General features: G+C 43.0%; 3 protein-coding genes, 1 long non-coding RNA gene and 1 pseudogene across 10 annotated transcripts in view; 2 read left to right on the forward strand and 3 right to left on the reverse strand.

Annotated features, from left to right (window-relative positions):
• Positions 1–11293: 11293 nt before the first annotated feature.
• Positions 11294–19369, forward strand: LOC110536350 (annotated as a pseudogene). 4 transcript variants are annotated; one of them, XR_002475414.2, is made up of 5 exons: positions 11294–11488; positions 12719–12949; positions 13169–13381; positions 16746–16863; positions 16960–19369. The product of XR_002475414.2 is annotated as a selenoprotein Pa-like, transcript variant X2 (transcript). The 4 variants fall into 4 exon arrangements; XR_002475415.2 differs by having other exon boundaries at positions 12722–12949; XR_005034737.1 differs by having other exon boundaries at positions 11295–11488; positions 12691–12949.
• Positions 19370–28802: 9433 nt separating this feature from the next.
• Positions 28803–103104, reverse strand: LOC100135988 (growth hormone receptor). Of its 2 annotated transcripts, XM_021622098.2 has the most exons (11): positions 102744–103104; positions 82265–82295; positions 71083–71201; positions 49162–49294; positions 48644–48816; positions 46890–47068; positions 46344–46497; positions 45813–45903; positions 45609–45678; positions 35334–35557; positions 28803–35045 (listed from the first exon to the last, which is right to left on the reverse strand). In XM_021622098.2, exons 3-11 carry the CDS (start codon positions 71177–71179, stop codon positions 34196–34198), a joined length of 1971 nt encoding a protein of 656 aa, XP_021477773.2. In that variant the 5' UTR covers positions 71180–71201; positions 82265–82295; positions 102744–103104; the 3' UTR covers positions 28803–34195. The 2 variants fall into 2 exon arrangements, with proteins under 2 accessions (XP_021477773.2, XP_021477772.2); XM_021622097.2 differs by lacking the exon at positions 82265–82295 and having other exon boundaries at positions 33911–35045; positions 102744–103103.
• Positions 103105–124739: 21635 nt separating this feature from the next.
• LOC110536351 lies at positions 124740–131436 on the reverse strand. Its single transcript, XR_002475416.2, has 3 exons — positions 131360–131436; positions 127077–127437; positions 124740–126811 (listed from the first exon to the last, which is right to left on the reverse strand). It is a non-coding gene; the product is annotated as an uncharacterized LOC110536351 (long non-coding RNA).
• A 1082-nt stretch (positions 131437–132518) lies between these two features.
• Positions 132519–137003, reverse strand: LOC110536352 (UPF0600 protein C5orf51 homolog). Of its 2 annotated transcripts, none has more exons than XM_021622100.2 (6): positions 136864–137002; positions 135798–135907; positions 134279–134425; positions 133793–133924; positions 133563–133677; positions 132519–133407 (listed from the first exon to the last, which is right to left on the reverse strand). In XM_021622100.2, exons 1-6 carry the CDS (start codon positions 136955–136957, stop codon positions 133172–133174), a joined length of 834 nt encoding a protein of 277 aa, XP_021477775.1. In that variant the 5' UTR covers positions 136958–137002; the 3' UTR covers positions 132519–133171. The 2 variants fall into 2 exon arrangements, with proteins under 2 accessions (XP_021477775.1, XP_036792149.1); XM_036936254.1 differs by having other exon boundaries at positions 132942–133407; positions 133793–133918; positions 136864–137003.
• Positions 137004–141166: 4163 nt separating this feature from the next.
• LOC110535107 (succinyl-CoA:3-ketoacid coenzyme A transferase 1, mitochondrial) overlaps positions 141167–144179 on the forward strand; it is a 99976-nt gene continuing 96963 nt past the window's right edge. The window contains exons 1-2 of the mRNA XM_036936256.1: positions 141167–141384; positions 144044–144152. Of these exons, the coding sequence (XP_036792151.1) occupies positions 141283–141384; positions 144044–144152 (211 nt within the window). The 5' untranslated portion in view covers positions 141167–141282. The remainder of the gene's footprint in view (positions 141385–144043; positions 144153–144179) is intronic.

The following is a 144179-nucleotide window of genomic DNA, read 5'->3' on the forward strand; positions in this document are numbered from 1 at the left end:
GTTTCTACGGGCTGTAATGGAACTTTTTGACATTTTGTCTGCAACTAGTTAACACGCTTTGTGAGTTTTGATTTGTTTACCAAACGCGCTAACAAAAGTAGCTATTTGGACATAAAGGATGGACATTATCGAACAAAACAAACATTTATTGTGGAACTGGGATTCCTGGGAGTGCATTCTGATGAAGATCATCAAAGGTAAGTGAATATTTATAATGTTATTTCTGACTTCTGTTGACTCCCACATGGCGGATATATGTATTTGTTTGTCTGAGTGCCGTACTCAGATTATTGCATGGTTTGCTTTTTCCGTTAAGCTTTTTTGAAATCTGACACAGCGGTTGCATTAAGGAGAAGTTTAGCTATATTTCCATGTATAACACTTGTATTTTCATCAACATTTATAATCAGTATTTCTGTAAATTGATGTGGCTTTCTGCAAAATAACTGGATGTTTTTGGAACTACTGAACATAACGCGCCAATGTATACAGAGATTTTTTTATATAAATATTAACTTTACCGAACAAAACATACATGTAAAGAAAATGCCATATCTCAGACTGGCCAATAAAAATAAAAGATTAAGATGGGCAAAAGAACACAGAAGAACTCTGCCCAGAAGGCCAGCATCCCGGAGTCGCCTCTTCACTGTTGACGTTGAGACTGGTGTTTTGTGGGAAGTCTTGTGGAAGAGGATCTTCAGATCCACAGCCTTCAGTGGTTAAAAGGGGTCCTCACAAGGAGCATCCAAAACCAAAGCTAATACCCAAGTGGGCGCAATAGGTTTAGAAACAGGTCTGAGACAGTGCACACCTTTTAGGAACCGCACTACCTTGGCATAAGGTTGAAAACCTCCTGCTTGAAAGCTTCTGTAGGAATATTCAAATGTTCCCCAGAGAACTCTGAAAAGGCACAATTGATTTTGGCACCGTAGCCAGGTTCAAACCTTTGGCCGAGTGTGCCAAACCCATCCATGCGCCTGGGACAACAGATCCCTGCGCAGTGGGACTTGCCATGCGTCCTCGCCCAACAGGCAAATGATCCTTGCAAACCAAGATTGCTTGGGCCAAATGGGAGCCACACGAATCGACAACAAGCCCTCCAGGCGCCCCCTTTCCAATGTGGGCTGAATCAGCTCCACAGGGAAAAATCCGTAGAGGAGAGTTTGAGGCCACTGGGGTGCCAGAGCATCCGTCGGGTCCCTTATCCAGAAAAACAGACGACATTGATAGTTTTTTCTTGCAAAGCATCAAATGCTTATGTCTGCCCTGCCGAGCATTTCCCATATCTGGTAGACCACCCAGGGGTGTAGCCTTCACTCCTGAGAAACAGGGTCCCACCCGGATAAAAGAGTTGAGGTAACCAGGGACATGCGTCGCCATAGCAATACCATGTGCACACTGCTGCTCAGCAATAGGGAGCGAGGCAAGGTTAAGAGGGAGAGAGACAGAGGGCTTGTTTGTCATTGCAGCCGACAGTGCAGGCAAAAGCCGACTGACTGAACGACAAAGAACATTGCATCATAAATAATTACTCATTATTATTTGTCGTCAGTCACAATTTACTCATAATACATTATGGTTTTGATCCTCTTGAACACAACCAGCCTCTCCCCGTCTGTTGATGCACGCCACTGACATATTGTCGATCCAGGGGGATGCTTCTGTCGCTTGCGGGATGCAACTGACAATAGCAGAGGGTCCCACCACTGGGCCAGGGCTGGTTGGCATGACGGGGACACCCGAAGCGACTGGCTTAGCTGCAAGATGCGTCCAGGTGAGGGACTTAGCACAGGGGAATGACTTCCATCACAGAAGCCATCAACCACAGTAGGTGTAGGCACTGGCGAAAACACACTGTGTGACCCAGCCAAAATATGGGCTAAGCTGAGCCGGAAACCGGACATCCTCCGCGGGTATTAAAAAGCACGATGATATGCGTGTGAGTCTAGCTCAAGACCCAGAAACGGAATGTGCTGAGATGGAGTCACACTGCTCTTTTTCTGGTTTCTTATGAAGCCTAGAGACCAAACATGGGACAGTACCATGGATGTGTGTAACACTGTTTGCTCCCTCAACTCTGCTGCCACCAGCCAATAGGCTGTCATTCTGAATTAGTAGACTCTGAGGGGCTTGTTGTTGTTGTTCTTCTTCTTCTTCGTTTATGATATAATGGCGGTCTGCAAACCAACGTTAAAGGTGCATGCCGCCATTGACCACACCTACTGTGTGGTCAATCACAGTTAACAACATTTCTATATCCTCCTACCTAACTCAGTACTTTTGAGAAAATAAAAAAGAGCCCTACTAACTTCTAATAGACCCTCCTCATCCCCAAATAACAACCCCTCCCAACATTTTCAACAACCATACACTCCATGAGATGCTTGTTGAGGGCATGTAGGTCTAAAATGGGACGCAAAGCCCTGTTCCTTTTTGAAACCAGGAAATACTGGCTGTACCCGTCAACCTGGATCTTCTACAAAGGAACCACTCGGATTGCTTGCTTCTGGAGACCGGAGGATATTTCCTTCCTCAAAACAGGCGCTGAGGGGGACTCACAACAAATTGTGGCCTGTAACCTGACTTCACTGTTAGCATGATCCAGGGCGACACTGCACATGCGCACCATTAATCGGAGTAGACAGCGAGCCTCCCATGAAGTGCCATCTGAAGGGGCTGGATGCACCTTGTGGACTGGGAGAGATTGGTTATTTTTCCATTTCTACCATTCTTGACAACGGTGTGTCTGAACGTGGAGAAGGGACACTTTTCATTGAACTTAAATGCACAACACTTTGGACACCCGTGAACACGGTGGAACTTGCAATTGAAAAAAACTGTGCCCATCCCACTCTGAGTTCCCTGCCCACTCTGGGTACAAGGGCTCCGGAATTCAGTGACATCCCCTGATTGTGCCACCTGGGGATACTGTTGTCACAACAAGCCTCACTCGGTTTAGGCGGTAAGATGTGTTCCGGTAACCATCTGGAACCCAGCAGTGGACCGAACACATAAAAAATAAACCCAGGGAAAATACTTTATCATGGAGGTTATCCTACTGACCAGTCATATGTGCTGGCGACAAAGTGCCTTGTGACCTAACTGAGAATGGGACAGAATTTAATTCCTAGGAATGAAAAGCTTTGAGCTGTAGAAAGACAGCTCATTTCGGGGTTCATGTGAACCACAAGGACTCTGTGGGATAATAGCATGGTCGTGTTCAACCCTTCTTGTTCCCTCGACTCTGCTACCAACAAACAATTGCCACAGAGCCCATAACCTGCATCGCTAGACAGCTCATAGGGACTAGTGAGCTACAGGCAAGAATAAGCAATCAATCCCAGTAATGCTCCACCTATGGGGAGGGGTGCCTCCTTGTGGACAGAGAGTGATTCATCCAATTTATTAATCTCACCCTAGGGAGATCGTTATACCCCTTGAACTCCGTGAAAACCATGGTACATAATGTTGCTGCTACCGTCTCTTATGACCGAAAATAACTTCTGGACGTCAGAAAAGCGACTACTCACCTCGAACTGGACAAATATTTTTTCTTTAATGAGTCTGACGCGAAGGATATACTGCTTTCTCGAGAACGGGCCCAAATCCAAGTCATTTGTAGGCGAGTGAGTAAACTTCCACTGCCATCCGTTCTATTGGCCAACGTGCAATCATTGGAAAACAAAATGGATGATACACGATCAAGACTATCCTACCAACGGGACATTAAACACTGTAATATCCTATGTTTCATAGAGTCGTGGCTGAATGACGACACGTATAATATAGAGCTGGCAGGATTTTCTATGCATCGGCAGGATAGAGAAGCTATGTTTGGTAAGACAAGGTTTGTTGGAAATGTCTAATAGTCTTGGTTGTATCATAAGGCAGAGTACCTTTTGATAGGCTGTAGACCACACTATCTACCAAGAGAGTTCTCATATACAGTGCCTTGCAAAAGTATTCGGCCCCCTTGAACTTTGCGACCTTTTGCCACATTTCAGGCTTCAAACATAAAGATATAAAACTGTATTTTTTTGTGAAGAATCAACAACAAGTGGGACACAATCATGAAGTGGAATGACATTTATTGGATATTTCAAACTTTTTTAACAAATCAAAAACTGAAAAATTGGGCGTGCAAAATTATTCAGCCCCCTTAAGTTAATACTTTGTAGCGCCACCTTTTGCTGCGATTACAGCTGTAAGTCGCTTGGGGTATGTCTCTATCAGTTTTGCACATCGAGAGACTGACATTTTTTCCCATTCCTCCTTGCAAAACAGCTCGAGCTCAGTGAGGTTGGATGGAGAGCATTTGTGAACAGCAGTTTTCAGTTCTTTCCACAGATTCTCGATTGGATTCAGGTCTGGACTTTGACTTGGCCATTCTAACACCTGGATATGTTTATTTTTGAACCATTCCATTGTAGATTTTGCTTTATGTTTTGGATCATTGTCTTGTTGGAAGACAAATCTCTGTCCCAGTCTCAGGTCTTTTGCAGACTCCATCAGGTGTTCTTCCAGAATGGTCCTGTATTTGGTTTCCATCCATCTTCCCATCAATTTTAACCATCTTCCCTGTCCCTGCTGAAGAAAAGCAGGCCCAAACCATGATGCTGCCACCACCATGTTTGACAGTGGGGATGGTGTGTTCAGCTGTGTTGCTTTTACGCCAAACATAACGTTTTGCATTGTTGCCAAAAAGTTCAATTTTGGTTTCATCTGACCAGAGCACCTTCTTCCACATGTTTGGTGTGTCTCCCAGGTGGCTTGTGGCAAACTTTAAACGACACTTTTTATGGATATCTTTCAGAAATGGCTTTCTTCTTGCCACTCTTCCATAAAGGCCAGATTTGTGCAATATACGACTGATTGTTGTCCTATGGACAGAGTCTCCCACCTCAGCTGTAGATCTCTGCAGTTCATCCAGAGTGATCATGGGCCTCTTGGCTGCATCTCTGATCAGTCTTCTCCTTGTATGAGCTGAAAGTTTAGAGGGACGGCCAGGTCTTGGTAGATTTGCAGTGGTCTGATACTCCTTCCATTTCAATATTATCGCTTGCACAGTGCTCCTTGGGATGTTTAAAGCTTGGGAAATCTTTTTGTATCCAAATCCGGCTTTAAACTTCTTCACAACAGTATCTCGGACCTGCCTGGTGTTTTCCTTGTTCTTCATGATGCTCTCTGCGCTTTTAACGGACCTCTGAGACTATCACAGTGCAGGTGCATTTATACGGAGACTTGATTACACACAGGTGGATTGTATTTATCATCATTAGTCATTTAGGTCAACATTGGATCATTCAGAGATCCTCACTGAACTTCTGGAGAGAGTTTGCTGCACTGAAAGTAAAGGGGCTGAATAATTTTGCACGCCCAATTTTTCAGTTTTTGATTTGTTAAAAAAGTTTGAAATATCCAATAAATGTTGTTCCACTTCATGATTGTGTCCCACTTGTTGTTGATTCTTCACAAAAAAATACAGTTTTATATCTTTATGTTTGAAGCCTGGAATGTGGCAAAAGGTCGCAAAGTTCAAGGGGGCCGAATACTTTCGCAAGGCACTGTATATTATTCGTAGCCATCTATTTTTCGGGATCAGTGTCTCATCCATGGGACGGTTGAGCTAACGTAGGCTAATGCGATTAGCAAGAGGTTATAAGTATCAAGAAAATTTCCCAGGACATAGACATATCCTATATTGGCAGAAAGATTAAATTCTTGTTAATAATCTAACTGCACTGTCCAGTTTACAGTAGCTATTACAATGAAAGAATACCATGCTATTGTTTGAGGAGAGTGCACAGTTTTGAACATGAAAAGTTATTAATAAACAAATTAGGCAAATTTGGGCAGTCTTGATACAACATTTTGAACAGAAATGCAATGGTTCATTGGATCAGGCTAAAACTTTGCACATACACTGCTGCAATCTAGTGGCCAACATCTGAATTGCACCTGGGCTGGAATAATACATTGTGGCCTTTCTATTGCATTTCAAAGATGAGGGTACAAAAACAAATGTTTTTTTTTTCCTATGTATTATCTTTTACCAGATCTAATGTGTTATAGTCTCCTACATTCCGTTCACATTTCCACAAACTTCAAAGTGTTTCCTTTCAAATGGTATCAAGAAAATGCATATCCTTGCTTCAGGGCCTGAGCTACAGGCAGTTAGATTTGGGTATGTCATTTCAGGCGAAAAATGAAAAAAAAAGGGCGGATCTGTTTTACCTTATTTCTACCAGCATGTCACATGTGCAACCACAGAGGAAAAAAAACTCTACAGCACTTTTACTCCACACACAGAGATGCATACAAAGCTCTTCCTCACCCTCCATTTGGAAAATCTGACCATAATTCTATCCTCCTGATTCCTGCTTACAAGTAAAAACTAAAGCAGGAAGTACAGCAGGAAGTGTCTTCACTGACATTTTCATCCTCTCCCTGACCGAGTCTGTAATACCTACATGTTTCAAGCAGACCACCATTGTCCCTGTGTCCAAGAAAGCGACGGTAACCTGCCTAAGTGATTACTGCCCCATAGCATTCACGTTGATAGCCATGACGTGCTTTGAAAGGCTGGCCATGGCTCACATCAACAGCATCATCCTGGATGACCTAGACCCACTCCAATTCGCATACCGCCCCAACAGATCCACAGATGATGCAATCGCACTCCATATTGCCCTTTCCCACCTGGACAAAAGGAACACCTATATGAGAATACTATTCATTGACTAGAGCTCAGCCGTCAACACCATAGTGCCCACAAAGCTCATCACTAAGCTAAGGACCCTGGGACTAAACACCACCCTCTGCAACTGCATCCTGGACTTCCTGACGGGCCACCCCCAGGTGGTAATGGTAGGCAACAACACATCTGCCATGCTGATTCTCAACACTGGGGCCCCTTAGGGGTACATGCTTAGTCCCCTCCTGTGTTCCCTGTTCACCCACGACTGCGTAGCCAAACACGACTCCAACACCATCATTAAGTTTGCTGACGATACAACAGTGGTAGGCCTGAATACCGACAACGATGAGACAACCTATAGGGAGGAGGTCAGAGACCTGGCAGTGTGATGCCAGGACAACAACCTCTGCCTCATTGTGAGCAAGACAAAGGAGCTGAAAGTGGACTACAGGAAAAGGCTGGCCGAACAGGCCCCCATTAGCATCAACGGGGCTGTAGTGGAGCGGGTGGAGAGTTTCAAGTTCCTTGGTGTGTACATCACCAACAAACTACCATCGTCCAAACACACCAAGACAGTCGTGAAGAGGGCACAAAAACACCTTTCCCCCTCAGTGGGGGAAAAAAAGTTCTACAGTGTCACCATCGAGAATATCCTGACCGGTTGCATCACTGCCTGGTATGGCAACTGCTTGGCATCTGACCATAAGGCACTATAGAGGGTAATGCGTAAGGCTCAGTACATCACTGGGACCAAGCTCTCTGCCATCCAGGACCTCTATACTAGGCAGTGTCAGAGGAAAGACCAAAAAATTGTCAAATACTTCAGCCACCCAAGTCATAGACTATTCTCTCTGCTACCGCAAGGCAAGCAGAACCGGAGCGCCAAGTCAAGGAAAATAAAAGGCTACTTAACAGCTTCTACCCCCAAGCCACAAGACTGCTGAACAATGAATTAAATGGCCAATCAGACTATTTACATTGACACCCCCCCCATTTGTTTTTACACTGCTGCTTCTCGCTGTTTATTATCGGTGCATAGTCACATTACCCATACAGTATCTACATGAACAAATGACCTCGACTAATCTGTAACCCCGCACATTGACTCGGTACCGGTACCGCCTGTATGTGGCCTCATTATTGTTATTTCATTGTGTTACTTTTTATGATTTTTTACTTTAGTTTATTTGGTCAACTCTTTCTGGTAACATTGATTTGATTTGGTAAACGCAGGCTAGGGAGATCGTAAACATTTTGTTCTATGAGATAATCTTCATCAGCTAACGTTACATTTTGTGAATTTTGAAGGATAAATGTAAACACAAAAAGCACATAATGCACATAAAGGCTTCATCATTCATTAAGGTCATGTTAACTGACTGATGTTATCTCAGAGAACAAAACGTATAAGATCTCCTACGCATGTGTTAACCTCAGACCTTATTTTCGGTGTTTATCCCCAAACCGTTTTCTTTCCCCATTAATTTTACCGGTAGGAATGGCTGAACAAAGCAGAGGTAAATCATTTCCAGTTTTTAGGACTACAAGCTGGTGAGATCTTTAGAAAGGACTAGAATCAACTAATCTCTCATGGGCAAATTCTGATAAGGAAGCTGACCAAATTTAGCAAGAAGGTACTTCCGGGTTAACAAATCTAGAAGAGAATAAAATAGAACTATTATCAATTTTGTGTGGTCTGCCTTTCTGCCTATTTCACATATAATATATTACTTGTCTGCAATGGAACAACTTGTCTCAAAGGTTTTCAAATTAGCCTACACAGCATTTGTAATCTGCCGTTGTCAACATACACCTTTTGAATTTGCAGACAAGACAATTTTCCAAGTTAATCGTTTACGCTTAAGATAGTATCATTGAGTTCAGTTCAAGTTCAAGTTTTTTGTCACAAGCACAATTACATTGAAGTGCTTAACTTGCAAGCTCAAACCCAAAAGTGCAGTGATCAATATCAAAATAGTAATTAATTGTTATATACCAGTCAAAAGTTGACACACCTACTCATTCCACAATTTTTCTTTATTTTTACTATTTTCTACATGTAGAATAATAGTAAAGACATCAAAACTATGAAATAACACATATGGAATCATGTAGTAACCAAAAATGTTTTAAACAAATCTAAATATATTTTATATTTTAATTTCTTCAAAGTATCCATCCTTTGCCTTGATGACAGTTTTGCACACTCTTGGCATTCTCTCAACCAGCTTCACCTGGAATGCTTTTCCAATGGTCTTGAAGGAGATTCCACATACAGTGCCTTTCGAAAGTATTCGGCCCCCTTGAACTTTGCGACCTTTTGCCACATTTCAGGTTTCAAACATAAAGATATAAAACTGTATTTTTTTGTGAAGAATCAACAACAAGTGGGACACAATCATGAAGTGCGACCTTTTGCTGCGATTTAACAAGGCATACCTGTAAATTGAAATGCATTCCAGGTGACTACCTCATGAAGATGGTTGAGAGAATGCCAAGAGTGTGCAAAGCTGTCATCAAGGCAAAGGGTGGCTACTTTGAAGAATCTCATGATTCCATATGTGTTATTTCATAGTTTTGATGTCTTCACTTCCTACTCATTCAAGGGTTTTTGTTTATTTTTACTATTTTCTACAATGTAGAATAATAGTGAAGACATCCAAACTATTTTATTGGTCACATGCACATATTTAGCAGATGTTGTTGCGGGTGTAGCGAAATGCAACTTGAAGAGGTTGAGAATGCAATTATCCACAAACCATGAGTTTTTAGCCATGTGCAGCATAACAATATCAAGGTGCATCAGAGGGGTATACTACAAAACAAGATCAATGACTTATATTTTGAAATAACTTGCATTTGTTTTGAAAAGATAAGCTTGAATAGGCATGGATGGACTGATTGACCCAACAACCAAAAACACATATCTTAGTTAAACTTTCCTAATGAACCAGAAAACCTGTAGTTATTTCTGTTTGTTTATCAAAGTTTGCTGACTAACCCATTGATCCTACTTTGTAGTAGGCCTATTTCCTATTTGTATTTGTTGTGGATCTCCATTAGTTGCTGCCAATGCAGCAGATACTCTTCCTGGGATCCAGCAAAAAATAATATTATATAACACTTTTAAACATTAAAATACATTTTACAACAGATTTCACAATGTACCCCTCAGATTTAAATGAAATCTTGACAAATACCATTCAAATTAAATGTTTAATTGTCACATGCTTCATAAGAGAACAAGTGTAAACTATTAGTGAAAATTACTGACTGAGCATTTTGTTGGATTAAGGTTAAAAGACAAAATGCTCTTACGTTGATGAGGTTTTGCAAATCCAATTTGTCTTCATCACATTGATTTTTGTGGTCGAAATGACGTGGAAAAATATTGATTCAACAATTGTTTTCCCAGTGGGCTGTTCTACAGATCTGTGTGTGGACCAATTAAAATAAATACCATCATTGTGTCATCTAAATGGGCCAATGATTGTATAAAAAAAACTATCTTGATTGTCTTTCAACTTATACCCAGTTATACCTGTACTGTAATCTTAGCTGTGGATAAACCTTGTCCCATGGTACCTACTGCTATAATAGGTAGAAGAGTTCAACCAAGTCTTATGTAATTGACTTGCTGTGGTCCTATCTTCTAGCTAGCTGACTTCTGCCCCCTTAGTGATCACTGTTTCATAAGCTGGCCTAGATCCATACTGAATGTGAACCAATTTGCTGCTTAAGGACTTAAGCTCTGTGTTTCCCAAGAGTTCATTGCATCCTTGTATTTTTTTATGATGTCTTTGGAACATTGACTTTTATTTCTCTGTGCCCTTGAAATGAAACCCCAGAGATAAGCCATTGGCAGTTAAAACCTCTTTGTAGAAGATTGGAATTTTCATACCATGCTGCAAGACAGTACATGGAACAACTTTGGGATTTTCATACCATGCTGCAAGACAGTACATGGAACAACTTTGGGATTTTTTGGTGCATTTTTCTGTTCAACTTTACAACACAGTATAGCCTTCATGGGTTGCAAGTCCATACATGCAAGCTCTCTCTCCTTTTTGTTAGATTTATCTGTTTTGTGTCCAATTGTTCAGTTAGGCAATCAGGTGATATACTGTATTTGTGCTGACTTGCATAACATGCTGGACACTGGCCAACCCCCACTTCCTCTCCCTCCCCTCACCCCATTTCTTCACTACTCCTTTTTCACTTCTCCCATTCAGAGAAAAACAGGCTGTCAAAATGTTCTGTTCTTTAACCATTCTGTGGCAGGCTTCACTTTTTAAAAACAAAGGAATGAGACAGAGGTAGTCATATGATCTGCATGCAGATATAGATATAGGGACATTTTGATTTGCAAGCCTAGTGCGCACAGACATGACAAACAATTACCAAGCAATAGTGATGGTTAAAAGTTCACTGTTACTTTCCATGTTACTCTCAAGATCTGTGTACTCCCCTTCTCTCTCTCTCTCTCTCTCTCTCTCTCTCTCTCTCTCTCTCTCTATATATATCACTCTCTCTCTCTCTCTCTCTCTCTCTCTCTCTCTCTCTCTATATATATCACTCTCTCTCTCTCTCTCTCTCTCTCTCTCTATCACACACAGATGTGCAGAAGTGCATATGCACAGAACCCCATCATGAACTTTGTCTTCCTTTCGGGTATACAGGAAAATAACAGTGTGAGTATAAAAGGGGGGAGCAGAGGGAGTTGTTGTTGTTCCAAAAGCTACTGCTAGACAGAGCTGAACTGACTAAGGAGGGACATTTTAACAGAGGGTAAGTGACTGCAGAATTATTTTGTAACTTGTTGTGCATTCTGATAATACAGAGAACAGCCTACATCTCTATATGTTTTCTTTCTGTATATAACCTGTGATGCACGATATGAACAAATTGAGATAGTGTTTTGCTATCTAAAAGAAACGCTGTTTTTTGATGCTCCGTGAGGCGTATATTTAATCATTTCCAGTTGGTTCACAATTAAGTGTTTCTATAGCATTAATATGCAGAGAAAGAGAGAGAACTTTCTGCATTTACCCACCCGTCTCCGAATCTTTCTTTTTCTGTTGTTCATCAGTTTGCCTTTGGTTGTGCAATAGAATAAAAAATAAAATAAAACAACAACAACATGATATCCCTATAATTACAGGTTAGAGTGTAAAACATCAGAAAGAATGACCTTATATTCGAATCACTAATTTATTTCATATCAGCAGATAAATATATATTTTTTCAAAGTCTTCCGTTCTTTGTCTCCGTTAAAGGGGCAATCCGCTGTTGAAACAATAACAGAGCGTCTCATCGCCACTTTTTCTGTAATAAGCTGAGGGATGGGACTGGAGAAATGTAACCACTCTCAAATTCATAGACAGAGCTATGGATGCAAGAACTGACCATCCATAATATGAAAATAGTTTTAACCATGTTTGTGGCTATACAGTGTTTGTTAACATTTACTTTATTTACAAACATTGGTGTAAAACAAGCTTATATTTTGGGTTCTGATGGGCTACGACAGTTGAACTAAGCTCACAAGGCATTCGTATGGACCAGTACCAAAATATTGTGCACTCACTAATGTAAGTCGCTCTGGGTAAGAGCATCTGCTAAATTACAACAACAACAATATATATATATATATATATACTGTATATATATATATATATATATATATATATTCTTCAAGAATCAATGGGTACATATAATTAATTTATGAGTCCAAAAATGGATGCAGCAACTGCAGATTGCTCCTTTACCTGCCATTGAAAAGACCTAATAAATCAGTTCCTTTCAGAGAAAGAGAAGTAATATAGGAAGATTTGGACCAAACATTTGTACATAGGGAACATCCCCCTCATTCTCTGAGATTGTCAGCTTGAGCTTTCTCTCTAGTGTTGACACAGGAAAGGGACACTGTTCAAATCTTCGTTACCTGAGCTGACTCTAACCTGAGTCCTGCTTCTTTCTCTCTCTCTCAGTCTCTCTCTTCTACTCACACACACTCAGCAGATCGAGCCTGCTGCAAGGCACCGTGATGAAGGCGGGGCTCAGCCTGCTCCTGGCTCTCTGCCTGCTCCCTGGGGGCGGAGCAGAGAGTGAGGGGGAGGGGACCCGCTGTAAGCCACCACCTGGTTGGAGCATTGGGGAGGTGGAGCCAATGAAGGGGGTTATGGGCCAGGTCACGGTGGTGGCCCTCCTCCAGGCCAGCTGATCGTTCTGCTTGGTGCAGGCATCCTTGTAAGTGGACCAGATAGGGCTCTGTTCCATTCCCTTAGCCACTTTCCTACCCCTAATGGAGTGTGTTTTTTTTAAAGAATCTTTACAATTGACACTTTTCCGGTTGTCAGCAGCACATCTCTTTATAGAATGCCCGTTCTTTATTTTGTTATAACATGATTTATTTTTGGCCATCTCTCCATATCCTCACTTTTCACTTCCTTGTGTTCCTTTGAGCAGATTGGATGAGCTGCGCCTGAAGCTGGAGGGCCAGGGTCTGGACAATGTGACCTATATGGTGGTGAACCACCAGGGGGAGCAGGCCCAGCACCTTCACACCTTGCTGAGCCAGAAACTGTCTGAGAACATCATATTGTACAAACAGGTACCCAAACAGGATGACGTGTGGCAGGCCCTGGCTGGAAAGAAGGATGACTTCCTCATCTATGACAGGTCAGCTCCTTACTGTGGTCTCGCTGTCTGTCTGTCTCTCTGTCTGTCTGTTTGTCTGTCTCTTGTCTGTTTGTCTTTCTGTCTGTCTCTTTCTCTGTCTGTCTTCCTGCCTGCCTGCGCTCGGTCTGCTCAGAAATACAAAACACTGCTCAGCATTCTGTCTGTTCCTCTCTCTCTTTCACACACAGTATCTTGTCTTATACAGTATCATATATCTCATATACATACCACTTTTTCCTACAGCATGCTGCTGTGTAATCATTAAAGTATCTCTCTCTCTCTCTCTCTCTCTCTCTCTCTCTCTCTCTCTCTCTCTCTCTCTCTCTCTCAATTAAATTCAAAGGGCTTTATATGCATGGGAAACTGTATGTTTACATTGCCAAAGCAAGTGAAATACAGTGCCTTCAGAAAATATTCATACCCCTTGATTTATTCCACATGTTGTTGTGCTATTCGACATTCTAAATGTATTAAATTAATTGTTTTCTCTCACCCATCTACACACAATACCCCATAATGACAAAGTGAAAACATGTTTTTAGAAATGTTTGCAAATGTATTAAAAATGAAATATAAAATTCTCAACCTTGAGTCAATACTTTGTAGAAGCACCTTTGGCAGCGATTACAGCTGTGTCTTTCTGGGAAATGTAAATGTATCCCCTAGTGTTCTTTGGAATGCAGACTAAACCAGGTTTTCCTCTAGGATTTTGCCTGTGCTTAGCTCCATTCCATTTATTTTTTATCCTGAAAAACTGCCCAGTTCTTAACAATTACAATAATACCCAAACATGATGCAGCCACCACTGTGCTTGAAAGTATAGTATTGTGGAGTAACTACAATGTTGTTGATCCCTCCTTAGGTTTCTCCTATCACAGCCATTAAACTCTGTAACTATTTTAAAGTCACCATTGGCTTCATGGTGAAATTCCTGAGCGGTTTCCTTCCTCTCCGGCAACTGAGTTTTTGTAGTGACTGGGTGTATTTATACATCATCAAAAGTGTAATTAATAACTTCACCATGCTCAAAGGGATATTCAATGTCTTATTTTGTTTTGCATTTACCAACAGGCGCCCTTCTTTGTGAGGCATTGGAAAATCTCGCTGCTCTTTGTGGTTGAATCTTTGTTTGAAATTCACTGCTCGACTGAGGGACCTTACAATTGTATGTGTGCGGTACAGAGATGAGGTAGTCATTAAAAAATCACGTTAAACACTATTATTGCACACAGAGCCAGTCAATGCAACTTCTTATGTGACTTGTTAACCACGTTTATACTCCTGAACTTATTTAGGCAGGCCATAACAAATGGGCTGAATACTTTAACAATTTCTAAAAACATAATTCCACTTTGACATTATAGGGTATTGTGTGTAGGCCAGTGACATAACATTTACATTTAATCTATTTTAAATTCAGGCTGAAACACAACAAACTGTGGAAAGGTCAAGGGGTTTTACAAAAGTGAAATAAACCATCAGAAATGAACAGTAAACATTACACTCACAAAAGATTCAAAAATATAGAGGCATTTCAGATGTTATATTATGGCCATATACAGTGTTGTAACACTGAAAATAGTTGACGTAAACATAAATATGGGTTGTATTAACAGTAGTTTGCCCTTTTCTTGTAGCAACAGGTCACACAACTTGCTGATGTGATAGCACACTATGGTATTTCACTTAGTTTATTTTCTAATTCTTTGTGGGTCTGTGTAATCTGAGGGAAATATGTGTCTCTAATATGGCCATACATTTGGCAGGAGGTTAGGAAGTGCAGCTCAGTTTCCATCTCATTTTGTGGGCAGTGCCTGTCTTCTCTCGAGAGCCAGGTCTTCCTATGGTGGCATCTCTCAATAGCAAGGCAATGCTCACTGAGTCTGTACATAGTCAAACCTTTCCTTAATTTTGGGTCAGCCACTCAGTTATTATCCAACTGTGTACTCTCTGATTAGGGCCAAATAGCATTCCAGTTTGCTCAGTTTTTTAGTCAATTCTTTCCAATGTGTCAAATAATGATCTTTTAGTTTTCAAATGATTTGGTTGGGTGTAATTGTGTTGCTGTCCTGGGGCTCTGTGGGGTCTGTTTGTGTTTGTGAACAGAGCCCCAGGACCAGCTTGCTTAGGGGACTCTTCTCTAGGTTAATCTCTCTGTAGGTGATGGCTTTATTATGGAAGGTTTGGGAATCGCTTCCGTTAAGGTGGTTGTAGAATTAACAGCTAATTAGCAGGTATCCTCTTAATTCTGCTCTCCATGTGTTATTGGTGTTTTACATTGTACACGGAGGAGGTTTTTGTAGAATTATGCATGAAGTCTCAATTTGGTATTTGTCCAATTTTGTGAATTCTTGGTTGGTGAGCGGACACCAGACCTCACAACCATAAAGGACAATGGGTTCTATAACTGATTCAAGTATTTTTAGCCAGATCCTAACGGGAGTTTTATGATCCTTTTGATGTCATAGAATGCCCTTCTTGCCTTGTCTCTCAAATCATTCACAGCTTTGTGGAAGTTACCTGTGGTGCTGATGTTAAGGCCAAGGAATGTATAGTTTGTTCTGTGCTCTAGGGCATCGGTCTCTAGATGGAATTTGTATTTGTGGTTCTAGCATCTGGACCTTTTTTGGAACACCGATATTTTTGTCCTACTGAGATTCACTGTCAGGGAGCAGGTCTGTTAATGATAATCCAGAGGATTTTGCCAAGGTTGCTGTTGACGCATATGCCACGGTAGTTATTGGGGTCAATTTATTGGGGTCAATTTTGTCTCTCCTTTTGTGGATTGGGGAGATCATTAGTTGGTTCCAAATATTGGGGAAGATGCCAGAGCTGAGGATCATGTTAAAGAGTTTAAGTATAGCCACTAAGAATTTGTGGTCTGCATATTTTATCATTTTATTTAGGATACCATAAACACCACAGACCTTTTTGGATGGGAGGTTTCGTATTTTGTCCTGTAGTTCATTTAATGTAATTGAAGAATCCAGTGTGTTCTGCTAGTCTTTAATAGCTGATTCTAAGATGTGTAATTGATCATGTAAATGTTCTCTCTCTCTCTCTCTCTCTCTCTCTCTCTCTCTCTCTCTCTCTCTCTCTCTCTCTCTCTCTCTCTCTCTCTCTCTCTCTCTCTCTCTCTCTCTCTCTCTCTCTCTCTCTCTCTCTCTCTCTCTCTCTCTCTCTCTCTCTCTCTCTCTCTCTCTCTCTCTCTCTCTCTCTCTCTCTCTCTCTCTCTCTCTCTCTCTCTCTCTCTCTCTCTCTCTCTCTCTCTCTCTCTCTCTCTCTCTCTCTCTCTCTCTCTCTCTCTCTCTCTCTCTCTCTCTCTCTCTCTCTCTCTCTCTCTCTCTCTCTCTCTCTCTCTCAGGTGTGGTCGTCTGACCCACCATATCTTCCTCCCCTTTTCCATCCTGGGTACTCCCTACGTAGAGAACGCCATTAAGGAGACCTACTGCCAACGCATCTGTGGGGACTGCACGTATGAGGTACACACTCACACACACTCGGTATGTATGTGTTTGTATGTGGGAATTAGTTCTATGACAAACCATCCAACACCCATCCTCCTCTCTCACACACAGAACACAGAGATCCCAGCAGAGTGCAACAGGATGTTAGAGGTAAAGCCTGAGGGAGAAGAGAAGCCAGTCACTGGAGGGGATACACCTCACGGTGGACGCGGCCATCATCACCATGGCAATGGGCACGGTCACCATGGCAAAAGCCATGGTCACGGTCACGGTCACCATGGCGAGAGTGAGGTGGGGCGCGAACACGGTCGTGGCCATGGGGTGGAGCAGCAGCAGCACCAAAATGGCGCTGAGGGGCTCCACCATGGCCAGGCCCATGGCCAAGTGCACGTTGGTCAGGAGCATATGGGTCAGCAGCCCAAGGAGGTGCAGGAAGGGCATATTATGCAGAGGCCCTGAGTGAAGGGGAGGGCCAGGTGAAAGGCAGAGCTCAGCTGACATTTGAAGGAGGGGTCTGACATAAGTCCCTCCTCCAAGGTCAGCTGATGCTGACACTGACGGGGGCTGTTTGGCAATGGGGTGCGCAACGAGCCAATCGGGCTCTGACACTGTGATGAGGCGCTGCCCGCCTCCTGACAGTGACAGGGACTGATGGGCGACTCCAACAATCACATCAGGGAGACCTGACAGTGACGCTTGCCCCCCACAGACTGACAGCAGCCTCTGCCAGTGATGTCAGCCTGATCCCCGGGTGTTGAAACCTGAAGCTGAGAGCAGCTGTAAGCAGGGCCATGGCTCTGTGAAAGTTATCTTGCTTATAGGCCTCATATTAACATCTGTGAGACCAACACCGGGGCAAAGGGCTCATACCATCTTACCAACTAGTATTGCTCCGGTACTGTAAAGCCACACTTGATAGAGAGGGATGGAGGAATACATTGGGTCTGGTAGAAGAATGCTAAGCCTAAACCTGTTACGATATGGGGAATAGGATGGTATTTGAGATGTACCCAAAGGGATAGTATGACATCAAGGAAGGTAGCCTCCACCCTCTCTTTCTCTGTCGGTGCATTGGTGTCACCATCCCGGGAGTGTATTGGGTGACTATTTTGATGTTTCTCCCCCTCCGTTTTGCTCCCTCCATCCAAAATGAAGGTAGGCACAGAAACTACGCTGTAGTGGTGTCTGTCTGATGTCCGGCTGGGGAGAGGGGAGGGTGAGGGCCATACAATATGACCACCCCCTTAATTCAAAGTTCATAATATCGAGAGCTTTAGAAGGAGTATGAAGGAGTAGCGTCCAATGTTGAAATAAACTGAAATCATGGCCAGAAATGCAAGATTTGAACCAAAGTTAGACATTGTTATATTCAGCGTTAGTTAGACATTGTTATATTCAGCGTTAGTTAGACATTGTTATATTCAGCGTTAGTTAGACATTGTTATACTCAGCGTTAGTTAGACATTGTTATACTCAGCGTTAGTTAGACATTGTTATACTCAGCGTTAGTTAGACATTGTTATATTCAGTGTTAGTTAGACATTGTTATACTCAGCGTTAGTTAGACATTGTTATACTCAGCGTTAGTTAGACATTGTTATATTCAGCGTTAGTTAGACATTGTTATACTCAGCGTTAGTTAGACATTGTTATATTCAGCGTTAGTTAGACATTGTTATACTCAGCGTTAGTTAGACATTGTTATACTCAGCGTTAGTTAGACATTGTTATATTCAGCGTTAGTTAGACATTGTTATACTCAGCGTTAGTTAGACATTGTTATACTCAGCGTTAGTTAGACATTGTTATATTCAGCGTTAGTTAGACATTGTTATACTCAGCGTTAGTTAGACATTGTTATACTCAGCGTTAGTTAGACATTGTTATATTCAGCGTTAGTTAGACATTGTTATATTCAGCGTTAGTTAAACATTGTTATATTCAATGTTAGTTAGATATTGTTATATTCAGCGTTAGTTAAACATTGTTATATTCAGTGTTAACAAAACACATTTGAATAAAATACATTATTGATAGAGTAAGATTTTTCTATTATGACCCCATCAACCTTTTCAACTTTTTCTTCAACTAAAAATCTAATGTCACTCCTTTCAAGCAACAACATTTATTTGTACCTTTGAATTAACGCTGTGTTTATTAAAGCAGTAGTGTGTTTTGTAGACAAAATTCAATATTCATAGCGTACAGCTGTGATAATGTGTGTTTAGTTTTCCATGTTTCTGTCACTGTTATTGCTGTTGGCAATATTACACATATCTATAATGCACTGTTCATGAACTAACAAAACAAAGTGACCGCTTTTCAACCAACAAAAAAACAGCTGGAATGAAGGTGGGTAGAGAGAAATATTGAATATACTGTACTTAATGAAGGTCTCTGGGGAAGACTACGGTCACCTAGAACACCCTATGCTTTGTACAGAACAAATTCTTTCTGACTGTGGAGTGTAGGTGGTGGAACATGTAAGAAAATATCAATAAAGGTGGTTGATGCACTCATATTGCGCTATGTGGTCTCTCTCTCTCTCTCTCTCTATATATATATATATATATATATATGTATATACACTGCTCAATAAAATAAAGGGAACACTTTAACAACACAATGTAACTCCAAGTCAATCACACTTCTGTGAAATCAAACTTTCCACTTAGGAAGCAACACTGATTGACAATAAATTTCACATGCTGTTGTGCAAATGGAATAGACAACAGGTGGAAATTATAGGCAATTAGCAAGACACCCCCAATAAAGGAGTGGTTCTGCAGGTGGTGACCACAGACCACTTCTCAGTTCCTATGCTTCCTGGCTGATGTTTTGGTCACTTTTGAATGCTGGCGGTGCTTTCACTCTAGTGGTAGCATGAGACGGAGTCTACAACCCACACAAGTGGCTCAGGTAGTACAGCTCATCCAGGATGATACATCAATGCGAGCTGTGGCAAGAATGTTTGCTGTGTCTGTCAGCATAGTGTCCAGAGCATGGAGGCGCTACCAGGAGACAGGCCAGTACATCAGGAGACGTGGAGAAGGCCGTAGGAGGGCAACAACCCAGCAGCAGGACCGCTACCTCCGCCCTTGTGCAAGAGGGAGTAGGAGGAGCACTGCCAGAGCCCTGCAAAATTACCTCCAGCAGGCCACAAATGTGCATGTGTCTGCTGAAACGGTCAGAAACAGACTCCATGAGGGTGGTATGAGGGCCCGACGTCCACAGGTGGGGGACCTTTGGCATTTGCCAGAGAACACCAAGATTGGCAAATTCGCCACTGGCGCCCTGTGCTCTTCACAGATGAAAGCAGGTTCACACTGAGCACGTGACAGACATGACAGAGTCTGGAGACGCCGTGGAGAATGTTCTGCTGTCTGCAACATCCTCCAGCATGACCGGTTTGGCGGTGGGTCAGTCATGGTGTGGGGTGGCATTTCTTTGGGGGGCCGCACAGCCCTCCATGTGCTCGCCAGAGGTAGCCTGACTGCCCTTAGGTACCGAGATGAGATCCTCAGACCCCTTGTGAAACCATATGCTGGTGCGGTTGGCCCTGGGTTCCTCCTAATGCAAGACCTCATGTGGCTGGAGTGTGTCAGCAGTTCCTGCAAGAGGAAGGCATTGATGCTATGGACTGGCCCGCCCGTTCCCCAGACCTGAATCCAATTGAGCACATCTGGGACATCATGTCTCGCTCCATCCACCAACGCCACGTTGCACCACAGACTGTCCAGGAGTTGGCGGATGCTTTAGTCCATGTCTGGGAGGAGATCCCTCAGGAGACCATCCGTCACCTCATCAGGAGCATGCCCAGGCATTGTAGGGAGGTCATACAGGCACGTGGAGGCCACACACACTACTGAGCCTCATTTTGACTTGTTTTAAGGACATTACATCAAAGTTGGATCAGCCTGTAGTGTGGTTTTCCACTTTACTTTTGAGTGTGACTCCAAATCCAGACCTCCATGGGTTGATAAATTTGATTCCCATTGATAATTTGTGTGTGATTGTTGTCAGCACATTCAACTATGTAAAGAAAAAAGTATTTAATAAGACTATTTAATTAATTCAGATCTAGGATGCGTTATTTTAGTGTTCCCTTTATTTTTTTGAGCAGTGTATATTCTGTGGGGCAAAAAAGTATTTAGTCAGCCACCAATTGTGCAAGTTCTCCCACTTAAAAAGTTGAGAGGCCTGTAATTTTCTTCATATGTACACTCCAACTATGACAGACAGAATAAATAAAACAATTCCAGAAAATCACATTGTAGGATTTTTAATGAATTTGCAAATTATGGTGGAAAATTTGTATTTGGTCACCTACAAACAAGCAAGATTTCTGGCTCTCACAGACCTGTAACTTCTTTAAGAGGCTCCTCTGTCCTTCACTCGTTACCTGTATTAATGGCACCTGTTTGAACTTGTTATCAGTATAAAAGACACCTGTCCACAACCTCAAAGAGTCACACTCCAAACTCTTCTATGGCCAAGACCAAAGAGCTGTCAAAGGACACCAGAAACAAAATTGTAGACCTGCACCAGGCTGGGAAGACTGAATCTGCAATAGGTAAGCAGTTTGGTTTGAAGAAATCAACTGTGGGAGCAATTATTAGGAAATGGAAGACATTCAAGACCACTGATAATCTCCCTCAATCTGAGGCTCCACGCAAGATCTCACCCCGTGGGGTCAAAATGATCACAAGAATGGTGAGCAAAAATACCAGAACCACACGGGGGGACCTAGTGAATAACCTGCAGAGAGCTGGGACCAAAGTAACAAAGCCTACCATCAGTAACACACTACGCCGCCAGGGACTCAAATCCTGCAGTGCCAGACGTGTCCCCCTGCTTAAGCCAGTACATGTCCAGGCCCGTCTGAAGTTTGCTAGAGAGCATTTGGATGATCCAGAAGAAGATCGGGAGAATATCATATGGTCAGATGAAACCAAAATATAACTTTTTGGTTAAAAACTCAACTCGTCGTGTTTGGAGGACAAAGAATGCTGAGTTGCATCCAAAGAACACCATACCTACTGTGAAGCATGGGGGTGGAAACATCATGCTTTGGGGCTGTTTTTCTGCAAAGGGACCAGGACGACTGATCCGTGTAAAGGAAAGAATGAATGAGGCCATGTATTGTGAGATTTTGAGTGAGAACCTCCTTCCATCAGCAAAGGCATTGAAGATGAAATGTGGCTGGGTCTTTCAGCATGACAATGATCCCAAACACACCGCCCGGGCAACGAAGGAGTGGCTTCATAAGAAGCATTTCAAGGTCCTGGAGTGCCTAGCCAGTCTCCAGATCTCAACCCCATAGAAAATCTTTGGAGGGAGTTGAAAGTCCGTGTTGCCCAGCAACAGCCCCAAAACATCACTGCTCTAGAGGAGATCTGCATGGAGGAATGGGCCAAAATACCAGCAACAGTGTGTGAAAACATCATGATGCAAAAAGCATTATACCGACTGTCACGGCAGATTTCCTCCTCTTCGTCTGAAGAAGAGTAAGGATCGGACCAAGATGCGGCGTGGTAAGTGTTCGTCATTTTAATGGAAAAACTAAACACTACAAAACAACAACGTGACAACCGTGACGCTAATGAAACACTGTGCTAACAAGCAACATAACATAGACAATCACCCACAACCCACAATGACAAAACAGGCTACCTAAATATGGTTCCCAATCAGAGACAATGACTAACACCTGCCTCTGATTGAGAACCATATCAGGCCAAACACAGAAACAGACAAACTAGACATACAACATAGAATGCCCACTCAGATCACACCCTGACCAAACAAAACATATAAACATACAAAGCAAACTATGGTCAGGGCGTGACACCGACTGTATTTCTGTAGTTTGACAGCTATACAGTGCGCTTTTTCCACAGTTTATTTATTTATTTTTATTTATCCATTGTTTTACCAGGTAAGTAGACTGAGAACACATTCTCATTTGCAGCAACAACCTGGAGAATAGTTACAGGGGAGAGGAGGGGGATGAATGAGCCAATTGTTAACTGGGGATTATTAGGTGACCATGATGGTTTGAGGGCCAGATTGGGAATTTAGCCAGGACACCAGGGTTAACACCCCTACTCTTACGATAAGTGCCATGGGATCTTTAATGACCTCAGAGAGTCAGGACACCCGTTTAACATCCCATCCGAAAGACGGCACCCTACACAGGGCAGTGTCCCCAATCACTGCCCTGGGATATATATATATATTTTTTAGACCAGAGGAAAGAGTGCCCCCTACTGGCCCTCCAACACCACTTCCAGCAGCATCTGGTCTCCCATCCAGGGACTGACCAGGACCAACCCTGCTTAGCTTCAGAAGCAAGCCAGTAGTGGTATGCAGGGCGGTATGCTGCTGGCATTATGTTACGTTATAGCCTTATTCTAAAATTGCTAATATTTTTCCCCCTTACAAATCTACACACAATACCCCATATTAAGTTAAGACATTTTTGAAAATGTATATTTTTTTAAATGAAATACCTTATTTACATAAGTATTCAGACCCTTTGCTATGAAACTCAAAATTGAGCTCAGGTGCATCCGGTTTCTTGGATCATCCGTGAGATGTTTTACAACTTGGAGTCCTCCTGTGGTAAATTCAATTGATTGGCCATGATTTGGAACGGCACACACCTGTCTATATAAAGAACCTACAGTTGACAGTGCATATCAGAGCAAAAAACAAGCCATGAGGTCGAATAAATTGTCCTTAGAGCTCAAAGAAAGGACTGTGTCTAGCCACAGAATTCAGGAAGTGTCCCAAAACATTTCTGCAGCATTGGGCTGCCGAGTGGTGCAGAGGTCTAAGGCACTGCAGCTCAGTGCTTGAGGCGTCACCAGACCCTGGTTCAAATCCAGACTGTATCACAACCGGCCGTAATTGGGAGTCCCATAGGGCGGCGCACAATTGTCCCAGCGTCGTCTGGGTTTGGCCAGTGTAGGCCATCATTGTAAATAATAATTTGTTCTTAACTGACTTACCCAGTTAAATAAAAAAATAAAAATAAATAAGGTCCCCCAGAACACAGAATGACCTCCATCATTCTAAAATGGAATTTGTTTGGAACCACCAAGACTCTTCCTAGAGCTGGTCGCCTGGCCAAAATGAGCATTCTGGAGAGAAGGGCCTTGGTCAGGGAGGTGACCAAGAACCCAATGTTCACTCTGTCAGAGCTCCAGAGTTCCTCTGTGCAGATGGGAGAACCTTCCGGAAGGACAACCATCTCTGCAGCACTCTACCAATCAGGCCTTTATGGTAGAGTGACCAGACGGAAGTAAAAGGCACATGACAGCATGCTTGGAGTTTGCCAAATGGCACCTAAAGGACTCTCAGACAATGGAAACCAAGATTGAACTCTTTAGCCTGAATGCCAAGGATCATGTCTAGAGGAAACCAGGCACCGCTCATCACCTGGCCAATACCATCTCTATGCTGCCACATGGTCGTGGCAGCATCATCATGCTGTGGGGATGTTTTCAGTGGCAGGGACTGGGAGACTAGTCAGAATCATGAGAAAGATGAATGGAGCAAAGTACAGAGCGATCCTTGATGAAAACCTGCTCCAGAGTGCTCAAGACCTCAGACTGGGGCAAAGGTTCACTTTTCAACAGGACAACGACCCTAAGCACACAGCCAAGTGGAGTGGCTTTGGGACAAGTCTCTGAATGTCCTTGAGTGGCCCAGCCAGAGCCTGGACTTGAACCCGATCAGAATCTCTGGAGAGACTTGATAGTAGCTCTGCAGTGACGCTCCCCATCCAACCTGACAGAGCTTGAGAGGATCTGCAGAGAATAATGGGAGTAACTCCTCAAATACAGGTGTGCCAAGCGTGTAGCTTCATACCCAAGAAGACTCGAGGCTGTAAACACTGCCAAAGATGCTTCAACAAAGTACTGAGTAAAGGGTCTGAATACTTATGTAAAAAATGGTATTTGTATAATTTTGCAAACAATTCTAAAAACCTGTTTTTGCTTGACATTATGGGGTATTGTGTGTAGCTTGATGAGGAAAAAAAACAATTGAATCCATTTTAGAATAAGGCTGTAACATAACGAAATGTGGAAAAACTGAAGGGGTGTGAATACTTACCGAATCTTTAAAACTTGATTGCTGATATACAAAACATTTTGGGACTATATCAACTATGGACTACTGAAATAAAATATAATATAAAATGTTCCTTTAAGTGTGTTTAGGGGTGTTGGCCGCGCCCAATAATTGGCAACACCTACTAATTGGCCACATCGAATTTAATGAGTGCTTCCTTTGAAATGGAGTCTGTTTAAATAGACTAAAATCATCCATCCTGGTGACAGATAATGGACTAACTACATGGATAAAGATCAGAAGATTATAGGTCATGATGCTGTGTCACAATAAAAAAGAAATGTATTTGTAGGATTAACGCCTAAGGAAATGTGTTTCCATGTGTCCTAACAGTGCTTGGAGTTTTGAAAGGTTAACCCAAAATAAGCTAGCCGTGTTATTACAAGTTGCATTAAAACATTCAGTGAAAGTTAAGTTATTGAAAAACCTCCAAATAACCTGTAACTTCCATCCTTAAAGCGTTAATAAAACCTCCCATGAAAACGTTTTAAGAGTTAAACATTCTCAGAACCTCCCTACAACCTAAAAATCAACATGCCCAGAAGGTGAAATGTTCCCTTCTGTTCTCAGAATGTTTAAAAAACATGTTGTTTTACCGGTCAGGAAACGTATGGCTTCGTTCCCACAACCAATGTGAAACCAAAAACATACAGTACCAATCAAACGTTTGGACACACCTACTCGTTCAAGGGTTTTTCTTTATTTCTACTATTTTCTACATTGTGAAGCAGGTTGAGAGAATGCCAAGAGTGTGCAAAGCTGTCGTCAAGGTAAAGGGTGGCTACTTTGAAGAATCTAAAATATTAAATAGATTTTGATTTGTTTAACACTTTTTTGGTTGCTACATGATTCCATGTGTGTTATTTCATAGTTTTGATGTCTTCAACATTATTCTACTTCTAATAAACCAAATGTGCTAGCTGGGAAGTAATTTGAGAAGCCCTTCAGAGTGGTTTGACTGTCAAAGGAATTTGGCATGTCGCCTACTGTACAAGTGTCTAGTTCTTTAACACCTGACTCACATGTTAGTCAAGTAGTGGAAGTCATATTACTACAAACATGTATCACGGTAATAATCATGTACAACTTTTAACAACTATTCAAACAAAATAGTAAACAGTAAAGCACTCCCAGAAACACTTTTTTTTGCCTGTAATTCAGAACCATTAACACCAGATGGCAAAGGAGATACGTTAAAGGTCCCAGAGCTCTCTCTTGCACAGGCCATCCTGCTCATTGCCAGAGCGTGTCTCTTTGTGTAAGCAGCCTGTAGACTAGTTATACCAGAAAACTGGGCAGTGTCCCTTTTCACATGCACAGACGACTGGGTTCACAAATTACATTCCTGGGAGGAACATTGCTTTCAAAGTGAGTCAACTCCCTCTCTGTGTCTACATAGTACAGGCCTAGGCATAATACTGCTGCAGTAGGCTAATAATTGTTTAATTAATAAAAGTGATGTTCCTACTCTAATTCTTTGTATAAAGAAACCCATGTTTCAAATATTTTTGCTGAGCTGAGTTTTCCTCGTGTAAGACATTGGCCCTTCAATGTCATCCTCACTGAATTCTCATAGTTAACAAACCACACATCAATCAAAACAGACTTTTCAACTGTGACCAGGAGGTTCCCTTCGTGTGATCAGTGTGACCAGGAGGTTCCCTTCGCGTGATCAGGAGGTTACCTTTGTGTGATCAGGTTACCTTCGTGTGACCAGGAGGTTCCCTTCGTGTGACCAGGAGGTTCCCTTCGTGTGACCAGGAGGTTACCTTTGTGTGACCAGGTTACATTCGTGTGACCAGTAGGTTACCTTCGTGTGACCAGGAGGTTCCCTTCGTGTGACCAGTGTGACCAACTGCAAACAGTGTTCTTTCTCTTTCTTTCCTCAAGTTAACACGGCAGCATGTATTATAATAACTTACCTCTGAGGCCTAAACTGGGATTCTACACAGCACATATGCACAGAGTGTATAAAACATCAGGAACACCATCCTAATATTGACTTGCACCCCCTTTTGCCCTCAGAACAGCCTCAATTCATCTGAGCATTGACTCTACCAGGTGTTGACTCCAAAGCTTCTGACAGTTCTGTCAAGTTGGCTGGTAGTGGATCTCTACTCTGAACATCTCGTTCCATCTCATCCCACAGATGATCAATTGGATTGAGATCTGGTGACTGGGCAGGCCACTGCAGTAAGCTGAATTCACTGTCACGTTTGTGGAACCATTCCTGGACAATCCTAGCCTTGTGGCATGGGGCTTTATCCTGCTGAAAAAAATGTGGAGATGGATACACCGCTGCCAGGATAGGCAATGATGTTCAGACATCATGTGGCATTCAAACGTTGCTCTACTTTTATCAATGGGCCCAATGTGTGCCATGAAAACACGCCACACACCATCAGTCTGCAATGTTGACACCCGGCATGATGGATGCACGACCTCATATGGTTCTCCATACCCTAGTCCTCCCATCAGCATGAAACAGCAAGAACCTGGATTCATCAGACCAGGCAATGTTTTTCCAATTATCCAGTGTTTTTGTTCCTTTGCCCACTGCAACCCCAGTGTCGTGTTTTTTTGTCAGAAAGAAGTGTAACTCCGTAAAGTCGTCGGCTGTCATACCCCATTCGTGTCAAGGTACGACGAGTTGTTTATTCTTGTTTGCGTCTTTGGGCACCAATGTTGTCCTGGACTGTCAGTTGACTAACTGTGGCCCGTCTGTTGCTCTGCACAATTTGTGTCAGTCTCCTTTGTCCTCTTTCATCAATGACACATTTTCGACCCCTGGCATGCCATTGGCAGGATGACTTTTGTGTGGTGGACCATTCTTGATACTGGTCCAATGAGCAGTGTTGCAGTTCCTGACACACTCAAAACGGTGCGCCTGGCACCAACTACCATACCCCGTTCAAAGGCACTTAAATCTTGTCTTGCCCATTCACCATCTGAATGGCACACACACGCAATCAATGTTTCAATTGTCTCAAGGCTTAAAAATCCTTCTTAAACCTGTCTCCTCCCCTTCATCTACACTGATTGAAGTGAATTTAACAGGTGACATCAATAAGGGATCATAGATTTCACCTGGTCAGTCTGTCATTGAAAGAGCAGGTGTTCCTAATGTTTGTACACTCAGTGTACTTAGGAGTTTATGTAATGGGGTCAAGGCATCCTCTTCCACCTTTAAAAAGCATATTCCAGAAGCGTCTCTAGACAGCAACTCCTCACTGTAATGGAGCTGAATAACCATTGAGACTGCTCCTCTAAGAAGGTCAACAAGCAAGCAGAGGCAATAAACGAGTGCTGTGTGGGCAGATAGCGTGGGCGTAATTGGCCTGAAGATCCAATACAGGGGGAGCAGTGACTTATGGGTAATTACCTGCAATGTCCTGGGACGCAGAGCTGTGAGTGGCTGGCTCTCTGATCCAATCAGCCCCACACTGAGCAGCTGAGTACACAGGCTCTGTCTAATTGGCCAATCTGTTGTCCTCTCGACACAGGGCTGCTTCCAGGATGCTTCCTGATCCACTTAGCTCCGGAGAGACCCACACAGTTGCATCGACAAACGCCCGAGCACGCACACACTATTTATTCCTTGCTGTGTAGAGCATTTACTGAATCAACACCCTCCACTGTCACGGCACATTGTGAACTCATCCTGAGTGACCTAAAATGTGGAATATCACACTCCTATTTCATTCTGCATCAGAAGGTTTAATGGCCCATGCATTCTGGCCTTTAAATCAGAGTATCTACACTCAGGCATGACCTTTTTAAGTAGTGTGAGAAATCAACAACAATGTACAAATACCTAACCGACAAAGATATATATTTATTGTGAATCTTTTTGAAAGATATTGAACAGAAAACAACAGGAAAGAAAAAAATGCAGCAGAACCTCAGAAACCCGTCGAACGTCGAGGCCCTCGAACCAGACCCTGTCAAATTTTATCAAGCTGGGTGTATAGCCAATCAACTCCAAAATAAATCCCAGAACTCAACACTTTCAGCCTAAAAATAACAAACAAACAAACATAACCTGAGCCTGTAGCGTCGATGCTCTGGTCTGCTGATGCAAACGCTTCGTGACGATTTAAAAACCACTATAACTCATATCTATAGTAGCCTCCTGCTCATCTCGCTCTTTAATTGTCAACGTATGAAACACTTACGATAACCCTTTGACACAGATGACATGGGATTGTACAAAAACCAAAAACAATATAGAGTTTAGTTACAGCACGCTCAGACTAAGATATTGGCTTATATCTTGAAATAATACTTGTGCTACAATATCTATACTGTATCACCATATACAAAATACTCTGTAGGAAAAACACACAATATCTTATCTTTGTAGTGAATATCAAGGCAATAGGTGTCTCCATCTTCAATTCTTATACAATTTTAAAACAGACTTTGCTATGCATTCATGATAGATAATTCACAGACTAATTCACAGACTTGACTTTGTCTGAAATACAAAATATGTATATATAACAGCCTAATTCATACAGTGTCTAATATTCCAAAGCACAAATAATTGAGCTAATATTGACACATTAGTATTCAATTTAACATAAGGTACATTGGCAAAATTACTGACACAAATGGTAAACAAATGTCTGGTAACCTTGAATGGTAGCACTTTACTTGACACCCAGCGTCATAACATGTTATATGGTCATAACGCTGTCATGACACATATATTTAGACCCATTGTGACATATATTGCGTTATTTTATGGCTGGTTATGACACCTACATAAGAATGTCAAAACCCACAAAACCTACTGTACCACACAAGGCAAAACATTCCATTACACCACAGCCTATGAGTCCACATTATTACCTACCTCCAACGCAGGAGGCGAACAAGACACTCTCTTTTTGACTGGTATCTGACATTAGGACGAGGCTTATATGATTCTGATGGTCATGATGCTTCTTGACAGTGTCATAAAGTGTCTTTTCAACAAGTTACTTAAAATCTGATAAAACAAAACATTACTGTAAAAAATTCATTGCAACAACAAAAAATTATTTAAGATTCAAACTTTCAAAGAAAGGAAACTATTTGGCATGGAAAAAACTAATTTGAATAAATGTGGGTTTTGACACTTATGTAGGTGTCAGAACCAGCCACAAAATAATGCATAATATGTCACAACAGGTGTAAATATATGGGTCATAACAGTGATATGACCATGTTATGACAGGTTATGACCGTGTCATAATGTGTTATGACTCTGGGTGTAAGGTACAGTGTTACACCTTGGGTATAGCAACCTTGGATGCTACAAACCATGTCCATGTCGCATTGCACATTCCACTATACAAACATTTACCAACGTCCAACAGACTAAAACCTTAGCAGTACTTGTCTAAATAATCTGATAGAGCTTTCCTTATAGTGTACATACACATAGGCACCTCTGGCTTATTCAGTTGATTGCAAAGTTTTAGAATGTTGCATATAGAAATGCAATGAATAGAGCTGACTCCAATGCTTTCATATTCTACTACACAACATAGAACAATGTCTGTTCCAAGATAATGCATTTCTATTTCAACCTTCTATGAAGTTACACCCGCCTGAATAAGCCCGTGGCAAGGCTGAATGCAGACAGGAAACGTGCCGAGCAGCAATATTTCTGACTAGTAACAAGACAAAATACAACATACATAATACAGTAGTTGTTACAGCACTAGTAGAAATATATTAAGACATTTATTTTTCAATGTTTACATGCTGGTAGCAGAGAGAGAGAAAGCGAGAAAAAGAGAAAGAGAGAATAAGCATGACAGAGAATGGCACATTTGCACAGGTTGTGAACGATAGCATGTGTCTAAAAACAGTTATCATTCATTAATTGTTAAATAGATGAATCCACAAGTGAACATTCTTGCTGTGCCGGCATAATATATGTTTCATATTTACCTCAGAAACCGGGTCTTAAGGTTTGATTGGCAAGGGCTGTGTCACAGCTTCGATCTAAAATAGCTTATTCTATGCTGTTGTATTTGTGATAAAGCCATGCGAATCGTCAAGTTCAAGAGTTCCTGTAGTGAACACAAAACAATCACAGATTTCCTGCACGTACAGAGAGGCTTTTAGTCCTTATGATGCAGTTTGTACAGGCTGAATGGATCCCAGTTATACAGAGAAACGTTGCAAATCCAATCAGTTTTCCACACTGACTCAAAGTAATCACATTGAATTTGTTTGTTGAAATGACGTGGAAACAATGTTGATTCAGACAGTTTTGGTTGAGTGGGACAGCTCCTCACATATCCTCTGGAGCTGATGGTTCTCTTGTGGATCAAGATAATCTTTCTGATGATGATAATAATATTTCATTTGTAGTGTGCATTTTCCGCGCTCAATGCGCATAAGGTAGAAAACTAAAACAAAACAACAAAAAAACAGCATGAAGTATAAACAACAATCACAATACATGGAAACATTACATACTAATGCAAAATACAGGCTTTAAGCTAATTGAGTGATGATACATGTACACTGAGTTTACCAAACATTAGGAACACCTCCATAATATTGAGTTAAATCCCCCCCCCCCCTCTCCTTTTACCCTTAGAACAGCCTCAATTTGTCAGGGAATGGACTCTACAGGGTGTCAAAAGCATTCCACGGGGTTGCTGGCCCATGTTGACTCCAATGCTTCCCACAGTTGTGTCAAGTTGGTTGGATATCCTTTGGGTGGTGGAACATTCTGGATACACACGGGAAACTGTTGAGGGTGGAAAAACCCAGCAGCGTTGCAGTTCTTTACACAAACCAATGCGCCTGGCACCTACTACCATACCCCGTTCAAAGGCACCTAAATATTTTGTTTTGCCCATTCACCCTCTTAATGGCACACATACGCAATCCATGTCTGAATTGTCTCAAGGCTTACAAATCCTTATTTAACCTGTTAACTCCCTTTCATCTACACTGATTGAAGTGGATGAAACAAGTGACATCATTAAGGGATCATAGCGTTCACCTGGAATTACTAATGCAGATTAATGAAATATGATAATGTGTTCTTTGTTTTAATGTTACATTTCCCGTTCACAGCCAGTTGTCGTCCTTTACGACAGTGTGTGTGTATGTCAGCTCAAAAGAAGAGTGGATACTATCCTTTCCCCTTCTGTGTGTGTGTGTGTGTGTGCCTGGGTATGTTTGTAAGGTTGTGGGCGTATAGAAAGCTCTGAGCTTCTAAGTACATATTTCACTACCTCAAAAGGAGGTAATTTTACTATCATTACAAAGTGCAAGCGAGAGCACATTAACATTGGCATTACATTTAGAAACAGAAAAATATTATAACTACCCCTTTTCACATTTCCAGTCATAGAGTAGTACCACAGTATGAGTCATAACACCCATAACACCTAGTGGTCAAACAGGGAAATGATTCCAATTATTTTCCCACCATAAATATTTCCCTTAGGGGATTTTAGAAATAGGTAAACTAAGGGCTGTGTTTGGTGTAGGTTTACCCTGGCATGACGTTTTGAGAACCATGTAAATCTCTCAAGGACAAGGTGTCTTATCAATATATTTACCTGTTTTTACCTGCACAAAAATCAAACGCTAATTCATGCTAATGTCACTATCATAAAGAACTACAAATGCCATGATGATCTGGACAAGACTGCCAAATCTAGGCAAAGGTGAGAATCTCTGGATCAACCATTGTTAGCTAAATGTAGTAATGAATATATTGGCAACATTTCTTTAAACAGAGAATTCTATGAACTGTCTTGTGCAAATGTTAAATTGACACAATATCTGTTAGCAAAGGTGTCAGCTGGAGACGACGTGCAGGAGCTTGCAGGGATTTGTAGTTTTGCATGTCTACTTTGACATCAATTAGCATTTTTCAATTCTGAGCGTAAATAGATCTGAATATATTGATAAAGTCACCTTGTCCGTGAGAGATTTACAAGGTTATAAAAACGCCACGCCAGGGAAAGCCTACATGAAACACAACCCTTATTTGAAGTGTTTCTGAAATCCCCTATGGTGGAAAATGAATGATTGGAACCATTTCCCTGTTTGACCACTAGGTTTTATGGTTATTATGACACCTCCACTGTGGAGCTCTATTGTCCCTGCATTTACAATTAATGCAAAGTCAGAAAGTAGAACATATAAAAGCAGTCTTTCCTATATTGTGAGAATGAAGTCTATGCTGTAAGTGAAATCTGCTTGGTGTTACGGGTTTTCTTGTTCTCTGTTTATTATAGTGACCGGTGTCTGAGTTGTCACAGTGAGTGCAGACAGGTCGTCTAATGGCCGTGTTAAAAACTGACCTCAGTCTGGTAATAATTAGATGACTCTGCCGCAAAAAGGATGCAAGAGAAATATAAGCATGAAAACATGCCATTAAGCAAAATAATGAGAGCGCAAAATGAACGACCGTAGTTACTAATAGTCACTGCTCGCTGTAGCGCTAAGTTTGACAAACAGCACACTCAAGTGTTCTGTCAATTAATGAGGCCATAACGATGATGTTAAAGTTGGTGTGTTTGTATAAATGGCAAGTAGATGTGCTTGTTATTCTCCCAGACATGTTGTTATTGGATCAATCTACAGTCAAATTAAGACTTAAACCAACAAGCTAGAGTATTAAATATGTATATGTTAAACGTAGATATTTATACATTAAGGTGGGACTAGGTGTGTCTGCAAGGCAAATGTTTACATTGCACCTCATCAGTCAAACAACAGATCTATTGAAGTATCAGGTAACATAGAACTAGAACCATGTCTGAGCTTGTCTGTCTGCGTATGTATGGTGCATAAGTGTATCTGTGTGTATATTAGAGAACCGTTCATTTCAAGGTTTCAGACTGTGGGTTTTTCGGTGTCTCAGTCTTAGTCAGAAAGAACACAGTAAGATTTGTTCACATATTACTTTAAGCCTTGTCAACCAGAAAGGCCAATTTTACAGAAGCTCTTTCCTCAAGTTCCAGTCACTCATACAAGCCAAACACAACAACTAAACATTTCTCTTCCTCAGCTTCCCTTCAAGCACTCTCAAACAAACGACCATGCTTGTTGTCGAGTCTGTCCCGTGAGATATTTGGCTTCCAGCATTGATCAAGTAGAACAAGGCTGTCTGTGATGATTATTGACTTCATGTGGCCTCCAACCTCTACGCCCCAAGGCCTACTGGGCAGTGTAGTTTTTCTTAAGGCGAGAGGTTGCCCAACAGGTCCGGGGTGAGGTACCCTATGGGCATGACGGGCAGGGGCTTGGAGGGAGGTTGTGGGGAACAGTTAGGGGACCTCTGGGGGGAAGGGGGGTTGAGGAGAAGGCTGTGCTGGAAATCAACATCCTGAACCACAGTGTAGTCCGAAACAGGGGGGAGGAACTGAGCAGGGGGGGAGTCAGGAAGGATGTAGGGGGACTGGTAGTCCCCTAGGAGGGTGGTAGCAGGAAGATAGGCCTCCTGGTGGGGCTTGCTCTCGGCAGAAGGTGGAGGGAAGGTGTGGTAGACCTCCCCAGGTGAGGAGGGGTCAGGGGTGCTCATCTGCCGGCTACTGCTCTCTGTCGTGTAGCCCCCTGCCTCAGGAGCAACCACCAGCAGCTGAAACTTCAGCTTGTTCGTTCTCCTATCCTCCTCTTCCTCACTCTCCTCCTCTCCTCCCTCCATTTTTCCCTTCTTATACTTCTCTGTTGTTGGAGTGTTCTCCGGGGCTCCGACCTGCTGGCCTGGCGAGAGCACCACCCCTCCGGTGGGCGTCACATCGCTGACCTGGGCATAGAAGTCCATGTTAACCCAGCTCTGAGGGCCTCCCAGCTGGGTCTGGACCAGGTGCCTCTCCCCTCCCTCTGGAGGTAAGTCTGGAGCCTGGAGCCCGGGGCATGGGACCTCCAGCACATCTAGGGATGGGGTGCTTGAGTGGCTACAGTTCCCCAAGCATGGCTCAACTTTGTTGGGTTGGCAGGACAGGAGGGCAGCCATTAACATCAGGGTCTCCTGGTCAGGCAGCTCTGGATCATAGGAGCTGGCCCGGCCAGAGTCATCCTCAGGGATACTGAGAGAGGGCGGGAGAGAGAAAGAGAGAGGGGGACAGAGGGAGGGAGAGAGGGACAGAGGGAGGGGGAGAGAGAAAGAGAGATAGAGGGAGGAGGAAAGAGAGAAAGAGGAGGAAAGAGTGAGAGGAAGGGGTGGAAGGGGAGAGAGAGTTACCTGGAGGTACCATTCCAGATCTCATAGCTAGCTACTTTAACGCTGCTTCATGCAAAGAGGCTCCTGTAGACTGACACTTTCCTAGTATAATTTCAGAATTGTTTCACTGAACAAAGCCTGCTCCATCCTATACCTGAGGCCATGAAAGCAGCCATGGTTTGTGTGGTGGTTGTTGTGACCCAGCAGTCTCTGTGAGTCTGAGCTCTGGTTGTCCTTCTCCCCAGGCTCAGGCTCGTCTGCGTCCAGCTCGATGAACTCCACCCAGGGCACGTCCTGGTACAGGTCCGGGGGGTAGGAGTGGAGAGCCCCCATACCAGCTCCACTCAGGATGAAGTTCAGCTCGTCCAGCTTTCCCTTCTGGATGAAGTGTGACAGAGGGAGAGACATTTGAAATGTCATTATTCTTTTGGAACTTCTGTGAGTGTAATGTTTACTGTACATTTTTATCTTTATCTTTTTATTTTTTTTATTTCACCTTTATTTAACCAGGTAGGCTAGTTGAGAACATGTTCTCATTTACAACTGTGACCTGGCCAAGATAAAGCATAGCAGTGTGAACAGACAACAACACAGAGTTACACATGGAGTAAACAATAAACAAGTCAATAACACAGTAGAAAAAAAGGAGTCTATATACAGTGTGTGCAAAAGGCCTGAGGAGGTAGGCAAATAATTACAATTTAGCAGATTAACACTGGAGTGATAAATGATCAGATGGTTATGTGCAGGTAGAGATACTGGTGTGCAAAAGAGCAGAAAAGTAAATAAATAAAAACAGTATGGGGATGAGGTAGGTAAAATGGGTGGGCTATTTACCGATGGACTATGTACAGCTGCAGCGATCGGTTAGCTGCTCAGATAGCAGATGTTTAAAGTTGGTGAGGGAGATAAAAGTCTCCAACTTCAGCGATTTTTGCAATTCGTTCCAGTCACAGGCAGCAGAGAACTGGAAGGAAAGGCGGCCAAATAAGGTGTTGGCTTTAGGGATGATCAGTGAGATACGCCTGCTGGAGCGTGTGCTACGGGTGGGTGTTGCCATCGTGACCAGTGAACTGAGATAAGGTGGAGCTTTACCTAGCACGGACTTGTAGATGACCTGGAGCCAGTGGGTCTGGCGACGAATATGTAGCGAGGACCAGCCGACTAGAGCATACAGGTCGCAGTGGTGGGTGGTATAAGGTGCTTTAGTAACAAAACGGATGGCACTGTGATAAACTGCATCCAGTTTGCTGAGTAGAGTATTGGAAGCTATTTTGTAGATGACATCGCCGAAGTCGAGGATCGGTAGGATAGTCCGTTTTACTAGGGTAGGTTTGGCAGCGTGAGTGATGGAGGCTTTGTTTTGCGAAATAGAAAGCTGACTCTAGATTTGATTTTAGATTGGAGATGTTTGATATGAGTCTGGAAGGAGAGTTTACAGTCTAGCCAGACACCTAGGTACTTATAGATGTCCACATATTCTAGGTCGGAACCATCCAGGATGGTGATGCTAGTCAGGCGTGCGGGTGCAGGCAGCGAATGGTTGAAAAGCATGCATTTGGTTTTACTAGCGTTTAAGAGCAGTTGGAGGCCACGGAAGGAGTGTTGTATGGCATTGAAGCTCGTCTTGCTATGGCAATGTTAACATGTGTTTCCCATGCCAAAAAAGCCCTTGAATGAGTGGAAAAGAGAGAGAGAGAGAGAGCCCACCACACAATAAATACTCATACAAAACCAGTTACACATCAATTAAAAACACAAGTCCAATTCCTCCTCCACAGTAACTAAACACAACAGCCTCTGAATACCCCATATACTCAAAAACAGATCAATATTGTTGACAAGTTTATAATAGGCAAACTCAACACTTAGTCTCGCTGAAAACATTCCCAACAGCATTCCCACCACATCCACAGACCCCTGTCCCCGAATACTGTTCTTTCGGGTCTTCCATATCGCTAATTTTGCTGCCCCTAACACAAAATTGAGCAACACAACTACAGCCTTTTGACTGAACCTGTACTTTGACCCAAATATATACAGTTGCGAAGAGAAAACCTCTCCCAACGTTGAGAACCAATTAGTGATCAGGTCAATCATCCCGACCAACCTGGGACAGATGTGCCAGAGTTTCAGACTCAGCACAGAATGGACACCCCTCCCCAACAGTAGGATCCAGGTGTACCAAATGTATATTGGTGGCTATGGCTCCATGTATTATCCTCCATTGGAGGTTATCAATAGGCAGTTTATATAATGATCGCCAACAGCCTTTTGGGGAGGCACCTGGACCAAGCACACCCGCCCACCTCGTCGATTTCACCCCTTCCAGGGAAGAGGCATGGGACACCTTTACACATATTCTGTACATGGCCTTCTTTCCCACCTCCTTGAACTCCCCCAGCTCCGGGGTATCGAAGGAAAGCAGCATCCCCACGTCCTCCTCAAATGCCCTCGCTGCAGCACTAACAATCAGTGCAGGAAACACAATCCAGACCCTCCTTCCACCGATCAGAATTGGACGTGTCAGTCACATACTGCAGATGAAGCACTGGCAAGGAGTCACAGACCTCAGCGACGACCTTCCTCAGTAGGCGAGATAATCGGATCCCCGCTCTTTCTCCCAGCTCCTACAACAATCTGCTCCTGCTCCGCATCAGATGACCCAGCTTGGTACACCCCACACCTAACAGGCATGAACGTAGGCTGGCTGAACCCACAGCACGGGACTGGATGGCAGTGTTGTTAAAAAGAGGCTCTTAAAAAAAACACACCCCTGGTGGCGTGCAGGCGTTACAGGACTTGACAAGAACCCTCCAAGCCTGCATAACACACTCATAAAATGTAGTCAGGCCAGGCAAATCACCCCCCTTCAGCTTTAAGAGGAAAAGGTGCTTGTCTAAGCCCAAACAGCCCGCTCTCCTCATCAATATGTAGGCTGTTTTGACCCAGCTAGAACCGTCTCTGGCTGCTTGAAGTGGGAAAGCCATGATTCTAGAGGAAATGTCCACCAGGCCTTGCCCACCCTCATGCAGTGGCAGGTACAGGGCTGCAGCTTTAATCCAGTGTTGTCCAGACCTGAAGAAATATACAAGGGTCCTCTGAAGCTCTTGTATCAGACCCTTTGGTGGCTGCAAAATCATTAGTCTGTGCCACAGGGTAGAGGCATCAAGATTATTAGCTAGACAAGTGAATATCAACAGTAACATTATGGTGATCAGAGAAACCCACAGGAGTAATGTCACACCTTCCAACCCTACTACAGTAGTGATCAGAAACATACAACCTGTCTAACCTTCCAACCCTACTAGAGTAGTGATCAGATACATACAACCTGTCTAACCTTCCAACCCTACTACAGTAGTGCTCAGATACATACAACCTGTCTAACCTACCAACCCTACTACAGTAGTGATCAGATAAATACAACCTGTCTAACCTTCCAACCCTACTAGAGTAGTGATCAGATACATACAACCTGTCTAACCTTCCAACCCTACTACAGTATTGCTCAGATACATACAACCTGTCTAACCTTGCTGCACTGACACGACCTTCATGAACTTTTAGCCATGTGCACTGTCTAACTTTTGCATTCCTTACCCTCCACAGAAAGCTCAAACTCAGTTAATAGACCAGACAGGCAAGTGGCTGACCGCAGGAGTGGTTCTTCAGAGGTGCGATCAACAGTAAAATCCACTGTACAGTTCCAGTACCCCCCTAAAACCATACACCCCTCTTGGTCACACTGTCTTAAGGTTTCCTTTACTTTATCAAAAACAACAATACGCTCTGTACCCTCATTAGCAGCAGAAACATAAAAAATAAAAACATAACATCCACCTTGACCAATAAAACCCGACCCCTGACAATCTGTTGTAGATACCAGTCACCCCTAAGCCTGAGGAAAATAAGATTGCCAACCCAGCACTGAAATTAGTACCATGACTGAGTACATGCTGCCCCTCCCACCACATACCCCAGTCAACCTCATTTTCCTCATCACTATGCGCTTCCTGTAGGAAAACTAAATTAAGCCTTTTCTGTTTTATTACTTCTAATACCCAAGCCCTCTTATTCCTGTCCCTTCCCCCATTAATATTGAGAGGACCTACCCTTAGTAGCTCCATATAGAAAAGAGAAAAGAAAAGCAGAAGAAACCACAGAGAAACCAACGAGAAAAAAGACACCCTGTTGTAGATACCCTCACCAGTCTGAGGAACTGGCTCTTCAGATCCATCACTCGTACCATTATCATCATCATTATTTAAATAGTCTCTTATTAACCTGACCACGTTTCCCACCACCTTTTGCTGCTGCAAAAATTATTCAGCCCCTTTACTTTCAGTGCAGAAAACTCTCTCCAGAAGTTCAGTGAGGATCTCTGAATGATCCAATGTTGACCTAAATGACTAATGATGATAAATACAATCCACCTGTGTGTAATCAAGTCTCCGTATAAATGCACCTGCACTGTGATAGTCTCAGAGGTCCGTTAAAAGCGCAGAGAGCATCATGAAGAACAAGGAACACACCAGGCAGGTCTGAGATACTGTTGTGAAGAAGTTTAAAGCCGGATTTGGTTACAAAAAGATTTCCCAAGCTTTAAACATCCCAAGGAGCACTGTGCAAGCGATAATATTGAAATGGAAGGAGTATCAGACCACTGCAAATCTACCAAGACCTGGCCGTCCCTCTAAACTTTCAGCTCATACAAGGAGAAGATTGATCAGAGATGCAGCCAAGAGGCCCATGATCACTCTGGATGAACTGCAGAGATCTACAGCTGAGGTGGGAGACTCTGTCCATAGGACAACAATCAGTCGTATATTGCACAAATCTGGCCTTTATGGAAGAGTGGCAAGAAGAAAGCCATTTCTTAAAGATATCCATAAAAAGTGTCATTTAAAGTTTGCCACAAGACTTTGCTGTTGTTCTGGGATTGATTTCCACTTTTTGCACCAAAGTACGTTCATCTCTAGGAGTCAGAACGTGTCTCCTTCCTGAGCGGTATGACGGCTGCGTGGTCCCATGGTGTTTATACTTGCGTACTATTGTTTGTACAGATGAACGTGGTACCTTCAGGCGTTTGGAAATTGCTCCCAAGGAGGAACCAGACTTGTGGAGGTCTACAATTGTTTTTCTGAGGTCTTGGCTGATTTCTTTTGATTTTCCCATAATGTCAAGCAAAGAGGCACTGAGTTTGAAGGTAGGCCTTGAAATACATCCACAGATACACCTCCAATTGACTCAGATTATGTCAATTAGCCTATCAGAAGCTTCTAAAGCCATGACATCATTTTCTGGAATTTTCCCAGCTGTTTAAAGGCACAGTCAACTTAGTGTATGTAAACTTCTGACCCACTGGAATTGTGGTACAGTGAATTATAAGTGTAAATAATCTGTCTGTAAACAATTGTTTGAAAAATTACTTGTGTCATGCACAAAGTAGATGTCCTAACCAACTTGCCAAAACTATGGTTTCTTAACAATACATTTGTGGAGTGGTTGAAAAACAAATTTTAATGACTCCAACCTAAGTGTATGTAAACTTCCGACTTCAACTGTGTATTTGTGTTTTAAGCAGGTATACAAAAAAATAAGAATACGTATTTTAAGTAATGTTTCAATTGCAATTCTGGTTCTAGGCAAAACAATTCAAATACATACATAATGATGTATTTGAATGTATGTGGCTATGAGAAGTGTAACGTGTATGACAGGGATACTGTGCAACATGTTGAGTGTGTAAGGACCCATTTATATTTTGTATACAGCAGTACTGTGTATTGAAGACAATTTTCCCCTCTGAAACATTCAACTTCCTCATATGCTGGCATTATCACTCTCCATTAGGGTAGCAAAGGGTCAGAAACTTTCCAGGAAATTTCAGGAAATTTTCCATGGGAAGATAGGCCTGGGAATTTTGCTTAAATTCATCAAAAAAATTAGCTTATAACAGTGAACCTTTTTTAGTGGGATAGACATGTCAAATTTAGGTCTTTTGGCATATTTTGGTTAAACTATCCCCAATTCAATGGAATTGCAACCCTCTGCATGCACAGTGCACTCTTCCATCACATGTACAGCTGATTCTTAAGATGTTGCTATTGAGCCCACACTACTACACTGTCTGACCGAAGGACTACACACTTTCTGTTTTGATTACAATACTGGGTGGGGTGAATATATTTTATGACATACATTATTATTTGTTAACTAGTAAATAGTAGCCTACAGCAGTGTGTTTAAATCATTTTTAACTTGTTAACAATTTCTGCTAGTTATTTTTTGCTACCATGTGGCTTTTAGCTTGCTTGAGCCTGCTAACCGAGGAGTGTAATTCATCTGTTTCCATACATGTTTCATTTTAAAATACGTATCTTACAAAGCAGTTGTTTAATCTAACTGCTTAACTATTTATCTGTACAAGAAATTGTATTGGTTTTAAAAAAAAATCTTTATAGGAAAATGCCACAGGCACTATCTGATGTGTGGAGACATTAAACTGCAGAACATGTAGAAGGAAAAGCTGTGTATATTTGCAAATATTGTGCCAAATCATATGTGAAGAATGCAACACAGATGCAGAATCATCTGGCCAAGTGCATAAAGTTCCCTCAGCGCTCACAACAAGCAACCTCTACTTCTATTTGAGGTGAAAATTATTAATCAGACACCTTATCGATAGCAACAGCTCATGGTCCTCCTGGAATCAATCGTTTTTTTTGACTCAATGGAGGAACATCGTCAGAAAAATAGTGATGAATGTATCGCTCGAGCTGTGTATGCAACTGGTTCACCTCTGATGCTCACAGTCAATGTGTATTGGGAGAGATTTCTGAATGTTCTTCGCCCAGCACGCACCCCTCCAACCAGACATGCTTTATCTACTAATTTGCTGGATGCAGATTTCAACAGAGTTTAAGTCAAGCAAATCATAGAGAAAGCAGACTGTATTGCAATCATCTTTGATGGGTGGTTGAATGTTTGTGGGCAAGGAATAATTAACTACATTATCTCCACCCCTCAACCAGTATTCTACAAGAGCACAGACACAAGGGACCACAGACATAACGGTCTCTACATTGCAAATGAGCTGAAGGCAGTCATTAATGACCTTGTACCACAGGAGGTATTTGCACTGGTGACAGACAATGCTGCAAACATGGGTAGACCAAACAAGGCTGCTTGTTCTACCCTCACATCACACCCATTGGCTGTGCTGCTCATGCATTGAATCTGCTCCTCAAGGACATCATGGCACTGAAAATAATGGATACACTCTACAAGAGAGCCAAGGAAATGGTTAGGTATGTGAAGGGTCATCAAGTTATAGCAGCAACCTACCTCACCAGGTTGCTGGTGAGGTAGCAGATTCACTTGGTGCTGGTGAGCACCAAGTGAGAAGAATAAGAGCACCACATTGAAGCTGCTCAGCAACACCCGTTGGGGTGGTGTTGTCATGTTTGACAGTCTCCTGGTGGGGAATGAGTCTCTCCAAGAAATGGCCATATCACAGTCTGCCGATATGGACAGCCCCATCAAGAGGATCCTCCTGGATTATGTATTTTTGGAGAGAGTGGTAAGCAGCCTGAAACTCCTGAAACCGGTAGCAGTTGTCATTGCACGGATTGAGGGAGACAATGCCATCCTGTCTGGTCTGATGTTCAGACTCTGCTTGCAGATGTAAGGGAAGAAATATGTACTGCCCTGCCTACTTCACTGTTGCTCCAAGCAGAGGAAACTGCAGTTCTGAAATACATCAAAAAGCGTGAAGACTTCTGCCTGAAGCCCATACACGCTGCAGCATACATGTTGGACCCCAAGTATACTGTTAAGAGCATCCTGTCTGGTGCAGAGATCAACAAGGCCTATGGTGTCATCACTACCATGTCTCACCACCTTGGCCTGAGTGAGGGCAAGGTTCTTGGCAGTCTGGCAAAGTACACTTCCAAGCAAGGGCTTTGGGATGGAGATGCAATATTGCAGTCGTGCCAACATACCTTATCAGCCATCTGGTATGGACTTTGTGGATCTGAGGCTCTTTCCCCTGTTGTCTCTATCATCCTCCAAATTCCACTAACATCAGCCATCTCAGAGCGCAACTGGTCCTTGTTTGGGAACACACACACCAAAGCACACAACAGGCTGACCAATACAAGGGATGAAAATTTGGTGGCCGTCCGGGCAAATGTTTGCCTTTTTGACCCTGACAACGAGCCTTCCTCAACAAGGTTGGAAAGTGACAGTGAAGATGGGGCTTTAGAGTCTGATGTTCAAGAGGTGGACATTGAGGAGGTCCAGGGAGAAGACATGGAAGCCTGAGAGGAAGACAACCAAAGCTTTAGTTTCTAGACTATCATTTTACAGATGACAACGTTTTTGGGAAACGCGATGGATCATTGGGGAACATTCAATATTCTCTTTATTTTGTTGTTCAGTGAAATCATCCCATGTTTAGAGTCAACTCATTTAATTAAAGTTCAATTTGTAACTAAATATATGTACTTTTCTATTGGAAGGATTTAATCATTTGCAATGATGTCTACTTATGATCAGGTAAAATGTTTATGTTTCTGTCTCCATATGATATGGTAAATATATCCAATGCAAAAACCATCTACATTTAAATGGTATTAATATTAATTTGCATATATTTCCATTAATTCCCACCGAAAGTTTCCACCTGAATATTCCCCAAAATGTGCAACCCTACCCTCCATCTTATCAATTGTCTCTAAATGTTAAAGTATACAATATGTTGTACCGTATATGCTGTTGTCCTAAGATCCAGTCCTTAAAATAGTATAAGAGCATCTTGAACTCTGACCACTGAAAAGTATAGTGGAGCAGAGAGTTTATAAATTGGCTATAAAAAAACTCCAGGCATTTCCAAGGACAAAATTGATGGTCTTTGCGTTTCATTGCCAAGCCCTCATGTGTACCCACAAAGCCTATTATTATAATAATATCAATAATTTAGATTCTATTTCTATGTGCGTGCCCTGGTAATTTCCAGTCCTATCATAATACTGTGTTAATATGAAAGTAATAATAAAAACACAACAAGTCATCTCTTATAGTATGTCATTGTTCAACTTCCTACTCAAACCATCTCTTGAATTAACATCAATGTGGATTATGTGTTTTCATCATATGTACTTGCACATATAGCTTATGATACGCTACATGACCAAAATTATGTGGACACCTGCTCTTCGAAAATCTCATTCCAAAATCATGGGCAATAATATGGAGTTGGTCCCCCCTTTCCTGTTATAGCCTCCACTCTTCTGGGAAGGCTTTCCACTAAATGTTGAAACATTGCTGCGGGGACTTGCTTGCTTTTAGCCACAAGAGCTTTAGTGAGGTCGGGAACTGATGTTGGGCAATTAGGCTTGGCTCATATTCGGCATTCCAATTCATCCCAAAGGTGTTTGATGGGGTTGTGGTCAGGGCTCTGTGCAAGCCAGTCAAGTTCTTCCACACCGAACGACAAACCATTTCTGTATGGATCTTGCTTTGCACGGGGGCATTGTCATGCTGAAACAGGATATGACCTTCCCCAATCTGTTGCCAAAAAGTTGGAAGCACAGAATCGTCTAGAATGTCATTGTATGCTGTAGAGTAAATGTTTCCCTTCACTGGAACTAAAGGACCTAGCCTGAATCATTAAAAACAGCCTCCCCCACCAAACAGTCCACGTGTAATCACGCCAGACCAGGACCCCCACATCTGGCTTTTTAACCTGCGGGATAGTGGTGGGGTTATGGTATGGGCAGGCATAAACTACGGAAACAAACACAATTACACTTAATTGATGGCAATTTAAATCCAGAGAGATACCGTGACAAGATCCTGAGGCCCATTGTCGTACCATTCATCCGCCGCCATCACTTCATGTTTCAGCATGATTATTCAGAGCCTGAGCCTGTTTGGGATGCTCTGGATTGACGTGTACGACAGCATGTTCCAGTTCCCGCCAATATCAGCAACTTTGCACAGCCATTGAAGAGGAGTTGGACAACATTCCACAGGCCACAATCAACAGCCTGATCAACTCTATGTGAAGGAGATGTGTCGCACTGCATGAGGCAAATGGTCACACCAGATACTGACTGGTTTTCTAATCCACACCCCTACCTTTTTATAGGTATCTGTGACCAACAGATGCATATCTGTATTCCCTGTCATTTGAAATCCATAGATTAGGGCCTAATAAATGTATTTAAATTGACTGATTTCCTTATATGAACTCTAACTAGGTAAAATCTTTGAAATTGTTGCATGTATATTTTTGTTGAGTATAATAATCTGTAATGCACTCTGAGCCATAACAATTCATACTTGTTTTTACATCCTAAATAGTTGATCACACCTACTCAAAAGACAAACGCACGCACACACTCAGTGTTTGTTGTCTTACCTTAAGCAGTGCTGGATCTATCCCTTTGATTTTGGGTGCAGGGACAGGAGGCAGCAGAATCACCATCAATCTGAGAGGAAGAGGAAGAGGAAGAGATGAGATGAAGATGACTGTGTGTGTGTGTGTGTGTTTGTGCACATGCCTGTGTGTGTGTGTGCGTGCATGCCTGTGTGTGTGTGTGTGTCTGTGTGTGTGTGTCCTCACCTCTGCTGCTGAGAGAAGATGATGAGCATGAGGAGAATGGCCACGCCCACAGCCCCGAAGATCAGGACCAGAGTCACAGGGAACGTTGACTCTAGAACAGGATCATCATCATCAACTTAATCATCATCATCATCTTCATCACAGCCATCATCATCATCATGGACCATCATCATCATCACGGACCATCATTATCATCATCATCACCACCAACATATCTTATAATGAAGAACACTTATTTAACCATTGTCATTATGCAGTGATACTATCTTATCCTTGCACAATATGGCTGCCATGTTTGTTCCCAGGGACGGCAGTTGAAAAATCTGGATAAAATGGGCACTTTTACAGTAATGTTGATTAATGTGCACTGTCTCTGTAAAACTACATTTAATAGTGTAAACAACACCACCCCTCCTCTTCCCTCTGCCTCAACATGAGCCACTCTGTCTGACTCCACCCAGACCCCGCTCTACCACACCCTGCCTGGCCCCAACCTGCCCTGCCCGACCCCACCTGACCCCAACCTCTCACCTTTATTGGGAATCTCTGGCACGTGGACAAAGATGACATCACTGAACTCCCCAAAGTTATTGAAGGCCCTCATTGCACAGTGCACACGCACCTCGTACGCCTCTCCTGTCTGAAGGCCGTAGATAGACTGCTGGGTGCCAAACTCATGCTCCAACTGAGAGAGAGACGGGGGAGACATGGGAAAAAACATTTGTAAGAGAGGAATATGATGTAAAGCTATGAAATGTCCAAATAAAAAGTGATTATGTCTCAGAGTAAATGTGTTTCTATATACAGTCTTCTGTGCCACAAACAAACTTGGTACTGTCGCCGATTGAGGCAGTCAACAACAGAATCTCTCCACTTGTTTGTGTCTATGAGAGGTTGATCTGTCAGTTACCTTCCCTGGCCTTGCCCTCTAACTCCTCTGACCCCTGCCCCTCATCAAGACCCTGTTTTCCCAGAAGGCCTAGCTCTGGCTTCCGCTACGGCCCCATCAAAGCTACAGAGTCAGCTGGGTAATAGGCCGTCAGGGTGTGTGTGTGTGTGTGTGTCCCTGTGACTCACCACTTTCCAGTGTGAGCTGTTCCTTCTCCTGTACTGGACTTCATACACCAGTGTCAACCATCCAACGGATACGTCGGCCGAGGGCGGGGGTTCCCAGCTCGCCATGATGTCATAGTTCAGGCCCGACCGGCTGATGTTCAGCAGCGTCCAATTCAGAGCCACTGGCGGGTCAGGGTGCACTGGCAGGGACGAAAGGGCATAGGTCAGTATATGAATGACTGGCCAATAAATGACCAATAGTGTAAAGTGGTTTCCTTCTCCATATGCATTATGCACTGATGAGACAAGTCAACCAATTCAGAATTGTCTTCAACATAAACCTCAATTGGTTTAATCATGTGTTTTTGAGCTGGACTGGGACAAAGCCTGTACCCCTTGTGGCTCCCAGGACCAAAATCTCACGTTCCGCTGCTAGTCTATAGACCAGGGGTCCCCAACTACATTCAGCCGCCGGCAGATTGTTTCTTGAGCGGAGGGTCGAGGGGCCAGAACATAATTATAAATAACTTGTACACTGCAAATGGACCGCAATAAGCCCAAACAGATACAGTATTTGACTAAATATAATCATTTCATACCTTGATTACATTGGGATACGTTCACACGTGTCTCTATGGGAAGACTTGGGAACAGACTTCTTACATCACTTTGACCTGATTTCCTGGCGATTTTTTTTCCTGATGTATTTTCTGTCCAACAATAAAATGTTTTATTATTATTATTATTTATTTAAGAGTTCATTTATTTACTTTTACATGGGGGGCCAAATAAAATCATCCGCGGGCCGCCAGTTGGGGAACCCTGCTATAGAAAATGTCTATCACACTGTCCACCTTACATTAGAAGAGCATGTCTGACACCTGTCCCCGCCAGTGTACCTGTATCCACTAGTCCAGTCGGTGTGAAACCTCCGAATAATAACAACAGCTGCTGCTATGATCAATCATTATCATCAGTTCTATTCTGACTGAGGATTGTCCACCCCTCCTCCATCTGTTCATCCCTGCTGTCATCTTTCATTTCACCTCTGAACACAGGGTTTCTGGTAGAAACGGCCTCCATCCCTCAGCTATCATTAGTCCCACATGCTGATCGTCCTTCTCTGCTTTTGGAGGGGCGGGATGGAGAAGTTGCTTTACAATATTTCATTATTTTTCCTACGGTGTCGTCTAATATGGATCCTTGTCATTTCCACACATGTTCCCACTGTAAATTAGTATTAGTATATTAAAACTGTGGGAGCATGGTCTGATATTGACCAACATGCAACAGGACAATGCTGTTGTCCTAGTATTTCTGATAACGTGTTGGACCTCTAGGCCTTACTGCTCCCGGTCCTCCTGGGAACCCAGTGTGCTTACAGGTTTTCATTTCAACCCAATTACTTCTGTCAACATGATTTAACGAAACAGTAATCAACCCCTCATCCCACGACATGTTTGGATGGCCCCTCAACCAATCAGGTAGATGGACGCAACAAAGTGTTAAAGTCAACTGCCACTGATGATGTCAAGACTGAGACTTGATGACAATTGTGTATTTCAAACAGTCAAGTTCTGGATTTTTAAAAGACATCAGAGGCTTCCAGAAAATGAACAGGGATTTCATTGAGAACCCCACCCAGTAGGTAAGCCAGTCAGGCCCATTCAGATTCCTCAGTTCTGCATCTGGGCATAAAGAAGTGTCTAGGGGCTATCAACTAAGTGTTGTTAAGTACAACAGTCCATATTAGCATGTCTCTGTTGTGCCCTCACCAATGTCCTGCAATTCGAAGCACAAGGTATCGTAGGTTTTGTTCTGGCTTTCAGAGTGGAGCCGCACACAGTATTTGATCCAGATAACTGTGTTGTTCTTATTAAAGAAACACTCGTTCTTCACAGAGGAGGAGTAGTCAGGGCACTCCTTCCATTCCTTCGTCAAGTCATTCCTAAGGGAGAGAGAGAGGTATTTTAGAGGTCTATTATGCAAATATACATTTTAGAGGTATATATAGGCATACTCTCAAGTAGGGGTGTGCCGAGTACCCGGACAAAACGAGTATCGGAACGGATATGGAGAATTTTCAGAATACGATTATGACGCAAGTACTATTTATTATTATCCGTGATCAGAAAAAAAACACGTCAAAGTAAGTAAATCGCATTTAAATCACACTTCCTGTTTTTAAATAATGTATAATGAGATCGGCACACCCCTACTCTCAAGTCCGCATCGGTCATTCATAAAGAGAGAATAAAATTTAAACAATAAACAGCTCTCTCTCTCTGCTCACTTCTTCCAATACTGGATTTGCAGTGCTCCGGGTTCCGTGAGATTCTGGAAGCTTCCGGGACTCCACCAACACCTAAACGTCTCCTGTTCCCTGGACTTACACCCAGTCAAATGAGGAGCCTGGACGGAGGGATCTGAGGGAGAGATTTTTATATTGAAAAATACCTTTATTTGCCCAGTAGTTTGATTTCAGCACAATCTTTAATTCTGAGAGAGAGAAAGAGAGAGAGAGAGAGAAAGAGAGAAAGAGAGAGAGAGAGAGACTTCAATGATCACAGAGAAGCAAACTAACAAAATAACATGGGCTACTGCATAAGACAAGACACAGTATGTGACTCCATCTGTGGTATGGATCAAATCTTTCATTAGGAGAAATATGCAGGCCTCTGGGGTGTGGACTTGGAACAAACTTTGATATGGGGTGGAACTGAGTGTAATTGAGTTTGTGCTTTTCTCTGGGTTGAGACAGAGAGAAGCAAAGCATTTCATACAACAGTTAATCAATGGCTGTTCATACATATACATTCCAAACCCCTGCTAGCTGTGCTCTGTGCATTTCAATCAGACAGAGTATTACTACAGTAGAAAACAGTGACATTTTGAGTCATCAAATCTTGGTAGCAGGGCACCTGAGTGTAACCTAAATATACAGTTTCCTACTCTGTTTTTCCATTGCCACTTCTCTTCTATCCCTCATCAGCCACTTCTCTTCCTCTACCCCCTCTACACCCCCACCGGCCAATCCTCCTCCACACACACACCCCCCACCGGCCCATCCTCCTTTACTCTACCTCCTCCACACACACGCCCCCCACCGGCCCATCCTCCCTTCCTAGCCATTTCAATGAAAATGTACTTGTACACTTTTTGTTTGTGGAAATGCTTTGCATTTGATAAGTGGCAAAATCATCACCATCACAACCATTATCAACATGGAACATACACTACATGACCAAAAGTATGTGGACACCTGTACGATCATCTCATTCGAATATCATTGTCATTATTATGGAGTTGGTCCCCCATTTGGAATCATCTTCCCTACCTCTACCCCCCCCCCCACCGGCCTATCCTCCCTTCCTCTACCCCCTCCAAACCGGCCCTACCCCCGCCACACACACCCCCACCGGCCTATCCTCCCTTCCTCTACCCCCTCCAAACCGGCCCTACCCCCGCCACACACACACACCCCACCGGCCCATCCTCCCTTCCTCTACCTCCTCCACACCGGCCCATCCTGCCATCCTCTACCCCCTCCACACACACACACACACACACACACACACACACACCCCACCGGCCCATCCTCCCTTCCGCTACCCCCTCCACACACACACATACCCCCCCCCCCCACCAGCCCACCCTGCCTTCCTCTACCCCCTCCACACACATACCCCACCCCCCACCTGCCCATCCTGCCTTCTTCTACCCCCTCCACACACACCCCCACCGGCCTATCCTCCCTTCCTCTACCCCCTCCAAACCGGCCCTACCCCCGCCACACACACGCACACACACCCCCCACCGGCCCATCCTCCCTTCCTCTACCCCCTCTACACCGGCCCATCCTCCCTTCCTCTAGCCCCTCCACACACCCACCGGCCCATCCTCCCTTCCTCTAACCCCTCCACACCCCCACCGGCCCATCCTCCCTTCCTCCACCTCCTCCACACACCCCCACCTGCCCATTCTCCCTTCTTCCACCCCCGCCACACCCCCATCCTCCCTTCCAGCGAGTTTGTCATCCAGTCGTGAGGCTCTGGGTTTGGCACAACCATAAATTAGGGTCTGAAGGTGCCATTGATTTCTGCTCTCCCCTACTGAATGCAGCACAGAACCCAGAACCCACACAAAGTTATCTACTCTCATAAACATGTCTACTAAAATCTTCAAATACTAGCCTTGTACATTTTTTGTTTGTGGAAATGCTTTGCATTTGATAAGTGGCAAAATCATCACCATCACAACCATTATCAACATGGAACATACACTACATGACCAAAAGTATGTGGACACCTGTTCGAACATCTCATTCCAAAATCATGGGCATTAATATGGAGTTGGTCCCCCCTTTGCTACCTTCAATCTTCTGGGAAGGCTTTCCACTAGATGTTGGAACATTGCTGCAGGGAATTTCTTCCATTCAGCCACAAGAGCATTAGTAAGGTTGGGTACTGATGTTGGGCAATTAGGCCTGGCTCGCAGTTGGTGTTCCAATTCAACCCAAAGGTGTTCGATGGGGTTGAGTTCAGGGCTCCGTGCAGGCCAGTCAAGTTCTTCCACACTGATCTTGACAAACCATTTTTGCATGGACCTCACTTTGTGCACGAGTGCATAGTCATACTGAAACTGGAAAGGGCCTTCCCCAAACTTTTGCCACAAAGTTGGAATCACAGGATTATCTAGAATGTCATCGTATGCTGTAGCGTTAAGATTTCCCTTCACTGGCACTAAGGAGCCTAGTCCAGAACCATTAAAACAGCCCCAGGCCATTATTCCTCCTCTACCAAACGTTACAGTTGTCAGATATGTATTCGGGCAGGTAGCGTTCTCCTGGCATCCGCCAAACCCAGATTTGTCCGTCGGGATTGCCAGATGGTGAAGCGTGACTCATCACTCCAGATTAGTCAGCACTCGGCAGTCCCATTCTGTGAGCTTGTGCGGCCTACCACTTCTGAGCCGTTGTTGCTCCTAGACGTTTCCACTTCACAATACCAGCACTTACATTTGACCTGGGCAGCTCTAGAGGGCAGAAATTTGACGAACTGACCTGTTGAAAGGTGGCATCCTATGACGGTGCAACATTGAAAGTCACTGAGCTCTCCAGTAGGGCCATTCTACTGCCAATGTTTGTCTATGGAGATTGCATGGCTGTGTGCTCGATTTTATACACCTGTCAGCAACGGGCGTGGCTGAAATAGCCAAATCCACTAATTTGAAAGGGTGTATTTGGATACTTGTGTGTATATAGTGTATTTCTCAGTTTCTTTGTGATGTTAAATACATGTACATACTGCATTCAGGTTTTATGTGAATATGGGCCTACATCTCCTATTTCAGTGCATTCCTCTCTCTCGCCGTCTCTTCCTCTCTTTCTCTCTCTCTCACACCAAGGTCGATCTGTTGCTCCCTGCACTCTGTTATTTCAACCCTCCCTAACTCCCACCCCTTGAATTCCAGCTGCCACAATCAGAGTTACCGCAGACCTGGAAAGCCATGAGGCCACAACCTATAGCAAGGAGAATGGCCTACAAGTCAAGTCAAGTCAAAGTTTATTTGTCATTCCGTAATCACATGGCACAACACAGTAAAATAAAATGCTTACTTGCAGGTTCACTCTCGACAGGGTGCATAACAAGAAGTAATAGTTATAATAAAATACATATAAATACAGAATATAAATACAGTGAGGCACTTAAACAATGTTCGTTTTTGTGTGTTTGTATGTTTGGGCATATGTGCTAAGGTCTGAGAGTCTGCAAGGAGACTGTTGGTGTGCAGGTGGTCAGCAGTCATTATGTAGATAATGACCGTACCATCTAAAACCGTTGTGACATATCTTTTCCATAACCAAAAATATTGTATTTTCAGCTGTTTGAAGCTGGTGTACAAAACCGAAAGTAAAAGACGCAAAAAGTCAATTGTGGAACGGGAAGCATAGAAATAGCATATCTACCGCTTCTTAGATTTACTTTCAATGACAAATCTATAACTTACATATCTATGTGAATTTGGTTGGGTCGGCCAAAAAGTGACATATTGAAGCTTTAAGATACTCAGAGTTAAATATTAATTTTAAAAAATCTAACCCCTGCCAACTGAAAGATTTGATTAATGGTAGAGATTCATCGAAGAAAACACGTACAGATGTAGGATCTTAATTTGAGACAGTTTTCTATAACAAGAATATAATCCTGCCGCAACAGGAAATGTGAATTATTATGTTTATTAAAAATGTATGGACATTTTTGTAGGGGTTGATACATTTTTCATTAGGGCAAATCAAGTCTGACATTTCTATGTGGAAATTACAAACTTTAGAAGCCTTTTTAAAACTCAAATACACGTTTGTATGTCCTGCTTTGCAGGATAATTCTCAGCAACAAAAGAGTGATCAAATTAAGATCCTCCATCTGCATTTTAAAACAACTTGCCAAGGCAATTACTGTAAAGCTAAACTAATAGGCTAAGCATGAATGGAAATATTGCATTAAAGAACCTTTCCAAATGGATTAAAGAAACATATGGGTAGACGTCTGAACAGTAAATTGTTTACGAATGTCAAATCATGACCTTTTCTCTCAAAATGTATCAAAATAGACTAAGATCAAATAAATCTGAGTCATGATACCATAATAATAATAATAATAGTAATAATAAGGCCCCGTCAAAAGAAAGTGTGCTCTATCGTAGCTTGTGTACTAGGCTAAGTAAGTGAAAGGATTGTGATGAACTAATGCCGAAGTTGTAAAGTTGTAAGTGGTTTTATATAAAAGTGTCTGCTAAATTACCATATAATGAGGCAATTCTCCACTAATCTATCACCAACGGGACACATCTATCCAGCCTCCCAGCCTAAAGTGAGTCAGATGTGAAAGGTCTGAGGTGAAACGGTCTCCTGCATGCTCATTCAAACCTTTGATGTGTACATTTTTGACAACTAAAGGTCCAGAGACCTTTGTCAGTAGTTTTTTGTGATGTCATCTACCGCCAGGTACAAAATTATTGGCACACTTGATAAAGATGAGCAAAAAAGGACAAATAAATAATTCTCTCTCTCTCAAACAGTGTTTGCCTGCATTTCTTCCTCCATACAGCGTAGCTAGGAAACAAGAGTCACTGCCCAGATGTCAGCTTTGGTCATCATGCATCATACAGACCCTCACCAGTCAAAATAAATCACTTTATGGGAGTACCAAAGCTGCCTGATGACTAGTGATAAATCCTAGTTTGAAAAGAGCAAAAGGCATGATAGGGATGAATCAGTGGGTATATTGCTAAACGGTAAGTTAATTACCCTGAAGAGGCTAACGCTGACTCATTTCCAACTCATTTGGTAAATGCCCAGCTAACAAAAAATGTTCCCTTAAAAGGGAAATGTTAACATGTTTCAACTCATATTCATCATCTCCAGCACCACCCCAACATCAACACACATGTATGTGAAAATGGCACATTTCTATGTTTAGTAGTAAAATAGATATGGCATCATCAACAAATGAGTTGATGTTGACGAGACGGGTTGGTTGTTTTAGCAACAAAAATGATGTGTGTGCGCAACCATGGGGCAAAACAGATGAGGTTGGCTTAGATTGTTGACAACATGTAAGCTATATTTTTTTTTTGGGGGGGGGGGGGGGGGGGCAAATTATGGGGTGGCAGGTAGCTTAGTGGTTAGAGCTTTGGGCCAGTAACCGAAAGGTTGCTAGATCAAAACCCAGAGCTGACAAGATGAACATCTGTAATTCTGCCACTGAACAAGGCAGTTAACCCACTGTTCCTAGGCCATTATTGTAAATAAGAATTTGTTCTTAACTAACTTGCCTAGTTAAATAAAAAAATATTAGCCTTGACATGAAATCAGTTAAGACATGGTATCAATAACAAGATGAAATGAGCTACTTACAATTCCCCACATAGCAGTTTCTTGTCTTTCTTGCTAGCAATCTGTCCATCCAGAATTACAACAGGCTGACTTCTGCCCCATGGAAGCACGCACATCATTTTGTGACGTTATAAGCCAACCCATCGATTAGTAGGCAGTGCCTACTCATAATTGGTTAAAATGACATGATGCACACCGATGATGCCATTGGAAACACATATCTTCCTCTATCTTGTTTACTACCAAACATAGAAACACCCCATTTTCACACATGTTGATGTTGGGGTGGTGCTGGAGAGGATGAATATGACGTTGAAACATTTAGAAGACATTTCCCTTTAAGAGTCTCATTAGGTCAATACCTAACATTTTCATAGGAATGTTCCAGTAATGTGCAAGGACTGTTTCCAAGAGACAATTTCCTTAATGTCAAACAGATCTTACCCAGAATGTGGTTACCATGTTCTCAGCATTTTCAATATTAATGTTCTAGACACTTTTCATTGGAACGTTCCAGTGTCCAGTGTTCTGAGGGTTAGGAGAATATTCCATCAACGTCACACCTTCAACGTACACAGATCATGCCTACCATGTTCTCTGACAATAAGATAATGCTCTTGGCATGTTTCGTGGGAACGTTGCAAGAACATTCCGGTGTCCATAGAAGTTGAACCTGAGGCCGACGTCGGCGCCCCCCATGGAAATACAATTAGCATAATACAAAAATCCCCATAAAAATCTGTCAGTTTGAACTAGAGATTTGTTTTTTGAATGCGTCTCAATCACCACATCTGCCCATGTCGCACTACCGCATCTGCCCATGTCGCACTACCACATCTGTCCATGTCGCACTACCGCATCTGCCCATGTCGCACTACCGCATCTGCCCATGTCGCACTACCACATCTGCCCATGTCGCACTACCGCATCTGCCCATGTCGCACTACCACATCTGCCCATGTCGCACTACCGCATCTGCCCATGTCGCACTACCACATCTGCCCATGTCGCACTACCGCATCTGCCCATGTCGCACTACCGCATCTGCCCATGTCGCACTACCGCATCTGCCCATGTCGCACTACCGCATCTGCCCATGTCGCACTACCGCATCTGCCCATGTCGCACTACCGCATCTGCCCATGTCGCACTACCACATCTGCCCATGTCGCACTACCGCATCTGCCCATGTCGCACTACCGCATCTGCCCATGTCGCACTACCGCATCTGCCCATGTCGCACTACCGCATCTGCCCATGTCGCACTACCGCATCTGCCCATGTCGCACTACCGCATCTGCCTATGTCGCACTACCGCATCTGCCCATGTCGCACTAACGCATCTGCCCATGTCGCACTACCGCATCTGCCCATGTCGCACTACCACATCTGCCCATGTCGCAATACCGCATCTGCCCATGTCGCACTACCGCATCTGCCCATGTCGCACTACCGCATCTGCCCATGTCGCACTACCGCATCTGCCCATGTCGCACTACCGCATCTGCCCATGTCGCACTACCGCATCTGCCCATGTCGCACTACCGCATCTGCCCATGTCGCACTACCACATCTGCCCATGTCGCAATACCGCATCTGCCCATGTCGCACTACCGCATCTGCCCATGTCGCACTACCGCATCTGCCCATGTCGCACTACCGCATCTGCCCATGTCGCACTACCGCATCTGCCCATGTCGCACTACCGCATCTGCCCATGTCGCACTACCGCATCTGCCCATGTCGCACTACCGCATCTGCCCATGTCGCACTACCGCATCTGCCCATGTCGCACTAAAAGTATTTAGTCAGCCACCAATTGTGCAAGTTCTCCCACTTAAAAATATGAGAGAGGCCTGTAATTTTCATCACTTCATTTTCATCATCATTTTCATCACTTCAACTATGAAAGACAAAATGAGAAAAAAAAATCCAGAAAATCACATTGTAGGATTTTTAATGAATTCATTTGCAAATTATGGTGTCGTCCAGGTTAGGGGAGGGTCTGGCTGGGGTAGGCCGTCATTGTAAATAAGAATTGTTTCTTAACTGACTTGCCTAGTTTAAAAAAAAGTAACTCACAACAATACACAAATCTAAAAGTGAAATAATAAAGTCTACATGCGTGTGCTGTCCGAGTTAGCATGCATTTCTACATGCATAAAAAGGATGTTCACAATAATTAAAAACAGCCTTTTATTGTCATTACATTCACAGGCTCATCAGAATGCCATGTTGGCCTTTACAGTTTCTTCTTCATCTAGACACACCAGCTAGCTGCAGTCTGATCCTTGCCTTAAATGTTTCCCATCATTAGATCCTTGCCTTAAATGTTTCCCATCATTAGATCCTTGCCTTAAATGTTTCCCATCATTAGATCCTTGCCTTAAATGTTTCCCATCATTAGATCCTTGCCTTAAAATGTTTCCCATCATTAGATCCTTGCCTTAAATGTTTCCCATCATTAGATCCATTGCTCCCTTGTAACTACTGTGCTTAAACCTGTAGCTCTGAATACAGATGTGATTAGCTAGTAAGTGCCCTATATCCATCCCCATAGGCCCCATGTAATATCCCTCTGCTTTACAGGACATTCTGTCATTTTAAAAGCATGTCCTTTCACCAACCATGTTGCTCTCTCCACTTAAGTGTCCAAATCAGTGGGATTGAATGTGATTTCCGTGCAAATTGAGTTAGGCTACATCCATTCAGAGCATGACATGATAAAGGCCACAGCTTTTTACACACACATTAACGTGCACACAAACACACACAAAAACACTGTACACACAGACTAAACACACAGAACAGAGGAAGCTGTTGTTTCTTACTAGTCTCTGAGGTACGCTGGCAATTCTTTGCTCTTAGCTTTCTATCACCAGTACAAACCAAATTAAATGCTACTCAAGGCCATCGCACTGTGTATACACGTCTGCAGGACTGATCCATTAAAGCCAAACAGATGAGCAAGACAGACAGAGTGAGTGTTATAACAACTGTGTTTACTGAACACTGATTCTATTAAGTAGGATGATAATAGCTAATAATAACTGTTACAGTGAATGTGTGTTGACGGGGAAGGTCTCCTCTGACTGGGGTGTTCATGCAGCATTATTACATTAGTAACCATAGAATTAGGATTATAATACCAATAGGATCTCTATGACATTAACCATATCCATCATTCTCACTCATCTGACTAATTAGCAAATGATGGAACACAGTATAGTTTGTCACCACGCTGATAAGAGAGACGTGGGACAAAACCCAATCCACAAGGCTGGGTATGTCTTACAATATGGAATAGAGTGAGACACACACACCAACATACAGTGCCTTGCGAAAGTATTCGGCCCCCTTGAACTTTGCGACCTTTTGCCACATTTCAGGCTTCAAACATAAAGATATAAAACTGTATTTTTTTGTGAAGAATCAACAACAAGTGGGACACAATCGTGAAGTGGAACGACATTTATTGGATATTTCAAACTTTTTTAACAACTCAAAAACTGAAAAATTACTTTTTTTATTTTTATCAAAATGCATTTTTTTTGGCAGACATGCCTTCTCGAACATGTGAACTTTTATGTGCCTTAATAACAAAATTGTATGCCATCTGTAAATACGAATACAATTGATATATTACGAGCCTAGTTGGTTTAGCCAAAGAAGACATTAACCTTCCCGCTCGCCATGATTGGCTGAGATAATGAGTGGGCTGGACATGCCGAGAGATGAGTTTGTATTGTTCTGCCATATAGCACGCTTCTGTCTATTTGAGCTGGACAGTATGTCTAGGTAATCCTGGCTAACCTGGCTTTAAAAAAAATGTAGCATGTATTACAACCGCATAAGTGTTGTTCTCCACTTTCTGGAGGACTGAGTTTTGAAATCAGTGGAATTTGAGTGTGATAGCTAAGGAGATGGAGAAAACACCTGTCTCCGGATTACATCTTCAAACTAAGGGTAACCATGGTATCTGACAGGAGACACGTCCAACCATGAATAGTCTAGCTAGCTACATTTTCAGATATTACACATTTCTAATTGACAGAAAGAGCCATTTGCTTGGCTAGCTAAAGCCTAATGTTAGCTAGCTAATGTTCAACCTGGTTGGTTAGCTACCTGCAGATTCATGCAGGGTAGTAATGTCATGAGTTGTGATTATGGTTCATTGTTTACCATACTAACTAGCTAGAGGGGAGGGGTTTTGAGTACAGATTTGAAAACCTCTAGCTGGCCGGCTGGCTAGCATTATGTGTATGAGCTTATTATTTGTATCTCAGAGCCATTTGCTTAGCTAGCTATAGCCTAATGTTAGCTAGCTAACATTAGATTACCAACCAGGTTCACTTGTAGATTCATGCAGGATAGTAACATCATTATGTGATTATGGTTCATTAGGGTTCATTGTTTACCTAACTAGCTAGCTAACTACATGTCTTAACAAAATAATCTACTATGCAAGTAACCATTTAGAGTGCATTCGTAAATTCAGTCTGGCCATCTACACCGGTTTCAGAGCACTCTCGTCTGAATGTGCGAGACAGCGCAGAATAACTGATGAATTTACAAATGCTAAACACCCGTTGAATATGGCCGGTGTCAGTAAACTCATCAGCCAGAGTGTCTGCTGTGCGCTCTGAACGCGAAGTGCTCTGAATTTACGAACGGGCAATCTGACAGCACAGTTGCAGTCACCAACGCTGTTGTTGTTGTTGCTGTTCTCGCTCACTTAGATGTCTGGAAGTAGCTAGCAACTTAGGTTGTGTGCTTGACTGCTGTTAGTACATTCGGATGAACCCTTAAAGAGATGGGTGGGGCTAAAGCTTAAGAGGTTGTGAACGATGCTGAATGGGTGTAGACAAAGAAGAGCTCTCCAATAGTCGTACCAAAACATTCAAAGGACATTCTCTCAAAAGTTAGTTTACAAGTTTATCGACTTTCAAAGCAAAATTACTTTCACACTGTTCCTCAACTGTAGTTTTGTAGCTCTGAGTCTTTACTTTTATCAAATGTAAAAAACACAATTAAATATTTTGCTACATAAGACCGATTTGAGCCGGACGATCACATACGGTCTTTATATTAGATAAATCTCAAGAAAGGAATAAAGGAAGGGACTATTCACACCAAGGCTAGTTGTTGAAATCGTCTTCTCCATCATGATACGTGAACAGGATCTCGTGACCGATGCCGATGTCCCGGTGCCTTGGATTAGCATGATTTATTATCCTGATTATCCTTATTATCCTGAGCTGGTGCTTGAATTGGAGACCTGGATTTTAACCCAAAAGTTCTCTAGTAGTCACTGCTTACCTGCAAAATTGTCGCATCAGATACCTCCATGTTGTCATTCAGTGAAGCCTGGATGGTAAACATGGGTGTACTTTTCAAAAGGGGAGGGTTGGAGGGGGGTTGAGTACAGATTTGAAAACCTTCCCCTAGAAACCAAATGGAGTGGCAGGACATTAAGATGCTAATTCTTAAGCAGAGTTTTGGCAAACTATGTATATCTACGGTTCTGCTGTGTCACCATGACCTGCTGGCCCATATGTCTTCCTGGCACCAACCTGACACACACACACACAATTATATTCAGGAAGTGGCTGAGATTTAAAATCATCGATGTAGGAAGTGCTCCAATAGAACTTTTCTCAAATCTAAACATATGTTTTTCAGAATATGAAAAATAAGCCTGAATGACAAAGAAATGTTAATAAAGTACACTACCTTTTCAAAAGTGTGGGGTCAAACTTAGAAATGTCCTTGTTTTTGAAACATTAAAATAACATCAAATTGATCAGAAATACAATGTAGACATTGTTAATATTGTAAATGACAATTGTAGCTGGAAACAATTGTAGCTGGATTTTTTTATGGAATATCTACATAGGCGTACAGAGGCCCATTATCAGCAACCATCACTCCTGTGTTCCAATGGCATGTTGTTAACTAATCCAAGTTGATCATTTTAAAAGGTGAATTGATCATTAGAAAACCCTTTTGCAAGTATGTTAGGACAGCTGCAAACTGTTTTTCTGATTAAAGAAGCAATAAAACTGGCCTTCTTTAGACTAGTTGAGTATCTGGAGCATCAGCATTTGTGGGTTCGATTACAGGCTCAAAATGGCCAGAAACAAATAACTTTCTTCTGAAACTCGTCAGGCTATTCTTGTTCTGAGAAATGAAGGCTATTCCATGCGAGAAATTGCCAAGAAACTGAAGATCTCATACAACGCTGTCTACTACTCCCTTCACAGAACAGAGCAAACTGGCCCTAACCAGTATAGAAAGAGGAGTGGGAGGCCCTGGTGCACAACCTATCCAAGAGGACAAGTACATTAGTGTCTAGTTTGAGAAACAGACGCCTCACAAGTCCTCAACTGGCAGCTTCATTAAATAGTACCCGCAAAACACCAGTCTCAATGTCAACAGTGAAGAGGCAGCTTCTGGATGCTGGCCTTCTAGGCAGAGTTGTAAAGAAAAAGCCATATCTCAGACTGGCCAATAAAAATAAAATATTAAGATGGGCAAAAGAACACAGACACTGGACAAAGGAAGATTGGAAAAATGTGTTATGGACAGACAAATCTAAGTTTGAGGTGTTCGGATCACAAAGAAAAACATTTGTGAGACGCAGAAAAAATAAAAAGAGGCTGGAGGAGTGCTTGACGGCATCTGTCAAGCATGGTGGGGTAAAAGGGATCTTGAAGAAGGAAGGCTATCATTCCATTTTGCAACGTCATGCCATACCCTGCAGATGGCGCTTAATTGGATCCAATTTCCTCCTACAACAGGACAATGACCCAAATCAGAGCTCCAAACTATGCAATAACTATTTAGGGAAGAAGCAGTCAGCCTGTATTCTGTCTATAATGGAGTGGCCAGCACAGTCACCGGATCTCAACCCTATTGAGCTGTTGTGGGAGCAGCTTGACAGTATGGTACGTAGGAAGTGCCCATCAAGCCAATCCAACTTGTGGGAGGTGCTTCAGGAAGCATGGGATGAAATCTCTTCAGATGACCTCAACAAATTGACAATTAGAATGCCAAAGGTCTGCAAGGCTGTAATTGCTGCAAATGGAAGATTCTTTGACGAAAATAAAGTTTGAAGGACACTATTATTTCAATTAAAAATCAATATTTATAACCATGTCAACGTCTTGACTATATTTCCTATTCATTTTCCAACTCATTTCATGTATGTTTTCATGGAAAACAAGGACATTTCTAAGTGACCCCAAACATTTGAACGGTAGTGTATATTGGGTCATATCTTAAGCTGTAGGCCTGAATAGCCTAATTTCCACAAGAATACAAACGTTGAGCTCAGCTGTAGGGTAAAAAACACATTTACATCGTAAGCGGTTAAAAAGACACTTTAAAGCACGTGTCAAACTCCTTCCACGGAGGGCCGGGCGGTTGCAGCTTTTCGCTTCTCCCCTGTACTTGATTGATGAATTGAGGTCACTGATTAGTAAGGAACTCCCCTCACCTGGTTGTTTAGGTCTTAATTGAAAGTAAAAAACTAAAACCTGCAGACACTCGGCCCTCCGTGGAATGAGTTTGACAACCCTGCTTTAAATGGTCTTTTTAACTGTTTTTAAGGGGGAAATATGCTTTTTACCGTACAACTGAGCTTCACCGTTTGGAGTCGTGTAAAGTTTTACAGCCCTGCTTTAGAGGTTCATGCTGAGGCATCATCCTGGTTTTGAAGTGAACAGATGAGGATGAGGTATTGGTTGTGTATGTAACATTTGCATGTGTATAAAGGAAGCTTCAGTGAATTATGCCCCTATACTGTACATCATCAAGTTAAAGGTCAACTAACCATAAGGTGGACAGGCTGAGGGGCCGTGTTAGACTACACGCTGTTTTCATGGACAGAAACGAAGCACAGAGAGACACAGACGGACGGGACAGACACACTGAACACCAGATTCACACAAGGGATTGTAAACAGGTGTTAAAAATAACTGCCAACACGCACACTCACCTATGTCTTACTATACTTGTGAGGACTTTTTGGGGATCAACAATTGATTATCATTCAAAATCCTACTTTCCCTAACCGGTAAGCCAAACCCTTAACCCCCTAATCCTAAAATAGCCTTTTTTACAAGTGAGGACCGTCAAAATGTCCTCACTAACCTTAACCCCTGGGCCTAAAATAGCCTTTTTACAAGCAAGGACCGGCAAAATGTCCTCACTTCTGAATTTGAGTTGGTTTAGTATTCTAGTGAGGACTTCTGGTACTCACAAGTACAGTAAAATGTGTACACACACACACACACACACACACACACACACACACACACAATGTCCATAACAAACCAAACCCCTGTGTTCAGATCTACAAAGACAACTTCAACACACCTCTAAGAAACAAATAGAATCCCCTATAAAAGTTAACTGGAGCTCTATCTAAGGTTGAAAATCTATTCAACTTGTCAATGTTTACACCGTGCTAGTCCATATTCACAAACTACTGTCTGCACACCAAAACGTCTTATTCTGAAAACAGACCGGAAGCAAACCTGTGAAATGAAAGTAGCAGGAGTTGTTCGTTTTTAAAGTACATTAAACCATTTAGTGAATGTATATGGCCATAGGAAAAATAACTACTCAGTTAATAGCTTCCAATTGATTCATTCACCCCCCCCCCCCCCCTCCTCTCCCCTGTAACTATCCCCCAGATCATTGCTGCAAATGAGAATGTGTTCTCAGTCAATTTACCTTGTAAAATAAGAGTTAAAGAAAATACCAACAATACTTCTATGTGGGTTAGATTGAGTTGAGCCTTAATACCATCATCCCCATTCTACTTTGAAGTATGATAACCATAGTTTGCCGGGGTCCACTCACAGTCCCAGACAGATTAGCCAGGATCCAGTCATTTATTAGCCCAAGATAATGTTCATCTCCTGTAATAACCTCCCAACCACAGCATTAGCTTGGTTATGTCATATTAAGAATGGCTGAGAGTAAATATAGATGAGTCGGTCGGGTTACAGTTACCCTTCTCAACAGACACGCGCACACTGCTTTGGCATTGGATTGCTTTGCTTAAGATTAGTCGCTGGTCTCTCACACGGACTGACTGAGGTGGTTCTAGCCTAGTTTTCACTGGGGGCTTTTAGTTGTCATGAGCCAACATAAAATATTCTCACATCATTTTGTTCTGTTACTGGCCTCCTTATAGAGTGTGTTTCTATCTGGAACATGGAATAAGGCCTGAGCATTGTATGGTTTCTCCAGGCTAATATCTGCCAGATGTTTGAATGTTGTGCCAAGAACACTACGAGAACTGAACAAAGCTGGTATCTCCTGGCAAGAGGCCAAAGCCCTCATACAGAAGAGAGTGAGGTGGAGAGCCATGGTGGACGCCCAATGTTGTCAAGAACACTACGAGAACTGAACAAAGCTGGGATCTCCTGGCAAGAGGCCAAAGCCCTCATACAGAAGAGAGTGAGGTGGAGCGCCATGGTGGACAACCAATGTTGTGCCAGTGGCACCCTGAACTAGTAGCACAAATTGGAAATGTATCATCTTAACATCCCTCATACCCTACATCCCTCACCCCTTGAAAGTTCTTCCCTGGTTCTCCTTCCATTCTTTCCCATAAATGCTTGTCTGTATCGTTGGGCCCTGTCTCTCCTTAACTTGGCTGTATCGTTGGGCCCTGTCTCTCCTTAACTTGGCTGTATCGTTGGGCCCTGTCTCTACTTAACTTGGCTGTATCGTTGGGCCCTGTCTCTCCTTAACTTGGCTGTATCGTTGGGCCCTTTTCTCTCCTTAACTTGGCTGTATCGTTGGGCCCTGCCTCTACTTAACTTGGCTGTATCGTTGGGCCCTTTTCTCTCCTTAACTTGGCTGTATTATTGGGCCCTTTTCTCTCCTTAACTTGGCTGTATCGTTGGGCCCTTTTCTCTCCTTAACTTAGCTGTATCGTTGGGCCCTTTTCTCTCCTTAACTTGGCTGTATCGTTGGGCCCTGTCTCTACTTAACTTGGCTGTATCGTTGGGCCCTGTCTCTACTTAACTTGGCTGTATCGTTGGGCCCTTTTCTCTCCTTAACTTGGCTGTATCGTTGGGCCATGTCTCTACTTAACTTGGCTGTATCGTTGGGCTCTTTTCTCTCCTTAACTTGGCTGTATCGTTGGGCCCTGTCTCTACTTAACTTGGCTGTATCGTTGCACCCTTTTCTCTCCTTAACTTGGCTGTATCGTTGGGGCCTGTATCTACTTAACATGGCTGTATCGTTGGGCCCTGTCTCTACTTAATTTGGCTGTATCGTTGGGCCCTGCCTCTACTTAACTTGGCTGTATCGTTGGGCCCTGCCTCTAATTAACTTGGCAGTATCGTTGGGCCCCTTTCTCTCCTTAACTTGGCTGTATCGTTGGGCCCTGTCTCTACTTAACTTGGCTGTATCGTTGCGCCCTTTTCTCTCCTTAACTTGGCTGTATGGTTGGGCCCTGCCTCTACTTAACTTGGCTGTATCGTTGGGCTCTTTTCTCTCCTTAACTTGGCTGTATCGTTGGGCCCTGTCTCTCCTTAACTTGGCTGTATCGTTGGACCCTGTCTCTACTTAACTTGGCTGTATCGTTGGGCCCTGTCTCTACTTAACTTGGCTGTATCGTTGCGCCCTTTTCTCTCCTTAACTTGGCTGTATCGTTGGGGCCTGTATCTACTTAACTTGGCTGTATCGTTGGGCCCTGTCTCTACTTAATTTGGCTGTATCGTTGGGCCCTGCCTCTACTTAACTTGGCTGTATCGTTGGGCCCTGCCTCTAATTAACTTGGCAGTATCGTTGGGCCCTTTTCTCTCCTTAACTTGGCTGTATCGTTGGGTCCTGTCTCTACTTAACTTGGCTGTATCGTTGGGCCCTGTCTCTCCTTAACTTGGCTGTATCGTTGGGCCCTTTTCTCTCCTTAACTTGGCTGTATCGTTGGGCCCTGCCTCTACTTAACTTGGCTGTATCGTTGGGCCCTTTTCTCTCCTTAACTTGGCTGTATTGTTGGGCCCTTTTCTCTCCTTAACTTGGCTGTATCGTTGAGCCCTTTTCTCTCCTTAACTTTGCTGTATCGTTGGGCCCTTTTCTCTCCTTAACTTGGCTGTATTGTTGGGCCCTGTCTCTCCTTAACTTGGCTGTATCGTTGGGCCCTGTCTCTACTTAACTTGACTGTTTCGTTGGGCCCTGTCTCTACTTAACTTGGCTGTATCGTTGGGCCCTGTCTCTCCTTAACTTGGCTGTATCGTTGGGCCCTTTTCTCTCCTTAACTTGGCTGTATCGTTGGGCCCTGTCTCTACTTAACTTGGCTGTATCGTTGGGCCCTGCCTCTAATTAACTTGGCAGTATCGTTGGGCCCTTTTCTCTCCTTAACTTGGCTGTATCGTTGGGCCCTGTCTCTACTTAACTTGGCTGTATCGTTGGGCCCTGTCTCTCCTTAACTTGGCTGTATCGTTGGGCCCTTTTCTCTCCTTAACTTGGCTGTATCGTTGGGCCCTGCCTCTACTTAACTTGGCTGTATCGTTGGGCCCTTTTCTCTCCTTAACTTGGCTGTATTGTTGGGCCCTTTTCTCTCCTTAACTTGGCTGTATCGTTGAGCCCTGTCTCTCCTTAACTTGGCTGTATCGTTGGGCCCTTTTCTCTCCTTAACTTGGCTGTATCGTTGGCCCTGTCTCTACTTAACTTGGCTGTATCGTTGCGCCCTTTTCTCTCCTTAACTTGGCTGTATGGTTGGGCCCTGCCTCTCCTTAACTTGGCTGTATCGTTGGGCCCTGTCTCTACTTAACTTGGCTGTATCGTTGAGCCCTGTCTCTCCTTAACTTGGCTGTATCGTTGGGCCCTTTTCTCTCCTTAACTTGGCTGTATCGTTGGCCCTGTCTCTACTTAACTTGGCTGTATCGTTGGGCCCTTTTCTCTCCTTAACTTGGCTGTATGGTTGGACCCTGTCTCTACTTAACTTGGCTGTATCGTTGCGCCCTTTTCTCTCCTTAACTTGGCTGTATGGTTGGGCCCTGCCTCTACTTAACTTGGCTGTATCGTTGGGCCCTTTTCTCTCCTTAACTTGGCTGTATCGTTGGGCCCTGTCTCTCCTTAACTTGGCTGTATCGTTGGGCCCTGTCTCTACTTAACTTGGCTGTATCGTTGGGCCCTGTCTCTACTTAACTTGGCTGTATCGTTGCGTCCTTTTCTCTCCTTAACTTGGCTGTATCGTTGGGCCCTGTCTCTACTTAACTTGGCTGTATCGTTGGGCCCTGCCTCTACTTAACTTGGCTGTATCGTTGGGCCCTGCCTCTACTTTAATTGGCTGTATGCCCTGCCTCTACTTAACTTGGCTATATCGTTGCACCCTTTTCTCTCCTTAACTTGGCTGTATCGTTGGGCCCTTTTCTCTCCTTAACTTGGCTGTATCGTTGGGCCCTTTTCTCTCCTTAACTTGGCTGTATTGTTGGGCCCTGTTTCTACTTAACATGGATGTATCGTTGGGCCCTGTCTCTACTTAACTTGGCCAAGCCCTGCTACAAACCGTAAACACAACCCAGTAATGCTCTTTGTAGGGCTCAGACTGAGGGCTCTGAAATTGTAGTGTATGTGTGTGTGTGTGTGTGGGGCGAGGCGTACCAAACCCTGTGCAGTCACCGCTTGTTTCTGCCTGCATGGCTAAATAGCAAGAGCCTCAAAATCAGCACAACAGGATCAATAGGTACGCAGGGTCCAGACAGTCAGACACACACACATAGGCACACACTCACACTCTAATCACCCTGGTCTGGCCCTAAACACAGGGAGCGTCTCCAAAAGCATATTTTCTACTTGTTATGTGGTCTGCCCACTGGTGAAAAAACATGTAGCTAAACATTTCTAGGAAGGCCCAACAGAACTTGCATCTCAGAGGCACATCTGGTAAATATATGTAAAGGGTAGAAATACTAAAACAGGTTGGGGTAGAAACTATGACGGAACTAGAGACACGCTGAGAGTTTCAGGGGCGTTTAGATAGAAGCGTGGTAGAGGAAATAGTGTAGTGACTAAGAGAGGAGAGAGAATGAGAGAGGCAGAGAGAGGCGGAGAAAGGAGGAAGATGTTTCACCGTTGTTGAGGAAGACTGGGCCAGTTCCAAATCAAATCAAATTTTATTGGTCAAATACACATGGTTAGCAGATGTTATTGGTCACATACACATGGTTAGCAGATGTTATTGGTCACATACACATGGTTAGCAGATGTTATTGGTCACATACACATGGTTAGCAGATGTTATTGGTCACATACACATGGTTAGCAGATGTTAATACGAGTGTAGCGAAATGCTTGTGCTTCTACTTCCGACAGTACAGTAATATCTAAAAGTAATCTAACAATTCCCTAACAACTACCTAATACACACAAATCTAAAGGGCTGAATGAATTTATATGTGCATATAAATATATGGATGAGCGATGGCCGAGCGGCATAGGCAAGGTGCAATAGATGGTATAAAATATAGTATATACATATGATATGAGTAATGTAAGATATGTAAACATTATTAAAGTGGCATTATTTAAAGTGACTTATTAAAGTGGCCAGTGATTTGGTCTCAATGCAAGCAGCAGCCTCTCTGAGTTAGTGATTGCTGTTTAGCAGTCTGATGGCCTTGAGGTAGAAGCTGTTTTTCAGTCTCTCAGTCCCAGCTTTGATGCACCTGTACTGACCTCGCCTTCTGGATGTTAGCGGTATGAACAGAAAGTGGCTCGGGTGGTTGCTGTCCTTGATGATCTTTTTGGCCTTCCTGTGACGTTGGGTGCTGTAGGTGTACTGGAGGGCAGGTAGTTTGCTCCCGGTGATGCGTTGTGGCGCTGTTGCACCTTCTTCACCACACTGTCTGTGTGGGTGGACCAATTCAGTTTGTCTGTGAGGTGTACGCCGAGGAACTTAAAACTTTCCACCTTCTCCACTGCTGTCCCTTAGATGTGGATGGGGGGGGGGGGGGGTGCTCCCTCTGCTGTTTCCTGAAGTCCACAATCATCTCCTTAGCACTGCCTTCATTGACAACCAATCAAATGAACACAGAACTCTGTGGTTCCCGGAGACTGCTCAGCGTCTGACTACATCCCAAATGACACCCTATTCCCCATAGGGCTCTGTTCAAAAGTAGTGCACTTCATAGGGAATAAGGTGGAATTTTGGACACATCATGATGGTCAGTCGTTATCTAAATAGTTATCAGAAGTTTATGTAAACTGGAAGCGATAAGTGTTTGCAGCAGTTTTTGGGAAAATCCTATTGCCAGGTGAACTAAAGACCCCCGGGGAAAGACAGACACTAGAATCAAACTATTTGTGTATAATTTTAGCTACCCACAATTCAGTAACACATATCACAAACTCAAAACCAGAGAAAGCTCACTAATAAAAACTACTTTAGTAGGCATTATTATTGTCATTGCGTTTTTATTTAGCCAACTTTTGAAATTATTAAAATGATATGTTCTACATGCTTTTGTCACCTGTATGAACCTTATCCATACCCACTCTGACCTTCTAGAAGTCCAGGAACAAAGTGAGGCTTAGTTTCAGAGAGGAGAGGCCACACCACCCAAATGTTAATGTGAGAGAGGGGAGAGGCCACACCACCCAGGTATTCATGTGAGAGGATAGAGGCCACACCACCCAGGTATTCATGTGAGAGGAGAGAGGCCACACCACCCAGGTATTCATGTGAGAGAGGGGAGAGGCCACACCACCCAGGTATTCATGTGAGAGGATAGAGGCCACACCACCCAGGTATTCATGTGAGAGGAGAGAGGCCACACCACCCAGGTATTCATGTGAGAGGAGAGAGGCCACACCACCCAGGTATTCATGTGAGAGAGGAGCGAGGCCACACCACCCAGGTATTCATGTGAGAGACGAGCGAGGCCACACCACCCAGGTATTCATGTGAGAGAGGGGAGAGGCCACACCACCCAGGTATTCATGTGAGAGAGGGGAGAGGCCACATCACCCAGGTATTCATGTGCGAGAGGGGAGAGAGATCCCTGTGTGATGACTCAGGGGAGAGTTCTCAACTCCTGCCAAAGACGTGTTCCAACATTAAATCTTCACCAGCAGGCCAACAGCGACCCATTACTTTTACAGTTTAATCCATAAGGGAGTGCTACAGGTTTATGCCCTTATAATCTATGGACCACTGAGCTCTGGGTAGAGGAGGAGGCGAGGAAGAGAGGATGAGGAGAGGATTGAGGACTCCCCATGGAGAGTGCTGTTAGACAGGGTCACAGAGAGTTACATAATGTACTGGAGCCCTCCAGACCAAATGAAAAAACATTCCAGAGTAGTGGAGACAGGCTCATGGTAAGAGGCAAAACATTCTAGATCACTCCATACAGATTGACCAAACATCATGTGAGGGAACAGTTTCTACAATAGAGGTTGGCCCAGAGCTGTTCACTTTAACCCACTTACAATGGACAGAGTCCATTTGAGCAGCAGCCAGTGCATTGCAAGGACATCGCTCAACTCCGGGTCCAGCTATCTCTCTCTATAACGCCATGTTCTGAACTCAGAGACTCGGAGCATAGTTTCACAAATGATGTGGCAACAGAATATGGCCATGAATATGACATTCCTGAATTTTGGTCCCTTAGATTGCACCACTCAGGAGAGACACCATTTACATGGTTACTGGAGCAAAACAATTAGGGCTCCCTTCCCCATTTTTTTACTCATGATATCTATAGCTTATTACGTTTTACATATTATTTGTCCTTTGTAGTAGTGGTTAATAAACGTGCAGTATATAAAATGCATGTTTTCCTTGGCTGTATGGAGGGAGCTGTGTTAGGTCAACATGTAACCCATCCTGTCTGCCTGTCCCTGGACTTTGTCACAGCCCAGTTCAATCTATTTACCTTCACTATTGATCTGGTGCAGTCGGACTGGCTGAAAAAGGAAAGGCTGCCGTTTGCTCAACCAACAACCTTTTCCCATGTGTGCAAACACAGGACTCTGCAACTGTTGTCTGATATAAGATTTGATAAGTGTAAATGCCCTGGACTGTGCAATATTGGATCAAACAAGAAAGGGCATCGGTTCACATGCTAAAGATTTGATACTAAAAAGAGCAATAGATCGGATTTAGAAAAACATGAGTATTGTGTTGTAAGATAGATGATTGTTGTCAGAGATAAATGTCAGTTACCGTAGGTGGAATCAGATACAGTAGGAGTGTCATACATTTCAACACATCACACTCTCTCTACAGTGCTGACAATCACATGACGAGACAAACGAGTGTGTGAAAAGGTATGGGGTGTAGCAGTCTACCTGATGACGTCATAGAGCCAGGGTCCATCAGCGAGGCTGATCTCACAGCAGACAGCAAACCCAGGGGGAAGAGGAGGAGGAAGGATGGAGCAGCCATGCCAGGGGGGAGCTTTCCTTTGCTGGAGAGAGAGAAACAGACAATTGTCAGCGATGTTACCCAATGACATCCCTGTGTGAAATACAGAGCCAATATCTTCTTTACCCTGCACTCTCTTCCTTTCCCTACCACCCAACCCGCCCCCCCTCCTCTCTCCACCCTTATCTGCCCTGCAAGCACAAACTGTGACTGACATTTATTTTCAGCTGGCCTATGTGAAACCTAACCCCGGACAGCACATAATTAACATCCAAGCAGCTACAGAGACGCTCCACACTACTGTGCACAAGGTACTGTATGTTGCCCAATGTGTTCGTAGTGTGTGTGCGTGCATAATATAAGAGGCACAGTATAACTTGTGTGCATATGAAATAGTTCCCTCGAAGGCTTTATGCATTGATTGTATGGCTGTCAGCCAGGTCATTGAGACATCAACAGAAATCTACGGAGGTGACAGTCTGGTGATTGACTGGAACATTATGCTCCATTCTCTTACGCTGCCAGCTTGGGATATATATAAGCATAAAATGTAAATGCAATACATTTTGTATTTCAAACGCACTCCAATGTATAATTAAGCTGACCTTCAATGGTCTACCCTTAGTGACTTAGCAAACATCCATTCGATATGACTACAGTAGTTGCTGACTGTAACCTTTACAGTTCCAGGTGGTCCCATGCGGTGCCATCCTCCTAAAACTAAAATAGCAGTTCTCATGAAGGCGGCGTGGCAGTGATACAGCAACACTGACAAACTGTTGTGGTTCACCAAGGGGAACAGATTCTACATGTGGCAAGTCCAGACCCTATATATAGGCCAACCTCTGTCTCTCTCCCTTTGTCTCCGTCTCTCTCCCTTTGTCTCCGTCTCTCTCCCTTTGTCTCCGTCTCTCTCCCTTTGTCTCCGTCTCTCTCCCTTTGTCTCCGTCTCTCTCCCTTTGTCTCCGTCTCTCTCCCTTTGTCTCCGTCTCTCTCCCTTTGTCTCCGTCTCTCTCCGTCTCTCTCCCTGTCTCCGTCTCTCTCCCTGTCTCCCTGTCTCTCTCTCTCTCTCTCTCGCTCTCACTCTCTCTCAAACATCTATTTAGAGCACTGCTTCCCAAATCTGACTGGATTGGGGTCAACTAGAAGTCTTCAGAACCTTCTGGTAACCCATAAGCGGATATAACAGGTGTTTCTTGCCACAACCTTGTCCGAAGCTACCACCCAGAAGGGACTGACTGACTGGCTGGTCAGGAAGCCTTAGGGGAGACACTAGAGACTAATATTCCTATCGATACTAAAATCTCAATTTATCCAAGTGGGGTATTCATGACAGTATCCAATAACGACCTGGCCATGTTAGAATAACGACTTGGCTATGTTAGAAAAACGACCTGGCCATGTTAGAATAACGACCTGGCTATGTTAGAAAAACGACCTGGCCATGTAAGAATAACGACCTGGCCATGTTAGAATAACAACCTGGCCATGTTAGGAAAAACGACCTGGCTATGTTAGAATAACGACCTGGCTATGTTAGAAAAACGATCTGGCCATGTTAGAAAAACGACCTGGCCATGTTAGAATAATGACCTGGCCATGTTAGAATAACGACCTGGCTATGTTAGAATAACGACCTGGCCATGTTAGAATAACGACCTGGCCATGTTAGAAAAACGACCTGGCCATGTTAGAATAACGACCTGGCCATGTTAGAAAAACAACCTGGCCATGTTAGAAAAACGACCTGGCCATGTTAGAATAACGACCTGGCTATGTTAGAATAACGACCTGGCTATGTTAGAATAACGACCTGGCCATGTTAGAAAAACAACCTGGCCATGTTAGAAAAACAACCTGGCTATGTTAGAATAACGACCTGGCCATGTTAGAATAACGACCTGGCTATGTTAGAATAACGACCTGGCCATGTTAGAATAACGACCTGGCTATGTTAGAAAAACGATCTGGCCATGTTAGAAAAACGACCTGGCCATGTTAGAATAATGACCTGGCCATGTTAGAATAACGACCTGGCTATGTTAGAATAACGACCTGGCCATGTTAGAATAACGACCTGGCCATGTTAGAAAAACGACCTGGCCATGTTAGAATAACGACCTGGCCATGTTAGAAAAACAACCTGGCCATGTTAGAAAAACGACCTGGCCATGTTAGAATAACGACCTGGCCATGTTAGAATAACGACCTGGCTATGTTAGAATAACGACCTGGCCATGTTAGAAAAACGACCTGGCCATGTTAGAAAAACGACCTGGCTATGTTAGAATAACGACCTGGCCATGTTAGAATAACGACCTGGCTATGTTAGAATAACGACCTGGCCATGTTAGAATAACGACCTGGCCATGTTAGAAAAACGACCTGGCCATGTTAGAATAACGACCTGGCCATGTTAGAATAACGACCTGGCTATGTTAGAAAAACGACCTGGCCATGTTAGAATAACGACCTGGCTATGTTAGAAAAACGATCTGGCCATGTTAGAAAAACGACCTGGCCATGTTAGAATAATGACCTGGCCATGTTAGAAAAACGACCTGGCCATGTTAGAATAACGACCTGGCCATGTTAGAAAAACAACCTGGCCATGTTAGAAAAACGACCTGGCCATGTTAGAATAACGACCTGGCTATGTTAGAATAACGACCTGGCTATGTTAGAATAACGACCTGGCCATGTTAGAAAAACAACCTGGCCATGTTAGAAAAACGACCTGGCTATGTTAGAATAACGACCTGGCCATGTTAGAATAACGACCTGGCTATGTTAGAATAACGACCTGGCCATGTTAGAAAAACGACCTGGCCATGTTAGAAAAACGACCTGGCCATGTTAGAAAAACGACCTGGCTATGTTAGAATAACGACCTGGCCATGTTAGAATAACGACCTGGCTATGTTAGAATAACGACCTGGCCATGTTAGAATAACGACCTGGCCATGTTAGAAAAACGACCTGGCCATGTTAGAATAACGACCTGGCCATGTTAGAATAACGACCTGGCTATGTTAGAAAAACGACCTGGCCATGTTAGAATAACGACCTGGCTATGTTAGAAAAACGATCTGGCCATGTTAGAAAAACGACCTGGCCATGTTAGAATAATGACCTGGCCATGTTAGAAAAACGACCTGGCCATGTTAGAATAACGACCTGGCCATGTTAGAAAAACAACCTGGCCATGTTAGAAAAACGACCTGGCCATGTTAGAATAACGACCTGGCTATGTTAGAATAACGACCTGGCTATGTTAGAATAACGACCTGGCCATGTTAGAAAAACAACCTGGCCATGTTAGAAAAACGACCTGGCTATGTTAGAATAACGACCTGGCCATGTTAGAATAACGACCTGGCTATGTTAGAATAACGACCTGGCCATGTTAGAAAAACGACCTGGCCATGTTAGAAAAACGACCTGGCCATGTTAGAATAACGACCTGGCCATGTTAGAATAACGACCTGGCCATGTTAGAATAACGACCTGGCCATGTTAGAATAACGACCTGGCTATGTTAGAAAAACGACCTGGCCATGTTAGAAAAACGACCTGGCTATGTTAGAAAAACGACCTGGCCAAGATGTGTTTTATGACAAAGCCACCTATGACAACAATGCAGAGACCGGCAGAACAGGAAGGACTAGAAATTCAAACCTATTGGACTGAAATAGACACTGTTGTGAAGACCTGAAGTATCAGCTTCAAGGCAAAGTAGGTTGAGAATGGGTTACATATATGCTACATTTGGTTTTGAAATGTTTTTATGTATTGTATGGCATTTGTGAAAAGTGTCAAATGTTATCCTACATATGATCTGTCCATTGAGAAACATAGGAGCTCAATTATATAAACACTGAGTGTACAAAACATTAGGAACAGTGTGGTCCTAATATTGAGTTGCACCCCCTTTTGCCCTCAGGACAGTCTCAATTCGTCGGGGCATGGAAGCTCACTCATATCTGTAATATAAACAAACCACTTCCTGAGAGTCAAAGCCCATCTGTTGCGTGTGTGTTTACAGGCCAGGAGGCCAAGATATACAAGGCAGGGATTCAAAAGTAAGGAATCTGGCAAGAGGGATGCTTGTTTGGCCATAGAAAATGGTTCAGTCCAAAATCAATTACTTCTTTCCTTCCACTTAGTTGTGCTCCCTCTTTCTCACCATCTACGTTTATCACCCTCTATTCCTTCTTCTCGCACCTCACACACCTCGGGGAATGCACTCCTCGCAGTCTCTGAAAAAGTGTTCTAGTGAAAAAGTTTGGCTACTAGCTAGCTACCTTCTGAGTTTGGATCCCGCGACAGGGTTTGCCACAGTTGCTGGGACCTCTGCCATCTGTCCAGGGATCCTGCCGAACAAGGGTCTGATGTGCTGCTTGGTGTAGCAGCTAGCCTAGCTACCACTGTTAGCTGCCTATCAAGCCAGCTGGGTTTTCTTGAGGGTTTGAAAGTAGCCCACGACGCAGTTAGCTCTTGTAGCTGGGAACGCAGATTGTCCCGGTCTTTGAACTGTCTAGATCCCTGTTGCTGTTTCGGGACTATCCTGAAGCTGTGCGCCAGAAGAGAAAATAACTTATCCCGGCCATGAAAGCAGCCAGAGCGCGTGGGGACATTGCTTACATTTGCTATGACAGACTCATTGTCCACCCTCCCTCTGAAAATCCTGGAAGAGATGAGACAGCCAAGCCTATGGGTTTATAGTTTCAACCCCCCCCGCTCTGCACACACATCAACTGAATTGTTTGTTCTTTTCCATATTATGTCTATCTCTGAGTTACCCAGGAAAGGGATGAAAATAGCCCATTTTAATATATGTATTCTTACATGCTGACCACACCACTCGCGTGCGAGAGTGTTGCAAAATAAATGTACACATACATGTTATTCAATCATTGCACCCACACTGCACACGCGCGTCTACGAGCATCTGCGTGGCCAGGCGCTAATATAGTACTGGATTCTATTTGTGGCGCTCAATGCGCTGCAAGAACGGCCTCTCCCCTATCCTCATTGGTTTTTAGGAGCATATACCCATGTGCCATCTCCTCGAAGAATAAATACACAACACAGAGGACTAAAGGTCAAGAGGGAATTAACGATCAATAGAAAGTGTTTTTTTTGTAATAGGGAATTATAATCAATGGAAATAGTTGTTTTTAAGGATTAATGGTTCAGAGACATTGGAGGAATTTCAGTCCACAACTCATAGCTACATGTGGCAAGATCTCATTGGTCTGAAAAGTCTATACATTGAGCTTGACTATGGATACTTGTTATTTGGCCATTGGCCAATTTTATTGCCAGAAATTCTAATTGGTCAACCACAGGTGGTTAAAAATTACATCATGTCTTTTGTTCTGTGGAGAATCATTGAGGACAGGGAAGAATGAACATCTACCATCTACTTCTCAGCATAACAACTATGATATGTTCTCTTTGAATAAACCTATTTTTCTCCCCCTGATTTGCTTTGGGGTCAGTGTTATTGAAGAATAACAACAACTGCTAACAGTTTTTAGGAGCATATACCCAGGTGGGTGATTGAAAGATTAACTGAGGTCCACACTCCAGTCGGTGGTGGTAATCCACCTAAAGTTAGTTGCCAACCGCCATATAAAGTCCAAAATAAGAAGAAACCTGAAGGAAGGAGGAGAGTGTGCTCCCCCCTAAAACAAAATCGGGGCTGTCTTTTGGGCTTTCTCTGTGGTCGCGAACACCGTCGTCGTCGCTGTCCTCCCTTCTCTCCTTGCGTCTGCTTCCAAGGAAGGCTTTCGTGTCCTCCCAAGTCCAGGATATCTTCTCGTCCTTGATCTCCTCCCAAGCCCAGGATACCTTCTCCTACTGAGCACGCTGCTTGTTCCTGGTGTGGTGGGATCTTCTGTCACGGTCGTCGTAAATACATTCGTACCAAAGCGCAGCGTGATATGGGTTCCACATATTATAATTCGTGAAACGCACAAAAAACAATAGAGAGCAAACAACACATGAAGCTATGGAGTGCTCACAGGCAACTAAACATAAACAAGATCCCACAAAACACAGTGGGGAAATGGCTGCCTAAATATGATCCCCAATCAGAGACAACGCTAAACAGCTGCATCTGATTGGGAACCATACCAGGCCAACATAGAAATAAACAACCTAGATTACCCACCCTAGTCACACCCCGACCAAACCAAAATAGAGAATAAAAAGGCTCTCTATGGTCAGGGCATGACACACACAGTATATACACAGTATATATATACACAGATCTATATATATATACACACACATACATACACTGATATATATATATATATATATATATATATATATATATATATATATATATATATATATATATATATATATATATATATATATATACATATATATAAAGTCGGAAGTTTACATACACTTAGGTTGGAGTCATTAAAACTCGTTCTTCAACCACTCCACAAATTTCCCGTTAACAAACTATAGTTTTGGCAAGTCAGTTAGGACATCTACTTTGTGCATGACACAAGTAATTTTTCCAACAATTGTTTACAGACAGTAGTACGCAAGTATAAACACCATGGGACCACGTAGCCTTCATACCGCTCAGGAAGGAGACGCGTTCTGTCTCCTAGAGATTAACGTACAAGGGTGCGAAAAATGCAAATAAATCCCAGAACAACAGCAAAGGACCTTGTGGAGATGCTTGAGGAAACATGTACAAAAGTATCTATATCCACAGTAAAACGAGTCCAATATCGACATAACCTGAAAGTCCGTTCAGCAAGGAAGAAGCCACTGCTCCAAAACTGCCATAAACTGCACATGGGGACAAAGATCGTACTTTTTGGAGAAATGTCCTCTGGTCTGATGAAACAAAAACACAATTGTTTTGCCGTAATGACCATCGTTATGTTTGCAGAAAAAAGGGAGAGGCTTGCAAGCCGAAGAACACCATCCCAACCGTGAAGCATGGGGGTGGCAGCATCATGTCGTGGGGTTGCATTGCTGCAGGAGGGACTGGTGCACTTCACAAAATAGTTGGCATCATGAGGAAGGAAAATGATGTGGATATATTGAAGTAACATCAAGACATCAGTCAGGAAGTTAAAGCTTGTTTGCAAATGGGTCTTCCAAATGGACAATGACCCCAAATATTCTTCTAAAGTTGTGGCAAAATGGCTTAAGGACAACAAAGTCAAGGTATTGGAGTGGCCATCACAAAGCCCTGACCTCAATCCCATAGAAAATTTGTGGGCAGAACTGAAAAAGCGTGTGCGAGCAAGAAGGCCTACAAACCTGATTCAGTTACACCAGCTCTGTCAGGAGTAAATGGGACAAAATTCACCCAACTTATTGTGGGAAGCTTGTGGAAGGCTACCTGAAACGTATGAACCAAGTTAGACAATTTAAAGGCAATGCTCCCAAATACTAATTGAGTGTATGTAAACTTCTGACCCACTGGGAATGTGATGAAAGAAATAAAAGCTGAAATAAACGATTCTCTCTACTATTATTCTGACATTTCACATTCTTAAAATAAAGCGGTGATCTTAACTGACCTAAAACAGGGAACTTTTACTAGGATTAAATGTCAGGAATTGTGAAAAATTGAGTTTAAATGTATTTGGCTAAGGTGTATGTAAACTTCCGACTTCGGAGGTCGAGAGCTGTGTGTCCTCCGAAACACAAACCAACCAAGCCATACTGCTTCTTGACACAATGCCCGCTTAAACCGGAAGTCAGCCACACCAATGTGTCGGAGGAAACACTGTACACCTGGTGACCGTGTCAGCCAAACCGCCACAGAAGTCGCTAGAGCAAGATTGGACAAGGACATCCCTGCCGGCCAAACCCTCCCCTTACCCAGACAACGCTGGGCCAATTGTGTTCCTCCCCATGGGTCTCCCGGGCGTGGCCGGCTGCGACAGAGCCTGGACATGAACCAGAATCACTAGTGGCACAGTTAGCACTGCAATGTGCCTTAGACCACTGCACTACTCGGAAGGCCTGATTCGGGGAACTAAATCAACCTATCAGGGAATTTACAAATACTAGAGGAAAAAGATCATCCACACGTATTGATCAAATTTGTACTCATATTGTAGAACTTTGTCCTAAAGCTGTATCCATACCCATTGGATGCAGTGATCAAAATAGTGGAGTTCCAAAAGCTGGGCCTAAAATAGTATATAAGAGATCATACAAAATATTGTGTGACTCTTATTTGGATAATGTTAAAAATAAAAATATTTATTGGTCTGAGGTGATAAATAAGGAGCATACAAATGCTGCACTTTATGAATGTACGCATTTGCTTCTTCCAATTATTGATAAACATGCACGTGTTAAGAAACTGACTGTTTGAACTGTTACGGTTCCATGGATTGATGAGGAATTGAAAAGCTGTATGGATGAAAGAGATGGGGCTAAAGGACTGGCTAATAAGTCTGGCTGCACCTCTGACTGGCTGACTTACTGCAAATTGAGAAATGATGTGACTTAACTCAACAAAAAGGAAGAATAAACTGTATTATGAAGCCAAGATCAACGATATAAAGAATGATGGAAGTACTTTAAATAAAATTATGGACAGAAAGACATATTCAACTCCATCTTTCATCAAATCAGATGGCTTATTCATCACAAAACCATGATGTTGCCAATTATTTTTATGAGTAATTAATTGGCACAGTGGACAAGCTTAGGCAGGAAAAGCCAACAACGAACAATCGTATGCATGCATAAAAAAAACGAATAATGAAAGAACAGCATTGTAAGTTTGAATTTTAACTATGGGGGAGTTGAATTTAATGTTATCAATGACTAATGACAAACCTCCTGGCATTGACAAGTTAGATGGAAAGCTACTGAGGATGATAGCTGACTATGTCATATATTTAATCTGAGTCTAGATGAAGGTGTTTGTCCTCAGGCCTGGAGGGAAGCCAAAGTCATTCCGCTACCCAAGAGTGGTAAAGCAGCCTTTACTGGTTCTAACAGCAGACCTATCAGCTTGTTGCCATCTCTTAGCAAACTGTTGGGAAGGGCACTCAACATGTACACTCAACAGTGCACTCAACTGCACTGACACAAATGACTGATGATTGGTTGAAAGAAAGTGATAATAAGAAGAATGTGGGAGCTGTTCTGCTAGATTTAGTGCAGCTTTTGGTATTATTGCCCGTGACCTGTTGTTGAGATAATGCACACTACCGTTCAAAAGTTTGGGGTCACTTAGAAATGTCCTTGTTTGCCATGAAAACATACATGAAATGAGTTGAAAAATGAATAGGAAATATAGTCAAGACGTTGACAAGGTTATAAATAATTATTTTTAATTGAAATAATAGTGTCCTTCAAATTTTGCTTTCGTCAAAGAATCCTCCATTTGCAGCCTTGCAGACCTTTGGCATTCTAATTGTCAATTTGTTGAGGTCATCTGAAGAGATTTCACCCCATGCTTCCTGAAGCACCTCCCACAAGTTGGATTGGCTTGATGGGCACTTCTTATGTACCATATTGTCAAGATGCTCCCACAACAGCTCAATAGGGTTGAGATCCGGTGACTGTGCTGGCCACTCCATTATAGACAGAATACAGGCTGACTGCTTCTTCCCTAAATAGTTATTGCATAGTTTGGAGATGTGATTTGTCATTGTCCTGTTGTTGGAGGGGAAAAAATCTGCCGTTTCCAGCAACAAAAGTAATTTACAACATTAACAACGTCTACACTGTATTTCTGATCAATTTGATGTTATTTTAAAAATTGACAAAAACAATAGCTTTTCTTTCAAAAACAAGGACATTTCTAAGTGACCCCAAACTTTTGAAAGGCTTTTCAACCTTCATCTAATATAACTCAGAGGGTTTTGTTTAATGGAAGCCTCTCTAATGTCAAACTAATAGGGTGTGGTGTACCGCAGGACAGCTCTCTAGACCCGCTACTCTTTTCTATTTTTACCAATGATCTGCCACTGGCATTAAACAAAGCCTGTGTGTCCATGTATGTTGATGATTCAATCATATAAACTCAGCAAAAAAAGAAACGTCCTCTCACAGTCAACTGCGTTTATTTTCAGCAAACTTAATGTGTAAATATTTGTATGAACATAACAAGATTCAACAACAGACATAAACTGAACAAGTTCCAAAGACATGTGACTAACAGAAATGGAACAATGAACAAAGGGGGGGTCAAAATCAAAAGTAACCATATCTGGTGTGGCCACCAGCTGTTTTAAGTACTGCAGTGCATTTCCTCCTCATGGACTACACAGATTTGCCAGTTCATTCTGTGAGATGTTACCCCACTCTTCCACCAAGGCACCTGCAAGTAACCAGACATTTCTGGGGAGAATGGCCCTAGCCCTCACCCTCCGATCCAACAGGTCCCAGACGTGCTCAATGGGATTGAGATCCGGGCTCTTCACTGGTCATTATAATTATGTTAAGATTGATTGTTTTTTATAAGATATGTTTAATACTAGCTAGCAACTTACCTTGGCTCCTTGCTGCGCTCGCATAACAGGTAGTCAGCCTGCCACGCAGTCTCCTCATGGAGTGCAATGTAATCGGCCATAATCGGCGTCCAAAAATGCAGATTACCGATTGTTATGAAAACTTAAAATCGGCCCTAATTAATCGGCCATGTCGATTAATCGGTCGAACTCTATTTTAAACCCTTTACAATGAAGATCTGTGAAGTTATTTGGATATTTAGGAATTATCTTTAAAAGACAGGACCCTTTTTTTGCTGAGTTTACGTGTCAGCAACCAGAGCTAATGAAGTCACTGAAACCCTTAAGAGTTGTAGTCAGTAACTGTTCCTGAACATCTCTAAAATGAAGAGCGCTGTATTTGGTACAAATCATTCCCTAAACTCTAGACCTAAGCTGAATCTTGTAATGAATAGTGTGGCTGTTGAACAAGTTGATGAGACTAAATGACTTGGTGTTACCTTAGACTGTAAACTTTCATGGTCAACACATAGATTCAATGGTTGTAAAGATGGGGAGAGGTCTGTCCATAACAAAGAGATGCTCTGATTTTTTGACACCACACTCCATAAAGCAAGTCCTACAGGCTCTAGTTTTGTCTCACCTTGATTATTGTACAGTCATGTGGCCAAGCACTGCAAAGAAAGAAATACAGTTGAAGTCAAGAATTTACCTTAGCCAAATACATTTAAACTCAGTTTTCCACAATTCCTGATATTTAATCCTAATATAAATTCCCTGTCTTAGGTCAGTTAGGATCACCACTTATTTTAAGAATGTGAAATGTCAGAATGATAGTAGCTTTAGATAATTATTTCAGCTTTTATTTCTTTCATCACATTCCCAGTGGGTCAGAAGTTTACATACACTCAATTAGTATTTGGGAGTATTGCCTTGAATTTTTTTTACTTGGGTCAAACATTCCGGGTAGCCTTCCACAAGCTTCCCACAATAAATTGGGTGAATTTTGGCCCATTACTCCTGACAGAGCTGGTGTAACAGAGTCAGGTTTGTAGGCCTCCTTGCTCACACACACTTTTTCAGTTCTGCCCACAAAATGTCTATAGGATGGAGGTCAGGGCATTGCGACGGCAACTCCAATACCTTGACTTTGTTGTCCTTAAGCCATTTTGCCACAACTTTGGAAGTATGCTTGGGGTCATTGTCCATTTGGAAGACCCATTTGCGACCAAGCTTTAACTTCCTGACTGATGTCTTAGATGTTGCTTTAATATAGCCACATAATTTTCATCACCAATGATGCCATCTATTTTGTGAAGTGCACCAGTCCCTCCTGCAGCAATGCACCCCCACAACATGATGCTGCCACTCCCGTGCGTCACGGTTGGGATGGTGTTCTTCGGCTTGCAAGCCTCCCTCTTTTTCCTCCAAACATAACGACGGTCATTATGGCCAAACAATTATGTTTTTGTTTCATCAGACCAGAGGACATTTCTCCAAAAAGTACGATCTTTGTCCCCATGTGCAGTTGCAAACCGTATTCTGGCTTTTTTATGGCGGTTTTGGAGCAGTGGCTTCTTCCTTGCTGAGTGGCCTTTCAGGTTATGTCGATATAGGACTCGTTTTTACTGTGGATATAGATACTTTTGTACCTGTTTCCTCCAGCATCTTCACAAGGTCCTTTGCTGTTGTTCTGGGATTTGCACTTTTCGCACCAAAGTACGTTCAACAATGACGGCTGCGTGGTCCCATGGTGTTTATACTTGCGTACTATTCTTTGTACAGATGAACGTGGTACCTTCAGGCATTTGGAAACTGCTCCCAAGGATGAACCAGACGTGGAGGTCTACAATTTTTTTCTGAGATCTTAGCTGGTTTATTTTGATTTTCCCATGATGTCAAGCAAAGAGGTACTGAGTTTGAAGGTAGGCCTTGAAATACATCCACAGATACACCTCCAATTGACTCAAATGATGTCAATTAGCCTATCAGAAGCTTCTAAAGCCATGACATCATTTTCTGGAATTTTCCAAGCTATTTTAAAGGCACAGTCAACTTAGTGTATGTAAACTTCTGACCCACTGGAATTGTGATACAGTGAATTATAAATGAAATAATCTGTCTGTAAACAATTGTTGGAAAAATGACTTGAGTCATGCACACAGTAGAATTCGTGGAGTGGTTCGTGGAGTGGTTGAAAAACAAGTTTTAATGACTCCAACCTAAGTGTATGTAAACTTCCGACTTCAACTTCAACTTCAGCGGCACGTCTTGCTCTTCATTGTAATCAGAAGGATAATATAAATACTATACATGCCAGTCTCTTGGCTAAGATTTGAGGAGAGACTGACTGCATCACTGCTTCTTTTATAGGAAACATTAATGTGCTGAAAATTCTCCCTCCCTCTCTCGCTCCAACCCCCCTACTCCAGCATGTGGCCTCATTCTAATTGACCATCAATCTTCACTTCTTTCCCTTTCCTCTAGATTCTGCTGTTTAACCTCTCGCTCAATTCTCTACCAAACAAGACCAGACAGCTTACTCTACTCCATAATCTTTGAGTTTCTGCTCCGCGCTTTTAGAAAAAAAGTCTGTCCCCATTAGAGGTCGACCGATTAATCAGAATGGCCGATTGATTAGGGCCGATTTCAAGTTTTCATAACAATCGGAAATCGGTATTTTGGGGCGCCGATTTCCTATTTTTTATTTTTTTAATACCTTTATTTAACTAGGCAAGTCCGTTAAGAACACATTCTTATTTTCAATGACGGACTAGGAACGGTGGGTTAACTGCCTTGTTTAGAGGCAGAACGACAGATTTTCACCTTGTCAGCTCAGGGGATCCAATCTTGCAACCGCCCAACGCTCTAACCACTCCACGAGGAGCCTGCCTGTTAGGCGAATGCAGTAGAAGCCAAGGTAAATTGCTAGCTAGCATTAAACTTATCTGATAAAAAAGCAATCAATCATAATTACTAGTCATAACTACTAATCCAGTTTAGCAGGCAATATTAACCAGGTGAAATTGTGTCATTTCTCTTGCGTTCATTGCACGCAGAGTCAGGGTATATGCAGCAGTTTGGGCCGCCTGGCTCATTGCGAACTAATTTGCCAGAATTGTACGTAATTATGACATAACATTGAAGGTTGTGCAATGTAACAAGAATATTTAGACTTAGGGATGCCACCCGTTAGATAAAATACCGAACGGTTCCGTATTTCACTGAAATAATAAACGTCTTGTTTTCGAGGTGACAGTTTCCGGATTCGGCCATACATAATGTTATTATGTTATAATTAAGTCTGATTTGATTTAGCAGTCTGACTGAGCAGCAGCAGGCTCGTAATCATTCATTCAAACAGCACTTTAGTGCATTTTGCCAGCAGCTCTTCACAAGCACAGCGCTGTTTATGACTTCAAGCCTATCAGCCTAATGGCTGGTGTAACCAATGTGAAATGGCTAGCTAGTTAGCTGGGTGTGCGCTAATACTGTTTCAAACGTCACTCGCTTTTAGATTTGGAGTAGTTATTCCCCTTGCGCTCCAAGGGCCGTGGCTTTTGTGGAGCGATGGGTAACACTTCTTAGAGTGTGGCTGTTGTCGATGTGTTCCTGGTTCGAGGGGCGAGGAGAAGGACGGAAGCTATACTGTTACACTGGCAATACTATAGTGCCTATAAGAACATCCAATAGTCAAAGGTATATGAAATACAAATGGTATAGAGAGAAATAGTCCTATAAATACTATATTAACTACAACCTAAAACCTCTTACCTTGGAATATTGAAGTCTCATGTTAAAAGGAACCACCAACTTTCATATGTTCTCATGTTCTGAGCAAGGAACTTAAACGTTAGCTTTTTTACAAGGCACATATTTTACATGGCACACATTTTTACATATACATGGCACATATTGCATTCTTCTCCAAAACTTTGTTTTTGCATTATTTAAACCAAATTGAACATGTTTCATTATTTATTTGAGGCTAAATAGATTTTTTTGATGTATTATATTAAGTTAAAATAAGTGTTCATTCAGTATTGTTGTAATTGTCATTATTACAAATTTAAAAATGTAAAAAAATCGGCTGATTAATCGGTATCGGCTTTTTTGGTCCTCCAATAATTGGTATCGGCGTTGAAAAATCATAATCGGTCGACCTCTAGTCCCCATAGGAGAACCTACGGGACTGCAGGCACACTCTGAATCCATCTAAAACACACTGCTACTGTTCTGAGGATCAACCCCTAACTCTCACTAAGAACCAACCAAACTCCTGCCAGAGATACATGACTACACCTTCCTGACTAAATGCTTTGGGTAGCCTCGGTATTGTACTGCGCAGCAATCATTCAACAAAGTTACTTATAGTCACCTAGGAGGCAATGGTGTCATAATGTACAACCTATTAGGATCTAAATCTATAACTTTATTAACACCATAATCAAATCAACCAAACAGCATCATACTTTGTTGTCCATAACATAGGCAAAGGGGTATGGATGGTTAGCCAACATCAAATCAGGCCGAAAGGTAGAATTGCTTAAAGGCCCTACCTGAACTGAAATCCCAATGGAAGTTCTTTCCATTTATTGATTGGGGCTTTCATCCAGTCAGTTAGTCTAAGTGGAGAATTGTTTTCATGTTTTGCCTTTGTTGCAATGTCTTTAGTGTTGTGAGCAGAACGTGTAGAATTAGAGGGTTGTAAAGTCTATGGATCTGAGGCCTCTCTAATCTCCTGTCTATCTTTGTTCTGTCCTGCTCAGGTTCTTGTTCTATGGAGGCCCTCATTGAAGTGTTGTTATTCTTACCTGGGGTAACAGGGTTCGGCAGCTAACACTCATCAGACTAGCCTCGATCTAATTCCTATCTCGTTCCCTCTCCTCCACTCCCCCCTTCTCTCGTTTTCTCTCACCCCCCCTCTCTCGTTCTCACTCACCCCAACCTCTCTCTCTCTCGTTCTCCCTCACCCCTCTCTCTAGTTCTCTCCTCCAAAACTCTCTCGTCCCTACCTCTCTCTCGTTCTCTCGTTCTCTCTCCTCCCTCTCTCTCGTTCTCTCTCCTCCCTCTCTCTCTCTCATTCTTCTTCCCCCCTCTTGTTCTCTCCTCTCCACCTCTCTCCACGCCACCTCTCTCGTTCTCTCCTCCCCACCTCTCGTCCCCCTCTCTCATGTTATCTCCCACCCCCCCTCTCTCTCGTTCTCTTCCACCCCACCTCTCTCTCATTCTCTCCCACCCCTTCTCTCTCATTCTCTCCCACCCCTTCTCTCTCATTCTCTCCCACCCCCCCTCTCTCGTTCTCTCCCACCCCCCCTCTCTCGTTCTCTCCCACCCCCCACTCTCGTTCTACTTGCCACCTATCACCTCGCCAACTCTCTCGTTCTCTCACCCCATAGTTCTCTCCCACCCCCCCTCTCGTTCTCTCCCCCCGCTTGTTCTCCCTCATCCCCCTCTCTCTCGTTCTCCCTCACCCCCCTCTCTCGTTCTCCCTCACCCCCCCTCTCGTTTTCGCACTCCCCCTCGCTCTCTCCCACCTCCCTCTCGTTCTCCCTCGCCCCCTCTCTCTTGTTCTCCCTTGCCCCCCTCTCTCTTGTTCTCCCTCGCCCCCCCTCTCTCTTGTTCTCCCTCGCCCCCCCTCTCTCTCTTGTTCTCCCTTGCCCCCCTCTCTCTCTTGTTCTCCCTTTCCCCCCTCTCTCCCTTGTTCTCCCTTGCCCCCCTCTCTCTCTTGTTCTTCCTTGCCCCCCCTCTTGTTCGCTCACCCCCCTCTCAATCTCCCTCACCCCCCTCTCGTTCTCCCTCACCCCCTGTCTCACTCTCTCTCATTCTCACTCACCCCCGCCTCTCTCACTCTCGTTCTCACCCCCCTCTCTCATTCTCCCTCAACCCCCACCTTTCTCGTTCTCCCTCACCCCCATTCTCTCGTTTTCCCTCACACCCCTCTCTCGTTCTCCCCCACCCCCCATCTCTCGTTCTCTCTCACCCTCCTCTTTCGTTCTCTCCTATCCACCTCTCTCCTTCTCTCCTCCCCACCTCTAGTCCCCACCTCTCTCGTTCTCTCCCACCCCCACTCTCACGTTCTCTCCCACCCCACCTCTCTCGTCCTCTCCCTCCCCCCACCTCTTGTTCTCTCCCTCCCCCCACCGCTTGTTCTCTCCCTCCCCTCATTTCTCTCGTTCTCCCCCCCTCTCGTTCTCCCCTCTCGCTCTCGTTTTCTCCTCTACCCGTTCACTCTCGTTTTCGCCTCTACCCCCTCGCTCTCGTTCTCTCCTCGCCCCATCTTGTTCTCTCCCACCCCCCACTCTCTCCCTCCCCCTCTTTGCTCGCGCCCTCTCCCCCTTCGCGAGCGCCCTCCCCCTCTCCTCACGCCCTCCCCCTTCTCTCGCGCCCTCCCCCTTCTCTCGCGCCCTCCCCCTTCTCTCGCGCCCTCCCCCTTCTCCCCCGAGCTCCCCTCCTCTCCTCACGCTCCCCCCTCTCCTCCTCCCTCACCCCCCCCTTCCTCCTCTCTCACACCCCTCTTCCTCCTCTCTCACACCCCTCTTCCTCCTCTCTCGTTCCCCCCTCTCTCCTCCTCCTCTCGTTCCTCCTCTCTCTCCTTCTTCCTCTCTCACCCCCCTCTCATCTCTCGCCACCCCTACCCCCTCTCCTCTCTCACCCCCCCCCCCCCCCTCTCTCTCTCAGTTCACTTGAACCCTCTTATTGAGCCACCGAGGAAAATACTGAGAGGGATGCGCTGAACAGTGTGCGTGTGTTTGCGTGCGAGTGCAAGGTTTCTTTGAGAGCCTGACATGGATCACTTGGCTCTCCAGCTCGTCTCTCCTATCTTAGTGTAGTGTAGTGTAGTGTAGTGTAGTGTAGTGTAGTGTGTGTGCGTGCGTGCGTGCGTGCGTGTGTGTGTGCGTGCGTGCGGCCTGCTGGTTCTTCCTCTGTAGAATGATGTTGACACATCATCAAGGGTCAAGAGTCCACTCAATCATCACAACATGGAGACATCGCTCCAAGAGTGTATGAGGGTGATCTCATTCTCACCTAAATTTGTGTGCTACCTATAATCTGCATCCAACCGGCATAAATTCTCACCACCAACTTCAAGACATCATAAAGAGAGAGCTTTTGAAATGAAAGTAATACAGCATTTTTTTCTTCACGTTGCCAAATGAAGCCCTTGGTTCTAGATTGAAGCGGTGCTATAACTTTTTGATTACAGGCTCAAAATGGAAACTCTTCAGTCTATTCTTCTTCTGAGAAATGAAAGCTATTCCATGTGAGAAATTGTCAAGAAGATCTCGTACAACGCAGAGTACTACTCCCTTCACAGAACAGCACATTCTGGCTCTAACCAGAATAGAAAGAGTGAGAGGCCCTGGTAAACAACTGAGCAAGAGGACAAGTACATTAGTGTTTTTTGAATGGTAGTATATATATATATATATATATATATATATATAAAACACACATACTGTTTCCCGTGTGTGTGGGTGTGTGTGTGTATACGTATATATATATTATATACACACACACACACACACACACACACAGGAAACACTGTGTGTGTATGTATGCATGCATGTATGTTGTCACGCCCTGACCTTAGAGATCCTTTTTATGTCTCTATTTGGTTTGGTCAGGGTGTGATTTGGGGTGGGTATTCTATGTTCTATTATTTGTATTTCTATGTTTTGGCCAGGTAGGGTTCTCAATCAGGGACAGCTGTCTATCGTTGTCTCGGATTGAGAACCACACTTAGGTAGCCCTTTTCCCACCTGTCTTTGTGGGAGGTTGACTTTAGTTTATGGCACATAGCCTGTAGCTTCACATTTTTATTTATTTTTTATAATAAAAGAAAATGTACGCTCAAAACGCTGCACCTTGGTCCACTTCCTTCAACTTCCTATGTACGTACGCACAGTACCAGTCACAAGTTGACACACCTACTCATTCCAGGGATTTTCTTTATTTTATTATTTTCTACATTGTAGAATAATAGTGAGACATCAAAACTATGAAATAAAACATATGGAACCATGTAGAAACCAAAAAAGGTTTGGCCAATAGGCTTGGAGCCTCTTCGGATTGTGATGCGGCTAAAATTCTGACAGTCAATCTAGAAGCTATTGAACCAAGATGCAAAGTATAAGGTTCGCCATTGCCCCCACCAATTGCAAAAGTTTGCAAATAGTTATTTTTCATCAGTAAGTTAAAAACTTGAGCAAACACCACACCGCCTACAACATGAGTGTGCATGTCCTACAGATGTGGCAATGGTTAGAACACATTGGTGTGTGTGTGTGTGTGTGTGTGTGTGTATGTGTGTGTGTGTGTGTGAACCACATAGGCAGGAATGTTCTCTTCAGTCTAGGGGTGTGAACGTTTAAAGAAAGTTGGGATCCTTAACATTTTCTAGACGATAGGCTATAAAGGCCTGGGGAAAGTTGTGTAATTTAAATAAAACCAGAGAGGAAGAGGCATGCAAAACAAGACATTGCAAGATGCATATTACCAAGACATTGGCGCATGGTCCTGCCTGCCCCTCCTCTCCCTCCCTCCCTCAGGCTGTCCTGCCTGCCCCTCCTCTCCCTTCCTCCCTCAGGCTGTCCTGCCTGCCTCTCCTCTCCCTCCCGCTGGCCGGCCTGCCCCTCCTCTCCCTCCCTCCCTCAGGCTGTCCTGCCTGCCCCTCCTCTCCCTCCCTCCCTCCCTCAGGCTGTCCTGCCTGCCCCTCCTCTCCCTCCCTCCCTCCCTCAGGCTGTCCTGCCTGCCCCTCCTCTTCCTCCCTCCCTCCCTCAGGCTGTCCTGCCTGCCCCTCCTCTTCCTCCCTCCCTCCCTCAGGCTGTCCTGCCTGCCCCTCCTCTTCCTCCCTCCCTCCCTCAGGCTGTCCTGCCTGCCCCTCCTCTTCCTCCCTCCCTCCCTCAGGCTGTCCTGCCTGCCCCTCCTCTCCCTTCCTCCCTCAGGCTGTCCTGCCTGCCTCTCCTCTCCCTCCCGCTGGCCGGCCTGCCCCTCCTCTCCCTCCCTCCCTCAGGCTGTCCTGCCTGCCCCGCCTCTCCCTCCCTCCCTCCCTCAGGCTGTCCTGCCTGCCCCTCCTCTTCCTCCCTCCCTCCCTCAGGCTGTCCTGCCTGCCCCTCCTCTCCCTCCCTCCCTTCCTCGTGCTGGCCGGCCTGACCCTCCTCTCAAATCAATTTAAGGGGCTTTTATTGGCATGGGAAACACATGTTAACATTGCCAAGGCAAGTGAAGTAGACAATAAACAATAAAAATGAACAGTAAACATTACACACACAGAAGTTCCAAAATAATAAGACATTTCAAATCTCTCTCTCTCTTTATTGGCATGGGAAAATACGTTTACATTGCCAAAGCAAGTGAAAAACAAAAGTGAAATAAGCAATCAGAAATTAACAGTAAACACTACACACACACACACACAAAGGTTTCAAAAGGATAAAGACATCTCAAATGTTATATTATTAGCGATGTACAGTGTTGTAACCATGTGCGAATAGTTGTAGTATGAATGGCAAGGAGAAATAAATAAACAGATATATATGGGTTGTATTTACAATGTTGTTTGCGCTCCACTGGTTGCTTTTTTAGTGGCAACAGGTCACTGCGGAATTCTTGATTCTCCCCCTTCACCGGGTTACTGATGTTGCTGGGATACAGAGGTATCTTCGGGCCAGTCTTGCAAGCACAGGGTACTTACTCTTTATTGCTGAGCGAGTGGTTTTCTTTTTTTGTATCAATATTAAAATTACAGTAGGCTACTTGTATCGATGACCTTTTTCAGACAATGAAATGTGGCCCCTTGAAAGCATCTCGGCTACGACATGTTTGCTTGTCTGTTAGGGTAGGCTACACTACGTATTTTTTAAACACCAACAAGAAACCTTCTCTGGAGATACGAAACATTTTACTTGTCTGTAAAGGAATGCCGCTTCTGAAGTTCCATCACTAGGCGACCAGAACTGTCAATCAAATCATCTTGAGCTGCTGCGTGCAGCCTGCCTACCTGTGCACAGACCAACCTTCTCCTAAAAAAGTACTTTAAAGTTTGTTAAATACCGGGACTTACCAAGACATTTACACTGAACAAAAATATAAAACGCAATATGTAAAGTGTTGGACCCATGTTTCATGAGCTGAAATAAAATATCCCCGAAAATGAACCACATGCACAAAAAGCTTATTTCTCTCAAATTTGTTTACATCCCAGTTTGTGAGCATTTTAGCCTGTCAAGATAATCCATCCACCTAAACAGCATGATCATTACACAGGTGCACCTTGTGCTGGCGACAATAAAAGGCAACACTAAAATGTACACCATGCCACAGATGTCTCAAGTTTTGAGGGAGCGTGCATTTGACATGCTGACTGCAGGAATGTTCACAAGAGCTGTTGCCAGAGAATTCAATGTTAATTTCTCTACCATAAACCACCTCCAACCTCATTTTAGAGAATTTGTCAGTACGTCCAACCAGCCTCACAACCGTAGACCACGTGTAACCTGCGTTTATAAATGTTGCGTTTATATTTTTGTTCAGTATAGTAGAAAGAAAACACATCTAGCTGCCATACCATAAAAACGGCAGAAAAAAATACATCAGCACATCTATCAGCAATGTTTATTGTTGTCAGGGAAACTATCCAAGGCTTGCAGTTAACGTACGACGCCTCCTGGGGGCCATGTTGAAAGACGACCACATGAATTATTCCGTTAACAACAGCCGACAGGCTAACCCAAACTGCAGTGCCTAAAACTAGTTGATTCATCACCACGGGCATTTTCTGTAGATCATTTGGCTGCTCTAACAAGGCAGGAAAGACAACAGGAAAACAATGTTTACAGATTCCCCTCAATCATAAAACACCGTTGGTGACACCAATGAGCTAAGACTCAAGAACGGTCAAAAAAGTGAATAAACCTTTTTGCACGTTAGAACCTAAACCTGAGATGAATTTAGATGTTATGCTAACAAGGTGCTAACAACAACACTACAGTAAGTTAGCCAAAATTAGCTAGCTAGATAGCTTGCAGTCTTAGCATGTGTCACATGAGTTTCTAAGTTTGGGGAAGCAATGTTTTCACCGTGATCGTTCAATAAAAACTAACTTGTCTTGAATGCAACCATGTAACCTAGGCCAAAAAGGCGTCCTGGCTAAACGGGATCCAACTTCTGTCAAATTAACGTCAAAGTCATTTTTTGCACTTTAGCTTACCCCTAACTTAAATTCTACTAACTTGCTATGAAATGTCAAATATGAAGTTAATTTGACCAAAGCTGGATCCCTTCTATGACCATGGAAAAGTGAGACGCAAGTTGTACGATATGACGTCCCTATATCCTGGAGGACATTATTGTTACCATGTATTCATATAACAACCCAATGATAATCTGTTGAGAACTTCATTCATAAGAGGGAAAATGTCTGGACATAGAACAAAGGCTTCAATGGGGTAGGACAACCTGCTGTGTTGACTATTGGTTGTTCTTTATATGACACTAAAACACCTGAATGAATTAAACACAGCCAAACAACACTGAAGAGACCTGATGGTATAGCTGACCTGAGAAAGTGATTCTAACATCAGGTGGGCTTTTCATTTGTTATGTACTACTGTAGGTTCAACCAGCTGACCTCTATCAAGACACCCATGTTGACTGGATTCCCACTGTGAAGATGAGCAATGCTGCAGCAGCATCCGTTTCTACTGTGTCCTTTTCCAGATATAACTGAGGGATGTCTCCTCTCATACGAGATGTTTGTCATAGGCTGTGACAATCTGAACGATTCTGTTGTGCCATTTAGAGAGCACCTTCAGGTGTGTTAGTGCAGGGCTGGAACAGACGCCTGCACACCCAGCAGGGTTGGCCTGCTGGAATAGGACTATACAATGTGTGTAACTTTTAAACTGTATTTTTGTTCACAAAATGTGCTATCATAGGTACACAGAATCCATGGTATACAAGGATGTACCCTTATTCTCTTGTGACATTCATTGGGACCTCTTCATCTGCAGACAGGGTTTTACGGCTCTGTATCTGAGGACAGAAAACATCAAAGAAACAGGCTTCATTATACTGAAATTAGACAGCACTGAATATTATGTTGCTATACAGTATCTCTCTGTCCTCAGTTTTTCCTTGCTAGGGACTGGAACAGGAGAATAGGTTCATAATGTCCTCCCACAAAGGTAATGCACGTGCCCTATCCAGAGTAGCCTACTCTGCCTTCTCGGACAGCTGGAACAGCTGGCTAATCCGTTCATCCACTTCCATGGCTGTTAACTAGCTACCAAGCTACAAATTCATTTAGAGCTACAGTACAATGATAAATACATCAAGATAGGTAGCTAACTAGCTAATTACAGTAGGAAGTTAGCAAGCTGGTTATATTTAATTCACTTAGCTAGCTACATTATGTAAAGTTAGCTAACTGGTGAACATTACATTAGTAGCTTATTTGAGTAAGGCTGCACACTAGGTTTCTTACATTGAACATTTTCAAAATATATTTACTTACTTGAGTAGGTTCTCCCACTGCCTCCATTTTCTAGGTCCTGAGAAAAATGAAGTTTCCATTGGTTGCAAAAGGCAGCCAGCCACGTGGACGATTAGAGGACTTCCAACAGACTGAGTTTGGTCATCCAACATGGCGCCTGGTGCGGTTGCTAGGTGATTTGTGACGCAACTGCAAGCCCTCTATAAAGAACAGTCTATACCGGAGCGGAATTCTACTGTCTGATAAGGTACAGACGCTTCTAATTGTCTGAAAAGTTATCAATTGTTGCGGTCGACGTGTTGCTGTAGCTGTGTTCTATGTCTGTAAAACGTCGTGGTAGATAGAGCTTCATTGCCCAGCCCTAGAGGTCATAGATATCTAATAGGACCATTATTCTGCATTCTGAATTGAGGTGGAATTGTATGGGTTTTTTCTTACTGTTTTAACGGATTGATTTTAAAAAACAAACCGTTTAAACATTAAGCAAAATTGTCCATTTGTCACATCCCTACTTCAGACCAGGGCAGGGATAGTTTGACTATAGGGTGTCCTCCTGCTTTCCAGTGTTGTATACAAATATATGAACTTTCAAATCAGATGGTGGTGCTTGGATTATATACTAGTCTCTCTTTTGTGCCAGTAGGCAAGGCCTGAGTGGGAAGTGCTGTGGGTGTGCATGTGTGCGCGTAAAGGCATGCAGGCCTGGTCTTTGGATGGTGCTCATGTCTCCTGCTCTTATTTCAGAGGATTGGAAAACTCCCAGTCAGCACAGTGAGTCTGGAAGGGGATCAGTACAAACATCTCCAAGCCCTGCTATGGGAAGGCAAGTGGATGTATGTGTGTATGTGTGAGTGTGACAGGCAGCAACTGGTAGAATATGGTGCTTGTGTATGTTTTCAGTTTTCATATGTGTGAGAGTGAGAATAGAGAGTAATCAATTTGATACCGAGTCTCTGCACATCTTTTAGATGAGCCGCGGCATGGAAAATGTCTGCTGCGTAGAATTCCTCCTTAGTTTTGTGTGTGAATAGCTGCTATGTTCATTCATCTACCTGAAACACATCTTTATAACGTCTCACCGATCTTCGCATTGTGTTCTAGAAACCCTAGCCAAGGCAGCAGATTACTGAAAAAAATGTGTGGATGTTACATAAGATAGTAGGCTGGGTCTAACTCATTTTGGTGAAAGTAAGACAGGCCCGGTTCCAGTCTGAGGGCCCTATGCGTAATATTTCTGTCATGTGTGCTGTGTGTATTACAATACAATAAAATCAGACATGAGTGCGAGTGGCACAGCGGTGTAAGGCACTGCATTTCAGTGCTAGAGGTGTCACTACAGACCCTGGTTTGATCCCGGGCTGTATCACAACTGGCTGTGATTGAGAGTCCCTTAGAGCGGTGCACAATTGGCCCCAGCGTCGTCCAGGTTAGGGGAGGGTTTGGCTGGGGTAGGCAGTCAATGTAAAATAAGAATTTGTTCTTAAGTCACTTACCTAGCAACATAAAGGTGAAATAAAATAAATACAACACCCACCACCTACATAAAATGTGATTTTAAACTTGTTTTTTTCACCTCTTCAAACCTCTCTAAATGGCATTGTTAGGTTAGAGATCCAACCAAGCCACATTTAAAGTGTTTATAACAGTGTCAAACAAATATTCCCCGGGGGCCGCATTCGATCTTCAATGAGGTCCGGAGGCCTGCACTGAATATTCGTTACAACTACAAATACCTAGGTGTCTGGTTAGACTGTAAACTCTCCTTCCAGACTCACATTAAGCATCCCCAATCCAAAATTAAATTTAGAATTGGCGTCCTATAATGCAACAAAGCATCCTTCACTCATGCTGCCAAATATACCCTCGTAAAACTGACCATCTTACCGATCCTCGACTTCGGTGATGTCATCTATAAAATAGCATCCAACACTCTACTCAACAAACTGGATGCAGTCTATCACAGTGCCATCCGTTTTGTCACCAAAGCCCCATACACTAGCCACCATTGCGACCTGTACGCTCTCATTGGTTGGCCCTCGCTTCATACTCGTCGCCAAACCCACTGGCTACAGGTTATCTACAAGTCTCTGCTAGGTAAAGCCACTCCTTATCTCAGCTCACTGGTCACCATAGCAGCACCCACTCGTAGCATGCGCTCCAGTAGGTATATCTCACTGGTCACCCCCAAAGCCAATTCCTCCTTTGGTCGTCTTTCCTTCCAGTTCTCTGCTGCCAATGACTGGAACGAACTGCAAAAATCTCTGAAGCTGGAGACTCATATCTCCCTCACTAGCTTTAAGCACCAGCTGTCAGAGCAGCTCACAGATCACTGCACCTGTACATAGCCCATCTGTAAACAGCCCATCTATCTACCTACCTACCTCATCCCCATACTGTATTTATTTATTTATTTATCTTGCTCCTTTGCACCCCAGTATCTCTACTTGCACATTCGTCTTCTGCATATCTACCATTCCAGTGTTTAATTGCTATATTGTAATTACTTCGCCACCATGGCCTATTTATTGCCTTAACTTCCTTATCTTACCTCATTTGCACACACTGTATATAGACTTTTTGTTTTCTTTTGTTCTACTGTACTATTGGTTATGTTTTGTTTATTCCATGTGTAACTCTGTGTTGTTCTATGTGTCGAATTGCTATGCTTTATCTTGGCCAGGTCGCAGTTGCAAATGAGAACTTGTTCTCAACTGGCCAACCTGGTTAAATAAAGGTGAAATAAAATATATATATATATATATATATATATATATATATATATATATATATATATATATCCTCACGGTCAAAATTTGTAAAACAATACATTTTAAAAAGTCCTCTATTGTTTTGGTGCTTCCTGACTGTCTAGCTTTCATTTTGTGATTATTAGCAAGCTGGACATGGTCAAGAAACTGTGACTGTAGGTCCACCTAAAAATATAATATCTATTTTTTATTAGTCACTCAAACCACACCTTCCGGATTGGATCCCCTCGCATGTTGGACACCACTAGATTCTAATAAATGAAAAGCCCTTTTCAACCCACTCTGTATCCTGAGGACCACTATTCTCTCCTCTCAATTCTTACTGCTGTTCCCACACCACACTGGGAGTGACTGGCCCATCACTGCAGCCTGAGATTTGAGCGTGTGTGTGTGTGTCTGCGTGTGTGTGTGTGTGTCTGTGTGTGTGTGTGTGTGTCTGTGCGTGTGTGTGTGTGTGTGTGTGTGTCTGCGTGTGTGTGTCTGTGTCTGTGTGTGTGTGTGCGTGTGTGTGAGAACCACATAGGCAGGAATGTTCTCTTCAGTCTAGGGGTGTGAACGTAAGGTACATCACATACCGTATGCCAATCAGCCTGCATTACAGAGGCAGCTTCTAAAGTTCAATGTTGTTCACTATACTTATTTATAAAGGGTCCCTATCACTGCCCGCTGCACTAAGCACAGACATGTTGATGAAGTATAATATACAGGGGCAAACAAAGTATGACGTCTGTAAAACGACATTCTCTTCAGCTCATCTCTGCTCACCCTGTACCTGATTTAGAATAGTGAATCACCATGTACTAGACCTACACTCCATAGAATAACAGAGATAACGGAAGTAGCTCGATTCTCGGCTCTCCAAACAACCCATTTAAAACATCTGATGCACAGTATCTCTCAGCCAGTGGTCTGGTCCCACTTTTTTTAGTCATGTCAATTTTTCGTACCTTGAATCAGCATGGGGAATAATATAACGGTGTACGCACACAGTCTATAACATTTAGAAACAGCGGTAAATACTTCACAAAATCTTCACATAACACATTCATTTAGATAGCCACTCTGTGTGGGTGCTGGCAAACTTGCAAGCAGGCTAAGTAGCGCTAGGTATCAACTGGCAATCCAGTAGGGGCTTGATGCTAAAGTGAGCTTTGATTGATCAATAGCATTGTGATATCGTGGAGTATTTGCACAAAGTTCAGCTTTCCCCACCTTTGGTCCCGCCCTCTTCGTGCTCCCTCGCCCATGGTCATGGCTAGAAGTCATCCAGCTTTTGTCAAATTTGTCAAGATTTGACTTTTTGTAGCAGGTTAGGAGACCTTACACAGCAGGTTTGGATAATTAATGTAGCAGGTTAGGATAATTAGGTTAAGGTTAGAAAAAGGGTTAGGGTTTGCTAAAATGCAAAAAAACAACACTTTTAATGTTATTTTGACAAAAGCTGGATCCCTTCTAGCCATGACCCTCGCCCATGCTATTGCCCAACTGCCTACTTCACTTCCCTCCATTGAAAATGAAAGGGTCTCCATTTGTTTTATGGCTCCCCAAAGTGTTATGTTGAAATACACTGTCAGTTTTGTCCCAATTTGGTTGAGTATAAAACAATTAGAATAGAGAAAGACATTAAAACAACTTTTCCTTAATTTAATGCCATCCTAGGGTCATGCACTACTCATAGCATATTTAGACTTTTATCATTCAGATACATGAAATACCGTCAAATACCTCTATAGCAACCTACTGTCAAAAACATTGAAAAATACTGTGACATGATATTTTGGCCATATCGCCCAGCCCATAATAGGGCAACAAGACAGGAATCAGGAAGATTGAGATATGATGTTCCCAACAATTGAGAATAGATCAGACTAGGGATGTCACCGACTAAAAATAATCTGAGTCAACCAAGAGTCGTGTGTTCTTTCAACCAATCGATTGGTTGAACGTGTATTTTTCCATATTTAGACACAACCTGTTTGAATAAAATCAACTGTGTGTTGAGCATGTCTGATGCTTTAAAAAGAAACAATCCTATAAATCACAATGGCTACTCATGGCCTGTCTGCAAGGGACTTGAAACATTGTATCAACTATTGTATTAGCCTGGGTGTTTAAAGGCAAAGAAAAAATGACTTTGAGAAGCGCCACAGTGATGGTGAATGAAGACAATCAGAAATAGTATCAGATCCCCAAATGGGGACATTTATATGCCTACATTTGCACGCAGGTCAGGTAGACCAGTCCAACTTCAATATGTGTAATCAAGTGCGTGTCCTTACTCAACATTGACTGGAGCGCTCCAAACAAAAGACAATGACTCAATTGAGAACTCGTAAATGGAATAAAATAAAGCAAAACTTGTTTCTCACAAGTGTAACCTAGGCTGTGTGCTCTGCAAACCACTTGTCCTCTCCTACAATGACAACGGTGAAACTGTAATAATAACATTTTGAATGCATTAACAGAAATGAGCATAACCAAACAAACATTGTAGATTAGCAATTATGGGAATTAACGGTAAATGGTGTGCCATCCCTGCAACCTCCCAACTGATTAGTCCACTCAGACAGGCGTGAATCAGACAGGTGTTTCACATGCCATATATATATATATATATACACAGGTTAAGTCTGAAGTTTACATACACTTAGGGTGGAGTCATTAAAACTAGTTTTTCAACCACTCCACAAATTTCTTGTTAGCGTTAACCTGACAGGTTAACAAACTATAGTTTTGGCAAGTCGGTTAGGACATCTACTTTGTGCATGACGCAAGTAATTTTTCCAACAACTGTTTCCAGACAGATTATTCCACTTATAATTCACTGTATCACAATTCCAGTGGGTCAGACGTTCACGTACACAAAGTTGACTGTGCCTTTAAACAGCTTGGAAAATTCCAGAAAATGATGACATGGCTTTAGAAGCTTCTGATAGGCTAATTGACATCATTTGAGTCAATTGGAGGTGTACCTGTGGATGTATTTCAAGGCCTACTTTCAAACAGTGCCTCTTTGCTTGACATCATGGGAAAATCTAAAGAAATCAGACAAAAATTGCAGACCTCCACAAGTCTGGTTCATTCTTGGGAGCAAAAGGTACCACGCTCATCTGTACAAACAATAGTACGCAAGTATAAACACCATGGGACCACACAGCCGTCATACCGCTCAGGAAGGAGACTTGTTCTGTCTCCTAGAGATGAACATACTTTGGTGCGAAAAGTGCAAATCAATCCCAGAACAACAGCAAAGGACCTTGTGAAGATGCTGGAGGAAACAGGTACAAAAGTATCTATATCCACAGTAAAACGAGTTCTATATAAATCAAATCAAATTGATTTATATAGCCCTTTGTACATCAGCTGATATCTCAAAGTGCTGTACAGAAATCAAGCCTGTACAGAAATCAAGCCTAAAACCCCAAACAGCAAGCAATGCACGGTGGCTAGGGAAAACTCCCTAGAAAGGCCAAAACCTAGGAAGAAACCTAGAGAGGAACCAGGCTATGGGGGGTGGCCAGTCCTCTTCTGGCTGTGACGGGTGGAGATTATAACAGAACATGGCCAAGATGTTCAAATGTTCATAAATGACCAGCATGGTCAAATAATAATAATCACAGTAGTTGACGAGGGTGCAGCAAGTCACCTCAGGAGTAAATGTCAGTTGGCTTTTCATAGCTGATCATTAAGAGTATCTCTACCACTCCTGCTGTCTCTAGAGAGTTGAAAACAGCAGGTCTGGGACAGGTAGCACCTCCGGTGAACAGGTCAGGATTCCATAGCCACAGGCAGAACAGTTGAAACTGTTATAGACATAACCTGAAAGGCCGCTCAGCAAGGAAGAAGCCACTGCTCCAAAACTGCCATAAAAAAGCCAGACTGCGGTTTGCAACTGCACATGTGGACAAAGACTCTGATGAATATCCTCTGGTCTGATGAAACAAAAATAGAACTGGTTGACCATAATGACCATTGATATGTTTGGAAGAAAAAGGGGGAGGCTTGCAAGCCGAAGAACACCATCCCAACCGTGAAGCAAGGGGGTGGCAGCATCATGTTGTGGGGGTGCATTGCTGCAGGAGGGACTGGTGCACGTCACAAAATAGATGGTCTCATGAGGAAGGAAAATTATGTGGATATATTGAAGCAACATCTCAAGACATCAGTCAGGAAGTTAAAGCTTGGTCGCAAAAGGGGCTTCCAAATGGACAATGAGCCCAAGCATACTTCCAAAGTTGTGGCAAAATGGCTTAAGGACAACAAAGTCAAGGTACTGGAGTGGCCATCACAAACCCTGACCTCAATCCTATATACAATTTGTGGGCAGAACTGAAAAAGCGTGTGCGAGCAAGGAGGCCAACAAACCTTACTCAGTTTCACCAGCTCTGTCAGGAGGAATGGCCAAAATTCACCCAACTTATTGTGAGAAGCTTGTGGAAGGCTACCCGGAACGTTTCACCCAAGTTAAACAATTTAAAGGCAATACTACCAAATATTAATTGGTGTATGTAAACTTCTGACCCACTGGGAATGTAATGAAAGAAATAAAAGCTGAAATAAGTAATTTGCTCTACTATTATTCTGACATTTCACATTCTTCAAATAAAGTGGTGATCCTAACTGACCTAAGACAGGGAATTTTACTCTGATTAAATGTCAAGAATTGTGAAAAACTGAGTTTAAATGTATTTGGCTAAGGTGTATGTAAACTTCCGACTTCAACTGTATTTGCCGCTGCTCGACTAAAAACAATATTGACGACCAATAGCCTATCAACCAAACAATTGACCAGTCAACTAAATGTGGTCACCCATAGATCAGACAATAGACCATTGATCACTTTCCTGTTGTAGATGCGCCCACAACAGTGGGTTTTTGCACCCAAAAGGTTTATAAATAAAGGCCAGCGAATATTGTATTCATTCATAACAACCATTGAATAGCCTGTAGCCTGTTTAATGTAAATTCCTAAATTTTTTTGACTGAAATGGATTTAGTGGCCTATTGCATGGTTGGCATACATGTATAACAGCACATCTTTTTTTTAAAGATCCTATACCATCATCCAATTTCTAATTTAAAAAAGCCTTTGAGTGACCAATACATAGGCAAATTAGGGTTCAAAAATAGAATTATGACATGGATTTCAGTATGTATTGCATGCAATGGGTCACTCCATGCATTTCGAATGGTAATGCAGTTCTAGCTCAGTGCCATACTTCAGATTGGAGTTTTGAGTTATTGCAGGTTTACACTAGGGCTAGGCTATCATTCATTCACACACTGTCAACAGGAGTAGCAGCCCTGCGAAATCAATAGGGAACAAATGGAGCTATGAAGCATTGACGTCTGTCCTGAGAATCTTTAACTATTCAAGCATGCATAGTATACCGATATAATGATGCACTAAATAGTGTTTGAAAAGGGAATTCCAGAGGTGTGAACTTCTTACAACTTCTGAACTCCTTTGGAAACCGAAACACCTTAACCACCTCCATCAGAAGACATCTGCCACGCCGAAAACGACCAAATATTAACATCGCAGAAATGTGCACCGCACGTAATACATCGCTTCAGATAGCAGATCATTCAAAAATAATAAAATAACTAGTCCCCTTGAGGGTTTCCGCAAAAATAAAAACAGCTTTTATCAATAGGCTAATATTGAAACATAATAGAATAGAATTGCACACCGACAAATGTAGCAACACGATGATAATTATGTTGAATAGCGATTTGTCAAAACTTTTTGCCAGTTTCAGTGTGCGAGTTGCAGAGGACATCTCAAATGAAATCAAATACATTTTTATAATAGGCAGACAATTGAATGAATCATTTTATTCTATTAACACACTCACCTAACACAAAGATGTCAGCTGGAAAAATGCGCGAGGGGTATCGACTTCTTACGACTTGTTCATCTGACAGAACCAGGGAAAACACAAGTGGTCCGCCTTTTAACTCCACGAGTAGCCTACCCCCTCAACGGTCGATGTAAAGAAAAAAATCCAAGAATATCCCAATGTTCACTTTACCATACTTCAAGCTATGAGTAGGCACTACAGCGATTATTTTTGATTGATTCCTCTATTTGACCAAATTGACCCGTCCCTATCGTTAGATTATTTCGACTGGGATCAAGTGCGACAGAGGGATTCGGAAAGGGACAGTGTCCCTTTCACTGCTCCGGGCTCTTGCATCAGTCAAGCACATAAATACGCGCCCCCGTCCGGAAAATATTTACCAAACTCCTTACTGAAATCAAGAGGGTGAAATACATTTCCCACTGGGCACAGACGTCAATTCAACGTCTATTAGTAGCTTCAATTTGGTAGCTTCAATTTTATTTAATTGAAATGAAGTGGAAACGGTCGTGATTGGGAGTCCCATAGGGTGGCGCACAATTGGCCCATCCTCGTCCGGGTTTGGCCGGGGTAGGCCGTCATTGTAAATAATAATTTGTTCTTAACTGACTTGCCCAGTTAAATAAAGGTTCAATAAAATAAATAAATATGGAAGTGATTAACAAGCAGGTTGTTTTGTAAATGTGAAATGTTATGTTAATGCCTATGAATTGAATGTTAGCCTTTCAATTGCATCCTAAGTTCCTGTCATCAGACTCAATTCAAGCTGCTGTGGAAGAGTCAAGAGAACATTTATTTTACATTTTTAGTGCAAGCTTCTATTTGCCTCGATCTGATTAGGCTATTCGCAATTAACAGATTTTTTTATTGAACCTTTATTTCACTAGGCAAGTCAGTAAACTTAAGGATCCAACCCTTTCTTAAAATTTTTGCCTAAAATGACATACCCAAATCTAACTACCTGGAGCTCAGGACCTGAAGCAAGGATATGCATATTCTTGATACTATTTGAAGGAAACACTTTAAAGTTTGTGGAAATGTTAAATTAATGTAGGAGAATATAACACATTAGATATGGTAAAAGATAACACAAAGAAAAAACATGCAAGAGAAAGGCCATAATATATTATGCCAGCCCAGGCGCAATTTAGATTTTGGCCACTAGATGGCAGCAGTGTGTGGGCAAAGTTTTAGACTGATCCAATTAACCATTCTATTTCTGTTCAAAATGTTGTATCAAGACTATCAAATGTGCCTAATTGGTTTATTAATACATTTTCAAGTTCATAACTGTGCAGTCTCCACAAACAATAGCATGGTATTCTCTCACTGTAATGCTATTGTAAATTGGACAGTGCAGTTAGATTAACAATAATTTAAGCTTTCTACCAGTATGTCTATGTCCTGGGATGATAGGCCTACTTAAAGGGGCAATAAGCTTGTTTTACTCCATTGTTTGTAAACAATGTAAAAGCAAACAACAAACACTGTACCGCCTCAAAATACGGTTAAAACGGTCATTTTGAAGCTCTGTCTATGAGTTTGAGATTGGCTACATTTCTCCAGCCCCATCCCTCAGCTGTTTCCCAAAACAGTGGTGGGGTGACCCGCTTTGTTGTTGGTTGAACAACAGATTGCCTCTTTTAGGTGATTGTTATTTGCAATAGTGTGTGGGACATGTTTAGTAACTAGGCAGTTTTCATTTCTTACTTCTGAGTCTAAACCATGAATCCATCTCCAATTTGCCTAAATCTAACCACCAATTACTGCTGGAATGTAATGCTTTGGTGTGTGTCATCTTTGCATGTTCTCTTGGTAGAAATTGTCCTTCAGAAAGATATCTGCTGAACTAAATGATGAGGTAAAAATCATAGATCATCTCGAAATTGCAGATGAATGATGACATAGATCGCCTATGATGATTTCTATTTTTGTTTCAGGTGTGGTTGAAATAAAAAATGTTGTCTGATTTGTAGCCTGATCTGTACGATTGCAGAATTGATTTAAAAGTTGTCAAAACGGTTGTTCAGGCTCATGTGGAGGTCCCACTGGAGGAATGTGGAGCTGTTTGTGGTCCCTGAATTTCAGCTGTCAGTGAAGGTGAAGGTGACGCGGGGTCCCATGTGCGTACCTCTTCACTTCTTTGCACATAGACCCCATTGAAGAACTGATGTTTTTTTTAACCCTGTACATCACAGTAGATTGGTGTCACCTTAACTGTAGAGAATGGGATGTGGTAATGACTGGAGGGGAATAGGTGGAATGGTATCAAATATATCAAATACATGGTTTCCAGGTGTTTGATGCCATTACATTTGCTCCGGTCCGGCCATTATTATGAGCCGTATGAATTAGGCCTATCTACTGTATCTATACCAGGCAAAACAGTGAAATGTGCCAATTCAGTCATATAGTTCAACTTTATGGAAACTACAAATTATACTGCAGTCTTTATTGGAACTCCCCCCCCCCCCCTCAATTTAATTATCATATAGCAATGCATTCAAATACGTTTTCCTTATTAATTTAACAATCTAGGCATTTGGTTGTCTGTTTGGATTCTGCCTTGTTGTATTTTGCATGCATTCATCTGTCTGGTAACCAGTTTCTGTACTATCCAAGGGGCTCAGCAGCCGAGGGCAGCAGCTCAGTGTTTCTGTACTATCCAAGGGGCTCAGCAGCCGAGGGCAGCAGCTCAGTGTTTCTGTACTATCCAAGGGGCTCAGCAGCCGAGGGCAGCAGCTCAGTGTTTCTGTACTATCCAAGGTGCTCAGCAGCCGAGGGCAGCAGCTCAGTGTTTCTGTACTATCCAAGGTGCTCAGCAGCCGAGGGCAGCAGCTCAGTGTTTCTGTACTATCCAAGGTGCTCAGCAGCCGAGGGCAGCAGCTCAGTGTTTCTGTACTATCCAAGGGGCTCAGCAGCCGAGGGCAGCAGCTCAGTGTTTCTGTACTATCCAAGGGGCTCAGCAGCCGAGGGCAGCAGCTCAGTGTTTCTGTACTTTCCAAGGTGCTCAGCAGCCGAGGGCAGCAGCTCAGTGTTTCTGTACTATCCAAGGTGCTCAGCAGCCGAGGGCAGCAGCTCAGTGTTTCTGTACTATCCAAGGGGCTCAGCAGCCGAGGGCAGCAGCTCAGTGTTTCTGTACTATCCAAGGGGCTCAGCAGCCGAGGGCAGCAGCTCAGTGTTTCTGTACTATCCAAGGGGCTCAGCAGCCGAGGGCAGCAGCTCAGTGTTTCTGTACTATCCAAGGGGCTCAGCAGCCGAGGGCAGCAGCTCAGTGTTTCTGTACTATCCAAGGTGCTCAGCAGCCGAGGGCAGCAGCTCAGTGTTTCTGTACTATCCACGGTGCTCAGCAGCCGAGGGCAGCAGCTCAGTGTTTCTGTACTATCCAAGGTGCTCAGCAGCCGAGGGCAGCAGCTCAGTGTTTCTGTACTATCCAAGGGGCTCAGCAGCCGGGGGCAGCAGCTCAGTGTTTCTGTACTATCCAAGGGGCTCAGCAGCCGGGGGCAGCAGCTCAGTGTTTCTGTACTATCCAAGGGGCTCAGCAGCCGAGGGCAGCAGCTCAGTGTTTCTGTACTATCCAAGGGGCTCAGCAGCCGAGGGCAGCAGCTCAGTGTTTCTGTACTATCCAAGGGGCTCAGCAGCCGAGGGCAGCAGCTCAGTGTTTCTGTACTATCCAAGGGGCTCAGCAGCCGAGGGCAGCAGCTCAGTGTTTCTGTACTATCCAAGGGGCTCAGCAGCCGAGGGCAGCAGCTCAGTGTTTCTGTACTATCCAAGGTGCTCAGCAGCCGAGGGCAGCAGCTCAGTGTTTCTGTACTATCCAAGGGGCTCAGCAGCCGAGGGCAGCAGCTCAGTGTTTCTGTACTATCCAAGGGGCTCAGCAGCCGAGGGCAGCAGCTCAGTGTTTTTGTACTTTCCAAGGTGCTCAGCAGCCGAGGGCAGCAGCTCAGTGTTTCTGTACTATCCAAGGGGCTCAGCAGCCGAGGGCAGCAGCTCAGTGTTTCTGTACTATCCAAGGTGCTCAGCAGCCGAGGGCAGCAGCTCAGTGTTTCTGTACTATCCAAGGGGCTCAGCAGCCGAGGGCAGCAGCTCAGTGTTTCTGTACTATCCAAGGTGCTCAGCAGCCGAGGGCAGCAGCTCAGTGTTTCTGTACTATCCAAGGGGCTCAGCAGCCGAGGGCAGCAGCTCAGTTTTTCTGTACTATCCAAGGGGCTCAGCAGCCGAGGGCAGCAGCTCAGTGTTTCTGTACTATCCAAGGGGTTCAGCAGCCGAGGGCAGCAGCTCAGTGTTTCTGTACTATCCAAGGTGCTCAGCAGCCGAGGGCAGCAGCTCAGTGTTTCTGGCCATGTGCCACTTCTACGCTCGCCTCCAGAATGCTCTGCTGATATAAATCGTGCTGCAGAAGGATAGATGGAATTGCCCTGTCTGTGTTGAGTTACCGACTCCTGTATTTATACCCCCTTACCTTGTCCATTTATAGGACTCAGAAGTTACGGCTTTCCCTGCTCCTCTCTCTGCACCGTGAAAAAAACGCTGTGCAGACGAGCGGGATGGATCCTGTTGTAAACAAACTATAACTCAGGTCTGGAGGGATGAGATTTAAAGGGGAAGGACTCCCCAGCTCATCTATAAATGTGTTTTAGAGAGATGCATATTTCTGTTTGTGATTCAAAATGAGCTATACATGGAGTATTCACTCTCAATTTTGCTTTGAGATCAGAGATTGGTAGCCTGGTCCCAGATCTGTTTGTGCTTTTGCCTACTTCAGTGTCATTGTCACGACGATTCCACCAGGAGTTGGCAAGAGAGCAGAAACAGACGGGCCCCCAGGCTAAGAGATGGGGGCTACATGTGACACTATTGCTTTGAGTTCAGGACAGTGTGTTATTTGGCAAAGGCAATTCCCAGGTTTTCCAGAAAACCCTGTTGGAATTCCCAGAATCAGGAGGAAATAAGCAGGAACTCCAAAATCCTTCAATCGGGACTTCTGGAAAATCTGAGTATTTGGGGAATTTTTGGAACCTAACAGCGGTATTACACTACCTAATCTTTCAATGAACCTTACACTTCCTAATTGTTCAATGGATTTTTTCCACCAAGGGGAAAAAGAGGGCCTCCACCCACTACACCACTGATTGGTTATTTGGCAAACGCACAGTAAAACAGAGCTTTGTCTGGGTGGAGACCCTCTCCATTTTATCCACTTAATAAGGGAGTAAAAAAGAAGAAAGGCCACATTCGTTTGTTATTTTGTTCCCTTCTGGTTCCTCTCTAAATGATCATGTAAATTGGATGTGACATGAGAACAATACAACCATATTGCTCTCATAGTCCTCTGAACCCTGCTACAATAATTTATGGGATGTTTGGCCAACTTTTTTGGTGTTGGTAATTAACATGACTGTGAAAAACGTAATAATGTTACGCAACACAACAACTGTTGTTGGCCTTGTTGGATGTCTCATATGCTACAGTGGGCAACCAAATATAGCACAGAGATACATACAAAAAAAAAATATGTTTAATCAGTGTCACTTTCTGACCTTAGTTCCTTTATTTTGTCTTTGTGTTAGTATGATCAGGGCGTGAGTTGGGGTGGGCAGTCTATGTTTGTTTTTCTAGGTTGTGTTTATGTGTTTGGACTGGTATGGTTCTTAATCAGAGGCAGGTGTCGTTCGTTGTCTCTGATTGAGAATCATACTTAGGTAGCCTTTTCCCACCTGTGTTTTGTGGGTGAATGTTTTCTGTTTAGTGTATGCCACCTTTCAGAACTGTTTTGTTTCATTCTCCCTTGTTATTTTGTTGAGTGTTCTGTTAAATAAATTAACATGGACACATACCACGCTGCATATTGGTCCGATCTCTCCTACTCCTCCTCAGACGAGGACGACGAACGTTACAATCAGGCTTTATCATAGTACAACCATCAACTAACTAGTGCATAGACCTACTTCATGTGATGATGAACCACAATATACCCCACAAGACATTCCACCAGAGGTCTCTTCACAATCCCAAAAGTCCAGAACAGACTATGGGAGGCGCAGTGCTACATAGAGCCATGACTACATGGAACTCTATTCCACATCAGGTAACTGATGCAAGCAGTGGAATCAGATTTAAAAAACTGATAAAAAATACACCTTATGGAACAGCGGGGACTGTGAAGAGACACACACACTGGCACAGACACACACTTACGCATACACATAATAAGACATGCACTCTACACACAAGTACACACGGATTTTGTATTGTAGATATTTGGTAGTAGAGTAGTGGCCTGAGGGCAAACACTTCATGTGCTGTGAAAATTGTTATGAAATATAATGTCACGTAATATTTTAAATTGTATATAACTGCCTTAATGTTGCTGGTCCCCAGGAAGAGTAGCTGCTGCCTTGGGGATCCTTAATAAATACAAATCCAAAACTTGAACCTACCTGTCTCTGGTGCCATCTATCACTACATAACCTGTAGTTGATCAAGTCTACGGATTACTGTAAATTCAAAACATTTTTCTACAATAATCATAAAATGTTATACAATTGTAATTAATCAATCACTGATATCATGGTCAGTTAAGCAAAAATAAGACAAATTAAAAATGCCTGTCTGCATTGCTATGGCAAAAAGCTGTCCAGAAGATGAATGTCCAGAGGTGCTGTTGCTGTCTTCCCAGAGCAGCCAGGGACTATTGATTGCGAAGCCTCTGGGTACACATATCTAATGAAGGCTTGGACAGCGGAGACTCAGAAGAGCGTTTACTAATCATCACCAGAGCCATATACAATATCTATTTACGTGGGGAGGTTGAACCAAGCGGCACTTCTTTACCATCAGAAGATCAACTGGATCACAGCCTGGTGGTTTGGAATGCCTAGGATTCTTTGATGCGGTCAATCTATTCCTTGTCTTCTCTCAGTGATGTATCTGTGCTAATAATTCCGTTTGATTGACTTCCCACAACATTGCATGATATCTAAGAATGATATAGAATAAGATACATTTGTAACTGAAGGCTTTGTGGCGATACTCATGTCAAATTGGATATTTTCTCCTCCTACTGAAATGGACTGTACCTCAAAGGCCATGTTTAATTTAGTTAATTTAGTTCAAAGGATGTTGTTCCTCAAGGCAGGGGCCTTTGCAATGTCCCCTGCCTTGTCACCCATAATGCATTTAGTAAAGGTTCACATGGAGAGTGTGGCCATTCACCAACGCTGTCAACAGCTTGCACTCTATTGAATTAGGATGGCAGGAGCTGAGAGCACCGCAGGCTTCACACACGTATGCAGGTGGGCACAAACTCACACTACTGCCAGAAGATAGTGGCATTAATGGCTTCATTGGTGTGTGTGTGTGTGTGTGTGTGTGTGTGTCTGTGTGTGTGTGTGTGTGTGTGTGTGTGTGTGTGTGTGTTTGTGTGTGTGTGTGTGTGTGTGTGTGTGTGTGTGTGTGTGTGTGTGTGTGTGTGTGTGTGTGTGTGTGTGTGTGTGTGTGTGTGTGTGTGTGTGTGTGCGTGTGTGTGTGTGTGTGTGTGTGTGTGTGTGTGATTGAGAATGACAATAATCAAAGCATAACAAATCATATACACTCAGTGGCCAGTTCATCTCGTACTGGTTCGTAAGTACAAGATGGCGCCAGAGAAGAAGGTTGACGTTTTACGTATTCCTCACCAATTGTGTTTTTTGTTAGTTTCTTTGTGTTGTTTGTAACTTATTTTTTAACTTATTTTATAAGTAATGTTGCTGCTACCGTCTCTTATGACCGAAAAAAAAACTTCTGGACATCAGAAATGCGATTACTCACCACGAACTGGCAGAGTCCTTTTTTCCCTTTTAACAAGTCCGACGAGCGAAGAGAAGGCGGAAAAAAAGGGGCCGGAGGGCGGGCTGCCTTCTGAGAATTCGTAGGCGACCGAATAAACCCCCACTTCCTTCCATTCTGCTAGCAAACGAGCAATCTTTGGAAAATAAAATCGATGACCTACGCAGAAGATTTAACTACCAACGGGACATTCAAAACTGTAATATCTTATGCTTCACAGAGTTGTGGCTGAACGACGACATTATCAACATACAGCTGGCTGGTTATATGCTGTATCGGCAGGATAGAACAGCGGCGTCTGGTAAGACAACGGGTCGCGGACTATGCATTTTTGTAAATACAGCTGGTGCACAATATCTAAGGAAGTCTCGAGGTTTTGATCACCTGAGGTAGAGTATCTTATGATAAACTGTAGACCCCACTATCTACCTAGAGAGTTTTCATCTGTATATTTCGTAGCTGTCTACATACCACCACAGACTAATGCTGGCACTAAGACCGCACTCAATGAGCTGTATTCCGCCTGGTGGCCAGGGACTTTAATCTAGGGATACTTAAATCCGTTTTACCAAATTTCTATCAGCATATTAAATGTGCAACCAGAGGGAAAAAAACTCTGGACCACCTTTACGCCACACACAGACACGCATACAAAGCTCTCCCATGCCCTCCATTTGGCAAATCTGACCATAATTCTATCCTCCTGATTCCTGCTTACAAGCGAAAATGAAAGCAGGAAGCACCTGTGACTCGATCAATAAAAAGTGGTCAGATGAAGCAGATGCTAAGCTACAGGACTGTTTTGCTAGCACAGACTGGAATATGTTCCTCCGATGGCATTGAGGAGTACACCACATCAATAAATGCAATAAATACATCGATGACGTCATCCCCACAGTGACCATATGTACATACGCCAACCAGAAGCCATGGATTACAGGCAACATCTGCACTGAGCTAAAGGAAGCTTATAAACCCGGAAGCTTATAAAAAATCGAACAGCCAAACAGGCAAAGCGTCAAAACAGGACTAAGATCAAATCGTACTACACCAGCTCTGACGCTTGACGGATGTGGCAGGGCTTGCAAACCATTACAGACTACAAAGGGATGCACAGCCGAGAGCTGCCCTGTGACACTAGCATACCAGATGAGCTAAACTACTTCTAGGCTCGCTCCGAGGCAAATAACACTGAAACATGCATGAGAGCACCAGCTGTTCCGGAAGACTGTGTGATCACGCTCTCTGCAGCCGATGTGAGTAAGACCTTTAAACAGGTCAACATTCACAAGGCCGCAGGGTCAGATGGATTACGAGGACGTGTACTGCCAGCATGCGCTGACCAACTGGCATGTGTCTTCACTGACATTTTCAACCTCTCCCTGCCCGAGTCTGTAGTACCAACATGTTTTAAGCAGACCCCCATAGTCCCTGTGCCCAATAACACTAAGGTGACCTGCCTCAACGACAACTGACCAGTAGCACTCACGTCATGGCTCACATCAACACCATTATCCCAGAAACCCTAGATCCACTCTAATTTACATACTTCCCAGATCCACAGATGATGCAATCTCTATTGCACTCCACACTACACTATGTGAGAATGCTATTCATTGACTACAGCTCAGCGTTCAACACCATAGTGCCCTCAAAACTCATCAATAAGCTAAGGACCCTGGGACTAAACACCTCCCTCTGCAACTGAATCCTGGACTTCCTGACGGGCCGCCCCAGGTGGTAAAGGTAGGAAACAACACATCCGCCATGCTGATCCTCAATACAGGGGGCCCTCAGTGGTGAGTGCTCAGTCCCCTCATGTATTCCCTGTTCACTCATGACTGCACGGCCAGGTATGACTCCAACACCATCATTAAGTTTTCCGATGACAGGCCTGATCAACAGGCCTGATCAATGATGAGACAGCCTATAGGGAGGAGGTCAGAGAACTGGTCAAATGGTGCCAGGACAACAACCTCTCCCTCTACGTGATCAAGATCAAGAAGATGATTGTGGACTACAGGAAAAAGAGGACCGAGCACGCCCCCATTCTCATCGACTAGGCTGTAGTGGAGCAAGTTGAGAGCTTCAAGCTCTTTGGTGTCCACATCACCAACAAACTAACATGGTCCAAGCACACCAAGACAGTCGTGACAAAACCTATTCCCTATCAGGAGACTGAAAAGATTTGGCATGGGTCCTCAGATCCTCAAAAGGTTCTATAGCTGCACCTTCGAGAGCATCCTGACTGGTTGCATCACTTCCTGGTATGGCAACTGCTTGGCCTCATACCGCAAGGCACTAAAGAGGGTTGTGCGATCGGCCCAGCACATCACTAGGGCCAAGCTTCCTGCCATCTAGGACCTCTATGAACGGCGGTGTCAGAGGAAGGCCCTAAAAATTGTCTAAGACTCCAGCAGCCCTAGTCATAGACTGTTCTCTCTGCTACCGCACGGCAAGCAGTACCGGAGCGCCAAGTCTAGGTCCAAGAGGCTTCTAAACAGCTTCTACCCCAAAGCCATAAGACTCCTGAACATCTAATCAAATGGCTACTCAGACTATTTGCATTGTACCGTTGGCACCAAGCAGATAAACTCATGCTGCTTACACCAAATCCTGTCTCTGCCATCAGCATGATGCAATAAGAAACGTGGCAGTGTTTTTCCACTCCTCAATTGTCCAGTGTTGGTGATTGTGTGCCCCCTTGAGCCACTTCTTCTTGTTTTTAGCTGATAGGAGTGGAACCTGGTGTGGTCATCTGCTGCAATAGCCCATCCGTTACAAGGGCCCAAAGTTAAGCGTTCCAAGATGCCGTTCTGCATACCACTGTTGTACTGTGCCGTTGCCTGTCTGTTAGTGGCCCCCCTGTTAGCTTGCACGATTCTTGCCATTCTCCTTCGATCACTCATCAACTAGCTATTTTTGCCCACAGGTGTGCTGCTGACTGGATGTTTTTTGTTTGTCACATCATTCTCTGTAAACCCGAGACACTGTTGTGCAATGAAAAGCCCAGGAGGCAGTCTGTTTCCGAGATACTGGAGCCTGCGCCAGGGATCATACCCCGCTCAAAGTTGTTTAGGTCACTCATTTAGCCCATTCTAACATTCAATCGAACAGTAACTGAATGCTTAGTTGCCTTTCTGTCTGCTTTATATAGCAAACAAGGTGGCTCACTATCTGTAGGAGCGAACCATTTTCGTGAACGGGGTGGTGTACCTAATAAAATGGTCACTGACTGTATAGGTTTTTGAATGGTGCTTTGCGTAAATGAAGGGTGAGAGCCAGCATCAGAACGGTGTGAGGCTATTAGTGGTTATCAGATATAGACATGTGTTCTCAGATCTTCTCTCTCCCAGTTCAGTAAATTAGATTAAATTGACTTGTGTATAGGGGTCACTTCTTTATGATTTACTTCATTTCTAAAAACCTATTTAATCTAATTTACTGAACTGGGAGAGAGAAGATCTGAGAACACATGTCTATATCTGATAACCACTAATAGCCTCACACCGTTCTGACGCTGGCTCTCACCCTTCATTTACGCAAAGCACCATTCAAAGCATCATGACTCCTTTCCTAGTCAAACACATAAAAAACAGGCGTTGGAGGGATGGAGGGACGGATGGATGGAGGGGGAAATTGAAGTGAATGGGTGCTACTTGTGATTGGATGAGAGAGGTCCACAGAGAAGCAGCGTGAGAGACCCAGTCAGGGGCAAAACAAGACAATTAAAACAGACGCCCACCCTAATCACTGAATGCATCATGCAAATGTTGTTTTATAAGAGGCTGCTTGTGTCTTAATACTCAGAATACAAATCAGGGACTTAACACTGATGAAAAGAGGGAGGGGGGATGGGGTGGAAAGTGAGTGTAGGAAGGAACCCACTCAGACAGAAAGAGAGAAAGAAAAAGACAGAACAAAGAAGGAGCAACTCCACAATCTACATCAACAGGTTCAAGAGTGAAACATTCTGAAAACAAAATCGAATTGCATTTACTTTCTTGTTACTCATACTATTCTATCACTACATGAATAACCATCATCGTTATTATTATTAAGCAATAAGGCCCGAGGGGGTGTGGTATATGGCCAATATACCATGGCTAAGGGCTGTTCGTTGCGCACAACGCAATGTGGAGTGCCTGGATATTGGCGATATACTATACACACTGAGGTGCCTTATTGCTATTATAAACTGGTTACCAATGTAATTAGAGCAGTAAAAATAAATGTTTTGTCATACCCGTGGTATACGGTCTGATATACCTCGGCTTTCAGCCAATCAGCATTCAGGGCTCGAACCACCCAGTTTATAATCTTGAAGAGAGTTTGACATAATCTGCCTGTTTTCATGTCAGCGATGCAGGGATGGGATTTGGAGGGAACTGAATGCATGTGGAAGGGAGAAAGAGGGAGATTGGGCATTTGTTTATGTTTTTCACATATCGTGGTTTTTAGATCTGTCAAATCAGAAAATAGATGCATAGCATAAAAGAAAACTTGGGTGCTTTTAAATCAAAACTGGACAACGTGCACATCACATTTTAATAATAATAACAATAATCATGTTAAATTGTGGAGTGCATTTCCTACTTTCAATGTGCTTATTTGTAAGGTAAATATGTTTTACCTTTGGTTTCAATTAAATCAATGAAACCAAGTCTGCCGTCTGTGTGGGATAAATAGTGACGCAACAACAAACAACATATTCAAACATTTTCCACGGTAAGAATGATTTATTCTGTTTGTCAGTTAGCAGTGTTGAAAAGTGAGCCTTACTCTAGAGGCTTAGACAAGTGCCTTTGGGAAATGTGTGTGTGCGCATGCGTGTGTGTGTGCGTGTGTCTGAATGAGCATGTATGAGTTGTGTATGTATGAGTGTTAGCCAAGGTGAAAGACACTTTTATTTAAAAAGCAGCCCATGCCAAACGCAACCTTGAGCTTCAAATGCTGTGTTTTGCCAATTTTGTGTTTTAAACCACTAATGTTTGACTTGTACTTATATTTATATTTATTCCATTTTATTTTAAACAAACTATCATCAAACCATTGTTAACATTTCATTATGTACTACAGTATCTTCATTCAACATTGAGAAAACATACTCAGAGGAAGCCAGCTAAAATAGACAAGGGGTCAAATATGACTATTGACAATGTACAGGAAATACTTCACTGTCCAATACACTTCCTACTTGACATAACACACCTGGTCTGGTCCCATTGACTCAGGGAAAAGAGACAGAGAGACGAGGCAAGAGTGGTTAACGTCTTATACTGTATAGTCTCTCAATATCATCTTTCAATGGCATCTTTCTGTCTCAATGGCATCTTTCTATCTCAATGTCATATTTCTGTCTCAATGGCATATTTCTATCTCGATGGCATCGTTCTATCTCAATGGAACCTTTCAATGGCATCTTTCTGTCTCAATGGCACCTTTCTGTCTCAATAGAATCTTTCTGTCTCAGTGGCATCTTTCAATGGCATCTTTCTGTCTAAATATCATCTTTCAATGGCATCTTTCTATCTCAATGGCATCTTTCTGTCTCAATGGCACCTTTCAATGGCATCTTTCTGTCTCAGTGGCATCTTTCTGTCTTAATGGCATCTTTCTATCTCAATAGCATATTTCTGTCTCAATGGCATCTTTCTATCTCAATGTCATCTTTCTGTCTCAGTGGCATCTTTCTGTCTCAGTGGCATCTTTCAATGTCATCTTTCTGTCTCAATGTCATCTTTCTGTCTCAATGGCATCTTTCTGTCTTAATGGCATCTTTCTATCTCAATGGCATATTTCTGTCTCAATGGCATCTTTCTATCTCAATGTCATCTTTCTGTCTCAATGGCATCTTTCTGTCTTAATGGCATCTTTCTGTCTTAATGGCATCTTTCTGTCTCAATGGCATCTTTCTGTCTCCATGTCATCTTTCTGTCTCAATGACATCTTTCTGTCTCAATTTTACATTTCAATGTCATCTTTCTGTCTCAATGTCATCTTTCTGTCTCAATGTCATCTTTCTGTCTCAATAGCATCTTTCTGTCTCAATGGCATCTTTAATTGGCATCCTTCTGTCTCAATGGCATCTTTCTATCTCAGTGGCATCTTTCAATGTCATCTTTCTGTCTCCATGTCATCTTTCTGTCTCAATGGCATCTTTCTGTCTCAATGGCACCTTTCTGTCTCAATGGCATCTTTCTATCTCAATGTAATCTTTCTGTCTCAGTGGCATCTTTCTGTCTCAGTGGCATCTTTCAATGTCATCTTTCTGTCTCAATGTCATCTTTCTGTCTCAATGGCATCTTTCTGTCTTAATGGCATCTTTCTATCTCAATGGCATATTTCTGTCTCAATGGCATCTTTCTATCTCAATGTCATCTTTCTGTCTCCATGTCATCTTTCTGTCTCAATGACATCTTTCTGTCTCAATTTTACATTTCAATGTCATCTTTCTGTCTCAATGTCATCTTTCTGTCTCAATGTCATCTTTCTGTCTCAATAGCATCTTTCTGTCTCAATGGCATCTTTAATTGGCATCCTTCTGTCTCAATGGCATCTTTCTATCTCAGTGGCATCTTTCAATGTCATCTTTCTGTCTCCATGTCATCTTTCTGTCTCAATGGCATCTTTCTGTCTCAATGGCACCTTTCTGTCTCAATGGCATCTTTCTGTCTCAATGGCATCTTTCTGTCTCCATGTCATCTTTCTGTCTCCATGTCATCTTTCTGTCTCCATGGCATCTTTCTGTCTCCATGTCATCTTTCTGTCTCCATGTCATCTTTCTGTCTCAATGGCACCTTTCTGTCTCAATGGCATCTTTCTGTCTCAATGGCATCTTTCTGTCTCAATGGCATCTTTCTGTCTTAATGTCATCTTTCTGTCTCAATGGCATCTTTCTGTCTCTCCGTCCTTTCCTTCATTGTCCTTTGCTCTTTCACGGTCCCCGTCCCCTCCCTTTCATTCACACTTTTTTCTGTATTTTACTCATCCCACTCTCCTGGAACTGACTGAGGGATCCCTGGCTGTGTTTGGTTAAGCTGTGGAACACTGCCCAGATTGCGTCACCTCCAAATACAGCCCAAATGTCCCACCCGGTGATTCCGGCCTTGCACGGAACTTCAACTCAAGTAAAATCAAATCTAAGTTTATTGGTCAAGTACACAGATTTTCAGATGTTATCGCAGGTGCGTCAAAATGCTTGTGTTTATAGCTACAACAGTGCAGTAACACCCAGCAATAAAAATAAGACAAATACACACACAATCCAGAAAAATTTAAAGCGCGGTTATATAGGATGAGCCATGACTAGAACACAGTATATACATACAAAGTGGGTAAAACAGTATGTAAACATTATTAAAGTGACCAGTGTTCAATGACTCTGAGTACATAGGGGCATCAGTCTCTAAGGTGCAGGGTAGAGTACCAGGTGGTAGCTGCCTTGTAACAGTGACTATGTTCATGGCAGGGTACTGGGTGGAGGCCCGGCTAGTGGTAACAGTTTAACAGTCTAATGGCCTGGAGATAGAAGCTGTTTCATAGTCTCTTGGTCCCAGATTTGATGCACCTGTACTGTCTACACCTTCAGATGTAGCAGGGTGAACAGGCCATGTCTCGGGTGGCTGAGGTCCTTGATGAGCTTCTTGACCTTCCTGTGACACCGGGTGCTGTAGATATCCCGGAGGGCAGGCAGTGTGCCTTGGGCTGACTGCACCACACAATGGAGAGACTTGCGGTTGTGGACGGTGCAATTGCCGTGCCAGGCTGTGATACAGCCCGACAGGATGCTCTCAATGGTGCACCTGTAGAGGTTTGTGAGGGTCTTAGGGGCCAAGACAAATTTCTTTAGCCTCCTGAGGTTGAAGAGGCGCTGTTGCTCCTTCTTCACCATGTTGTCTGTTTGAAGGGACAATTCATGTATTGTTGCTGACGGTTGTGAGGCTCATCACGCCAGTCTTTAATAAACAGTTGACAAGGTTCTCTGGGATGCCACACAAACCAAACCCTGGAGAGAAACATAATAAATCAATGAATCAGCATATCAGCACACTCATGTATACACTCTCACACACACACAAACACTCTCATCTATCTTCCACAAGACGTCACGCATCCTTGAGGTCCTTTTCCACTGGGAAGGACACCAGAATAAGATGATCTGGAACCCATCCCCCCTCCAGAACATGACACTTGAACCAGCCCTACCCCCCCCAAGTGTACAGTCTCACGCTGCTACAGGCCCAGCCCTAGTTTCAGCAAAGCAGTCTAACTAAATCCCCCATGCAGCCCCATCCCATCTACAGTTCCCTCTCTGTGGGTAGAGGCAGAGCAGACGTCCCTCTCCTACTGGGCCGTGGCAGACAGTCAGCGAGTAATACATGGAAGGGATTTGTCATTGTTATTCCCTGCATACCTGCTCTGATGGTAGGTTCCCACGCTAGAAGGAATACACACGCAGGAGGAGTTGGCACACACGCACTTTCACATCAGGGATCACTAATGAGTTTGCAAGTGTGAAATCAACCTCCTACAGAGGTTGTAAATATATAATTGGAGATGACCTGAAACAAAAGAAAAGACTGAGTGGGCGATTAGTAAAATGTTCTAGATTATTTTGAATGCAAATATGGTAGTATTTTGTGTTCGTTTGGTTTAACTTAATCAACAAAGAATCACAAACATCCACATCCCAAAAACAGCCAGCTGACTGGGTGGGTGTGTGGCTGAGTAGAGGGAGAAGCAGGGAGGTACATCCTGTTTAGAGCAGCCTGTTGGATGAAAGGGGCGGCTGTGTCACAGCAAAGCCCTCACTCTTCCTCCATTCAGCCCAGTCTGATAACACCATGTAGACAAGAGAACACTGCTTCCATCTCTCTCCACTATTCACACAGGACTTAATGCACCCAAATGGCAACAATCATGACTGCGTTCTAAATATATATTTCCGTGACGATGATTATTACCATTCAGGAACCTTTTGAGGTGGGGGTTTCAGAAAAGAGGTGGTTAGGGAGAAGATTCTCCATTTTGTTGCCTAGGAGACTAGAAGAAAAGACAGGCATTAAAGCACATTATCCTATTACAGTTGACAGTGTATGAGTGAGGGAGGGACCAACTTTGAGTAAAGCACAGATCAGTTGCTTATTTTCACAATGGACATGGATAGAAAATGGGATACGAGTCCATCAGTTTACTGTCCGCACATATGTGACGTGAATATGTGACGTTAGCATCAGAAGCCTCCTCCCTAAGTTTGCTTTATTCACTGCTTTAGCACACTCTGCCAACCCTGATATCCTATCTGTGTCTGAATCCTGGCTTAGGATGGCCACCAAAAATTCAGAAATGTCCATCCCCAATTACAACATTTTCTGTCAAGATAGAACTGCTAAAGTGGGCAGAGTTGCAATCTACTTTAGAGGTTTTGTCATACTATCCAGGTCTGTGCCCAAACAGTTCAAGCTTCTACTTTAAAAAATCCATCTCTCCAGAAATAAGTCCCTCTCTGTTGCTGCTTGTTATAGAGCCCCCTGGGCTCCCAGCTGTGCCCTGGATACCATATGTGAATTGATTGCCCCCCATCTATTGTCAGAGTTCGTTAGTTGACCTAAACAGGGATATGCTTAACACCCGAGCCATCCTACAATCTAAACTAGATGCCATCAATCTCACACAAATTATCAAGGAACCTAAAAAGTACAACCCCAAATCTGTAAACATGGGCACCCTCATAGATATCATCCTGACCAACTTGCCCTCTAAATACACCTCTGCTGTTCATCATTGCCTGCATCCGCTATGGGTCCGCGGTCAAACGACCACCCCTCATCACTGTCAAACGCACCCTAAAACACTTCTGCGAGCAGGCCTTTCTAATCGATCTGGCCCGGGTATCCTGGAAGGATATTGACCTCATCCCGTCAGTAGAGGATGCCTGGTTGTTCATTAAAAGTGGTTTCCTCACCATCTTAAATAAGCACGCCCCATTCAAAAAATGTAGAACTAAGAACAGATATAGCCATTGGTTGACTCCAGACTTGACTTCCCTTGACCAGCACAAAAACATCCTGTGGCGTACTGCACTAGCATCGAATAGTCCCCGCGATATGCAACTTTTCAGGGAAGTCAGGAACCAATATACAGTGGGGCAAAAAATAATTTAGTCAGCCACCAATTGTGCAGGTTCTCCCACTTAAAAAGATGAGAGGCCTGTAATTTTCATCATAGGTACACTTCAAATATGACAGACAAAATTAGAAAAAAAATCCAGAAAATCACATTGTAGGATTTTTTATGAATTTATTTGCAAGTTATGGTGGAAAATAAGTATTTGGTCAATAACAAAAGTTTATCTCAATACTTTGTTATTTAAATAACCTTTGTTGGCAAAGACAGAGGTCAACCGTTTTCTGTAAGTCTTCACAAGGTTTTCACACAATGTTGCTGGTATTTTGGCCCATTCCTCCATTCCTCCTCTAGAGCAGTGATGTTTTGGGGCTGTTGCTGGGCAACACGGACTTTCAACTCCCTCCAAAGATTTTCTATGGGGTTGAGATCTGGAGACTGGGCTAGGACACTCCAGGACCTTGAAATGCTTTTTACGAAGCCACTCCTTCGTTGCCCGGGCGGTGTATTTGGGATCATTGTCATGCTGAAAGACCCAGCCACGTTTCATCTTCAATGCCCTTGCTGATGGAAGGAGGTTTTCACTCAAAATCTCACGATACATGGCCCCATTCATTAATTCCTTTACACGGATCAGTCGTCCTGGTCCCTTTGCAGAAAAACAGCCCCAAAGCATGATGTTTCCACCCCCATGCTTCACAGTAGGTATGGTGTTCTTTGGATGCAACTCAGCATTCTTTGTCCTCCAAACACGACGAGTTTTTACCAAAAAGTTATATTTTGGTTTCATCTGACCATATGACCTTCTCCCGATCTTCTTCTGGATCATCCAAATGCTCTCTAGCAAACTACAGACGGGCCTGGACATGTACTGGCTTAAGCAGGGGGACAAGTCTGGCACTGCAGGATTTGAGTCCGTGGCGGCGTAGTGTGTTACTGATGGTAGGCTTTGTTACTTTGGTCCCAGCTCTCTGCAGGTCATTCACTAGGTCCTCCCTGTGTGGTTCTGGGATTTTTGCTCACCATTCTTGTGATCATTTTGACCCCACGGGGTGAGATCTTGCATGGAGCCCCAGATCGAGGGAGATTATCAGTGGTCTTGTATGTCTTCCATTTCCTTATAATTGCTCCCACAGTCAATTTCTTCAAACCAAGCTGCTTACCTATTGCAGATTCAGTCTTCCCAGCCTGGTGCAGGTCTACAATTTTGTTTCTGGTGTCCTATGTCCTGGCCATAGTGGAGTTTGGAGTGTGACTGTTTGAGGTTGTGGACAGGTGTCTTTTATACTAACAGGTGCCATTAATACAGGTAACGAGTGGAGGACAGAGGAGCCTCTTAAAGAAGAAGTTACAGGTCTGTGAGAGCCAGAAATCTTGCTTGTTTGTAGGTAACCAAATACTTATTTTACACCATAATAATATACAATGTGATTTTCTGGATTTTTTTTATCATTTTGTCTGTCATAGTTGAAGTGTACCTATGATGAAAATTACAGGCCTCTCTCATCTTTTTAAGTGGGAGAACTTGCACAATTGGTGGCTGACTAAATACTTTTTTTGCCCCACTGTACACAGTCAGTTTCAAACAGAAATTTGCATCCTGCAACACTAATTTCCAAGGAGAATAAGAGCACCGCCTCCTAGCTGCCCACTGCACTGAGGCTAGGAAACACTGCCACCACTGATAAATTCACTATAATCGAGAATTTCAATAAGCATTTCTCTATGGCTGGCCACGCTTTCCACCTGGCTACTCCAACCCCGGCCAACAGCTCTGCACCCCCAGCAGCAACTGCCCCCCCCCTTCTCCTTCACCCAAATCCAGACAGCTGATGTTCTGAAAGAGCTGCAAAATCAGGATCCCTACAAATCAGGTAGGCTAGACAATCTGGACCCTCTCTTCCTAAAATGATCCACCGCCATTGTTGCAACCCCTATTACTAGTCTGTTCAACCTCTCTTTCGTATCGTCTGAGATTCCTAAAGATTGGAATGCGGCTGTGGTCATCACCCTCTTCCAAGGCGGAGACACTCTAGACCCAAACTGTTACAGATTTATATCCATCCTGCCCTGCCTTTCTAAAGTCTTCGAAAGCCAAGTGTACAAAGAGATCACCTACCATTTCGAGTCCCACCGTACCTTCTCCGCTATGCAATCCGGTTTCCGAGCTGGTCACGGGTGCACGTCAGCCACGTTCAAGGTCCTAAACGATATCATAACAGCCATCAATAAAAGACAGTACTGTGCAGCCGTCTTCATCGACCTGGTCAAGGCTTTGTATTAGGCACTGTATTATTATTTGCACTCAACAGCATTGGTTTCTCTAATGACTGCCTTGTCTGGTTCACTAACAACTTCACAAATAGAGTTCAGTGTGTCAAATCGGAGAGCCTGTTGTCTGGACCTCTGGCAGTCTCTATGGGGGTGCCACCGGGTTCAATTTTCGGGCCCACTCTTTTCTCTGTATACATCAATGATATCGCTCTTGCTGCGGGTGATTCTTTGATCCACCTCTACACAGACGACACCATTCTGTATACATCGGGCCTTTCTTTGGACACTGTGTTAACAAACCTCCAAACTAGCTTCAATGCCATACAACACCCCTTCTGTGGCCTCCAACTGCTCTTACATGCTAGTAAAATTATATGCATGCTCTTCAACAAATTGCTGCCCGGACTCGACCAGCATCACTACTCTGGATGGTTCTGACTAATGTGGACAACTATAAATACCTATGTGTCTGGCTAGACTGTAAACTCTCCTTCCAGACTCATATTAAGAATCTCCAATCCAAAATTGAATCGAGTCGGCTTCCTACTTCCCAACAAAGCCTCCTTCACTCATGCTGCCAAACATACCCTCGTAAAACTGACTATCCAACCAATCCTTGACTTTGGCGGTGACATTTTGTCACGACTTCCATCGAAGACGGTCCCTCTCCTTGTTCGGGCGGCGTTCGGCGGTCGACGTCACCGGTCTTCTAGCCATCGCCGCTCCACCTTTCATTTTCCATTTGTTTTATCTTGGTTTTCCGCACACCTGGTTCACATTCCCTCATCTGACTATATGTATATTACCCTCTGTTCCCGCCATGTCTGTGTGTGGAATTGTTTGTTTGTTACGTGTGGTTGGCATCAGGCTGGTTTGCGCCGGGTGTGTTTTGTTTATTGTACCGTTTGTGTACTTTGGGAATTATCGCTGTTTTCTTTGGGCACAAATAAAGTGCGCCTGTTATCTCCCATCTCTGCTCTCCTGCACCTGACTTACCTTCAACCAGTTGCGCACATTGTGACACATTTACAAAATAGCCTCCAACACTCTATACTCAGCAAATTGGATGCAGTCTATCACAGTGCCATCCGTTTTGTCACCAAAGCCCCATATACCCACCACTGTGACCTGTATGCTCTCGTTGGCTGGCCTTCGCTACACATTCGTCGCCAAATCCACTGGCTCCAAGTCATCTATAAGTCTTTGCTAGGTAAAGCTCCGCCTTATCTCAGCTCACTGGTCCCCATAACAACACCCACTTGTAGCATACGCTCCAGCAGGTATATTTCACTGGCCATCCCCAAAACCAACACCCCCTTTGGCCGCCTTTTCTTCCAGTTCTCTGCTGCCAATGACTGGAACGAATTGCGAAAATCACTGAAGCTGGAGATTCCCTCACTAACTTTAAGCATCAGCTGTTAGAGCAGCTTACTGATCGCTGCAGCTGCACACAGCCCATCTGTAAATAGCCCATCCAACCAACTACCTACCTCATCCCCATATTTGTTTTTTGCACACCAGTATTCCTACTTGCAGATCCTCATCTGTACATCTATCACTCCAGTGAGAATTGTAATTACTTTGCCACTATTGGCCTATTTATTGCCTTAGCTCCTTCATTTGCACACACTGTATTCAGATTTTTCTATTGTGCTATTGACTGTACGTTTGTTTATCCCATGTGTAAGTCTGTGTTGTTGTTTTTGTCACACTGCTTTGCTTTATCTTGGCCAGGTTGCAGTTGTAAATGATAACTTGTTCGCAACATGCCTACCTGGTTAAATAAAGGTGAAGTAAAAAAAACAAAAATGTTTTATAAAAAAAATGGATAGTTCAGAGCAGAAGGTCTACTCTATCATGGTCACCTACCAAAGCACCGGTTGGTCAGTGAGAACTTACAAGTAATAGAATAGACTGGTGCAATTTTCAAGTACTGTAATTGAACATGGTTTAGACAAAACGAAGCTGATGAGTGTTGAGCAGCATGCTAAAACTGCAGGACAAATTCTGCAATATTGTCCAAGCGGGGGATGGGGGGGTAAAGTGTTAGTTGTTTGCAATGACTTCTTTGTTGTTGTAATATCTGAAACGGATGTTTCACTATTAAGGATTCCAGCTCTAATGTATTGTATCAGACAACGACCTCCACACTTTATCAACAGATAACAAGCAGGGGAAAGTGAGCTTGTCCGTGGTGGTATTCAAACCGCCAACCTTCCGGCCATAGCCCAGCGTGCTGTGCCACAAAAGTGTGCTCATGTGGCAGAGTTGATATTGGTGCTTATAAACACAGGGTTGCTACAGTACATTCTTGATTGTGTTTAGAAATGTGTGGTTTGAGTTTTCATTTTAATTTGTTTTCAGGGGGGGTCACAGCGCAACCCCCATGCCCAAAACATAGTAAACCAAGCTGCAACTAGTCTACATTCTACAGCTTCCCCTGGCCCTGAGAAGCAGGAGCAGGCCTGCCCCATTGTGGTGTAAATAGGAACATTGTCCTCCCCCCATCAGACAGATGTGAATTCAGTTTAGTGTGCCAATACTGACCTCAGAGGAAAATAACCACAGAAAACTTGGAGTAGCATGTTGTACCATTGCCTGAGCCAGAGGGGTGTATCTCAATACTTTAAAATGACTTCCTGTCTCCTCTCCTTCCAGTCTGCGCTCATCTGAAAACACAGTAGAAGGAATACAGGTGCCTAGTGGAGAGATGTTTCACCTGTCCATTTCTTCTTCTTTTCTTGTTGTTTTTCATGGTGCAGATTAAGGAAGAAATGAAAGGTTTGGCCTGTGAACTACTGTTTGACTACGAAGCAAACGCCTTTCACTGTTCCAGACGCACAGCTCACCAACGTTTCTGTGCTGTGACCCACCGAAGGCTTTCAGTTGCTTTATAACAACTTGTGCAGTGGTAATTTAGAACATGAATTTAAACAATGAAAGAAAAAAGCATAATACTTTGGAGTATAAAAAAATTATAACTTATATGAAAGAAATGAAAAAAAATTGCATGATTTGCTGAAATAAAGGTATATTTTTTTTTTGACCCATAATTCCTTGTCACATCAATATGATTCTAAATGCTTCTAAACTACGCAGTAGTAGTAGAAGAAAATAATGTGATAACCAAAACCCTTTATTATCTTCACTAAAGTACCATAGCTACAGTTAAACAGTAGTTCTCTTCACTTCTGTTTTGTTTCACAACCCACTATTTATTCACAAAAAAATTACTACAGGGTTATTAAATAATATTTACCCAATAATGACTTTTTCTTTTGCGATTCATTGAAACAAGGCACATCAGAGGTAGAACATTCCTTCAGAAGCATTTGTGCTGAAGATAGCTATCTGTCTAAGGAACTACAGCCTGAGACCTGAGACCACAGCCCCCCAGCAGACAGGATCCTCTGACAGATAGCTACAGCCTGAGACCAGAGCACCCCAGCAGACAGACAGACTACATAGACCATAGACAGACAGACAAACAGAGAGACTACATAGACCATAGACAGACAGACAAACAGACAGACAGACAGACAGACAGACAGACAGACAGACAGACAGACAGACAGACAGACAGACAGACAGACAGACAGACAGACAGACAGACAGACAGACAATCCAGGGGTTAGGCAGCAGGCACAGGCAGAGCCTCTGTGCAATATCTACACTGGGGGTCCTGGTCTTTAATCTAGCAGTACTGGGACTAGTGGTTCTGATTGGGTCTGGTTCCTCTCTGGACACAAAAGTCAGGACAAGGAGGGTTCTGGAGGATGAACACTAGGCAGGGTCCACCAATGCCTGAATCTAAGACGCCTCCCCCTCACCACCTAATAGAGACAGAATAGGGTAACAGGGTAGATTTGTAGAGATGTTGCCATAAACAACTGCATCACTTTTCATTTGTGGCTTGACACATAGACACATCCAGTAATACAAAATGAGATTGGAATACAGCATATCACTATTACATCGTGTGTCACATATGCAAAGTGAGCATCTGCTAAATAACCGAAACTCCTGCAGGAACGAGGCAATAAGGCTCTAGGGTTGCAGATGCAGGCTATATTATGGAATGGGGGGCCTTGGTCTCACCTTTCACTGGATTTGGTCCTGGAAGGTAGCCTGGTGGAACGAGCCTGATCTTTCCCTGGATCTGGTCCTGGAAGGTAGCCTGGTGGAACCAGCCTGATGTTGCGATAGCTTGACAAGATTATCTGGCTGGCAACAAGGGCCTAGGAATAGGAGCAAGTATGAGGAATGTGTTGGAGTCTTGGTGTTACCTCTTCCTGTCTCTGCATTGGCCACATAGATGAACTCATCCACCTCCTGACATACTTCCTGGACCTGAGGGGCGGGACTGAAATATGGCTGTCCTGATTGGTCCGTTCTTTCCAGGATGAAGAGGTTGCTGCTGAGACTCTGCTGCGTCACACTGGCTCTCTTCCTCCCCGCCCTACACACACACACACACACACACACACACACACACACACACAATGATAGACATATACACACACACGTAACCATATGAACGCAAGGTGTACATTACCTCAAATGGTAACAGACAGTACATTTCAAATCAATCAGAGGAGGACTATAGTGAAAATAGTAACCTAATGTTTCTTAATCAACTCATCATCAAACCTTTGATTAGTGGAATCAGGTGTGTAGTGCTAGGGAAAAAATACAAAGTGTCCCCCTTTGATTCCCCAGGATCAGGATGAAGGAACACTGCACTAACCTGTTGGTGGAGTAGAGTGAGAATGTTGTATTTTTGCTGAACAACATTGCTTTTGTTTAGTTAGTAAGCTGCAGAAAGATATATTCAAAGGCTTTAGGTGCGTAACCACAGCATGGAAGTGTTTGGCAAGAGAGCCCCCTTCTGGTTGCTAATTACTTCTGCAGGATGGTTTAAATACGTTTCACCATACCTGTACAGTACTAATCTTCTTTACTCAGCATTGAGCTGTTGTGTTTGTTGTGAGCTAACAAAATGCAGGTAAGACCAATATGGTGGATGTCTATTGTAACTGTGTCAATTTTGCTTATCACATACAATACCAGTCAAAAGTTTGGACACACCTACACATTCATGTTTTTTTTTACTTAAAAAAAAAAACCGATTTTCTACATTGTAGAATAGAAGTGAAGACATCAAAACTACGAAATAACATATATGGTATCATGTAGTAACCAAAAAAGTGCTACGTGTCGGCAACATTAACTTGATTGACCATGATGTAGGTCATGTAACTGTTTGTTACATGCAATATGCTTTGTGGACACCACCGGACAGATGTTTCTCTCCAGTTTTGTAATGAAACAAAGGTGTGGTTGAATTTATTCTGCCACTGTGTCTTCAGCCTTAGGCATAAATCCAACGTTCCCTTAATAGTGTTCCCGGCACTGAGCAAATTTCAAGTCTGCTGAGCTCAAACTTGAACATTGTGAAAATTCTGTGCAACTTCCAGCGCCCGTTTACTGTGAACAGTGAGGCTGTACCCACTTTAATTTACAGTTTCTGACAGTGGTCAAGTCGGCTACTATGGCTATTTAATAATAATGTAGGCCTACCAGAGTGGCCTCCCATTAAAAAAAACATAACATTTTAATATGGAAATAGCGGTTCTATCATTCAGCCTACAGTAGCAGCCAATGTGTGGTGTTCAACGTAGGCCTACATTCCATGAGTCTTTTGAAAAAAAACATGCAAGGCTCAACATTAAACTGTTTATCCACTTGTCCTTCAGATAAGGAGGTGACTCAAAATATTGTGTTGTTTGATGCAAGAAACCACTTTACAAAATAAAATGCATTATTATTCCCATACCATTATTACAGAGAATCAGACAAATGATGCTACCTTCTGCCTATTGTCTACTTAGCTTATTCAAGACCGTCTCAAAATACAACACCACCCCTTAAAGACAAAAAAAAAGCTCTTTACCTGACTCCCTTTTCAAAGATGTCTAGAAATGTACATGTGTTGTGCCCATTTCTGACTACAAATGATCTATAACTGGTCTAATAACTCACTAACTAGCAAAGGATATGAACAAATATGCAGCTCTCGCTTTGATCTCAAAACCAGCACATTTACTCATGACCTATCATGCTGTTTACACAGTCCAGTTCAAAGAAAATGGCACAGATCCATATATGGCAATGGTCTATTTGCATATAGGCCTAATGCAGCTCTGATTGGTTCTGCCACACTGTTTTTTTATATATAGATGCAATAGAATCATATTCCGATGCGTTCTGCCTACAACAAAATAACTTGCATAGCTTGTTTTGTTTTCGGGTATGTTGCATTGAAAGTGGCTAATTTTGCATTGATTCGACCACAATTCCCACAGTAAAGGCAAACATTGATAGTGTTAACTGGAAGAGTTTTACTGGGGGAGCTCAGGTAATATAATTATGTGCACAAGCATAAATCACCGCATTTGTCATTTTAGAACCGTCCGAATCTGCCACGTCAGTCATTTTTACTTGGCCGGAAGGTTATTATCTCAGCCCTAAAAAACTATTTTTTTCCGACAAACTCCAAGGTCCTCTGATAATACTTATCCCGTGCAAATCGTCATCCCCGTGTTTTGAGGGATATTACAGTTGAACAGGTGCTGCACCCAGTTTGGGTAAGAACAAATTGATGCTTAAAGCAAAGTGCTATGCACATAGCCTATAGATGAACGATCTGTTCTGTAATAGATCAACCTTCCTAGTGCCATTCTTCTCTTTTAAAAGATGAGGTGGACGATATCGTGTCAATTAATTGATACATTGACAAATGTCAGTTAATTAAATATCTGCGTAGGTTACAGTTTACGGTTCTTATTGATATGCATTATTATTTGGACTTTCTCCGAACTGAAGGCCATTAGGCCAATATTAGGATGTCCCTAGACATATTAAATATCTTCACACCTAGAAGAGCCTCAAGGCTTCCGTCATAATGGTCAATTGTGAATGCGGAAAAAAAAATCATGACGGGCAGTTCGGTAAAACGAATCCCGTCGGAATCGCCTTCTCGAAAAACAGACATACTGGGGTAATAATTACATAACCGAGGTTCTATAGCAATACTTCCGAATATGGCTTAAGGGGGAAAATTCTATGAAGTTCAATCTCGTCCTTTGTGCAGGTTGATATTTCCTCTGTTCCGCGCTCCCGGTAACGTTGCTTATTTTTATTTTATTGAACTAGGCATGTCAGTTAAAGAACAAATTATCATTTACAATGACGGCCTAGTATGTGACGGTGGCAAGGCATGTTAACTAACAAAATAATAAAGAGCAAACAACACTTATCTCAACAAATAGGTTGTAATAAGGCTTTTCCCCCCTGGCTTCACCAGTGATTTTACCCACGAACCGCTACTAGTTCGCATATGCAGATTCATGGACCTTCTATATCCGGTTTGCATCCGGTTCATACAGATATATTAGAGCAATCAGAGTCAGGGTATGAGTCCAGAAACCTGCGTATTTCCCTCGAAAGTACGTAATCTCACGATTCCAAAACTATACAGATACAAAGTTAATTGTCTCACATCTCAGAAAATATTTGTAACCTTGTATTTCTTGTTGACGAAATTCATGCTTATGTTTGGTTTTTGAGCTGGCGCCCAATTGACTCCCATACAGTCCTTGAAGACGAGCTCTATGGAAATTAGCTTTCTGGGCAGGGCATTATTTAAACTGCAGTAACCATTGAGCATTATCCGGAAGGAGGTAAACAGCAACAATCTAGTAAATTCCTGATAAGGCAGGCGAGTTTCGGTGAAGTGGGTACCAGGAGTGATTGTGGAAGTCAAGTCGAGATAAGGTCAACAGTTAAAGAGAGAAGAAACCTCTGGGAAGGGAGGCCAGAGGGGCCGCCACATCGACCCTCTCTCTAACTACAGTTCTGTCTCACATACACACTACCACACCCATGAAGGTTCTAGACGTAGGCAGGGCCATGAGAATACCAATAAGAGGAAGACTGAATTCTTGCCAAGCAACATAGATGGATTGTTTATCTTAGTCATATATGGAGGTGACTCCGCTTATTCGGAAAGTGTAAATATACCGAACAAAAATATCAAAGCAACATGTAAAGTGTTGTCAACGTTGAGAACAGCGTGCCCCATAGTGGCAGTTGGGTTATGGGCAGGCATAACGAACACAACAAACACAATTGCATTTTATCGATGGTAATTTGAATGCAGAGATACCGTGATGAGAACCTGAGGCCCATTGTCGTGCCGTTCATCACTCACCATCGCCTCATGTTTCAGCTTGATAATGCACGGCCCCATGTCGCAAGGGTCTGTAAACAATTATTCAAAGCTGAACATTTCCCAGTTCATCCATGGCCTGCATACTCACCAGACATGTCACCCATGTTCGGGATGCTCTGAATTGACGTGTACGACAGTGTGTTCCAGTTCCCAACAATATACAGCAACTTCGCACAGCCATTAAAGAGGAGTGGCACATTCCACAATCAACAACCTGATCAACTCTATGCACAGGAGATTGCGCTGCATGAGGCAAATGGTGGTCACACCAGATACTGACTGGTTTCTGATCCACACCACTCCTTTTTTAAGGTATTTGTGACAAAGATGCATATCTGTATTCTTAGTCATGTAAAATCAATAGATTAGGGATTAATTCATTTACTTCAATTGACTGACTTCCTTATATGAACTGTAACTCAATAAAATAATTTGTTTTTGTTCAGTATATACGCTTGTGTAACTTGTATTTTGTCTCTGCAGCTATATGACCCAATGGGATAAATAAACTTGGCTTGAGCCTTTTGTAGTCGCCCATTTGAGTAATTACTATTTGTTAAGAACGTAACCGGGTAAACAGACCCAAAAGCCTGCCAGTGCATTTTCACTGGTGTATGAATGCTCTTGATCATTGATGCATTTCCTTCCACTGAAGCACCGTCTCTGAACTGTCTGAGACTTCGTATAACTACAGACTCCTTCCACCTGCTTTCGATGTGACAATAAGGCGTCTAAGCTATCCTCAATGTGCTAAACATTACTTATCAAAGCTCAAATCGGTACTGTGAAATAGAAGTTGAAAGCAAATCTGACATTTCTTGTTACCGCCATAGAGAATAGTATTTTTTATATCTGTGCCATTATAGTGTCTGTGACAGAATGGGCAGCACCATTATGGCTACAACCCATAGGAATCCCCACCCAGTTGACTACTTTAAAACGGCGGAAGCCCTCAATGGCGCTGCCCATGCTAAATCTGCCTTTTGACCACTAGAGGCCTCGATCATTCTGAGTTTACAAAAGTTCCCCACCTTGTGGAAGAGGTGCATTGTGGTTATTGTAGTTGTTTTTTACTACACATTTTAATCCAACATTTATTTTCAATGACATAAAAAAAAAAAAAAATGAAATGTTTTTTTTTCTTCCAAAAAGAACACAGAATCTACATTTAAATGCATACTATCAAAATATCAAAGTTCCTGTCACTGGGACATTACTATTTGTCCAAGTGAGGTCCATTTTTTTTTGGGAATAATAATAATAAAAATAAAAAAAAGAGATTGCATATTACAAAACTGATGTTAAAAAAAAAAAAAAAAACTGTACATACTCAAAAATGGTCATGAATAATTCAGTCACCAACTCTGTGTATTCCCCATTTTACACCCCCCCCCCCCCCCCCCCCCCCCATATATATTTATATATAAATGCAAGTAATTTAAAACATAACAAAATAATTAAAATAAATAAAAAAAAGTTGCTGTGCAATGTTTCATTACAAGCTAGATTATGATACATCTTCAAACAATACTTTATGTTTTTACAATTTATTTAGTTAATAATCTTATTAAATGTATTTATTATTCTACCACATTCTCAGAGCAAAACACATGCCCAACCAACAGTCTGAAATCTGGAAGATAAGTGCTTCTTGCAGGAGATGGGAGACTCACATTTCATTAACATCCCTCCCTACCCTAGCCCTTCATTCTTCACCTACCCTTGCCCCAAACTTCACCGCATCAGTCAGCCAGAGCCTTTCAGAACAGAAAGAAGTTCACCCTAGAAACTGATCCATCAGATGCCTCCTCCCGTAATGCTTAGCATTACAATGTGGGGTTTGATAATCTGATCCTAGATCAGTGCCTAAAGGAAACTTGTACCCATAGCCCTCCCTAGTTCACTGTAAGATACTTAGGATTTCCTTGGCATTCTCTGTGTTCCAGCCCTGGCCCTGAAGAGGGCCGTCACAGACAAGCACGTATTTGTGTAGGATCTGCGTCCCAATGTCCCGGAAGTGAAGCCGGTCCTCTTTGCGTTCCGTGGAATCCACGCTGCAGTCCTCGTACTTCACTGCCCAGAAACACATCTCCCCTATGTACATCATTGTCAGCAGGTGGGTGTCTGAGAAGATGCCTATTGGAAAATAAATAAAAACATAAATAACCATGTTTTTTCATCCCTTTATGAGAAACTAAGAAAAGGTTTGTCTTGATAATGTCAAAACAAAAATGTAACATTAACAAAATAAACAAGCCACAACACATGTATAACAGCGGTTCTATGTTTACCTTCAGCCAGGAAGTTGGCGGTAGCAGAGTCGTGAAACACCACCCCATCGTTGAGCTTCACGGAGTTCCTCACCTGCAGCATCCTCATCAGGTAACGTACACCCTCCTGAAGACACTGAAACCAGACAGACAACACTGCATGAACAACAGGCATAAGGAATCCAACTCTAATAGTAGCAGTTGCACTACAATTCAAGTTTGGCCTTCTATATAAAGTTAAATGGTCATACCTTGAGGAAAGTGGCTTTGTTCTTCTTGATCCACTGCTTGCGTTGGTGGAGTGTGTGGCAGTACATGTAAAGCAGTGCTCCACGTCTCCAGTAGAGGCACTCTAACACCTCTAGCCCCAGCACTGACTGCACCTGGAACAGGGACAGCTGTCACTAAACAACAGTGTGCGTGTGTCACCGGAGGATGGTGACACATTAATTGGGGAGGACGGGCTCATGTTAATGGTTGGAGCTAAATAAGTGGAATGGTATCAAATACATCATACACATGGTTTCCATGTGTTTGATACCATTCCATCCACTCCGTTCCAGCCATTATGAGCCGTCCTCCCCTCAGCAGCCTCCACTGGTGTGTGTGTGGTGTGTAAATCTGCTGTTATTTTCATGTAGTGAACAAAATACTCAATGCATAGGGTATAAGGTCCTATGCACATGCATTGCCCTTTAAGAGCAGGCTGAATATCTTTTGCACAAAGACACACACACCTCTTGGGCCGGGACCAGTCTACCGGCCAACACCTCTGGCTCTGTGAGGTCCTGCAGCAGCTGTTGGATCTTAAAGGGTGAGCAGTCCTCTGGAAACTCCTGGTCCACCAGCTTGTTTTCCTCATAGAATGTGATGTCCAGGATCACCTACACACACACTAGTGTCATTCTTTACTTTTAAAAGGCCCAGTGCAGTCAAATGTGATTTCCTGTGTTTTATATACATTTCCACACTATGAGATTGGAATAATACTGTGACATTGTGAAAATGATAATTCCCTTTAAGTGTAAGAACTCTGGTGACATCACCATGCAGTAAATTAGTTAATATACCAATAAATAAAAAATAAATAAAAGTTCCAAACCTCTGCCAACAGCTAGTTTTCCCCTTACCACTCAGACCATCTTAGAACAATTCTTGCTTGAGAAATTATTGGCTAAGAAGCTGTTTACCATCACAGTAAGGTACTTTAATGTTACCGATAAATTAATTGATACTGAGATAAAAAAAGAAATGGCTACATTTAACACAAATATGATTAAACAGTAATAGTTTTGCAATTAATCTATTCAGCCATGCTCTTTCGCAAAAATGTATGACAAGAGTAACATGGTCGGCCGGCCTTCAACTCTAATGCAGGTGAATTGCAGACTTCTTCCACAAGCTGTGGGCCAACAACCTTCAATAAGACAAATGTCTCCGTCTCTCCAACAGGCTGTCTACAACTCTGCTATGATGGGTGTGGATGATGCGGATAACTCAGACAGACCGTGGGTTGGGCGTTATGTCAATGTCATCAACAGGACAAGTCACTTGGTTCATCATCAGCACTGCACTTTGAAGTTGGAATTCTAATATTTTGAACTCTTCTAGATTTCCACATTTGTGGAATAATCCCACTTTTTAAAATGCATCTTTGCGTCATTTCTTCATTTGAAAGTAATCACTGATTTTCTACGCTCTGACAGGTGAAAGGATGAAAAAAACCTTCCATTCACTATCAGAGCAGTGATTGGGCTACTTCAAGGACATGAGGAAGGGTGCATTTAATTTGTGAACTGAGTCTGTCACAGAGGATAGTGGTCAGTTGAAAGTTCCCGCGTCAAGGAAGGACAACAAGTGTGTCGGCTCTTTCACACCTTCAGACTCGAGTCATTGGATGACATGAACGACTTAACAAAATAGAATACTGTTATCCTATTTCAAAACAGCAGGTGGAAGAACTACTTGAACACAAAAGGACACTTTGCTTGCCACGTGAGCCTGCCATATATCACCAAAACAACAATCTGTTTGGTTCTACGAGGCTACCTATTTGCAACTAACAAGGCCTGAACACATGAAGTCTACCATTTACATCCAGGCCACTTGCCTGCCTACCTACCTGGCTGAACAGGATTATCAGAGATGAAGGCAACTTGGATGGTATGGTATGGTAACACATTTGAATTCACACCAAGCCTAAAACATTTAGTCTAGAATCTAGCTACAACATTAACATTCAATGAACTGCAATACCTGAGTGTAATCCTGAAGCAGTTTAGGCAGACTGTTACTTTCCCCCCCTTGTCTGTAAAAGCTTTTCAACTTGTCTAGTATCGAAGAAGCATTCTGTAAATAGTCATCATCTAGGAGAAAATAAAGTTGTTTAATATGTATTACAGGTCTAACTTTATGTCCAAACATTACATCTCATGCTTACAGAGTTTAATGTATCATTTAACGTGTTAGTTTAAAAACACACTGATCATTTCTATGACTTGTTGATAATGTGTTTTACAGTGACATGATAATGGCGTAAAATGTAAGGAGCTGCCCTTTGAGATAGTCAATAAAGAAGATAATCTAGCCATGTCCATCCGGCCACCATTGTACACAGTATTATGACAGTCTAGACTAGAGTTGACAAAATCAAGTTCATTGGAAAACAATAGTTGGCCAGTAAGCCAAGAACGTACACAAAGTGGAATACTTTTAGATACCTAGCTAATACATCCCAGAATAGCCTAGATAGATTGTTTGACCAATCTGCAATAACATTATGCATTGAATGTTTGAAAAGTAACGGCTCAATACCCTAGCTCAGCATCTTTGTCGACACATTAACACCAGTTAGCCAGCTATCGCTAACGTTACCTAGCTAACGTTACTGTACCACATAATGAATTCAGTTAAATTCAAAACGGTTTTATTGGGATGGTAAACCTGTTTACATTGCCAAAAGAAGTGAAGTAAACAAACCAAATTTAAAACAATTAGCTAACTAGTTAGGTACCATGTTAGCTCGCTAACTAGCTAACGTGGCTAATCACATTAACTTTACCAGCAAACATAGCTAGCTAGCTAGCGAATGTATGCAATGAGTCATATTGTTTACTGTTGTTGTTGTTTCAACTCTGACTAGCTAGTTTATCTACCTTGGTCTGTGTGTTATCATAAAGTATTTCTGGTGATATGGTAACGTTAGCTAACGTAGCTAACTAACTAAGCCAGATGAGAAGAACTTTCAACTGAACAAACTGAAGGTGCATCGACATTAGCTACCTTTCATTACAAATTATTGTTTTAACAGTGTACACCTTACCTTGTTTCTCGGTTCTGAGGCTGGCGCACTTATTGTCCAACTCAAAAATCCTTCTCTCCAGTTCGAACGCCTGTCTTCTGCAGTCGTCGGCCATGACTAAAACACTGTCACGTGACGCTTATGACGATCCATTCACATGGTGAATGTGTTTATTTTATTATCTGGGGCAGGTTTCATGCCACTATTCTAAAATCCGCATTAAGAAAATATGATAGTTTTCCCATCAAACGGATTTGTGCGTTGTGACGTATAAACACGAAATGTACTTTTTAATTACGTTTTCATGAACCGAATAAAAATCTAAAATTAGTTGTGCTTCCATTGCATTTTCGACTCTACCTATGGTTTTGGTACATAAACGGTTGCGTTAAATAGCAAAGGTGCCTACATGTGCTCTTGCCAACAGTTTGCAGATAGACTACAGTGCGGCTAGGATGTGTGGGTAGGCTCCTCTACATGATTAGATTATTATGGATAAGAGCGAGAATATTTGTATTCGTCAAACATCGATCATCATGTTACCAGAATAAAACCATCGATATGTATTGTAAAGGAGCATCACACTCATCACCATGCACTTTCACCACCATGTGAAGTTAATCATAACGTATTCTTCTATAAAATGATGGCTGTCTGCGAACACACGTTCATCATAATTTATGTAACCTGTTGCCTAATACTGTATGGTTACCCAAATCGTAATGCGAGAACTATCATCGTGTGTCTCCAAATTTACTTCGATATATGATGGTTATTATATAAATATTTGTGCATAATGGCGTTTCCACCTCCATATCTCGCATAATGTTTTGTTTTGACGACATTGGGAAAGATCACCGAAATGTACTTTAATCGCATAAAAAGGATTTGATGGAAACCTGGTTAGTGATCCAATACATGTTTGCTCCAAATATATCAATTTATTTGTGCCCTCTGTCAATTGCAAATCCATACTTTTTCAATAAACCTTAATGAAATACACCCGCCGACTGTTTTGCGTGTGCCAATTGAATCTCAACAAGGAAACAAACTGTATTTGATTGGATTTCAGCAAATAAAGCACGCAACGACAGAGAAGAAACATAGGTACAAGGTTAGCGTTTCATATAAACTCAGCAAAAAAAGAAACGTCCCTTTTCAGGACCCTGTCTTTCAAAGATAATTAGTAAACATCTAAATAACTTCACATATCTTCATTGTAAAAGAGTTTAAACACTGTTTCCCAATGAACCATAAACAATTAATGAACATACACCTGAACATACAATGAACAATTAATGAACAATTAATGAACACGGTAGGCAATTAAGGTCACAGTTTTGATAACTTATGACCTAAAGAGGCCTTTCAACTGACTCTGAAAAACACAAAAACAAGATGCCCAGGGTCCCTGCTCATCTGTGTGGATGTGCCTTAGGCATGCTACAAGGAGGCATGAGGACTTCAGATGTGGCCAGGGCAATAAATTGCAATGTCCATACTGTGAGAGGCCTAAGACAGTGCTACAGAGAGACAGGATGGACAGCTGGTCATTCTCGCAGTGGAAGACCATGTGTAAAAAACCCACACAGGATCGGTACATCTGAACATCACACCTGCGGGACAGGTACAGGAAGGCAACAAGAACTGCCCGAGTTACACCAGGAACGCACAATCCCTCCATCAGTGATCAGACTGTCTGCAATAGGCTGAGAGCGGCTGGACTGAGGGCTTATAGGCCTGTTGTAAGGCAGGTCCTCACCAGACATCACGGGCAACAACATCGCCTATGTCTCACCAGGGTTGATGGTCGGATTAATGTTTATCTTAGACGGAATGAGCGTTTCACCGAGTTCTGTACTCTGGAGCGGGATCGATTTTGGAGGTGGAGAGTCAGTCATGGTCTGGGGCGGTGTGTCACAGCAACATCGGACTGAGCTTTTTGTCATTGCAGGCTTTCTCAACGCTGTGCGTTACAGAGAAGACATCCTCCTCCCTCATGTGGTACCCTTCCTGCAGGCTCATCCTGACATGACCCTCCAGCATGACAATGCCACCAGCCATACTGCTCGTTCTGTGCGTGATTTCCTGCAAGACCGGAATGTCAGTGTTCTGCCATGGCCAGCAACGATCCCATTGAGCATGTCTGGGACCTGTTGGATTGGAGGGTGAGGGCTAGGGCCATTCCCCCCAGAAATGTCTGTGAAATTGCAGGTGCCTTGGTGGAAGAGTGGGGTAACATCTCACAGCAATTTTGGTGCAGACCACGAGGAGGAGATGCACTGCAGTACCTAATGCAGCTGGTGGTCACACCAGATACTGACTGATACTTTGGATTTTGCCCCCCCCCCCCCCCCCCCCCCCCTTTGTTCAGGGACACATTATTCAGTCTCTGTTAGTGACATGTCTGTGGAACTTGTTCAGTTTATGTATGTTGTTTAAACCTCTCTGGGATATGTGGGAGGGTAGCGTCCCACCTCGCCAACAGCCAGTGAAAGTGAAGGGAGCCAAATTCTAAACAACAAAAATCTTATAATTAAAATTCCTCAAGCATACACATATTTTACACAGTTTTAAAGATAACATTTTCGTTAATCCCGCCACAGTGTCTGATTCCAAATAGGCTTTACAGCAAATGCACCACAAACGATTATGTTAGGTCACCACCAACTCACAGAAAAACACAGCCATTTTTCTAGCCAAAGAGAGGAGTCACAAAAAGCACAAATAGAGATAAAATTAATCACTAACCTTTGATGATCTTCATCAGATGACCTTCATACGACTTCATGTTACACAATACATGTATGTTTTGTTCAATAAAGTGCATATTTATATCAAGAAATCTCATTTTACATTGACGTGTTACGTTCAGTAGTTCTAAAACATCCGGTGAAAGTGCAGAGAGCCACATCAATTTACAGAAATAGTCATCATACATGGTGATGAAAATACAAGTGTTATACATGGAATTAGAAATATACTTCTCCTTAATGCAACCGCTGTGTCAGATTTCAAAAAAGGCTTTATGAAAAAAGCAAACGATGCAATAATCTGAGTACAGCTTTCAGACAACAAAGCAGCCAAAAATATATTTGCCATATTGTGTAGTCAACACTAGTCAGAAATAGCATTATAAATATTCACTTAACTTTGATGATCTACATCAGAATGCACTCCCAGGAATCCCAGTTCCACAATAAATGTTTGATTTGTTCGATAAAGTTCATAATTTATGTCCAAATAGCTTCTTTTGTTAGGGCGTTTGGTAAACAAATCCAAACGCGCATTCAGGTCCAGCCGAACGTCTGACGAAAAGTTCAAAAAGTTCCGTTACAGCCCGTAGAAACTTGTCAAACTAAGTATAGAATCAATCTTTAGGATGTTTTTAACATAAATCTTCAATAATGTTCCAACCGAATAATTCCTATGTCTGTAGAAAAGCAATGGAACGAGAGCTAACTTTCTCGTGACCGCGCGTCAGAGCCTGTGGCACTCTGCCAGACACCTGGCTCAATCCCCTCTCTTTCGCCCCACTTCACAGTAGAAGCCTCAAAGTTCTAAAGACTGTTGACATATAATGGAAGCCTTAGGAAGTTCAATATGACCCCATTTACACTGTATATTGGAATGGCAAAGAGTTGAAAAACTACAAACCTCAGATTTCCCACTTCCTGGTTGGATGTTTTCTCAGGTTTTTGCCTGCCATATGAGTTCTGTTATACTCACAGACATCATTCAATCAGTTTTAGAAACTTCACAGTGTTTTCTATCCAACAATGCTACCAATATGCATATATTAGCATCTGGGACAGAGTAGCAGGCAGTTTACTCTGGGCACCTTATTCATCCAAGCTACTCAATACTGCCTCCCAGTCACCAAGAAGTTATTAATCTTATGTTAATACAAATATTTACACATGTTAAGTTTTCTGAAAATAAACGCAGTTGACAATGAGAGGACTTTTTAAAAGTCTATTTTAAGGTATTGATCTTGGGCGAATCTATGTCGTTGGAGCTGAATTCCACAAAGCCTGGTCTCTGCTCCACTCTGTTGGTGGAGTTCATCAGAAACTTCCTTCACCATGGAGTGAAGTTTAGTCAACTAGGTCCAGCGGAAAAAAAACTATTAACAGGTAAATCTAGGGAGGAAGAGAGAGGCATATATATATATATAAAAAAGGGGACATATGTATTTATATTACGGACTCTTCTCTAGCCGCGAAACAGTTAAATTATAATGAGCTAGCCGAGCCTCTTTTGCTCGCGCTGATCGTCCTCCGCTAGCCCCGCCCCTCCCCTCCTAGCTTTAGTGTCATTTTACCAGCTGGGACTGTGAGTTCCTGCAAAGTCTGATCACACATGCACGCCATAACTCAACCGCTCCGCAGCCTCACATTGCTCATCATTTAGGAAAGCCTGTTGGTTAGCTTCAAAAACATGGCGGCCCTTAAAGTATTATCACGAGCGGATACTGTATTCTTCAAAAACCTATCTGCCACCTGCATACCCAATTTGAACTTCACCCATTCCTTGAACAAGGTTAGTATCGACATGCGTCAATGAAATAGACCAAGTACAAACACGCATCCAGTTAAATAGATACATTGGGAAGCGTTGCTATTTTTGTGCGAGTGTTTATTTTAAGCCTGCTACGTCAGGTTAGTGCGAATGTGTCATATGGCACCTTCTATTTTAACCCCTAAATTGTTCTCTGAAATGCAATTGAAATCAAAATTCATCATTTGCATTTACTGTTGGCTACGATCAGCGTATACTTGGCTACTGATCCGTTATGTTATACCTCAACACTACTGACCCCTTTCATAAATGTTCGTGATGTCTGATGCTTCCATGATCCATGTTAGCTATTTCCCGTCCTGGTATCTTAGTAGCCTACATGGTGGCTAGCAGTAGACACTACTCTGTCACCCATAAAAACTCAAATGACCTTGGCTGAGAAAGGGACCTTGGATTTCAATTTAATGTCTCCATTTGTTTGTTTTGCCAGTATCATGTGTTTTATGTTTACAGTAGATAGTTCCTATTGAAGACACTCGCTCCCCCCCCCCCCCCCCCCCTCAATCTTTGTGATATAAGGTCCAACTATATTACGATCGATTGGGGAACATATCTAGTGAATATATTTGGAAGTTATTGATGTTGACTACCGATATTTTTTCTCTCTCCGTAATGCTCCTTTAAACTGTAAAGAATTCAACCTGCCAACATAGCAACACACATAAGCCTAAGAATGTTGGTCATTGACATTGCGCTGCAGGTTGCAACCCAGTTCCCCTTTGCGTGTCACGCGCACTAAGGACAGCCAGAAGTAGAGGCATGTAAAAATGCAGTTCAGAACAGTCTCTGTAAAGTATAGTCTACAGGTAGTATAATAGAAAATAATGTACACAGTTCTCCGATAAGGGTATTGTTTAATCATGTGTTTGCATTTCGGTTTTAGAAGTAGTGAATTGGAGGGTATACACAGTACACACCTCCATGTTTAGATAATTACAGTCTGACGCCATGCTAGTGTTGTTCAATACATTTTATTGTGCATTTCTTCACCTATAGAAGTTGGCCTCTCAGTGTGCAGGAATCCTTTTATATTGTTATGTTTTCGCCTCCTTTTGTCACATGATATGCAGTTGCTTTTGTTTGGCTTTGCTGCCACAGTACAGTTTGTAGTTAGACCTCAGATAAGTTGTTGTAGGTTATAACCGTAAACAGAGCTAATGGTCGTTAATCGCCCTGAAAGGTTCCGTCTAGGTCAAGACTAAATACAAGATGCTGGTCCTAGGTTAACAGTCAAGCCTATTTTGTGAAATGTTTTCCTTTTCCTTCTGGGCGCATTTTCCTCGCGCTTGATTGGTCTTAATTGCTGATTTGCTATTGACAATTCATTTTTATATGAGCTGAGGTCAAAATCAAGCCACTTATGTCAAATTTCTATTATGAACTATCTTCTATTTGGTCACAAATCCACCCAGAATATAGTTCCTCCCCAAAAGTTTGGTGGATCATAATAGAGCGAAAGGTGTGATAATGGGTGAAAAGTAAAACTGGTCATAGGTTAATACAGACTAATGACTAATGAGTTCACTACATCAGGGGGGAATTGCAGACCTATTCTATTTATAACAAGAGGTTGATTTACACGTCTCTAATGTCAGAGCTTAGAAGAACTAGCCTATAATGGACTGTGTTGTTTTGTCAGGGACATTCTCAGATCCACCAGACTGCCTCATTCCCCCAGTGAACCTTCCATCTACACTAGTGCAGTACGGTGGATATAATTAGCTACAGCAGAGGAGTTAAAGGATGAGCGAACGGTGGGTTAATGGCAGAAAATGAAAGGCTTGATGAGGTTAAAGGGTCTCCGTCTGCTCTCCACGTCTCAGCTGGAGGAATATGCTTCCTGGCAGAGTTCCAATACAAGCAGTTCAAGACCGTCTGCTTGCCACTCTTACTCTAGCTGAGAAAGTGTTGTGAACTGGACATATCTCTTTTGTTTCTTGTACTTTGCCTGCCTGGTCCATCTTTTCTGTGCTGTAACTGAATACATTCTATACTCTTGGTGTTGGTTTTTATCTCACTGCACATAATGTGAAGTGCTGATTTTGACCCGACAGCCTTATCTGTGATGGAATGCTAGCACTGGGGAAATTCCACGTTAACAGAGTGATGCTGAAACTAAGATTAAAAAACTGTATAAAATGAAATGTATGCCAAACAAAATCCAATGATCGCAAAGTTCAACAAACCATAGAACTCTATGCACAAGGACTACTTTTAACAATTTACACAGCATTTAACTAAAACACATTTACTTGAAGAACAGTGCAGATGCAAAGTTTTGTAACAGAATATCGGATTGTGCTGTTTTTGCCGTCCGTCTGTTACCAAACTTAGCATCTGCACTGTTCTTCAAGTAAATGTGTTTTTGTTAAATGTTCAGTGTAAAAAGTAGTGCTTGTACACTGAGCTGTATGATTTGTTAAACTTTGTTTTGCAATCCGTTACCGTGGAAAGATCAGAGTGGAATTTCCAGGATCTTTGTTTTTCACTACTCCCCAGCACACATCTTATTCTGAGAGGAGGTGAATCCACCTGTGAGAAGAGTACTGAATATGGTAAAGTATTATTGAATGCTGCCAGAGTTTGTCTAACTGTGGGACTGTTCCTCTGTGTACCCCAGATGTGTGGCTGCTCCTTGTCCACCTCCAGTCAGAGAAAGTCCCAGTTCTACACAGACCCCACAGAGGCTGTGAAGGACATCCCCAGTGGAGCCACCATCCTAGTGGGAGGTAAGATCAGGAGACGGTGAAGACTTC

Source organism: Oncorhynchus mykiss, chromosome 11, assembly GCF_013265735.2.
Source record: "Oncorhynchus mykiss isolate Arlee chromosome 11, USDA_OmykA_1.1, whole genome shotgun sequence".
NCBI classification, from domain to species: Eukaryota; Metazoa; Chordata; class Actinopteri; order Salmoniformes; family Salmonidae; genus Oncorhynchus; species Oncorhynchus mykiss.

Coding starts and splice junctions, on each gene's coding strand:
- LOC100135988 (XM_021622098.2), bottom strand. CDS start 71,179: ATGGCTGCTCCATCCTTCCTCCTCCTCTTCCCCCTGGGTTTGCTGTCT. Junction 46,498..46,889: donor ACAGCTCACACTGGAAAGTG/GTGAGTCACAGG, acceptor TCTCTCTCTCAG/TTGGAGCATGAGTTTGGCAC. Junction 35,046..35,333: donor GGCTGCTTTCATGGCCTCAG/GTATAGGATGGA, acceptor GCCCTCTCTCAG/TATCCCTGAGGATGACTCTG.
- LOC110536352 (XM_021622100.2), bottom strand. CDS start 136,957: ATGGCCGACGACTGCAGAAGACAGGCGTTCGAACTGGAGAGAAGGATT. Junction 133,678..133,792: donor ACAAAGCCACTTTCCTCAAG/GTATGACCATTT, acceptor GTCTGGTTTCAG/TGTCTTCAGGAGGGTGTACG. Junction 133,408..133,562: donor CGCCAACTTCCTGGCTGAAG/GTAAACATAGAA, acceptor ATTTTCCAATAG/GCATCTTCTCAGACACCCAC.